The sequence below is a fragment of the Magallana gigas genome, chromosome 8 (genome assembly GCF_963853765.1).
Source record: "Magallana gigas chromosome 8, xbMagGiga1.1, whole genome shotgun sequence".
Lineage (NCBI taxonomy): Eukaryota > Metazoa > Mollusca > Bivalvia > Ostreida > Ostreidae > Magallana > Magallana gigas.
Genome location: NC_088860.1, coordinates 9,534,659 through 9,678,837, shown reverse-complemented (window position 1 = coordinate 9,678,837; position 144,179 = coordinate 9,534,659). Strand labels below are relative to the sequence as shown.

At 33.5% G+C, this 144,179-nt stretch overlaps 8 protein-coding genes and 1 long non-coding RNA gene across 28 annotated transcripts in view; 6 read left to right on the top strand and 3 right to left on the bottom strand.

Moving 5' to 3' along the window:
- The window catches only part of LOC105324513 (uncharacterized), a 20,029-nt gene extending 2,828 nt beyond the window's left edge, over nucleotides 1-17,201 (bottom strand). The window contains exons 1-7 of one of the 3 annotated variants that reach the window (XM_034473339.2): nucleotides 17,071-17,161; nucleotides 16,421-16,487; nucleotides 11,256-11,438; nucleotides 8,399-8,674; nucleotides 7,278-7,446; nucleotides 5,049-5,182; nucleotides 4,329-4,484 (exon numbers count right to left, since the gene is read on the bottom strand). In XM_034473339.2, coding sequence (XP_034329230.2) covers nucleotides 4,329-4,484; nucleotides 5,049-5,182; nucleotides 7,278-7,446; nucleotides 8,399-8,674; nucleotides 11,256-11,316 — 796 coding nt within the window. In that variant the 5' untranslated portion in view covers nucleotides 11,317-11,438; nucleotides 16,421-16,487; nucleotides 17,071-17,161. Of the gene's footprint in view, nucleotides 1-4,328; nucleotides 4,485-5,048; nucleotides 5,183-7,277; nucleotides 7,447-8,398; nucleotides 8,675-11,255; nucleotides 11,439-12,295; nucleotides 12,414-16,420; nucleotides 16,488-17,070 lie in introns of all 3 variants that reach the window. The other 2 variants (XM_034473341.2, XM_034473338.2) reach the window with 2 other exon arrangements.
- Nucleotides 17,173-48,337, top strand: LOC105324514 (meiotic recombination protein REC8 homolog). Of its 2 annotated transcripts, none has more exons than XM_066068134.1 (16): nucleotides 17,173-17,315; nucleotides 18,575-18,649; nucleotides 19,136-19,278; nucleotides 19,588-19,666; nucleotides 20,100-20,193; nucleotides 21,525-21,672; nucleotides 22,569-22,645; nucleotides 23,203-23,351; nucleotides 23,860-24,091; nucleotides 28,490-28,648; nucleotides 31,579-31,750; nucleotides 44,270-44,457; nucleotides 44,905-45,047; nucleotides 45,252-45,449; nucleotides 45,818-45,927; nucleotides 46,934-48,337. In XM_066068134.1, exons 1-16 carry the CDS (start codon nucleotides 17,260-17,262, stop codon nucleotides 47,014-47,016), a joined length of 2,106 nt encoding a protein of 701 aa, XP_065924206.1. In that variant the 5' UTR covers nucleotides 17,173-17,259; the 3' UTR covers nucleotides 47,017-48,337. The 2 variants fall into 2 exon arrangements, with proteins under 2 accessions (XP_065924206.1, XP_034329226.2); XM_034473335.2 differs by having other exon boundaries at nucleotides 44,270-44,463.
- A 1,714-nt stretch (nucleotides 48,338-50,051) lies between these two features.
- LOC136270513 (uncharacterized) lies at nucleotides 50,052-56,106 on the top strand. Its single transcript, XR_010708262.1, has 2 exons — nucleotides 50,052-50,189; nucleotides 54,542-56,106. It is a non-coding gene; the product is annotated as an uncharacterized lncRNA (long non-coding RNA).
- An 11,466-nt stretch (nucleotides 56,107-67,572) lies between these two features.
- LOC105317828 (homeobox protein zampogna) lies at nucleotides 67,573-68,642 on the top strand. Its single transcript, XM_011414579.4, has 2 exons — nucleotides 67,573-67,855; nucleotides 68,230-68,642. Exons 1-2 carry the CDS (start codon nucleotides 67,573-67,575, stop codon nucleotides 68,640-68,642), a joined length of 696 nt encoding a protein of 231 aa, XP_011412881.3.
- Nucleotides 68,643-74,678: 6,036 nt separating this feature from the next.
- On the top strand, nucleotides 74,679-91,818 carry LOC105317829 (uncharacterized). 7 transcript variants are annotated; one of them, XM_011414582.4, is made up of 7 exons: nucleotides 74,679-75,120; nucleotides 81,905-83,084; nucleotides 89,192-89,224; nucleotides 89,618-89,888; nucleotides 90,179-90,389; nucleotides 90,584-90,769; nucleotides 91,090-91,818. In XM_011414582.4, the coding sequence occupies exons 1-7, from the start codon at nucleotides 75,070-75,072 to the stop codon at nucleotides 91,372-91,374; spliced, it is 2,217 nt and encodes a 738-aa protein (XP_011412884.3). In that variant the 5' UTR covers nucleotides 74,679-75,069; the 3' UTR covers nucleotides 91,375-91,818. The 7 variants fall into 7 exon arrangements, with proteins under 7 accessions (XP_011412884.3, XP_034327142.2, XP_034327144.2 ...); XM_034471251.2 differs by lacking the exon at nucleotides 74,679-75,120 and adding an exon at nucleotides 75,542-75,586; XM_034471253.2 differs by lacking the exon at nucleotides 74,679-75,120 and adding an exon at nucleotides 76,101-76,124.
- A 3,343-nt stretch (nucleotides 91,819-95,161) lies between these two features.
- LOC105317839 (serine-rich adhesin for platelets) lies at nucleotides 95,162-102,687 on the top strand. Of its 2 annotated transcripts, XM_066069904.1 has the most exons (10): nucleotides 95,162-97,651; nucleotides 97,932-98,650; nucleotides 98,820-99,041; nucleotides 99,169-99,364; nucleotides 99,549-99,584; nucleotides 100,102-100,224; nucleotides 100,692-100,894; nucleotides 101,154-101,322; nucleotides 101,416-101,544; nucleotides 101,630-102,687. In XM_066069904.1, exons 1-10 carry the CDS (start codon nucleotides 95,404-95,406, stop codon nucleotides 102,103-102,105), a joined length of 4,521 nt encoding a protein of 1,506 aa, XP_065925976.1. In that variant the 5' UTR covers nucleotides 95,162-95,403; the 3' UTR covers nucleotides 102,106-102,687. The 2 variants fall into 2 exon arrangements, with proteins under 2 accessions (XP_065925976.1, XP_011412902.3); XM_011414600.4 differs by lacking the exon at nucleotides 99,549-99,584.
- Nucleotides 102,688-102,822: 135 nt separating this feature from the next.
- LOC105317830 (pleckstrin homology domain-containing family A member 2) lies at nucleotides 102,823-124,249 on the bottom strand. 5 transcript variants are annotated; one of them, XM_011414587.4, is made up of 13 exons: nucleotides 123,981-124,248; nucleotides 120,644-120,793; nucleotides 120,359-120,418; nucleotides 120,201-120,249; nucleotides 119,532-119,629; nucleotides 118,357-118,449; nucleotides 117,794-117,916; nucleotides 117,043-117,111; nucleotides 116,659-116,720; nucleotides 116,004-116,067; nucleotides 114,904-114,969; nucleotides 110,854-110,931; nucleotides 102,823-104,378 (listed from the first exon to the last, which is right to left on the bottom strand). In XM_011414587.4, the coding sequence occupies exons 1-13, from the start codon at nucleotides 124,164-124,166 to the stop codon at nucleotides 104,070-104,072; spliced, it is 1,407 nt and encodes a 468-aa protein (XP_011412889.3). In that variant the 5' UTR covers nucleotides 124,167-124,248; the 3' UTR covers nucleotides 102,823-104,069. The 5 variants fall into 5 exon arrangements, with proteins under 5 accessions (XP_011412889.3, XP_011412891.3, XP_011412892.3 ...); XM_011414589.4 differs by lacking the exon at nucleotides 123,981-124,248 and adding an exon at nucleotides 123,151-123,298; XM_011414590.4 differs by lacking the exon at nucleotides 102,823-104,378 and adding an exon at nucleotides 114,106-114,176 and having other exon boundaries at nucleotides 107,546-110,931; nucleotides 123,981-124,249.
- A 2,138-nt stretch (nucleotides 124,250-126,387) lies between these two features.
- LOC117690387 (uncharacterized) lies at nucleotides 126,388-130,175 on the top strand. Of its 5 annotated transcripts, none has more exons than XM_066069900.1 (7): nucleotides 126,388-126,448; nucleotides 126,588-126,676; nucleotides 126,879-126,962; nucleotides 127,490-127,594; nucleotides 127,993-128,099; nucleotides 128,467-128,551; nucleotides 129,007-130,175. In XM_066069900.1, the coding sequence occupies exons 2-5, from the start codon at nucleotides 126,605-126,607 to the stop codon at nucleotides 128,068-128,070; spliced, it is 339 nt and encodes a 112-aa protein (XP_065925972.1). In that variant the 5' UTR covers nucleotides 126,388-126,448; nucleotides 126,588-126,604; the 3' UTR covers nucleotides 128,071-128,099; nucleotides 128,467-128,551; nucleotides 129,007-130,175. The 5 variants fall into 5 exon arrangements, with proteins under 5 accessions (XP_065925972.1, XP_065925973.1, XP_065925970.1 ...); XM_066069901.1 differs by having other exon boundaries at nucleotides 129,004-130,175; XM_066069898.1 differs by having other exon boundaries at nucleotides 128,467-128,589; nucleotides 129,004-130,175.
- Nucleotides 129,844-143,364, bottom strand: LOC105344600 (uncharacterized). Of its 2 annotated transcripts, XM_034474115.2 has the most exons (6): nucleotides 143,225-143,364; nucleotides 139,352-139,506; nucleotides 136,447-136,628; nucleotides 131,791-131,899; nucleotides 131,265-131,421; nucleotides 129,844-130,175 (listed from the first exon to the last, which is right to left on the bottom strand). In XM_034474115.2, the coding sequence occupies exons 2-5, from the start codon at nucleotides 139,424-139,426 to the stop codon at nucleotides 131,275-131,277; spliced, it is 513 nt and encodes a 170-aa protein (XP_034330006.1). In that variant the 5' UTR covers nucleotides 139,427-139,506; nucleotides 143,225-143,364; the 3' UTR covers nucleotides 129,844-130,175; nucleotides 131,265-131,274. The 2 variants fall into 2 exon arrangements, with proteins under 2 accessions (XP_034330006.1, XP_034330007.1); XM_034474116.2 differs by lacking the exon at nucleotides 143,225-143,364 and having other exon boundaries at nucleotides 139,352-139,564.
- Between the last annotated feature and the right edge of the window lie 815 nt (nucleotides 143,365-144,179).

Genomic DNA, 144,179 nt, shown 5'->3' with positions numbered 1-144,179 from the left:
GTTTTCCGCCAAAATTATAGGCTTCATAGTTCTTTTTGAAAGATTTCAGGCAGGGAGGTGGTCGTCATTACAAATTTATAATTTTTCTACTCCAGAATGAAACCTAATTAATTAAATGCATATATGAGACTCCTCGACAAGTTTGCGTATGGGTTATATGCTACTCAGGTAACCGTTAAGGCCAATTGGCCTCTTGTTTACAAATATATATGGTAGTCGAGAAGATGAATTTCTAAGATTTCATAGATTTTTACTATATGGTTATATTGGCCCCACCCTAGAGCCTGACCCAGGGGCCATGAATTTCAAAATTTTGAAAGAGGGCTTCATGGACATCATAACCATGCAATAAGTTTTTAACAAATATATATGGGAGTAGAGAGGAAGATTTTCTAAGAATTAATACATTTTAACTACATGGCCATATTGGCCTCACCCTAGAGCCTGAACCCCTGACCAAGGGGACATGAATTTCACAATTTTGGTAGAGGGCGTCATGGACATCATTACCATGCAATAAGTTTTTAACAAATATATATGGGAGTAGAGAAGAAGATTTTTGAAGATTTAATATATTTTTACTATATGGCCATATTGGCCCCACCCTAGAGCCAGAACCCCTGACCCAGGGGCCATGAATTTCACAATTCTGAAAGAGGGCTTCATGGACATCATTATCATGCATTTAGTTTTTAACAAATATATATGGGAGTTGAGAGGAAGTTTTTCTGAGAATTAATAAATTTTTACTATATGACCATATTGGCCCCACCCTAGAGCCTGAACCCCTGACCCAGGGGCCATTGCATCATAACCCTGAATCAGTTTTTAACAAATATTATATGCGAGTAGAGAAGAAGATTTTTATAGATTTAATACATTTTTACTATATATCCATATTGGCCCCTACCTAGAGCCAGAACCCCTGACCCAGGGGCCATGAATTTCACAATTTTGGTAGAGGGCTTCATGGACATCATAACCATGCAATCGGTTTTTATCAAATATATTTAGAAGTAGAGAAGAAGATTTTCTAAGATTTAATAGATTTTTACTTTATGGCCATATTGGCCCCACCCTAGAGCCTGAACCCCTGACCCAGGGGCCATTGCATCATAACCATGCAATCAGTTTTTAACAAATATATATGCGAGGAGAGAAGAATATTTTTGAAGATTTAATAGATTTTTACTATAGGGCCATATTGGCCCCTACCTAGAGCCAGAACCCCTGACCAAGGGGCCATGAATTTCACAATTTTGGTAGAGGGCTTCATGGACATCATAACCATTTAATAAGTTTTTAAACAAATATATTTAGATGTAGAGAAGAAAATTTTCTAAGATTTAATAGATATTTACTATATGGCCATATTGGCCCCACCCTAGAGCCTGAACCCCTGACCCAGGGGTCATGAATTTCACTATTTTGGTAGAGGGCTTCATGGACATCATAATCATGCAACCATGGTTCTACAGATCTACACGCCGATAGTCTTAAGTGTAATTGTTTGTGTACATTCAGGGTTCGACACTAAGGCACGTCCGACGGACATTGTCTAGTCAACGATGGGTCCGGTCGGGTTAAATGTCTGTGTACTAGCCCGACTGGTCGTGTGGAAAAAAAAAAGTGAACATACCGTAATGTCGCGTGTATAACACGCACTTTTTTTCAGCCAAAATTTGATCAAAAGTGGGGGGTGCGTGTTATACATAGGACCAAAATTGTACCCCATTTTTTCAAACCGTGATTCTTGATACCACGGGAGTAGTGACTGCCGATTTAGCGTATTATGCAAATTGAATGAGTGTATACTAAATTTACTGCATCAGAAATACCTTATTCTTAATTCCCCCCCCCCCCCCCCAATATATTGAAATATTTATCCTCTTTTAACACTATTTCTTGCATCAAACAAGTTTAAATATCGCCAGTGTATTCGCCATTACGTAAGCAGCCACCTGTTGACTTGGCGCGTGGTCAATGTTTGTTTAACAATTTCCGGTGTCAGAAGCATGCACCTCTCTCGTGTCGGACTTCACAGGGTGTTTTCAAGTGCACGTAGATAAGCAATTATTCTGATTTTATTAAACTTAATTACTTTGTGTCCCGTTATGCAGTTAAACGTTATTGCTTTAAATTACATAGACACTGCTAAAATTACATCGATCATTTGTACGACTTGATAATGACGATATACGACATACGTACGTTTCTTCACAATGTTTATTTAAACAACAATCATAGGGTTTGACTATAATTAATCAATTAAATCATTTCTGGTTTATGTCTGCAAACATTATTACTTTTAAGCACTAAGCTCGGTTGCCGTTCTTCTCTACGTATGATGATCTTCTACTTCTCCGATGTTGTAAGAAACTCTTTACGAAGTGTCAAATGATATTTGATACCGTCCATGTAAATCGTGCCGTCCTTTTTAATTAAAAGTATAAGAACTTTGACTCTAATATCGCTTAGGCCATGTTCCGATCACGAAATTACAGTAATTACGCTTGGGTTAAAAAATCATCATTAAACATCGATAGTTATTTGGGAAAATGGCGGCCGTCGATTTTCATCGTCTGTGCTATGTTCCGATCTCAAAATTAAAGAAATTGCGCATGGATTATAAAATTACTATGAAACATCGATAGTTTGGGGGGAAATGGCGGCCGTTGATTTCGCCATTTTTTTGGGTGCGTGTTATACATAGGACCTGCTGTTTTTTCGCCATTTTTTGGTCAACTTTGGGGGTGCGTATTATACACGAGTGCGTATTATACACGAGACATTACGGTACTTTTTCTGTAATATTAATATCAAAAGAAGTAAAAGCACTTTTTCCTAACAGGCTTAAATTCTTCAAACCGTAATTTAAGTACAACCCAAGGATTAACCTAGAGGATGAAGTGGGGGAAATACTCACTTTTTGATCAGTAACTTCGCCGGAATTTCCTCCGGACAAAAAGTCCAAGTCACATTGTACACGGAGTTCATGTAATCGTGCAAATTAACACCAAGGGCAATAAAATGATAATTATTTAATTCTAAAGACGTCTTCACAAACTCAGTTTATGCCTCTTGTAGTCTGTCTTATCTTTAAGGGTTATAAATATGGGTGATGCAACCACATGCTGTACGTACAAAACGATGTTTATTACTTTAAGGCTAGTGTTGATATATAACACTGAATTTGTATGTAACTTGTAATTAGCTAACAACACTGCCAAATTTATGCTGAAATAATCATAAACCCTTTGTTTACAGTTATAATATCTTTTTAAAAAAATCTAATCCTCAACAAAATGGTTGGGTTGGACTAATGCCACCAAAATACACTAAAAACAGAGACTGATTTTATTTGTCATTTTAGTTAACACAATTACAAAACATTTGATCTATAAAATGTATGAATACATCAAATAATTTAAATTAAATAAACTGATAATTTTTTTTCAATTTTTAGAATTTGTTTTATTTTCTAATCATAATGACTTGTGTCTAATTTATTGTCAAGTAATGAAAGTCTCCCCGATTTCTCAAACTTCTTCATGTTTCTCTGTTAAGGAGAAGTAAGGGAAGTATCCCAAAAGTTTTGTTGGTCCCTGGTCAACCATTACTTGTATCATTATTAGTACAGTTTGAATAAAATTAAATCTTAAATAGTATTTGAATGATTCATTATTGGTAAAGATAAACCAATACAATTAAACAGAAACAGGTATTTAATATTTTATGTTTTTTATTACGTTTAGTTTATTTTTTTGAAAAAATTGGTCAGGGCTAGTAGTTAGTCAGGGCTAGTGAAAAACTTCTGAGGTAGCCCGACTGGTCTAGTAATTCAAAAACTTAATGTCAAACCCTGTACATATTGAAAGACAATGCTGAGTATCTGGTCAGCATCAGTACATGTGTATCGCACGAGTGATATTTCATTCATGTTTAATCACGACGCCATTACCAGCTACAGTAAAACACGCTTATAACTTAGTGCAAGGGACAGGTAATTCTACTTCATTATAAGCAAAAATTTGATAAATCCGTCAAATTTAAAGTATATGATATAGTCATAGGAATGAAAATCATTTCGCTGGTAGCGTCGATTCATTATAAGCGTGTTCGCTATAACTGTGTTACTGTATACGTGAAATAAAGTTGAAAGTTATTTTATTATATGCGGATATATTTTTAGTACATGTACAATGCTTGAATTTAATTTACAAAGAATTTGTACAAATATTTATCTATAATTTATTATATGAGAGTAATTTTTTGTTTACATTGATATCAGTGTGTAATTAAGATTAGGTTATAACTTAATGCATTACCTTTGTGTGAATTAAAGATGGGGTATTTACTCTGCAGTGTGTAATTGCACCTTTTGTGAAATACCACACAAAGTACAATAACTAGTAGAATCAATGGAACAGCTAATACGATGGGCATGATTAAACTGGAACCAGATTCTGTTAGAGTATTGATCTCTGAAAAAAAGAAGAAAAAACAGTGAGCAAGCTTATTACACCATGCTCAAACATTGCTTACCAAGACTACACAGAATAATTGGCCATGTACGCATTAAACAGGCATGTAGAATAAGGGGGGACTCTCACAGCAATAATTTTTAAAAAATTTACATATGAAAAAGTAAATTAACATGGAGTTGGCCCCCTTATGTTTTTAAGGGGGAGCATGTAAAATTTGAAATTTGAATTGAAAAGGAGGAAATTAACAGTGAAAGTAATGCTTTATGAAGTTTTGTTCTCGCCTCCCCCCTCCCTCCAATCGACGGATTAGGAATTTTAATGATTTTGAGAGGTTTTCCATTTTTTTCCCTGTCAAGATTTTTTGCCCCCCTTTCAAAAATGATGCTATTTGCCTATTAAGTATAACAAATAACTAGTGGGTTTTGTTTTTTGTACTGTAAAAAAAAACAAGTTTTCCCTTCAAAGCTGGTTTTTATTAAAAGCACTGTTGTGTGTTGATGTGTCATGTCCCAATAACACATTTGCTAACTGGTGTCTGTTCAGTTAAATACAGTAACTAACCTTTCTTAAAAGGAAATGCCTGAAGAATGGAAACTCGCCCACTGTCATTTACAACACATTTAACAGCTCTCCCAAAATCTTCTTCAATCAAGTTTGAAATCCACAGTTCGCATGTTTGTTTCAATCTGTAGTTACTGTAATAAAAGATTTCTCTCAAATCCTTGTTATCAAGCCAAATAGTAATAATTCATGATTGTAAGCAAAACATGAAATTAGTGTATAATAAGATCTAAATATCTACCTGTATTAACAGTAACTGTGTAATATTAATCTATGTAATGCAACCTTGCAAAAAATAATAAATACAAACCCTGCATGTAAGTTTAAGATCAAGACACAATTTAACAAAACTGATAAATTACAATTTAGTATAGTTCTGATTTAAGAAATAAAGATAATTTTTCTATTGATCTAAGTATCAAAGAAAAAATTGACCGGAAAACTTCATTAATGCGCGTAGCACATCAATAGAAAAATTATTATCTTCATTTCTTATCATTTAATAACAGCTAGTTTTTCAAATAAAAAAATGTGAAGTGTCATTGATAAAAAATGTACCGGTAAATACTGTAAATGAAGCGGCGCATATGAATACAAAACAACAACAACAGCAGCAATATTCAAGATGGATGTGCCTTCAGCTGATGCAGAGCTATTGAGCTGAATTTAATGGATTAAACACAAATAGTGAGTTAAAATCTGAACTGGCTAAATGGAAAACAAAAGGAAAATACATGCAATAGCTTGTGATATATTATTCACTGTGCAGAAAGATTCGTTATAAAACTGGTTTTCATGTGAGATCGCTGGAATATGCAACTGGACATAACCATCTAAGGAGAGGCGAACGTGGACGAAAATAGTTGATATGTCGACAAAGAATAGTATGTATAAGCGACTTTTGTAAATGTTGTGGTAATTAGATAGCCAGTGATGTACTTAAATGGTATATCTGCCACTTGGAATGCGCCAAAGGAGTTGATGCATTACTCATAGCTTTGCTTAACGATGCTTATTCTGATGACCGATCATGTAAGTGTGTAAATTTAAAAATCATCGTTACCAAATTTGAACAACAGTGTTACCGTGAAAGTGTAGAGGCCTATATGTTCGTTATAATTATTCTGGAAAAGGAACAGCGTGCCTCGCGGTAATGTTGATTGATCTCAAGCAGACGAAACCATGAGATGACTCTTAATTTTCTATTTTGTAAATCAAAAAATGTGTTTTGTTTATTTTTGAAGGTTAAACTTTCAAGTTTTTATGTTTATAAAGTTGTATTTTGTTTGATGACAATAAAACACAACTTTACATTTTGTTGACAGTGTTTATTTTGGAAATTCACGTTCTATAAATAGGGTTAGATCAGAACAGTTGAGAAAAGTAGATCCGGCAAAAATTTTATTGATGCAGGTATCAAAGAAATTTTTTGACCAATCAGAAGCGCCAATATCTCATCAAATGAATAAATATTAAATGATAAGGGTATATATCCTGTATACAGGGAAATATTCGCCCTTGTTGCCAGCGAGCGGATATAAAACTGGGCGAATATTATCTTTAAAGACAGGAAGAAACTGTTTGCAAGTTTAGAAGGGCTAAAATTACACGGGGCAAAAATAACCCTGTATACAGTAGATGATGTGAACATCCAGAACATCAGCAATTGATCTTGACTGGGAATCGACAAGGAAAGTGAAATAGTTCTATGGCAATTAATGTACATGTATTTACACTGCTTGATCAATGAAGCCCAATGTGGCATCAGAATGTTAGCCCCTTAGCTGAATTATGGTGTCTGATTACTAACTTTTATAAATGTTAAAGAGACATATTTTTTAAAAATCGTAACACCATTATAAAGATTTTTATTTATTATTTTTGAAAAATCTAAGGGCATGCTTGGTCAGATTTTGAATAGAAAAATTTCAAAATCTATTTTACCATTTCTATTTTTCACGAAGCTAAATTTTAGTGGTATTCTTAACAGGTAACAAGAATTTGAAAACCAGCTGTTAGTCATAATTCAATATGTAATTAAATGGCATAAAAAAGGGAAATGGGCAGCTCTTAAAGATGTTTATCTCTAGAACTACACTGTACAAATCTACATTCAATTTGTAATAATTTTATGTGAGCTTTCTGATGCAGTGTCATTTCAAACTTGTTGAATGAATGTTGATCTTGCATAAGGAAAGAAAAAATATAGAATTTCAAGTTTTACAATACCTGACTGAACATCGCACATTGTGGTTTTTAATTTCAGTTGTCATGGTAACCGAGTGATGATCACTAAAGTTGTCACATGGGAAGTATTTAGTGCAAGTGAACAACGCTGAACCACCCACATCAAGGTTCATCACATTCTCTGGCTCTATTGTTCTCGAATCTTCACAATCTATAATACATTTGGTAAAAGTTGCAAACCAACATACCATAAAAGCAAAACTTTCAGCAGTAATTCAATTACGCCAAAATTTTAGCATGAAAATTTTGATCACAAGATATTGAGTACTGTAGATTCCTTATTTTGAGCAAGTTCTTAATTCCGCGATCCAACAATTTTGCATCAAATTTCATTTTTCCTAATAGTTTACATCTTTCAGAAAAATAAAAGCAAGATTTTAAAATCTGCGAGATGTGCTTCTTGCGATTTTATGTGGATATTAATTCCTCACATTTAATTACAAATTTACAGTATTGCTGTCACGGTGTGTTTTGTATGTCTAACATTATCATCTCATGTCAGACCCGTATTTGTATCATAAATGCTTCCCTGTATGGAGACACATTTTTTCGGACATTAAGTCAAGGTTGTCCAGCTGCTATATTAGGGTACAGTATGCCAGGTTTGTCTAGGTTAGCCCATGTTTTACTTATAACAATGAAGGTGGCCCAGTGAGGTCAATGGAGCAACACATTAGTTTGATTGAATGATTGACTTAAAATCTACATTTAAGTTTCATGCATTGACATTATTTGCATTAAATAAGAAATGATCAGAGGTAAAATCTTATGAAACAACTCATTCATCTACTCTATTTACATACACTAAATAGTATGTTTGAAATGTATACAAAGAATGTACTTTGAGCATGTGCCTTGAGTTTAATGTGAAAGATAATCATGTTGGTTCTGTCATTCACATTTTGTTTATTATGGTCTGGACTTCTCTCAAAAGGGAGTGAACTCTAAATAGGATTACATGGCATTACCGGTACTCAAACTCATATGAACTTAAAGATTTCAAAGTTGTGGAGTTATGAAGCTACCACCGAATCTGATTATTTAACCCACTTCAAAAAGGTAAAATCCATTGAATGAACGAATAGGAAGTCACTTCATCTTACCATACATTTTGACAGCGTAAGATCCACATATGATAGTGGATCCATTAGTATGCTGGGATAGACAAGTGTAACTGGTGCCGTCTTTGGTAACCTTTTGCCAGAGAAGTATTTCATTTCGGTTGATCAGTTTAGGGCCCCATAAATCATTAGCACTCTGGACAATTGTCACATTGTCACTGGTGTGTTTAATCCATACGAGAGTCACATTTTGATTAGAAGAGCAGCCACAGCCAAGCTCTAGTTCTTCATATTTTTTAACAGGCTTCTCTACAACATCTGAAAATGAAGATTTTTATTGTTAAAATTCTAAGTTTTAGATTACAACAACCAAGCCTAATTCATAGAGTTAATTCACCATGCAACACCACTACGCCTAAGAAAATTAATGAACAAAATGTTTTAGTTAATGATCAAATAATCAGCCCACACATCTTTTAAATTCCTCCTTGATTTTAAGCATACACTGTATGCATGTGCTATATTCAATGTATATACTATATATATATTCAGTATATATATAAAGACAAGAGGCCCATGGGCCACATCGCTCACCTGAGGAACAATAGGTATGATAAAATCAGCTTAATGGAGTCATAATACAAACTATCTGGACAATGTACAATAATACATGTAGATCCTATATAAAATAAAATCCATTTCCCCCCCCCCCTGGATATTCTTATGTTTATAATCATTAGTCCCTTTTCTGACATGATGATTTTATAGTCATATCACATGTTGAGTATTGCAGTTCTCAAAAAGATCCTTAACAATTGTTTATATATGGGATACAAAGCTACATCAAACTCTGAACCTTCTTGTGAGGCCGAAGAATTGTCCTGGAGCCAAAGTCTTAACAATTATAAAGAATCATCTGAATGATTAGTTTCTGAGAAGAAGATTTTAAAAGATTTACTCTATATATTCCTATGTAAAACTTTGACCCCCCCCCTTATTGTAGCCCCACCCTACACCCGGGGGTCATAATTTTCACAACTTTGAATCTACACTACCTGAGGATGCTTCCACACAGGTTTCAGCTTTCCTGGCTTTATGGTTTTTGAGAAGAAGATTTTTAAAGATTGACTCTATATATTCATATGTAAAACTTCAACCCCCCAATGTGGCCTCACCCTACCCCGGGGGTCATGATTTTCACAACTTTGAATCTACATTACCTGAGGATGCTTCATCACAAGTTTCAGCTTTATGGTTCTTGAGAAGAAGATTTTAGAAAATTTCTCATTAATTTCTAATTATCTCCCATTGAAAAAGGGCGTAGCCCTTAATTTTCACAATATGAATTCCCTTTGCCTAAGGATGATTTGTGCCAAGTTTGATTGAAATTGGCCCAGTAGTTCTTGAAAAGATGTTGAAAATGTGAAAAGTTTACGGACAGACAGACGGACGACAGACAAAATGTGATCAGAAAAGCTCACTTGAGCTTTCAGCTCAGGTGAGCTAAAAATATGGTTAATGCAAAATCTCCCTCTGTTCAAATTAAGCAGTAAGAGAAAGTTTCTCCAACATAGCAGCTTAACTGCAGGTCTATAGCTCTCAGTCTGAAAAATTCAGATGAAGAACCTAGGAGCTACAGTTTCTCAATTGCTAGAAAGTTGCAATTTACAGTGCAAAAAAACTAGATTTAGACTGATTTATCTGATTTCAGATTACAATTTGTACAAATATTTGATTCCAAAAATTTCCTTAAACATTTTACTACAGATATCATCACTCATCTGCCTCTTCTATTCCCTTAAACATCATCCCCTGAGCCCTGTAAAGTGAAGTATGGTACATACATGTAAAAAAGGCAACTCTCGATCTGCATGTAAATTTAACACATTACTTCATTTTCCTAGGTCATTTAGGGTGTTTAAGAGAAAGTCTAAGCAACGGCATCAGTAGTAAATTGTCTGAAAAATCAAATGGCACTAACTATTCTCACACAATTTGCAAAAAACAAGTTTATCAGTTGAAAACTAGTGTACATTTTTGTGTGCAGTAAAATTCAATTTTTTACATGTAAGGATCAAACTTTAACTCTCAGGTCGTCCATCTAATTTTTTTAAGACTGGGAGCTACAGACTTGCTGCTAATAGCAGCTTTGAAAGGTTAGCAGAGATAAAGCAGGGCATGAACAAAATTTAATGAAGCACAACCAAGAGTTACAAGCAAAATTAATGCATGACCAGTGCACACATGACATCATAGAGAAAGCAAAGTCAACAATAAACAATTGATGAACATTTTGAAGATTTACAGCTATTCAGAGCATATATTGTTTATATATTGTGTTTGACAAATATTTATAATTGAAATGAAAATAACAGTGCACATGGCTGTAATACTGGTAGTAATACATGTATTATAAAAAATTACATTTACTATGCCTGACAAAGGAAAACAAGGCTCTTGAACTAGTTTCCCCAAAAGAGAATATGTTAATGAATTGATCGAGTCACAGGGGGAAATCCCTCATTGAGTAGTAACCGGTACATTCTCAGAATTATACTGGATATGTAAGAAAATACTTAAAATCTACAACACCATTCTTATGTAGTACTTAATTAATACAATGAAAGAGCTGTTCTGTGAGTGTGTACTTCTCAGAAGTTATAACATTGATGCAATTGATGCGTTGATATACTGCAGGGTAACTAAATACGTCCTCTATTCAAAAGTTTGGGACAGCATGTACATAAGTATGGTCATTTATAAGCACAATATACGTGGGATTAATTTTTCTGTACATAATTCACATGATTGTGTTAATCATCGTTTTTCCATCTCAAATACAAGGAAAAAAAGTATTGAAAATTTAAAAAAAAAGGATATAATTTGGACGGTATGTTACTTATTGTTTTAACAGCCACTCCTTGGTAAACAAGCCAGATGAAATACAGCCACTTTCTCATCTGCTTAGTGGTGAATGGAGCCTGTCAATTTAATGTACGAAATCTTCAACTCTGCTCGATTTTTTTTAATCACCATTTCGTTAATTGCTTCTGTTCAAAACTGTTCACTGCCACTTTCTTCACTAAAAAATATAGAAATCAATATATTGTTGTACAGTAGTATTTTGAATTACCAACATTACATATACAGGTATAACAAATGATAGGAGATTACTAAATACCTAGTAACCTTTTGCGTGGAAATTTTGACAGCTTACATTCCAACAATGACTACAATTAAAACAAGTGAAAAGCTGTCAATGTGACAGCAAAACGGGTTTTCTTTTATGTGAACTGTATCCATTATCCATGTCAACCCTAAATTGATAAACGCTACCTACTGTATCCAGTGAAAGGGAGTACCCCATATGCAATATTTTGACAAAAAAATGATTAAGTTCAAAAGCTGGTACTTTTAACATACACGCCTCTGATATACATGTATGTACAATCTGCAAAAGAACAACTTCCTATCTTGAAAACTGTAGGAGGATCTATCCATACAATGAGGGTACCCTTTTGGCAGCCGCCAACCCGCTATTTTCACCATTTTAATAACCAGATTTTTCCGGTTACAAATCATGCTCTTAAAAGACATAATGCAATTACTAAAAATATTATTAATCTAAAAGTATTGATATTTTTTTGTATTGTTTTAGAAATTTAAGCTGCTGATCCACTGCTTTTAATCAGGGTAATTTAAATACACATGTACTATAAACTCATAAATTACACATGATACAGACATTAATGCATTTTACTGTTATTATCTAGGAAAACTTTATAATCATTCATTTTAGAGAAATGAACTTTATTTTTGTTTTAACATTTAAACACATCAAAACATTGACTAACTTCAATCAGAAGCAAAGACCATATATAAAAACATCATTGAAAATGAACATAAGAATTATACTTATATACAAACTGTTTCTCTTGCATTTTTAATGTCTGCTTCTCACAGATACATCGCTAGGTAACACTATTTTTTTTACGACTGTGATGTGAAGAGACTTAAGTTTTTTGGACACATTCAGGCTGGATTCACTGAGAATGACCTAAATCCACACAGGAATAAGAACAAGATATATGTGAGTCAATGCTCACTAGTAATACCCCCACTCTGATGTGAAAAACACGCAAAGTCAACATTTAGCAGAAAGTTGGCATCCAATTGTTACAAAAGTGTATTCCAATGTAAGAATAATGTTATAAAAATAGTGTGCTAAAATATCAATTTCAAGCATCTGCAATTTATAGTTGCTGAGAAATCTTTGACGAAAAATTTAGGCTAAAAATAAACAAAGTCGTCATGTTACAGGAAGTTGATATCCAATTGGTACAAAAATATATGTTACGATATGGCATGCCTAATCAAATAGTGTTTTAAAATTTCAAGCACCTGCAATTTATAGTTGCTGAGAAATATTGGATGAAAATTTGTTTGAAAATTTAGGCTAAAAATAAATAATTGCAATTTGTTGTCATTTAACAGGAAACTGACGTTCGATTACAAAAATATATCCTAGGAAATGGCTTGCCTAATCTAATAGTGTTTTAAAATTTCAAGCATCTGCAGTGAATAGTTGCTGAGAAAAATTTTGTTATATATGGACAACCAGATATACATGTATATATGGTGAAGAATAATACAGTGAAGTCTAAAGTTATACAATGATGAAGGAAGGAAATTTTAAGTACTTTGTTAAACATGATCAAAAATTATATACCATTTTGTTTTGACTGCTGGTAGTGGTAGTAAATAATTTTACCCCTGCTCCAAAGGAGAAGGGGGTATACTGTTTTGCCCTTGTGTGTCTGTTTGTCTGTCCATCCTTCTGTCTGTCTGTCATCTTGAATTCACAAGTTGTAGCCTCCATGTTCCTCAGATGATTGTTTTAAGTTTTTACATTCATTTTTTTAACATCCTATTGAACAAACTTTAATCTACTGTGTTTATAGGAAGGTTTATGTAAAAAGATTGATATCAAAATATTGACCAGTTGTAAATTCAAGATTTAGACCTAGATAGTGTGATTTAACAAATATGCATGTCTTACAAATGACTCAGCACTTCAATTCATATAGTGCACAGTTTGGATAAAAGGAAATTTAAAGTAAATAACAAGCAATAAATGTTTGCATCATATGGTAACTTTAAATTATGACTTTTATTCCCTTGTTAGACAAAAACAAGGAATAAAATTGCTTGAGAAATACAGCAACTTTCTATTCAAAGGTCCCACTTTTATCGTATTATCAGTTGTATGCATGGCTGCCTCATACAGTACCAACCAGGACCCAACTAAACAGAAGCAGACCCAAACCAAAACCTGGATCTGCTTTTTGTGTCCACTCAGAGTCTTCTATGGCAGACCCAGAGCTCACCCCCAGCAGAACCCAGGCTGACCGGGAGCACACCCAAAGTGGACATAGAAAGCAGACCCCGAATTTAGAAGCAAACCCTTAAATTGCTATAAAAAAATTACCAAATATGTTTCTACATCTACATGTGTATTTTAAACATACAAGGGGCTAACAGGCAGATGGGTCTGTTCCACACTTCAGTGCATAAAACAGACCCCAAGAGCTGACCCCCTGTAAACCCAGAGCATTCCCCAAGCGGACGCAAATTTTCAATAACCTTTAAAAAAATTAATAAATTAACTAACTTTATCTAACATGTCTAAAAGAGCTTGTTCTGTAAGCACAATTACAAAAAAAAAATGGAAAAAATCAAACAGAGCTACATTATTACAACTACAATGTACTAAAGAAAAGCAGGTGTGAGATGTGCGGATATTCCAATTTTTTTATAAACAATCAACCAAGATTGCATCATTTTTTCTGAACTTCATCATCAAAAATTTACACTATACTCTGTCCCGAGTTTTTGCTTCCACCACTTTTTGCTTGATATTTCAATAATAGTAAATACCTTTGTGCCTAAACTACGTTCATCCACTAATATGAAAAATGTCCAGATTATCTGTTTTGAAACGCCCCCTCTACCGCTTAAGGTTTCAATACACATCCCAAAATTGAAAGTCTACGGAGATTTTGCATTGCATCAGCCATTATTAAGCCCGGATGATAACGTTAAAAAATTGCGCAATGTATTCTGAGTTTATTCCGAATGGAGAAAAGATGTAAACATTTCCCATTATAAATCTCTGTAAGAAAATTGTTTTCGTTCCTGTGAAATTTTATGAGTGAAAAGGGATAATTGTTCAATGAAGATATCTTGGATATATTCCCTTTCATCGATTTCAATTGTATTTCTTTCACAGGTATGTGTATTTTTATTAAAAATCATCAAAAATTGATGGAAGCAATAACTTGGGACAGACTATAGTTATGCTGTAAACTAAAAATTGCATACAATACCCCCTTATGGGAAACAAGAGATGTTTGTGAAACACTTATGCCCCCCTCCCTTGGAAACATCCACAAAGAAATGAACGAAAACTGAAAATAAATAGAATTTTTCTACATCCAAGGGGAAAAATGCTCTATCACACCCAAGATCAAACATGATCTAGATATTATTTAAATAAACCTATACACCAAATTTCATATCAATATGTGCAATCTCTGCGAAGAAAATGAGCGGAAACTGCAAATCTACGTCCAAGGGCCATAACTCTGTTGAAAATTGCTCAATTCTACCCAATATTGAACTTGACCTAGATATTATCATGATTAACCTGTATATCAAACTTCATTTCAATATGTTTATCCTCTGTAAAGAAAATGAACTGCAACTGTTGGTGGACCGACTGACACACATACTGACAGACAGACAGACAGACCGACAGACCCACCTGTATTGTTTGACTTTACTCTACTTTACTTTACTTGACTTTTGACCTCACTACACCTTAAAATAGTTTCTCAAACTAGCAGGAAATTATTTGATTATGATAGAAAGCATGATGCATTGGATAAGAAGTATATATGTCAAATAGGCGAAAAAATGTGCAATTTTAGATAAACAAGAGGCCAATTGGACTTATTGGTCACCTGAGTAGCATATAACCCATACACAAACTTGTCGAGGAGTCTCATATATGCATAGGCATTAACACATTTACATCCATTTTGGCCCTGCCCTAGAGTCAAAACCCATACTCCAGGGGACATGAAAATTAAATTTTCAGTAGAGGACTTCCTGGTAAACATAATTATAAGTCAGTTTTTTTTTTTTATACAGATGTGTGAGAATAAAGAAGAACATTTTCAAACATTATATGCATTTACACTATATTGCCATATTGTCCCCCACCCCATGTCCTGAGCCCCTGACCCAGGGGCCATAAATTTCACAATTTAGGTAGAGGAGTTAGTTGACATCATAACCATGCATTCAGTTTTTTGCCCACATGCGTGGGAGTAGAGAAGAAGATTTTCTAAGATTTAATACATTTTTACTATTTGGCCACATTGGCCTTACCCTAAAGCCTAAACCCCTGACACAGGGACCATGAATTTCACAATTTTAGTAGAGGAATTCATGGACATCATAATCATGCAATTAGTTTCTAACAAATATATATGGGAGTAGAGAAGAAGATTTTCTAAGATTTAATACATTTTTACTATATGGCCATATTGGCCCCACCCTAGAGCCTGAACCCCTGACCCAGGGGCCATGAATTTCACAGTTATAGTAGAGGGCCTCATGGACATCATAACTATGCAACAAGTTTTTTCTTCACATGTGTTGGAGTAGAGAAAAAGATTTTTGAAAATTTGGCATTTTTGCATATTTGGCCCCACATGTGGTGCCCCGGGGTGGTAGAGCCATGAATTTCACAATTTAGATTCCTCTTACCAAAGTGATGTCTCACACCAAAAATGGTAACAATCAGCCTTGTAGTTTTTAAGAAGAAGTTAAAAATGTAAATTGTTAATGCACGACGCACGTTGCACGACAACGGACGAAAACGGATAGCAATAGGTCACCTGAGTTTACTCAGGTGACCTAAAAAAATGGGGTGATAATAATTAACCCTGTAAACAGTTACATTGGTATTTTAAAGTGAGCTAACTTTAAACTACTTACACTCAAACTTTATGAACATGACAATGATCTATTTGGCAGATTAGAACAGCTGCGTGTTTGTGAAAAGCTGTAACAGGAAGTAAAGAAAACTTTAAGATACTTAAGATTATATGTAATATTCAAACACATGCATACACTAAAATCATGAATTTACTATAATTTAATGTATAAGCATCAATATCTGAGTTTTTTTCAATAAATAAAATGTAATGTGGGATCCCTGCATTGCGTTCCATACATACATGCAGCTATAGGCACAACTAAAATACTCATTTCCTTTCAAAATCCTTCAAGTTCTATATACTTAACTAGACGCACATCATTGTGATGATGACAATGGGTAAAGCTATAGTATCAATAAAGCATGCATGTATACACATGATAGGTGATACTAGCAAAGTTTGACATTTCTATGCGTGGTAAACTATAACAATAATTTCAGTTATCATATTGGCATGATTGATGTGCAGTTCTTGTAAATCAAACATATGTTCGAAACTAGACATATCATTAATTCTGTTTAAACTGTAACAAGTTCCCTACTATATAAAATTGACAAATATTCATAAATTAATTTATTCATAATTAACGCTGTATCGTTAGATGGCATTAAAAAAGATTCAGTTTTATAAAAAAGTTATGACACTTACCAAGATCAAAGCTAGGCCTACTGTAAATTGGTTTCTTTTCCATCCTAGTATATTCAAGTACCGTGTGCATCAGTATTCGTAAGGTCATGTGAGTTCACGCGTTGTTTTATTTTACATCGGGATCGGTGTTTGTAGGTAAAGCAGGAAGAGCGGGAAACTCGAGTTGCAGCTGCTGTCAACTCATGAAAAATGTTTTATCATCAAAGTATTTTGAACAGAAGAGGTGGAGTTTTTGGAACAGTATGGTAAAGTTATACGTTTGAAATTGCATACAGTTTTATGATTTATTTAATTTTAAATCGGGTTTTATGCTTTTAAATATCGCTTGGTCGCCATTATTTAAAAAATAAAAATTTATGCTTTCTTCGGTGATTCATGCGGGATATGAAGATGGCATCAAGAAAAAATATCTAACAAGGGTTAGCCTGTTAGGTAAATTTCTTATGCAATGAATGATGGCCACCTTCATCATGTTCAGAACACGGCATGAATCATTTAACATGTTTAAGAAAGCATTTTATTATTTATGTTTTATAAAGTCACATCTTTCTTAACTAAATAATAAATTGATTGTTATAGTCTATCCCAAGATATTTATGCTGCACATTTGGACGATTTTTGATAAAAAAAAAAAAAAATACACATACCTGTGAAAGAAGTTCAACTTTCTTCAATTAACTTCATTTTCATTATCATTTTTCCCTCATAAAAATTCACAGGAACAAAAACAGATTTCCTACGGTGATTCATAATGGGGAATGTTGACATCTTTTCTCCATTCGGAAGTCTTTCAGAACACCTCGCACAATTTTTCAACGTAATCATCTGGGCTGAATTGTGGCTGATGCAATGCAAAATCCCCATATAATATAGACTTTTTTTTTTAATCTTGGGATTTGTTCTTACTATTGAAGGAACATTGTCTGAATCAAGAGGTATTTATGAATATCAAATAATATAAGAAAATATGCGGCAAAATTATCTTGGGACAGACTATAAAATTAAGTAAAATTACTGTAAATTAGTTATTGTTAATTTACATCAGCTTCAATATCAACATTTCAAGAAACAACCAAATCGTACGTCTTCTATGGGAATTCAAGGTGGTATGGGACATCTGTCGATATTGATGTAGATCAAAGTACATTATAATTCATATTAATTGAAATACTTTCACCGGATTAGAATTTTACGATATTATACAATATTTAACCAAAAAATTGCTCTTAAAAATATTTCGAGAGGTGAAAATTGTAAAACCCTGATGGGGATTCGAACTCATGACTTACAGATTTGTAGTAAACCCTCTAACCAACTGCGCTACGCTGTTAGATGACAATATTGGGAAAGAAACTACTTAATACATAATTACTCTTTATTTTATTGTTTATTTCAATAAACAATATGTCTCAACATGGAAGAGTCTCATACAACCCTAAGTTTGACATCATCATAAATAATTCATTCATTTAAATTGTATATATATATACATAATATATAACAGGTTGGCAGCCACCATAAAAGACGAACATGTATTAAAGAGAAGAGAAGTTTCAAGAGTTGATTTATGTAAAACCTGGTATGTATGAAAGGCCAACTCCATATACATTTAAATTTGTTTGAAATTTCTGGTATTGAAACTTATGATGTGATGCAATAGGGACTGGACTCAATAATTTTGGATGGCCATGTTTCTATTCCAAGTAAATATAGTTTGAATTCATACTGATGGTAGCTTATAGTAAGAGGAGTAATATCTTTAAGTTCTTGTTTATAGGAACAAAAAATGATTGCAATTCACAGAAGGGTCTTACTTCAAGTTATTTGTAGTTAGATACCATCTGTTCTTATTTTTAAAAAAGTACCTGTGAATTTTTTGCTGCTTAAACTGCATGACTGTTCTTGGCAAGAAATATATGATTTTTTCTAAATACACTACTTTAGTAAATCATTGTGCATTATACAAAATTCCATGCACAAGTTTTGTTGTAGCAAGATTTGAGGATACAGAATTGACAATAACATGTACATGATGTATGAATTTGATATTGTTTCCTGCATTCAGTGATGACATTTTGGACTACATCATGGTGAGGAAGCAGCCCTCGGTACCAGGACGGAGTCGCCCCAGGTTCTCCCTCTACCTCTCCGCCAAACTCATGTATGGATGTGTCAAGCTGTATAGAAAACAAACACAGTACTTACTGGGTTAGTAACCATGTTTTGTAGCTTCAACATACATCTATGTGGGTTTTTCTTTAAATGTTTTCAATTTTAATATTTACCATAGTTTTATATATTAATATAATTTTAAACATTTTATCTGTGAGATTTGATAGAGTAATAAATCATTACAAATTATTAGAAAGTTTGATCAAGTACTTCATGATGTTTCTTATATAAATGATTCAAACTTTATCAATCTTTTTAATTTAAATAAAAAATTTGCAGCTAGTATGTGTCATGATTCAAAATTTGTAAATTTAACATAATACGGTACATGTATTGATTTTTCAGAGGATATATCAACGTTTCTGGTGAAAGTAAGACTGGCAGTACACGTTGGTGAAAACATTGATCTGAATGTTGCCTGCAGGTATTTCTGGTAGCTTTGAAAAAGGAAACCTTTATTGTGATCTCTTAAAAAGCTTTAGATTTCAATATGATGAGAATATAATTACAACCAGGTCTTGTAAGGCAAAAATAAAATTATGGTTTGTTTTGAATTGCCTCCTGCCTCATTGAAATACCCCCTTCTGGTAAAAGTTCATTAGCAAAAAACTTTTATTTTTATATGAAGATTTTTTTTTTACCTGTATTTAATGATTTAATCTTCAAGTTAAAAAAAAAAATCCTCCCTCCCTCCTGCAGGTCTAGAAACTCCCAGGCAGCAATTCCAAACAGACATATTTTTAGGATAGCCTAAGCATATGACTATCAGGATGTTTTTGTTTGTATTCACAAATGAGTGGAATGTAACCTGGAAGTCTGAAAGAGTTATACCGCATTTTGAAAAATTTATATTGTAGACCAGAACTTGTGACTATGCCCGACTTTTTGTTGATGTCATTGGAAAAACAACCATTCTATGACCCATACTTTGGCAGAATAGACTATCGAGAGGTTCATTTAAGATGATTCTGATTTGTTTCCGATGTTTTGGAAGATTTTAATTAGAATTTACTAATACATGTACTGTGGTTTCATTAACATCAGGGCATCAGTTTTCATAGATTTAAACAATAATCTTAGATTAATTAGGACAGAAAAATTCTTAGATGTTATCATTACCAATATTTTTGTCACATTTCTTACTTTGATTTCTTGGATAAACTCAACAATTATAAGCTTACAAAAATAAGTGTTTATCAAATATTGATAGATCCACAGTATTGTTTAATGCCTTTTGTTCAAAATTATTTATCATTCTTTAGCCTTTACTTGTTTGCATTTTAATCATCATCATCATCTTCAAAATCTTTTGACCAATTCAACCAAATGGCATGAAGCACTTTGAGATAGGTTTTGCCTCATTTCTAAAGAAGATAATGTAAATCAAGAATTCTTAGAGTATTGCATAAGCAATAACGGCATCTGTCCCCGACATGTACTCAATTTAAAAGGAATGTTGTTTTAAAAGCTAATTTTTTTTCAAGAAATTTCAATGGAAGGTGTTTTTCTTTAAGGATACCCAATCTCAATCAGGAAAAGCAAGTCATTGAAAATTGATATCATTTTCTGTTGATCAACCTTAACAAAACTCATTATAAAGCTACACAGCAAGTTTCAAATCAATCTCCTATATCATAACCAAAAAAGGCTGGAAAATGAATTTGGGACAGAATATGACTGACAGACAAATGTAAAGACAGCGATAAAGACTAGTCCCCTCTGGTTTCACCGATAAGGGACTATCAGTGATCGAAAGTAGAGATAGGTGTATTCAAAATCTTCTCCATTGTCTTGATTATGATCAGTACATGTCTTAAAGTTTTTATTAAAATTATTGCCACTTGCAATTGTCACGTATAGATTATTATAAGTAGCTACAATCATATACATGACATTGTTGATGAGTTGAACAATGTGACTGTATTGTTTTAATCCATGTTTGATTTACATTTCAATTTCATTAAAAAAAATTTTGTTTAAAGACTTAAATTGTTTATTTCAGTTTCTTTAAAAGGCTTTTTAAGTTCCTTTCCATTCAGTTTTGCTTGACACTTGCTATTGGTTCACATAACTTATAGGCAACTATTGCAGCATTGGTACGTATATGTAATATGTCACTATTCTCAATCTGATCTGAAAATCAAGATTACTAGACAGCATCATTAACTCTGTATGGATAGAAAATTTTCTTGCTAATTAAGAACTTTAAAAAAGGTTTAAAAATGAATTGATAATGAATTTATGACCCCCAATTTTTTGTATTTTCTTTGGTATTTGGATAGGAAGGTAAAGATGCAGAAGAAATTTTGGCAGAGTTATCCTCCCCTAGCAGTGATTCCAGTGTAGAGAGAATGAGACATCGTAGAGAGTCGAGTGTATCATCAACAAAACAAATACATGTGGAAACGGAACAGAGTTTCATTAGATCCGGTGAGAACTCAACTAAAACATGTATTGTTAATCAACCAATATTTACATCAACTTTATTTCACTATTTACCACATTACCCATGATACACTAGTCAATTTTTGCAATTATTAAGAGGCATTTAGAATGACAGATTTGTGGAGAGAATTTTATGCCAGACACATAAAAAATGCATTATCTCACCAGGGGCTGTGCTACACAAGCTTTGCCTATACCTCTGTCAACGCCCTATAATGTAAAAACTGAAACAATGGGCAAAATGTATCAAAAATTGATGTATTTAATCTTTAATCTATAAATATGATTATAAGTAATTCAGTTAAAATCTTTAATACTTTTATTTATTAATTTTTACTCCAAAGTATATTGTGGAGGAAAAAAACAAAAAATCGTATCACATGATCTAGTTTGACAGATGTTTAAAAGTTTTGAAAAATCAGTTTCCGCATGCTTATAATTTTTTGGTGAAGTTACACAAATCAGCAGCAAGCAATGTCATACCCTTTGATAATTTTAAACTTATGCACAAGTCAAGTTGGTTGTACAGGAGAAATGAATCAACAATGCCATGAGCTTGCCATGCTTGTTTAATCATGTGACTATTTTTCTTGACATGACAGAAGTGTAAGAGAAACTTGTGTATAGCACAACCTCTGGTGACAGAGTGATAAAAAAAAGTAAACCTCGCAAAGTTTTCATATGCGTAAAAATACTTCACATTACTTCAATTGCATTCAAGTACTGAAACTCAAGAAAGTGGGATTTTTTTAAACAAGAAATTCAATGTATATCTAATTGGGTATGTAGGCATGCAATCTTTAACTTATTACTAAATCAAACTTTTATAAAAATTTACTAATAAGAATTAGCATTATGATGAATTCTACATCTATTCACAGCTTTAGGCTCTCCACACACTGTGTCAAGTTTGGACCAAATTACCCTAAAAGATGTGGATATTCCCAACCTGCCTCAGGTGAGCTCTGTAACCAGTGTGCGGGCCTTTGTTTAACGAAAATTTCTACTATTTAAGTATATGGATTAATTTGCATGATTTATTTAATCATGAAAAACTCCAAGAATAGTACAAGCTCAACACACCAGATTATTTTAAAATAAATTTTATATGAGTAGTTTATATAAGCAAATAAGAATTCCTGCATAAATGTTTACTTGTGAACTGACATTGAACTTGCATGATATATATAGGAAGAAGTATTATCTTTTGATCAAATTTTGGCTGAAAAAAAGTGCGTGTTATACACGCGACATTACGGTAGATACTAGTAGTACCTAGTTCTAATCTATATATTTTTATCAAATTATACCCATGTGTATCATGATCAATCTTAAGTATATTTATGATAAATTTAGGTACAAAATTCATGTATTGTAATTTATTCATATTGCTAATGAAAATTTGAAGTAAACCCAAAATATGAACAAAGAAAAGTTTAATTACATGTATTTACACTATACTTATGGCATTAAAGTTGAAATGATCTTCAAATATTTTCTATCACGTAATTTTAGATTGTTGAACAGACTGAGTTACCTGCACTTGATGAGCATAACATGCAAGCTCTCCTTGATGACTCTGTCAAATTACCAGTAGATGCTGTCCCACCAAATGACAGTACACTCTTCCAACCAGATGTTTCTGTTCCTATAATAGGCGAATAGTAGGAATAAATTTAAAACTAGTTGGATTGCGAATAGATTCAATTCTTCAAGTTGGTTAAAAATTATGTACTACATGTGTAGTAAATCACATTTATTTTTCTGATTTGAAATCAAATTTGACTATATGGTTTTAATTTTGAACTGAAAAAAGACATGAAAATATTTGGTAAAGAGAAAGTAATCTTTATCAAAGCACTAACCCAAATCTAAGGTGTAGTGGTACTTCAAACTTATTTGGCCATCACTTATTTTGAGAACAATTTTCAAAACAATGTCAGCAGTTTTAAGTGGGAGCCTGTGGCATATTTGATTTGAGAATTACATTCTCTTAACTCTACAGTTACCAACAATTTTATAAAAATGATATAAAAACCTTTTTATTTCTTTAATATGAAGGAGGGGTGAGTTATTTTTGCAATGGGAAATTACCTTTAAGAAATCGCTAAATAACTTATTTCATTCCAAAGAAGATGAAACTTATTATTATATCTTATCTCTAATTTGCAGCCCTGTGAAAGGATCAGAAGCCTTCATAAATCTCTCATCCCCTTCAAAAACCTTAGATGGAGGGAAAGAATTGGAGAAAGAAATGTTGTCCCCCAAGGAAAAGACCCCTCGGGGTCAGCTTGATGATGTACTACCCGACGCCCCACCAGCACCCCGTGATCATCGGCCAAGGTCACCAGAGGTCACCATGCTGCCCCCCACAGAAGAGGAACCCCGCAGGTCATCCAGAAAGGTATATAATAATGGTGTCAAGCAGGCTTGGGGTAATGCTAAATGTATTGGTAATGCATTGCAATGCATTACATGTTTTTCAAAGTAATGCTAGTAATGTGTAATGCCTCAAAATTAGCATTACAAATAATGATAATGTAATGCATTACTTTCCAAAATCTAGTGTAATGCTGGCATTACATGGCATTACTTTGCATTACTATGCATATTTATGCATGTTCACTAAAAAAAATGTTATGAATAAATGAATAGTTGAAATTGAATTTGATTATATTTATTTTTAAAGAAGAAAGAAATAATTCTTATTGAGAAAAAAATGTTTTAATTGTACATGTTTTATTAAAAAAGGTTTTTTAAAATTCATTTTTGAATTGTTTATATTACTAAAGATAACAGCACAATTTCATAACATTTTTAAGAGTGTTGTTATTAAGAGTTTTTAATCATTTAAACAATTTACTCCAATTAGTTTGCACTTCAATAAGAAATGTGTCAACAACACACTATGCCCCCATGATAATCTAAGTATCAAAACAATCTATTGTTATAAGAAGTGCTAAACACCCCAATCCCCCTCCCTTCGCTAAGTCACAATAGAATAGGAGACAGACATGCACCTTTAAAAGCAAAATGAATGCACTGTCCATCCATGATGAAAATCAATATCACTTCCAATATTATAACCTATTTGAAAATAATCTTACTTATTTTCTCTCTCTTTCTCTCTGTCTCTCTCTCTTGTAAATTAATTACACTGTACATTAGTTTGGACTGATAGAAAATAGAAAAAAGATTTATGTATTTAATCTATTATTGCACTTAATATATCCTAAGATAAAGATCGTCAAAGAGTATTTTCCAGTCCAAGCTTTGTCTGCTCCTGCAAAACAATTATTTAGTATATAGCCCGGAAGATGGATGCATTTAAAAGATGAACCCTTTGAAACTTCGATCATAAAGTGCAACAGCAATCTTTTGTCTTAAAGTGTCCTCCGTAAAAAGAAATATGAATAAAATATATTAAGATATATAACTGGGAAAAATCATCTGTTTATAAATAAATAAAATTAAGTGTCCAAAATTATAAAGATTTGTGTAATCTGGGGATATATCTATATTTAGCTTTTAAAAACCGCAACATTATTTCATAAATTGTTTTTGTTACGCATGTTATCCTGTGTCTCTATTTCATATCTGATATTGTATTATGCCAAATGTCTATAAATATCATTTTACTTATGTAATATGTTGTTCATATTGCCACAATATGATTATATATTGAGCAAATAAAGAATTACTCTTGTTTATTCATTGAATTTGAACCTGATATTGAGCATGAAGCTGTAGATATGTTAAAGAGTGTTGTATATTTGAAACCATACCTGTTAACCCTCCCGCATTGTGCGGGAGACTCCCGCAAAACGGCCTAAAAATCTAAGATCTCCCGCACCCAACCTATCTCCCGCGGTGTCTCCCGCAATCGTATTTGTCTTCCCCATACCCCCCCCCCCCCCCCAAATTCTGAATCTTTACATGCAAATTTCAACATCCACTACGGGTTTTTCTCTGATTTTGAACTAAAAAAGCTGCTGTGTAGCTTGAATATATCAAAATCCATCCAAGTACTGTCTACCGTGATCATAGCATGACATGTTATAGCCCAGTTTACTTTTTACGATTACTTCCGGTTTTGACTTAAATCATGATCATTTACGTATTTAGTTATGCATAGGCCTTATAAAAAAATAAGTGAAAGCTTAAAACATCTTGATTTTACTCTGTAACACCAAAGAAAACAATAACAGCCAGTGGTGTCACTTAACAGGTGCACAGGTAAAGCACCCGAGCCACGTGCAGTGAGTCGTGACTAATTCTGTCTGGCTAGCACGGTCGGTAAAAATCAAAGTGAGTTTGGAACACTAAGTGTTTATACAAGCTACCAATAAAGTGAAGCTCGAGGAAAAAGTGTAAAAGCATTTCACAAGAGTTTTTAAAGTTTATAGTACCGGTACTATGATTTACAGGGATGCTATAGACATTACAACAGAGATCATTTTAAAATGATACTGGAGAAATACATGTTAAAATTGTTTTGTGAATTAAAACTCTATCCTATATATAAGGCAAAAAATAATTTTAATGAATATTATTTTCTGGTTTTTCTTAACTGGGTTTCACTGCAAATTCAAAATAGGCAAAATAAATTTTCTGTGTTTACCCTATATGTCAGCATGCAGTGATGGTTCAATACTGAACAATAGAAAGACTTAATATAAAAAGTGGCACTATTGACTTCTTGTATTGTACCATGCAAACAAAATAATAGTTTTCTGAACTTGTACAGCAACACAAGTTGTTATACTGGTAGTCATAGAAATAATAAAATCTAAAATAATTGCAAATGCATTAATTACAATGGTAATATAAGGTATCTAACAGTATTTATACCCCCCGCAAACGAAGTTTGGGGGGGTATATAGGAATCACCTTGTCCGTCCGTCCGTCTGTCCGTCCGTCCGTCCGTCTGTCCGTCTGTCTGTTCGATTCGTGTCCGGTCCATATCTTTCTTATGGAGAAACATTAGAAGTTCTTACTTCACACAAAGATTGCTTATGACCTGAGGGTGTGTCATGACCTTGAACCAAGGTCATTCGGGCAAGGTCAAGGTCACTGGCAGAAAAAGTGCAAAATTCGTGTCCGGTCCATATCTTTCTTATGGAGAAACATTAGAAGTTCTTACTTCACACAAAGAATGCTTATGACCTAAGGGTGTGTCATGACCTTGAAGCATGGTCATTCGGGCAAGGTCAAGGTCACCAACAGAAAAAGTGCAAAATTTGTGTCCGGTCCATATCTTTCTTATGGAGAAACATTGGAAGTTTTAACTTCACACAAAGATTATTAATGACCTAAGGGTGTGTCATGACCTTAACCCAAGGTCATTCGGGCAAGGTCAAGGTCACTGACAGAAAAAATTGCAAAATTCGTGTCTGGTCCATATCTTTTTTATGGAGAAACATTGGAAGTTCTTACTTCACACAAAGATTGCTTATGACCTAAGAATGTGTCATGACCTTGACCCAAGGTCATTTGGACAAGGTCAAGGTCAATGGCAGAAAAAAGTGTAAAATTCTTGTCCGGTCCATATCTTTCTTATGGAGAAACATTGGAAGTTCGCAGTTCACACAAAGATTGCTTATAAGCTAAGGGTTTGTCATGACCTTGACCCAAGGTCATTTGAGCAAGGTCAAGGTCACTTGCAGAAAAGTATAAAACTCGTGTCCAGTCCATATCTTTCTAATGGACAAATATTGGAAGTTCTTAATTCACATCTAGAATGCTCATAACCTGAGAGTATGTCATGACCTTGACCAAAGGTCAATTGAGGAAGTTCAAGGTCATTGAAAAAAAAAATCGGGCTCAGTATACCAATAATTCAAAATGTTTATATTAAGTGGCTGCTTGACATGTGGAATTTCGTTTGATTCGAGTCATGTTTGTTAACATAAGGATGCAAATGTCCTCATGCATTAACAGTTAACTTGAACTAAAATGGAATTTAAAGAATAGAAATTGGTTTGTGTACTCATATAAGCATTAACAGTTTTAAAAAATAGAGCAGTTGTTATTTATAGAAAATGGACGATGAAATAGATTCATCCAATATTTTCTATAATAGAAAAAATACATGAGTTTTGATTTTTCTTAGCGGGGGGTATCAATTGTGAGCTTGCTCACAGTACCTCTAGTCTTAATATATATTTGCATTTCACGAGAAAAAACGTCGTTTACGCAAAATCTCCCCTTTAGCCAAGTTGGTAAGGGGGAGATTCTCCCACATAGCAGCTTTGAAAGGTTAACAGGTATGTGAAACATTTGCAAAAACTCTTTATTAGCTTTAATTTTAAAAAAAAGTAATGGTAATGGTAATGCATTACTTTACTCATGTAATGGTAATGTAATGCATTACTTCAAGAAAATCAAGTAATGGAAATGGTAATTTAATGCCCAGATTCATGAAGTAATGGTAATGTAATGCATTACTTTACAATGTAATTCGCCCCAAGCCTGGTGTCAAGGTCATCAGCTTATATTTTGGGGCAAGGATCTTTTTGGTCAGTCATTGTGTATTGGTTGTAAACTTTCTTCTCATAAATATATAGGCAATCATGACTTTCGTATGAAGCTTCTGTAGGAGAAATCCATTTCTATATACATTCATCTAATAAATTTTTGCAAAATATATTTAATTTTTTTGCTTTGATATTACTGTATGCACATGTATGGATTATTAAAATTTAGGCTCATGATTGTCTTCATTATTCGAAGTTTATTTATCAATATTAATTTACTTGTGTATACTGAAATTGTATAGAATTTTTTTTTCTTTAATTGTTAGAGGCGGATTGATTTGTCTCTAGAGTTAGCTCCCTTGCCTCCAAGTCCCAGCGTTAGGAAGCGACGGAGACGTCATTTAATTGTGGATGAAAATATCATGATATCCAAAGCAGAAATGAAAAGAAATCTTCAGACAGGAAGTGACTTATGCAAACCACTTGTAAGTTTAAAGCAGCATGATCACAATTTTTTTTTTTCTGTTTATAATGCTTCAGTACGGCATTTTTGATAGGCAACCAAAAGAACTGTGAATGCTAATGCCCGTTTCTCGCCTACATTTTACATCCAAATATTTCGGAATTTCTGTCAGATATTAAAAAACACATTTATCTACTTAAAAGTATGATCAAATCCTAATTGAATTATATCGAAATAAAATTTGTAGTTGAATTATTAATTTTTAAACAAAAGTTTTGCTTACGGGGGGACTAAAAAAAATTCATTGAATTTGGTCTCTAAGAGTGAGAAAAATATTATTTATATGTTTATAAAACTTCAAAGTAATCACATTTCCGTTTCCCTTTATTTTCTAATATGAAATATGAGCTATTTGAACCCAAAATACAAAGTAATCTCTCTGTTTGACCAAATCATGACCAAATCATTCATATTCAATGATTATATACATAAATGTATACTTTATTATTAAAAAATAACTTTAATTAGACAACTTTCAAAAATTGACTTTTAGTTAGGTAGCTAGACAATGCAATCGTTCGCAGTCCTTTGAGTGGCATTCGTTGAATTATAAGCATATATATATATATATATATATATATATATATATAGAACTTAAAATTCTTTGCTGTGTCAACAAAGATTTTGTTTACATTTTGAATGTTGAAGTGAAAATTCCAGTTTTATACCTAAAATGAATGATTTAAACGTGTAGAAACTGTTTATTTGTGCTTAGAATAAAAAGAAAGCTAGTAGACAATTTAGCTTTGAATGTATTTTTAAGTGGTTAACAAAAACAGGGCACAAGCCTTGTTTACATGACAAAGAAATGCGAGCCCTTTATCTTGCTCATATCTCTATGACTGACTCTCAAATTTCATTTTATCATTAGAACTTTAATAAGGATTGTAAATAATAAAAACCCAAAAATAGAATTTGATCAAAATTGTGACCATGTCCCTTTAAAACCATGTTTGTATTATTAAGATATACATGTATTTAGAAGATAGAAAATTAGTGGACAAGATGTGTAAAATGCCAATAAACGGACGGATAAGATGCTGAAAATTTAGAATGTCAATAAATCTGATATTTTTAAAAAAAAATATTCAAAACAATATATATTTAACAAATCATCGAATTTGTAACACTTAAATGTTTTCAATACTTGAAATATGTTGACTCAAACAGGCATATATGTAGCAAATCCTCCAAATAGTGTTATTTTTTAAAAAGTCAAAAATAGTGTTATTTTTAGGTCACCTGAATAAACTCAGGTGACCTATTGCTATTCGTTTTCGTCCGTCGTCGTGCGTAAACAATTATACATTTTTAACTCCTTCTTAAAAACTACCCGTCCAATTGTTACCATTTTTGATGTGAGGCATTTCTATGGTAAGAGGAATCTAAATTGTGAAATTCATGGCTTTACCAACCCTGGGTCACCACAGGTGGGGCCAAATATGCAAAAAAAAGCCAAATTTTCAAAAATCCTCTTCTTTACTCCCACACATGTGAGGAAAAAACTGGTTGCATGGTTATGATGTCCAGGAAGCCCTCTACCAAAATTGTGAAATTCATGGCCCCTGGGTCAGGGGTTCTGGCTCTGGGTTGGGGCCAATATGGCCATATAATAAAAATGTATTAAATCTTAGAAAATCTTCTCTACTCCCATATATATTTAATAAAAACTAAAAGCATGATTATGATGTCCATGAAGCCCTCCACCAAAATTGTGAAATTCATGACCCCTGTGTCAGGGGTTCAGGCTCTAGGGTGGGGGCAATATACCGGTAGTAAAAATGTATTAAATCTTAGAATCTTCTTCTCTACTCCTATATATATTTGTTAAAAACTAAATGCATAATTATGATGTCCATGAAGCCCTCCACCAAATTGTGAAATTCATGACCCCTGTGTCAGGGGTTCAGGCTCTAGGGTGGGGCCAATATGGCCATATAGTAAAAATGTTTTAAATCTCTAAAAATCTTTTTCTTTACTCCCACAAAAAACTGAATACATGGTTATGATGTCCACTATCTCCTCTACCAAAATTGTGAAATTCATGGTTCCTGGGTCAGGGGTTCTGGACATGGGGGGGGGGGGCAATATAGTGTTAATGCATATAATGTTCAAAATCTTCTCTATTCTCACACATCTATATGAAAAACTGACTTCATAATTATGTTTACCAGGAAGTCCTCTACTAAAAATTTTAATTTCATGTTCCCTGGAGTATGGGTTTTGATTCTAGGGCAGGACCAAAATGGATGTATAGGTCTTAATGCATATAATGTTTAAAAATTATCTTCTGTACTCCCACACACCTGAAAGGAAAACTGAATTCATGATTTTGTAGACCAGATCTTTAAGTTTTTCACCAAAATTATATGTTTCATAGTTCTTTTTGACAGATTTCAGGCAGGGAGGTGGTCGTCATTACAAATTTATAATTTTTCTACTCCAGAATGAAACCTAATTAAATGCATATATGAGACTCCTCAACAAGTTTGTGTATGGATTATATGCTACTCAGGTGACCGTCAAGGCCAACAGGCCTCTTGTTTTTTTTTATCGTTTGTTAGATATATTAAAAACTGAATATAGTTAGAAATTGTGCTTTTGCAGACTTGTAATATATAATATATTTGAATAGATTATTTGGAAAAAAAATAAATTTTAAATTGTATTTTACGACGAAACTGAAAGGGTATTTGGGCTATCTTATTCCCTCATCTTCTTCAAGTTTTTGATTGATAAAAATTCAGGGTATTTACAAGATGAAAAATCTTTCTTTTTAATAAAATTATTGTCTATTGTAATAACTTTAATCACATTAAAAATGTATATGCCATTTTGCCCTAATACATTGTAAGAATGAATTTTTCAAAAATATTCTTTTGATTGAAACAGAGAGTTCCGATAATCAAAAAGTCAGACTGCACCACTCTGTTCAATCAGCCGGGGAGTCGAGGTCTGAGGTGTGGTCCCCTCCTCACTATGTGGCAGCAGAACCTTAATCTAGGACTGTGGGAGACCCAGTCTGATGTAGAGACTCCATTTTGGACCGTTCCTACTATTTCTAGTGAGTGTACTGAATATATGTACAGTATTCAGATGTTATCTTTTTAGCTCACCTGAACCGAAGGTTAAAGTGAGCTTTTCTGATTACATGTTGTCATCTGTTCACCTGTCTGTCCATCCGTCCAACTGTCTGTAAACATTTGACTTTTTTGACTTCTTTTCTAGAACCACTGGTGCAAATTTAACCAAACTTGGTACAAATCATCCTTATGGGAAGGGGATTGTATATTATTTAAATAAAGGGCAAACCGTTTTTTAAAAGGGAGATAATTGTAAAACTGTAGAAATAGGTGATGTGTTTTAAAAAATCATCTTCTCAAGAACCACTGCACCAGAAATGCCAATATTTACAAAAAAGCTTGAATACATAATGAAGATTCTAAATGATTATAACTATAACCCACTAACACTGGGGTCCCACTAGGGCTTCAAAGTTGAACATAAAAAGATACAGAAAATTTGTAAAACTCTCCTCAAGAACAACAATTCTACAATTTTTGAGATTACCATGCAAGCATCCTATTAAGATAGTATTGATTTTAACTTGTTAAAATCATTAGCCCTGTAATAATACTTGGGCCCCAAGAGGGGTTTAAAGTTTTACATAGAAATATTTACTAGTGAAAAAACTGAAAAAGAATGATACAAGGAACTGTTGTTTATGTGAGCAATGTGGCCCATGAGCTTCTTGTTTAAATGATTGTTAACCGGGTTTTCCAACGGAAAAATCCGGTTATTAAAATGGTGAAAATGGCGGGCGGGCGGATGGCGGGCGGGGGGCGGCTGCCAAAAGGGTACCCTCATTGTACGGATAACTCCTCCTACAGTTTTCAAGATAGGAAGTTGTTCTTTTGCAGATCAATTGTACATATATCAGAGGTGTGCATATTGCTAGGATTTTGATTTCCGATAATTTATCGAAACAAGAGGCCCATGGGCCACATCGCTCACCTGAACAGCAGTTCCTTGTAACATTACATTTCGTAGCATATGCTTTTTCTATTTTAAACATTGAACCCCTTTCTGGGGACCCAGTAATGGTCCGAGGTTTATGGTTGGCTTGAACAACATAAATAGTAACATAGGAATGAAAATGTGTAGCACTGCGGTGGGACCGCACGTACACAACCTGAAAAACTGAACGTAGAAGAGTTCCACTTCAAGAGGAATAACTCTCAGACTGTACAGAACATTAAGAAAGATAACTCTTGGTTCCACTACATTAGAGTTTACACAATTTGAGGATCCTTGCATAGTAATCTCACAAACTGTAGCATTATAGTTCTCGAGAAGAACTTTTTAAAAACATTTTCAATATATCTTTCTATGTTAAACTTTGAACCCCTTTTGGGGCCACAGTATTAGTCCAGTGCTAAAGTTTTAATTATTTGGAATCTACATTATTTAAGGATGCTTGCATAGTTATCTCACAAGCTGAAGCATTATAGTTCCCTAGAAAAAGATTTTTCAACATTTTCCCTCTATATTTCTATGCTAAACTTTGAACACCTCTTGGGGCCCCAGTATTAGATTGAGGTCACGGCTTTTATAATTTCGAATCTACACTATTTGAGGGTGCTTACGTAGTTATCTGACAAATTGATGCATTGTAGTTCTCGAAAAGAAGATTTTTAAACATTTTCCATATATACCGGTACTTCTACATTTAACTTTAAACCCATCTTGGGTCCCTAGTATTAGTCTAGGGGTCACTATTTTAAAACTGTCGAACCTTCATTATCCAAGGTTGTATGCATGATAGTAATCTCACAAATTGAAGCATTGTAGTATTCGAGAAGAAGATTTTTTAACCTGTTACCTTTATATTTCTATAATAAACTTTGACCCCATCTTGGGGCCCCATTATTGGTCCGGGGGTCACGATTTTACGAATTAGGAATCTACATAAGCGAAGGATGCATGCATAGATATTCCACTAACTAAAACATTGTAGTTCTTGAGAAGAAAATTTTTAAACTTTTCCTTTGTTTTTTAAAATGTTTAAATTTTGAACCCCTCTTGGTGCCCATCAATTGTCCGGGAGTTACAATTTTTTGAATCTACATTATTTAAGGATGTACATGTATGCATAGTAATATCCCAAACAGTTGCACGATGGTTCTTGAGAAGATTTTAAAACATTTTCCTATATATGTTCAAATCTAAACCCCTCCTGGGGCCCCACTTTTGTTCGGGGGTCACGATTTTTACAATCTTCACGATATATACAACCTTTTGTGTATGTATTGGCATTTTTGGTGAAGTGGTTCTTGAGAAGAAAATTTTTAAACATTTTTCATATGTAGTTCTATGTTAAATTTTGATCCCCGCCTGGGGCCCCAGTTTTGGTCCGAAGGTCACGATTTTTACAATTTAGAATCTTCATTATACATACAAGCTTTTGTGTAAATATTGGCATTTCTGGTGCAGTGGTTCTTGAGAAGAAGATTTTTTAAACATTTTCCTATGTATTTCTATGTTAAACTTTGAACCCCGCCTAAGGCCCCAGTTTTGGTCCGAGGGTCACGATTTTTACAATTTAGAATCTTCACTATATATACAAGCTTTTGTGTAAATATTGGCATTTCTGGTGCAGTGGTTCTTGAGAAGAAGATTTTTTAAACATTTTCCTATGTATTTCTATGTTAAACTTTGAACCCCGCCTGGGGCCCCAGTTTTGGTCCGAGGGTCACGATTTTTACAATTTAGAATCTTCACTATGTATACAAGCTTTTGTGTAAATATTGGCATTTCTGGTGCAGTGGTTCTTGAGAAGAAGATTTTTTAAACATTTTCCTATGTATTTCTATGTATGTTAAACTTTGAACCCCGCCTGGGGCCCCAGTTTTGGTCCGAGGGTCACGATTTTTACAATTTAGAATCTTCACTATATATACAAGCTTTTGTGTAAATATTGGCATTTCTGGTGCAGTGGTTCTTGAGAAGAAGATTTTTTAAACATTTTCCTATGTATTTCTATGTTAAACTTTGAACCCCGCCTGGGGCCCCAGTTTTGGTCCGAGGGTCACGATTTTTACAATTTAGAATCTTCACTATATATACAAGCTTTTGTGTAAATATTGGCATTTCTGGTGCAGTGGTTCTTGAGAAGAAGATTTTTAAAACATTTTCCTATGTATTTCTATGTTAAACTTTGAACCCCGCCTGGGGCCCCAGTTTTGGTCCGAGGGTCACGATTTTTACAATTTAGAATCTTCACTATGTATACAAGCTTTTGTGTAAATATTGGCATTTCTGGTGTAGTGGTTCTTGAGAAGAAGATTTTTAAAACATTTTCCTATGTATTTCTATGTTAAACTTTGAACCCCGCCTGGGGCCCCAGTTTTGGTCCGAGGGTCACGATTTTTACAATTTAGAATCTTCACTATGTATACAAGCTTTTGTGTAAATATTGGCATTTCTGGTGCAGTGGTTCTTGAGAAGAAGATTTTTTAAACATTTTCCTATGTATTTCTATATATGTTAAACTTTGAACCCCGCCTGGGGCCCCAGTTTTGGTCCGAGGGTCACGATTTTTACAATTTAGAATCTTCACTATATATACAAGCTTTTGTGTAAATATTGGCATTTCTGGTGCAGTGGTTCTTGAGAAGAAGATTTTTTAAACATTTTCCTATGTATTTCTATGTTAAACTTTGAACCCCGCCTGGGGCCCCAGTTTTGGTCCGAGGGTCACGATTTTTACAATTTAGAATCTTCACTATATATACAAGCTTTTGTGTAAATATTGGCATTTCTGGTGCAGTGGTTCTTGAGAAGAAGATTTTTAAAGACATGCACCCTATACTCACTGTTTCGCAATTATCTCCCTTTTGAAAAGGGCTGTGCCCTTTATTTTAACAATTTATAATCCCCTTTCCATAAGGATGCTTTGTACCAAATTTGGTTAAATTTGGCCCAGTGGTTTTTGAGAAGAAGTTGAAAATGTGAAAAGTTTACAGACGGACGGATGGACGGACGACGGACAACGGGTGATCAGAAAAGCTCACTTGAACCTTCGGTTCAGGTGAGCTAAAAATACCAGCTTTTGAACTTAGTCATTCTTTGGCAAAATATTGCATATAGGGTACCCTCATTGTACGGATAACTCCTCCTACAGTTCTCAAGATAGGAAGTTGTTCTTTTGCAGATCAATTGTACATATATCAGAGGTGTGCATATTGCTAGGATTTTGATTTCCGATAATTAAACGAAAAAATACCAGCTTTTGAACTTAGTCATTTTTTGGCAAAATATTGCATATAGGGTACCCTCATTGTACGGATAACTCCTCCTACAGTTCTCAAGATAGGAAGTTGTTCTTTTGCAGATCAATTGTACATATATCAGAGGTGTGCATATTGCTAGGATTTTGATTTCCGATAATTAAACGAAAAAATACCAGCTTTTGAACTTAGTCATTTTTTGGCAAAATATTGCATATAGGGTACCCTCATTGTACGGATAACTCCTCCTACAGTTCTCAAGATAGGAAGTTGTTCTTTTGCAGATCAATTGTACATATATCAGAGGTGTGCATATTGCTAGGATTTTGATTTCTGATAATTTATCAAAAAAATACCAGCTTTTGAACTTAGTCATTTTTTGGCAAAATATTGCATATAGGGTACCCTCATTGTACGGATAACTCCTCCAACAGTTCTCAAGATAGGAAGTTGTTCTTTTGCAGATCAATTGTACATATATCAGAGGTGTGCATATTGCTAGGATTTTGATTTCCGATAATTTATCGAAAAAATACCAGCTTTTGAACTTAGTCATTTTTTGGCAAAATGTTGCATATACATGTAGGGTACTCCATTTCACTGGATAAGGGTTGACATGGATTATGGATACAGTTTACATAAAAGAAAACCCGGTTTGCTGTCACATTGACAGCTTTTCACTTGTTGTCTCTGATATAGTAAAGTGCCAGTGGACAAACTTAATGCTCATTTCAATAAATGGTAAAATTTTCTGTATGAAAAGGGGTATACTTTTATGACAGTTATTATACTTTAGATTCTGATGTTCTCTGTCTTATTTGTAAATTAAATCAAAAAAGTTAGTATTTGGTACCTATTTTGCATTATTCATGATTTCAAGAGGGCTTGGTGTTCATGTCCATTTTTTTTAGACTATTTATATTCTCCTTGAGAAAAAAACATTGTGTAGATTAAAAATAGAGAAATATTAAAGTTGTAAATCTTATATAGGTGGATTTTTTCTTTAATTAATAATAGTTTATAGCAAAAAAAACCTCGTATTTGAAAAACTGTAAGTAGATCTGATTGGTTTTTTATTGAAAATCTAGTCTCCATAGCAAAGACATTTTCAGTGACTTGGCACAATGGTCAAACTGGGAATTAATCAATAGGGTCTTTCATATAACTCAGAGTTCCCGAAACCAGTCCAAAACCTGTTGGACAATTGTCCTGTAAATATTCAAAATTTACCGGACATTTGTAAAATTTACCGGACATTAAAACTATTGCAAAAATATGCAAACTAACAAAAAAAGAGTTGTTTAAAAATGTTTCAGACTAATTTATTCAATTTCTTATTCAAATCATTCAAACTCCCTTTCAATTTCAAGAACAGTTTCGTGTATCAAATAGTTATTAATTCTTCTGGCTGCTCAATGTCACTTTCACTCTCTAAAGTTTCCGACTCATAGTCATTGTCATCAGTTTCTTCCTGCACTATGCCTCGCCCTTGTTTCTTCCTGATTTATGACATCTGTTTCTTCCTGAACTATTGTTGCCCCCGGTGTCCATTTTTTCGAGATCATGATCAAATAGGATAATGACTAACGTGTGTAAAAGAAAAAACACGTAAATCCGGATTAACAACAACGCATGTTTTTATATTTTTTATTTCATTTTATTGAAATACTCAACAGATATATTATCTCTGAAATAAAATAAACAACAGTTTTAGACTTTCTGTCTCGTAAATTGTTTTTTATACAGTGCCGGTCCGTAAAATTTATCGGACATTTTGACCGATTAAATTTAGATTTTACCGGACCCATTCAAATTTTACCGGGGATCCCCGGTGGACCGGTGCGTTTCGGGAACTCTGTATAACTGCATGGTTATTATATTAGTTCCGGTTTTTAGCTCACCTGAGCTGAAAGCTCAAGTGAGCTATTCTGATCACATTTTGTCTTTTATTCGTCTGTCTGTGAACTTTTCACATTTTCAACATCTTCTCAAGAACCACTGGGCCAATTTCAATCAAACTTGGCACAAAGCATCCCTAGCATAAGGGGATCCAAAGTTGTGAAAATTAAGGACCACATCCTTTTGCAAAGGGAGATAATTAGGAATTATTGAAATTTTTCAAGATATTTTCAAAAATCTTCTTTTCACGAACTATAAGACCAGGAAAGCTGAAACTTGTGTGGAAGCATCCTCAAGTAGTGTAGATTCAAAGTTGTGAAAAACTGAAAATCATGACCCTTGGGGTAGGGTGGGGCCACATTGGGGGGTTGACTTTTTACATAGGAATATATAGAGTAAATTTTTGAAAATCTCCTCCTCAGAAAGCAATCAGCCAGGAAAGCTGAAACTTGTGTGGAAGCATCCTTGGGTAGTGTAAATTCAAGGTTGTGAAAATCATGACTCCCGAGGGTAGGATGGGGCCAAATTGGGGGGTCGAATTTTTACATATGAATTTATAGAGTAAATCTTTAAAAATCTTCTTCTCAGAAAGCAAGCAGCCAGGAAAGCTGAAACTTCTATGGAAGCATCCTCAGGTAGTGTAGATTCAAGGTTTTGAAAACCATGATTCCCAGGGGAAGGGAGGGGCCACAACAGGGGGTCAATTTTTTACAGAAGAATATATAGAGTAAATCTTTAAAAAATCTTCTCAAGAACCATTTGACCAGAAAAGCTGAAACTTGTGTGGAAGCATCCTCAGGTAGTGTAGATTCAATGTTGTGAAAATCATGAACCCTGGGGGTAGGCTGGGGCCACCATGGGGGGGGGGGGGTGTTGAATTTTCACATTTGAATATATATAGAGAGAAAATCTTTAAAAATCTTCTCAAAAACATTTGGCCAGGAAAGCTGAAACTTATATGGAAGCATCCTCAGGTAGTGTAGATTCAAAGTTGTAAAAATCATGACCCTTGGGGTAGGATGGGGCCACAATGGGGGGAAGAATTTTTACAGAGGAATATATAGAGTAAATCTTTAAAAATTTTCTTCCCAGAAACCATTTTGCCAGGAAAGCTGAAACTTGTATGGAAGCATTCTCAGGTAGTGAAAATTCAAGGTTGTGAAAATCATGACCCTTGGGGGTTCAGTGGGGCCACAGTGGGGGTAGACTTTTTACATATGAATATATAGAGTTAATCTTAAAAACTCTTCTTCTCAAGAACCATTTGTCATGGAAAGTTGAAACTTGTGTGGAAGCAACCCTAGTTGGCATTAATTTAAGGTTGTGAAAATCATTACCATTGGGGGTAGGGTGGGGCCACAATGGGGGGGGGGGAGAGTGTCAAATGTTTACATAAGAATATACAGGTGAATCTTTAAAAATCTTCTTCTCAGAAACCATTATGCCAGGAAAGCTGAAACTTATATGGAAGCATCCCCAGGTAGTGTAAATTCCAGGTTGTGAAAGTCATGACTCCTGAGGGTAGTGTGGAGCCACAATGGGGGGTTGAATTTTTACATACAAATATATATAGAGTAAATCTTTAAAAATCTTCTTCTCAGAACCATTTGGCCAGGAAAGCTGGAACTTGTGTGGAAGCATCTTCAGGTTGTGAAAATCATGACCCTTGGGGGTTCAGTGGGGCCACGATGGGGGTTAGACTTTTTACATATGAATATATAAAGTAAATCTTAAAAAATATTCTTGTCAAGAGCCATTTGGCAAGGAAAGTTGAAACTTATATGGAAGCATTCTCAGGAAGTGTAGAATCAAAGTTGTAGAAATCATGACCCTTGGTGGTAGGACTGGGCCACAAGGGGGGGGGGGGCAAATTTTTACATAGGAATATATAGATTAAATCTTTAAAAATCTTCTTCTCAGAAACCATTATGCCAGGAAAGCTGAAACTTGTATGGAAGCATTCTCAGGTAGTGAAAATCATGACCCTTGGGGGTTCAGTGGGGCCACAATGGGGGTAGACTTTTTAAATATGAATATATAGAGTTAATCTTAAAAACTCTTCTTCTCAAAACCATTAGGGCAGGAAAGATGAAACTTGATTAGAAGCATCGTTATGTAGTGAGATTTCAATTTTATTCAAATCATGATTCTGGGGGTGGAGACAAATTTTTACATAGGAATATTTAGAAAAATATGCTTTAACTTTTTTTTCTAAAAAAAACATTTGCCTAGAAAAGCTGTAACTTTAGTGAAAGCAACTTCAGATAGTGTAAATTCAAATTTGTTCAAATCGAAATCTTTAAGAGTAGTGTGGGGCCATGTTGGGGATTCAATTGTACAAAGCAAAACATTTTAATTATTCACAAAAACTGAAATGTTATTATGTATGCTTTTATTTATATGCAAGCATTTTTATATAGTTCTGATTCTTTAAAATTGTTTAAACTTTGGCCCCTGGAAAATTATTGGGCCTCACAAGAGGTTCCGAGTTTGATGTAAGTTTATACCCTGTATACAAACAATTGTTAATGGTCTTTTTGAGAACTGCGATGCTGAATGTGACATGACTATAAAATCATCCTGTTAGAAAAGGGACTTGATTATAAATATATGAATATCCAGGGGGAAACAGATTTTTCGTATAGGATCTACATGTATTATACCACATTGTCCAGATATTTTGTATTATGACTCCAGGAAGCTGATTTTATCATGCCTATTGTTGCTCAGGTGAGCGATGTGGCCCATGGGCCTCTTGTTTTTTTTAATCATATAGAGTGACATTACCCATCCATTTTCAAAACTATGCAGTGCCAGATAACTATCAGGCTGGGAAGCTTGCTGTCCCTCATTCTGTTTTGGAGCTAGCATCAAAAGAGTTGAATTTGTTTGAAGAAAATGCATTTGTTGTTTAGATATGCGCTTGTTTTTTCCTTGTTCATCATGTTCATATTTCCTCTTCCAAAATTGCCTTTTGAGATTAGCAAATTTTATCTTTTTCTAATTTTTTTTAAAAGATGGGAAAGCAAATTAATGTAATTTTCATTATTCATAATATTAATATATATAATTTTTATACCAAAATCATGATTATTTTGTAATAGAAAATCAATTCTACATGATGTTAAGGCCAATATAAATAGGTATCAACCAGGCTTGGGGTAATGCTAAATGTAATGGTAATGCATTGCAATGCATTACATGTTTTCAAAGTAATGCTAGTAATGTGTAATGCCTCAAAATTAGCATTACAAGTAATGCTAATGTAATGCATTACTTTCCAAAATCTAGTGTAATGCTGGCATTACATGGCATAACTTTGCATTACAATGCATATTTATGCATGTTCATTTTAAAAAATGTGATGAATAAATAAATTGTTGAAATAGAATTTGATTAAATTTATTTTTAAAGAAGAAAGAAATAATTCTAATTGAGAAAAAAATGTTTTAATCGTACATGTTTTATTAAAAAAAGGTTTTTAAAATTCATTTTTGAATTGTTTATATTACCGGTACTAAAGATAACAGCACAATTTCATAACATTTTTAAGAGTGTTGTTATTAAGGTGTGTTCCCGTTTTGCACACATTTGATAATTGGGTATATAACAATAGGTGTGATTTATGTTGTGATAGCAATTATAGTCTGCTTTCGGTCAAAGATTTTACCTGGGTGTTTACCTGTGTTTTATCAGCACCTTAACGATAAAAAAAGAAGTAATAGATATTTTGTTGTGTTTTAGGTCTAATAACTATCACCATTTTTTTCGTTTGATAAAATAAAGATAATGATATATTTAAAAAGTCTTCAATTTCCGCACACTGATAAAAAAAATAATGATTAGATGATTTGACTTTCAAATTTTTGTCCATTTACCTTAAATATAAAACAAAATGAATCAGGAAAAATTGCTGATCCAAAGCCAATTGGAAGCTGATTCAATGGATAATTATATGATAATGGGGAAAACTACATGGACAGTCTTATGGGTACTCGTGTCTCTTTTTACAATCGATTTGCAAATTATGTAAAACGCATGTTTATAATTGATTGTTTGGTATCAACAGAAAGAATATTTATGAAAGAAAACAGGTCTTTATCACAAAATATTTCAATCTTTGAAGTAGCGACCTTGACAGTAGTTCTTATGACATCACCGCTTTAGTATATGACGGGTCACTTTCTAGTTTTTCAAATTAGAGGTTAAATACATAAAAAATCTGACAAAAATAATATTTTAATATTGATGCGATATAACTCAAACTGAAAAAGGTTGAAAATGCATGAATTAGGTCGATATGTTTTGTGAAATAATCTTTACAGTTTTGAAGCATATAAGGTTGCCGATTTATCATCATACAGTTTGTCTATTTCTCCGATTATTCAAGCCACAACATAAATGAAAAATATTAAACAGCGTTTTCACTAGACACATCTCCTCCATTTTTGTCAGCAAAAGCAATAATTAAATATTAACGTATGATATTTTCTAATCAAACTTTTAGCGTGTACATGTACCTCCTATAGGCAGTCAGTTAAACAAAGGTGCTACATATTCAACATGTTTGCAATAATCTTTCTTATTTAAAAAAAATAATGAAATTGTTCATGACCAAATTGATGTTTGAAATCAAATTCATGAATATGGATGGTAATGATTATGTAAATGTGCTTTTATGCAAGTTATATTGTAACATAAAATAAATGTAAATATAAATTGCGAGTAGATATGTTTTATTTATTTTATTGTCAATTGCCCTAAGGCTTGCAGGTATTGGGATATAGACTATAGCAATTAAGCAATTATCTCACCTGGTCAAATTCCCGTTTCGCACACGTTTTTTCAATACCTAATTTTGAAATGTGTGCAAAACGGGAACAAACCGTTATTAAGAGTTTTTAATCATTTAAACAATTTACTCCAATTAGTTTGCACTTCAATAAGAAATGTGTCAACAACACACTATGCCCCCCGGATAATCTAAGTATCAAAACAATCTATTGTTATATGAAGTGCTAAACACCCCAATCCCCTTCCCTTCGCTATGTCACAATAGAATTGGAGACAGACATGCACCTTTAAAAGCAAAATGAATGCACTGTCCATCCATTATGAAAATCAATATCACTTAATTCCAATATTATAACCTATTTGAAAATAATCTTACTTATTTTCTCTCTCTTTCTCCCTGTCTCTGTGTGTGTGTCTCTCTCTCTCTCTCTTTCTCTCTCTCTCTTGTATATTAATTACACTGTACATTAGTTTGGACTGATAGAAAATACAAGATTTATGTATTTAATTTATTATTGCACTTAATATATCCTAAGATAAAGATCGTCAAACAGTATTTTCCAGTCCAAGCATTGACTGCTCCTGCAAAACATTTAATTAACTTCGATCATTAAGTGCAACAGCAATCTTTTGTCTTAAAGTGTCCTCCGTAAAAAGAAATACGATTAAAATATATTAAGAAATTAGCTGGGAAAAATCATCTGTTTATAAATTAATAAAATTAAGTGTCCAAAATTATAAAGATTTGTGTAATCTGGGAATATATCTATATTTAGCTTTTAAAAACCGCAACATTATTTCATAAATTGTTTTTGTTACGTATGTTATCCTGTGTCTCTATTTCATATCTGATATTGTATCATGCTAAATGTCTATAAATACCATTTTACTTATGTAATATGTTGTTCATATTGCCACAGTATGATTATATATTGAGCAAATAAAGAATGACTCTTGTTTATTCATTGAATTTGAACCTGACACTGAGCATGAAGCTGTAGATATGTTAGAGTATATTTATAACATTTGCAAAAACTCTTTATTAGCTTTACTTAAAAAAAAAAGTAGTGGTAATGGTAATGCATTACTTTACTCATGTAAAGGTAATGTAATGCATTACTTCAAGAAAATCAAGTAATGGTAATGGTAATTTAATGCCCAAATTCATGAAGTAATGATAATGTAATGCATTACTTTACAATGTAATTTGCCCCAAGCCTGGTATCAACACAGCAAATCATGAAATTTAATGGCAATTGAATTATAGTAAAATTAAGTTGCTTTAGTTATAACAAAGTGCCACAGATAGGCAATGGTGCTTTGTTACAAGCATAGTTTGTTATATCAGCCAAGTTTCAATTTGATTAAAATCAGATCCTCGATGCTCCCATATATATGATTTAGCGACATAAGATATGTTGCTACATAGCAACATGTCATATAAACGGGAGCATTGAGCATCTGATTTAAATCAGATTGAGCCAAGTTTACAACATATAATATAGTCATGGAGAATGAAAACAACTTTGATGTAAGTGTCAATTCATCATAAGTGTGTTTTACTGTATACACATTTACAGTATTATGGTATTTTTTTGAAGGAGATGAAACAGCTAGTCAAAGTAAGCGCTCCAGACGAGCTCTTTTGCCTGAGCCAGAAGAACCGAGACAGGACACACACCTGGAAATTCCAGCTGTTCCCGAGATGATGGACCTATTGCCCCCACAAGCTGATGTCTCCACCCGTGAAGATAGGATGTCCCCTGAAAAACCAAGGGCAGATATTAGTGTAGGAGTGAGTGATATATTCAATGCAGGATTTTCTAATGGTTGCTTGTATTATAGTACATTTTTAATTCTTTTTTTAAATTTAGGCTGTTATTGGCAGGATTAATACAGATGTAACTTTCTTAAATCTCTACAAATGACAATGAATGAATGAAATTTGAAGTGGATTGATATTTGCTTTTTGATCAAAGTTCATTGTAACTTTATATGCAGTAAATGAAATTTTCCATTCATTGACAATTAATATTTAGCACTCGTCAAAAATTGAATTACACATTTATTGATTTTTATACTTTGTGTTATAATTTTAAAAACCCACATATAATGCCCTATAATTTGAAATACATCCCATATGTGTCATTAAATTTCAAAAATAAGGTTGCTGTATTATGACTTGTGAAGAAATTTACTGTCTGTTTACATTGTAAGCAAATTAATCTTTCTGTAGCATGAGCTCTCTTCTATGGAAATCCCAAGAGATGCCTCAGTGTCAATGGAGCGAAGTCTCCTTCAAGAAGACATAACTCCTGTCCAGCTCCAATTGTCAGCCAGAAGCAAAGATGATTCTTTCTCTGACAGATCATCTTCTAGGTATAATATTTCTAACAAAAATCTGACATAAAAAAAAAGTAACATTACCTGTTCTTCTACCATAATTTCAAGAGTTTGGTAAAGCACATATTAAATGGGTTTTTTTGCCATATCGTGAAAAAGTTGTGTGTTAAGATTGCTATATTCAGAGCAGCTACTGCTTTTTCATTGTTTGTAGCCTCATGTGGATTTATTTATTTTCAGTCGAAGGAAGAGAAGCAGGTCGCGGGGATCTATTGAGGAGGAGGTGCTGGCCCCGCCCTCGGAGCCCTCTGTATCGGACACTCTCTCCCGGATAAACCTGAATCTGTCGGTGGTCCCTGAGGAGCCGGAAATTCCTATGATGGAGACACCTGTGCCAGTTTTCTCCAAGGTCTCACATGCAGAGAGTAGATTGATCAGGTAGTTTGACTGACACATAGCCATTTCATTACAGAGAATTTTATAGCTTATTATTCATGCATTTTTATTTAATGAAAATTTGTTTGCATACAATGTTTTATTTTAGATAAAATACACATATGTAGAGTAGACTCCCACAGAAATTTCCTCTGAAGTTCTGTGCATAGATTGTCATAACATGGCAGAGTACTTGATAAATGCTTCTTGTTATGCAAGTATGTTTTTGAAAATCTCAGGATATACTTTTTACTGCCTTATCAACCCGTACACAAGTAAAGGGGAATGTCACAGAATTGAATTCTTTTCAAAGCTTTTTAAATGCATGCATGTATTGTATTATTAATATATCAATTTGGATGTTTTTACAGGCTTATCAACTCTTACACAAGTGAAGTAGACTACACTACATTTGAGGAGATCTGTCCTCCACATTTATATGACAGGAAACAAGCAGCCTCCTTGTTCAACGCCTTGTTACGTAAGTATCCTAGAGAGTTACATAAGTATCCTAGAGAGTTACATAAGTATCCTAGAGAGTTACATGAGTATCCTAGAGAGTTACACGAGTATCCTAGAGTTACGTGGGTATCCTAAAAGTTATGCAAGTACCCTAGAGAGAGTTACATAAGTATCCTAGAGAGTTATCCAAGTATCCTAGAGAGTTAAGTTGGTATCCTAGAGAGTTATGCAAGTACCCTAGAGAGAGTTACATAAGTATCCTAGAGAGTTGCGTAGGTATCCTCGAGAGTTACGCAAGTTCCCTAGAGAGAGTTACATATGTATCCTAGAGCTATGTGAGGATCCTAGAGAGTTACATAGAACCATTTTAACAAGGCTTTGGAGTTTCAGTAGGATGTCATATCTATTTCTTGCATAAAAACAAGTTAAAAAATATACTGGTTTCAAGCAAAATGTACACTGACTGCGTAGTTTCCACTCATAAGTCAGACAAATCCTGTTAATTTCAAAGAGCCATGGCTGAATCCCAGCGATGAAATAGACATACCTACATCATATTGCCGATTGACACAACTACCCAAAGTCCAAGCTCTTGTTAAAATGGTTCTAAGTACCCTAGAGAGTTACATGGGTATCTTTGAGAGTTACATGACCTAGAGATAAGTTTCATAGATGTAACAACTTCGTGTCTGCAAATCTAATCTTCTTGATTAAAAAATGTCATACTTATCCACTGTTTTTTGGGTTTTTTTATATATATAAATGGAAATAGCCAGGTGTATCATGCATAGCAAAATCCTATAATTATGAAAAGCAATAATCTGATATCTGACATTCAAGGAAGTTTTATTTGTTATGCATTCAAAATCACCAAAGGGCATTTACCCTATTTGTTTTTATGTAAACATGTTTTTATCATTTTTTTTAATTGTGTCAAAACATTTGATACTTGCATGAAATTTAGATTCAATTGTAACGGATTTACCAGATACTTTCTTTACTTTTGATTTAATACTCTTATTCAGATTCATGTGCCAAAGGATGTGTATATGTTGAACAACGGAATCCCTATAAAGAAATCCTCATACAAAGAGGGCATGCATTCTGAAACAGAGACTTTTTTCAAATGACTGAGAGAGCATGAAGTGGCAGTTTATTTTGAACATGGTAGTTTATTCACATGTATTTAACAGAGAGGACATGTGACTTATAAAAGTCAATGCTTTAATGTACAACAAGAAGATGAGTGCATGAGTTCTAGACCCAGACATTCTTTAATCTAGTTGTGTTTCGGTTTGAGCAGCTAGTATAATATGATATCATGTGCAGGTTAATTAATTTTTTCCCCAATGTTAGATTTCCAAAGAGTTGTTATGTTGTATTAATGTTATTCCCAGTTGGATATTGCTATCTGATATTGTTGTTCATTGTTAGTAATAATTAAGGATGAGGATTCTGGTTAATAGTTTTAATGGTGTTACATATGGAATAGTGTACTGATTTGTTGTTATAACTTGTTATTATGGTTGATTCCAAAATTGTTTTAAATTATGATGTACATGTATCTTCTTTTTTTTTTGTTGCTTTTATTTATTTATTTATTATTTTATTGAATTCTTGATCATCTTTAACCCATAAATCTGATTGATACCAATTTGTATGTTACTGTGGTTTCATTAATATTCAGTGGTATCAATTTTTGTGGATAAAGTGGACCCTATAAATACAAGATGTGAATTAAAGTTTCTAAGTTTTAAGACAGTTGATCATGTTTACATTTATATATTAGACATTGATAGTTCATAGATTTTGATGCATTGTAATCTGACTATATTCATAATTCAGATCATTTGATCTGCTTACATGGATCATATTTCAGGGATTTGAAGAAACCTGATACTACGAAAGTCAAGTCTGAATGTTCACCCATGTACTGGCAATTTCAAAATATTTATCTACTATGCCTTGGGTTACAAATGGCCAATGCTAAGTAAAATTATGAAATCAATCCAGTGTTTTCATTAAAGAAATCGCAATAAGGTCAATCTGGATTTGGAGAGAGTTTCCATAGACTGTCAGTGCACGAAGGTCTCTTTATTTCACAACCTCTTTGTTGGAGAGAAATCAACCTGTCATTGTACCTAAACCATAATCAATATTTGTTTACTTTTGTTTAATTTTCTCTCATTGCATAGCAAAATAAGTACTTTTGTAGAATTTTACTGCACATGAAAAAGCTGTCAGATCATGATCTTCTATTGGCTTACTTTAGATTCTTGTTAATCTAAGATAGCAGATAAATGGACCTTTTATTATAGTTTAATTAAGTGTGATGTGATTAACTTATTACATTTACCACACATGTTCTTCTTGTTCAAATTTGTTGATATAATTCCTTTGTTGAAAAAATAAAGTTGATTGTTGATTTTCCTAAATATTTTTTCATTGAAAACTCTGTGACTCACCTGGAATCACCTGACTAAAGGTATAAGGTATATTTTATGATTACCTGCTGGTTGTAAGTGATATTTTTGGCCATAAATTAATATTTGGTGAAGAACAAATTCAAATAGTTTAGCTGTAAAATTATAAAAAAAATTCCCTACATCTACAGAGGTCTTCTTCGTAAGGAGGTAAATATAGCCTAAAAATGGCCAGACCACCAGTCCTCTTAACGGCTGAGGAGAGAAGAAATATTTTCCCTGTGTATGTTCCCTCATCGTTCTGATGCTACACACTTACCTGGCCGAGTAGTTAAAGAGAAGTTGCTAATGCCTTGCGGATAAAAACCTTGAAAAAATATCTAATGATGAACATAAAGGTAGCGTCTGAAATCAATATACAGAAACAAACAGGTTTGATAGTACATAGTCAATCCTCAGTATGAGCTTGCGATTTTCTCGAACTTACCTTGAGGCTTTGAAATTAACAACGACCACGCCTGTTTTATGCATCTCTAGAGGAATAATTTCTACCTTAAATGAAATAATATTTATGAAATTGCTTTTGTTGACAAAAAACAATGTTTAAGGCTCTGAAATACGCAGGGATCGCTATACCCTCTATCACTTCGATTTCACCGATAATTTCCCGATTTTATACTTCAGCTATACTCATGCCCCAAAAAACGGGGCCAACTTGATGATAATTCAATTTTTTTATATGTAAATTTGAGCTAAGAGTAAACAAGGGGAAGGGGGCTCATAATGTTACGTGCTCTTATTATTTCAAACACGGACTATAGAATATACAATGTGTGACGCTGCTAGACGTATTTTATCTATGTTGAGGTAATGTACAATTCTTTGATTGATTCTTCGTTCAATCATTGACACTGCGTTCCAACAGTGAGACCCCATGGTGGGTGCAAAGTTCTAGGGTGGACCTTTCACAAATCTTTTTACGAAGAACTTTAGTACTACAATTTGTAATTTTACAATGCATGCATTTTTATAAACTGTTTATCTTTAAATTTTTTAAATCCATGCCCCTATTCCACCCTCAGTTCATAATTTCAGGTGAGCTATATAGACCATAGGCTTGATATTTTTACTAGCATTAAATTGTATAAGTTCTCGTCATCCAAGACAGAGGAGCGTGGTAAAATACAGCCGTCCTATTCCATTCTGATATGCCTTTACAAATTACACACACCTTCACCAAAACGATTTTACGGCTTATTATGAAAATAATTTTGTGATACTAGTACACGGTTTGGATGGCATCCGATGTCGCTTGCTGTGAGTATTTACAGTACAAACCCTACCTCCTCATCCCAACCAACCCGTAAAAACACGTCTTTTGATTATACAAACTGACATTTCTGGTTTACATGGAATTTCATTTTCTTTCACTTACAGTTGAAAACGATGCATTTTTGGGGGGTCGTTTAGAACCACAAGATTGGGTAAAATCTGGTTGAATATCCTATGTATACAGACACATGATCACTACTACACGTTACAGACTTAATGAGTAACGTAGCTTCATAAAACCCATTAGAAAACGAAATTATTCATTTTCGATCTTGCGTTGTCTCATTTTTCGCACATCTTTCAAATTATCAGTTTCCGTCAAAGGAATTAAATTTTAATGTTTCATAGTAGGTTTTAACATAGCCATCTAACGAACACGAAATTGAATGTTAATGGGAATAATAGAGACATTCAAATCCGTTTTAGTAACAGGGTTTGATATTTATCTTCAATTGTATTGACGAAAGCCTAACCCTTTAAAAAAAACGCATTGGAGCTTTTTCTGTACGACAATGAAATGCAAAAGGTTGGTAATATGTTTCCTCTGATTCTGTAACCTAATTGATGAAATTTAATAGAAATTGCAATACCGATGATAATATAAACATTATATTATGCACTAAATTACACAGTTAATTGATTTTTCTCGTAATAAAAATGGCAATCACCCTTTCTTTTAATACATAAGACGGGTTTTATTATGTAGTTAGTATATTTTTTTCCATTACGATAACGGATTAAATATATTGTCATGTACTTGTGGCACGATGTAACGTGTTAACTAATGCCTTTTTATAGTAGAGTATCAATATTGATCCAATTACACGTGCATCATTTGTCACGTGTATTGTACCGGGATAATGGATACTTAGTAAGTCTGGTGACTATTATAAACGTTCTTATTAAGCACAAGAGCTTTAATCATTATTAATTGTGTAATTGATTTTAGATTTTAGACCATGATACTGTTAAACGATGACATTACTGTCTTGTAGTTGAAATACGGTTAAATAAAACAGAATTGTTATTTCTTACGACGCAGTTCTGTACAACAATCCATTAGATTTGCAATTACAAAATGGTGTACTTTGAATGCACCAAATCAATGCAGAAATCATGCAGAGCTTCACAAATATAAAAAATAGAAGTCCATTCTGTTGACGCGGTTTGCGTTTGCTTTTTTACTGATTTGAGTATAATTTAATGCAATATGAGCTGTGCTATTTAGAACTTTATTTTGCTGCAAAAACCTGCTGGTATGATAAGTCTGCATATAGCTTAAACTTTTATGATAAATAAGACTTGAAAAAAACATTATTTTTGTCAGAAGAAAGATTTCTCTTCAAAGGAATATATAGCAGATCAATTTTTGTACAGGACGACAATAATTCAATTTTGCTCCATTTAAGGCTTCTCAACGGCTTTTCCCAAAAATATATGGCAAACAGAAATTTAATATATATTTTTGTCATTTTAGTAGAAAATAACATTTTCGTAAAAAAAAAAATTCAACATGAAAATTGCAGCTCATATTGCTTTAAACGCTATTGCTATCGATCATTGGAGATACAAACAGTTTATTACTGACAATCACAGCATAAGGCAACTCCCTTTTTGTTGTTTTGAATGGAGCCCCAATGGAGATCAAATTTTACGTAAAAGTATTTATCTTTAAAAATCTTTAGCATTTTTCAAAATTTTCTTCTCAAAAACTTCAGGTATAGTGTAGATTCAAGTTTGTTCAAATTATAATCCCCGAAGGTAAGGTAGGCACTTAATTGGGGTCAAATTTTTACCAAGGAATGTATAGTAAAAATTGCAAAAAATCTTCTTCTCAAATACCAATAGGCCAGACAAGCTGTAACTTGTGCGGAGGCATCCTCAGATTGTACAGTTTTAAGTTTATTCATATTATGATCCCAGGGGTAAGGGTTTAAGAATAAAAAAGAAAATTCCTCGAAAATCTTTTTGAAAATCAAATTGCCAGAAATCTGTAACTTGTGTAGAGGCATCCTTAGGTAGCGCTAATACTAGTTGGTTAAAATCATTCTCCCCGAGGGTAGAATGGGGGTGTAATGGACAATGGGCAGGGATGGTGTTAGTGAATTTTAACATAAATTTGATTTATCTCAAAAACTCAAATGTTATAATAAATGTATAATTATATTGTATTATATGCAAGCATCTTTGTTGATTCTCAATTGTTAGACTGTAGCTTCTGGACAATTTTGGGGCCACACAAGGGGTTCAAAGTTTGATGTAGGTTTATATTTATATGAATAGTTGATCTTTTTTTATCTACTACATCTTGATCTTCTTTCAGAACTGCAATACTCAATATGTAATATAAGTATGAAATCATTCAGTTACGAAAGAGGCTAAGTGTTAAGCATGAGATTCTTGAATAATCTGTTCATGCAGAATCTGTTTTACTACAGTGTTCAGATATTTTGTATATGACTCCATTAAATCGATTTTATCACGGCTGTCGTTACTCAGGTAAGCGATGTGGCTCATGGGCCTCTTGTTTATTTTTATCTTTGTTATTTTAATTATCAGTCAAACACCAAAAGTACGAGTTCTCAATTGATTCTGAGACTCCAGCCCCTTCGTTATGATAAAAATCTCAACTATTACCTTACTCAATTTGAAAAAAAAAAAAAAAAAAAAAAAAAAAAAAAAATATATATATATATATATATATATATATATATATATAGATATATATATATATATATATAGATATATATATATATATATATATATAGATATATATATATATATATATATATATATATATATATATATATATATATATATATATATATATATATATATATATATATTGTCATAGAATTTGATAAATTATTTGATATACATGTATTTACTAACACATATGATACATGTAAATATTTTCTTTGAATTTGTTTTCCGGGTTTTTTTTCATGGAATATTTTTTCTTTTTTACTTCCAAACGCCAGCTGTGAATCGTGATTTTTAGTTTGTAAGTCACTACCGGTACACGGATTTGTCGACATCCTTAACCTTTCTCAGAACACTCGAAGTTCAATGGCCGGTTGGAGGAAGTAGAGGATTGAAAATAATTTTACCGATGAGTTTCAAGCAGAACTTACAGCTGATGTATGTGACAGTTTTAGATAATCAAAGATGGCGGCGATGGGAACCTTGTGTATTATATGTTCGAAAGTATAATGCATATATACCGATATATTTTTAATATGAGAAAAAAAACCATAACGTCAGGTGCCTATAAGAAATCGTTATAAATTACATTAACATCACATGATCAAAAAATCTTTTGCGCCGCGTCTTAATACACAGTCTGCACTACATAAATAAAAAAAAAAAACGTGTCAAACGGCGTTAAATAGTTCAACTGTTGCGACGGTGAGGCACACCCGGGATTTGAATTATTATACCAACTGAAGAAAATAAGAGGAAAAACGTCAACATTTTTATTCGTATCAATGTAAAAAAAAAAGAAAGAAAAGGATCATTCTTTGAATTTCATTGGGACATAAATACAGGTAGGTTCGTGACCAACCTGTCAAGTTGTAAACTTTTAATTTTGCAGTTGGGTGGTGGTAAATATAAAATTTACGATGATATTACTGTAGCAGTATATACAAAATTTGCAACAAGACAACTGTGGCAGTAAATACAAAGTTTACTTTACAACAAGACAACTGTGGCAGTAAAAACAAAATTTACAACAAGACAACTGTGGCATTGTAAATACAAAATTTACTTTACAACAAAACAACTGTGGCAGTAAATACAAAATTTACAACAAGACAACTGTGGCAGTAAATACAAAATTTACTTTACAACAAGACAACTGTGGCAGTAAATACAAAATTTACAACAAGACAACTGTGGCAGTAAATACAAAATTTCTTTACAAAAATGCAACTGTGATTTACAACATGACACTTTTTGAGGCGTTACGTGTTTTTATTACTGGACCAATCCGTATTCGTATCTACATGATAATGATGGCATAGCTACCGTGATTTTATAATTATTCGTGGGTATCAATTTTGGTGGATTCAATGACAATCACAGTTTCAAGGATACATAAACTGTGGCCAATAATCCTATCAATACAAAATGTTACTAGAAACTGCACTTCAATGATTGAATATATATTTCTGTGGATCAAAGTAACAACGAAATCCACAAAAATTGGTATTAGTTAAACGAATATTGATGAAAAAATAGTATCACAAAACACACATAATTAGCGCTGCCTATATCGTCCATCCTCTTAATTTTCCTTCCAGTTGCCTTTGGATTTGCTGAGATGGACAGGAGATTTCTTTCATATGAAGTTTTCTTTCTCAATTAGATACTTTGATGAAGCATATACGGCTTTTCACAGGATGAAGCTCTGCCAATGTGAACTGAAAGGTCTGTAAAGGTGACGAATGGGATACATTTTGTAGCTATGCCATTCAGTCACTTTTCAGTTTCCTTTCATTCAGATTGGCAGAGATTCATCCTTTGTATTAGATATATAATAAAAACAATTTTCTAATTCATGTTGAGAAAGAGATCGAGACATGTAATTGTATAATAAGAAATAAAACTTCATGCAATGTTAAGTGAAACACGATAGTAACTATCGTACAATGTTCATTTTGAGGACATATTTATACGCACCCTTTCACATCCATCAATTGACAAGATATCTTGATAATTATAACCCTTTGTGTTGCTTGCATGCCTAACGGTTTACAAAGTGTGACTAATATAAACAAACCGTTGTACATGCTTTGTCAGTCTCCTTGTCGATCACACTCACCGTCAACTAAGCACTGATGTTTTTAACATAGGTGTATTGATTTTATCTTGCAGCATCATTTAAAAGGGCGATGTCGCACGTTTCTACCCGTCTTCTTCAGATCAGGCTTTGAGAATAACATGTACAGAACGTCTTCAATGAATTTATCGGGACCCAGCCTCGCCAATGCCTCGAGCACGCTGTCTTGGTATTTCTATGCAGAGACGGGCATTCTCGGGCTCGGAAGCTTGGTAGGAATCATCGGTAACGCACTGGTCATCAAAACGGCCTGCAGAGTAGAAACCAAATTCGCCCGCCAAATCATGACCTTGTTTTTCACCCTCGCCATAAGTGACGGTATTATCTCCGGGGTTAAGATACCTCTGCTCATCTCGCTCAAATTCAAGACTCCGAGAGACGTCCTTTTGACTCTGCGATACATATTTTTTGGATTAAACGCCATTTCTCAAATAACCCTTTGGAAACACTTTTTTGTTGGGTTTCAACGGTTTATGATTATGTATAGTTTTCCGTATTATCGAAAATACTTCACGTTTTCGACTACGGTTGCCATTGTTGTGTCTTTATGGTTAGTTCTGTGGATGTTGAATATTGTCCTACCAGTTTTGGCAGGTTTGAATGTAACCTTTACTAATATTTACTTTCGGCATTATTTTGACCGTTCTACACTTGAGATTGCATTATATGAAATTATTACTCTCGGGATTATAAGTATACTTCCGGTATGTTGTACAGTATTTTGTCATATTTGGATTGTTTTCAAAATTGTGAAATCTGGTCTCACTCATTTAGAAAACATCGAAGATAGTGCTACTTTTATTAGAATCAATATAACGTCTGTATTACGAACTATGTTGCTGCTTGTTTGCGTTTCGCCATTTTTGATCACTAAAATAATTGATCCAATTCACAAATCCGTCTCGATAACTGGTTTTCTTTGGACGGAGTACTTTTTCTGCGCTCATTCAGTTCTTAGTCCATTTCTAACACTTTGTGACTCAGATTTTAAAGATTCGTCCTCTTTCAAGAAGTCCACACAAAATCGATTAAGATCCGCCGGAAGTCTGCGAAGGAGTCGGAAGTTTGCTGCCAGTATTATCACGTCCGGGGATATGAAGACGGTCAAACATACGGAATGACCGAGACTGCGGACAAAGTCCCGGGAGGGCGCTGAATGCACTGAGTTGGGCTTTGAGTCTTTGAAAAAATATTCCTATCCGAGTTCACGTTCATGTAAAATGCATGAATACGGTCGGCATGGAAAGCTTGGCATGTGTATGTTCCTTAAATCAAAGATAAAATCAAAACTCCATGGTGGACTCTTCTTAAATATATCTTATTATGTATCGTCAATATACTATTGTGCCGTGTTTTTATACTTATGTACGTATGTATTTTGATCGGCGCCTTCATGAAGCAGCCACCCTGTTTACCGACCAGATTGTCATGATGAAACATTCATCATTTATTCATGTAAACGTTGGCATTAGGACCGTTCATCTGTTTATGGGGTTTTTTTGTGAATATCTCATATCTTTGATATCATAACAGTTTTTGGAACATGTAAAATTGGTTTATGTCGTTAAATGAATATGTGAAAATAAATTATGAGGCTTGATTTACTTTTTGTTCTCTTTCTCTAGCATTACAGATACAAAGGATAGAGATAACTACATGTATCAATTAAGTTTAAGTTTGATAGTTTAAATCCACTATATGGATAGTTTACACATGGGGGATATAAGGTTCACTTGAAAAACTAATTTGATTTTTAATGCCAGCAGTAAAAATGTAAAACTAAATTCTAGTCTGGTGCCTTTCTATCTAACTTGACCGATGCTTACTTTATTGTTCTAAGGTGGCAGGGGACAGTTTTTTTGATACAATTCATTGTAGCCAAGGGATGCATGTCTTCGGAACTCTGTAACTAGAATTTCCTCGGTTCCCATTCAACACAAATACCTTTAATTCACTCTTTATAAGGCCAATCACCAATTTCTGAAGAAAATTACTAATCAAAACCTATAAAATCCTCTACATACTGGTTTTTATGAGATTTTGACCCTTTCATATTTTGCTAATTTTTCATGATTTTTCAGCTTTTTAGACCACCCCAGCTAATTCCCTGCAGAGGGTTGACCTTCCGTACCGCGTGCATGTTGCACTATCACATGTCAGAAACTTACCGGTGTATAGTTTACAATGTCCCATCCACCTACTTTTCGTGTTATTTTACCTCCCGTCTGTAGCTTGCAATTTCACTGTGTAAAGTCAGCACAACAGTCATAGCCGCAGGTTTCGCATTTTACTTCTGATTCTCATGTACCTAACATAAGGGGCCTACATATTGCATATCAATTTCAACAAGAGACACCCCTCTAACTAATGATAATCATTTAAAATCATTTCATGAATTTTAGCAACACTCATAAGCCTTCAAGTACAGCAACTCCACTTGCGTCGGAAGCAAATATTGAAAGTGGGGGGGCTAGACTAATCCTTAGTAATATTGAGAAAAAAGTAATTCCCAAAATCATGGAAATCCTAATCCGTGGGGGGGGGGGGGGGGGGGGGGGGGGGGAGTATACCTATACTTCCAATTGAAAAAAAAACTTACTTATCCTAATTTTTTTTCTCCAAAATCAGGAAATTCCTACTGAATCCAACTTCTCAATCTTTCAAGGTAAATTTAGGAACAATAATCTTTCCTGCGAGAAACAGTGGGGGGGGGGGGGGGGCTGAACCCTCTATCGTGCTTTGTTTCTAATGGTTAGGTATAACTTTGCAAAAAAAGTGGGGGGGGGGGCTAAGCCCCCCCTAGCCCCCCCCGGTTCCGACGCCTATGAACTCTCAATCAAGTTTACAAAAATATTGACCGGGTACTTTATTCGAAACTGTCCCTTGCTACCTAAGGACTTTTTGCAGCAAACTTCTTTTCTAATATAATAATTAAACACAGGGGCTTGGTTGTTGGATAGTGAATTTCCTAATTATTTGTTCCTGAAGAAAACATTGATTAAAATTGGTAATCTTATGCGTATTACTGTGTATTGCAATAAATAAATTCACTGAACCCCCCCCCCTTTCAGTCATGTTAAAAAAGTGTATTCAATGTACATTAAAAAAAAAGTAAAGGGACGACACTCGCCATCTTGGATTTATAGGGGGTCCTCGTTTCAAGCTATGTTTTAAACAAGTTCTTCCGTTTCTCCAACGATTTCTGATGAGATCTAGGTTGGAAAATGTTTAAATGACTTATTCCTATCGTCTGACTACATCTGCATGCTGCATAATAAACACATCGTTCCGAAATGTACTAGATACTTGCCAAACTTATCGAAAGCTTTTGAGTGACGTAAATTCATTATATAATCACTGAGATGTTCCGAAAATGTAAGATAAATCTAGAGAGAGCAAAAATTCCGCGAAAAGATATTCCTCTTGGTTTATCCAATGCTTTCGGATCTCCTCAGTGATTACATGGAGAGTTTGCATCAACTTCCGTTGCTTTCGATAAGTTTGGCAAGTATCTAGTACATTTCGGAACGATGTGTTTATTATGCAGCGTACAGATGTAGTCAGACGATAGGAATAAGTCATTTGAATATTTTCCAACCTAGATCTCGTCAGAAATCGTTGGAGAAATGGAAGAACTTGTTTAAAACATAGCTTGAAACCACAGGGGCTCGTCACGAATTTTTTTTTCTCAACCTTTTATATCTACCACCTCTATACAATAAAATGTATTTTATTGTATAGAGGTGGAAGATATAAAAGGTTGGAAAAACTTCGTGACGAGCCCCTGTGTTGAAACGAGGACCCCCTATAAATCCAAGATGGCGAGTGTCGTCCCCTTACTTTTTTTTAATGTACATTGAATACACTTTTTTAACATGACTGAAACGGGGGGTTTCAGTGAATTTATTTATTGCAATACACAGAAATACGCATAAGATTACCAATTTTAATCAATTTTTTCTTCGGAAACAAATAATTAGGAAATTCACTATCCAACAACCAAGCCCCTGTGTAATTAAAGACAGGAATCGGGATCACTCCTCGCTGTTGAATCTTTGTAAGATTTAGATTATCACTCGGATAACTTATACTAATCTATTCTTATATTTTTATAAATTAACATGAATTTTAAAAGAATTGATATAAAACACATAACACAACGATAGAATAAACTCTAACAAAAGTGCCCACTTAAAAAAAAAAGCCTGCAGTTTTGTAAAAATTCATATACAAGCATGATACACCATTGCCTTTAGTCTGTCTCAAGTTATTGCTTCCGTCACTTTTCATACCTGTCCACGAAGTTAAATTCATATCCATAAATAGGAAGAAATCCAAGAATTTTAATGGAAAAACCATACGTTTATAACCGGAGAAATTTAAATAAATAAAAAAAACCCATCTTACGAAGACTCAAAATGGGAAATGTTTATCTTTTTTTTCCAGTCGCAAGTATTCGGGACAACTTGAATATTTTTTTTAACGTTATCGCCCAGAGTACTAAATGCTGTTTGCAATGCAAAATCCCCGTATACTAGTATACTTTCTATTTTTAGTAGTGTATTGAAAGCAGTATAAGGGGGTTTCAGAACAGATAGTCTGGAGATTTTTCATTCTAGTAAATGAATGTACATATGGGTTGGGCACAAAGATTTTGGACAGTTTTATTGGGATTTATATTTTACATTTTCTAAACTAAAAGTTTCTGAATGCTCTTTTTTTATTCTTAAAAAGCATTTTTTTCCCGAAGTGAAATATGCTAAAAAAACTTGTCATTAATTTATATTCAACATATTGCCATTTGAAGGACTTTTTAAACTTGCGAATAAAGTAAAATAAATCATGAATATCATACGATTTTGTGATCCGTATTTGAATACCTTGAGATGTATTATTCATTAACAAAATTCAGAGTCTTCACTAGTTAATTTGTTTTTTGTGACGTGGGCTATCCCATTTTCCCAATATGTCCAACCATGTTTGATTTTGCATGCAGATACAGCTTTTCATTTCGTGTAAATGTTGACAAGGTATGTTTAATTTCAATATCATAACTGAAAATCAGTATTTTGTGACAAGACATTCTGTGGATTGGTTGACTGATTAGTACAATCATGTAAATCTAGTTGCAGATCTGTAGCTCCAGGTCTAAAAAAAATGGATGGAAGACCTGGGAGCTACTGTTCAATACGTGTTAATAAGTTACAATTTAAGCCATGATGATAAAATTTCAAAATTTGTGTATGAGGAAATTCGAGGAAACTCGGTATTTTGGGTAATTTTCATTTCATATCTGTCTTTTACTAAAATACACATTACACATTATACATTTCTTTACAGTCATTGTGTGATTTTAGAGAGATTATTGTTTTGGAGTATCTTAACTTGAAGTCCTTATTATAAACTTATCATAAACTCTGCCATCATTCATTGTTGAAATAAGTCCTGAATATTAAAGGCAATTTGATTTGCTTTGAAAAAAGTGTGAAAATCATGAAAAGAAAGGTAAGTAGCACCTGTATTACATACTCTCTAATGTATCTTATCCCATTATCAACATATTTTTTTTCTATAATATAAAAAGTGTTTCCTTGTTAATTGTAATGTTTGGATTTTACTATAAGTGGACATTTTATGTTTTTACATTGTATTGTCCTTACAAACCTGTGTCCAATTTTGAAGGATATCCTTCCAAAATTCTTTTCTTCTTTTATCTTTTAGAATTTTGACAATTTTGTTTGGTTTGAAATTTCTTAATTCTTGCGATTTTTTATTAGACCATTTTCAATTTCTAGCTTGGATAATTGTTTATTGACAAAATTGCGTAATTCTAGATTACAAAAATCTCTTGTTGGTTTTTCTTCAATTCATTGCGCCCTTGATCTTATATATATAGTTTCCCTTGAGTTTATGTGCTCTTAAGATTTCAAATTCTACGTGCTGATCAGCCAGCATGCATTTGTTTGCTCGACTCGACTAAATTTGGTTCTAAGTTTTTTCATCATATCATCAAGTTTTTTTCTTCTTCATTTAATTTTGTTTTTATGTGCTAAAAGAGATAGATTTCCCCCTTATTTCCATTCATAGTGTATCAAAAAATAGGCTCTCATATAATGTTCGGGGTCTTTAATATTTTGGATTGTATCAATGTTACAAACAAGAACAGAATATTGGGGTTTTTTTGTATCAATAATCTGTGTCTGCATTGTTTGTATATACATGTACATGTATTCTTTATCAGATGGAAGAGAATTGTTAACCTTCCAACATCCTCTGCCCTGTACAAAGTCTGTAGATTTTATATGTAATACTACCGGGAAGATAGCCGTTTTTATATTCAATAGTTTGTATGAAGGGAGATAATTCACTTTGATACATGTGAAAAAAATCTAGTCTTGCTTATTTGATTGGATTTTCCCCTCCAAGTAAATCTTTTTAATTGTGGTTTTGTACATCTACATATATCACTCGAATTTAGGGATTTCATTTGATGAATTAATGTAGACCAAGCTTTTGGATTATTTTAAAAGTTTTTATAATTCATAGAATCGAAGTTTTTATCCATAGCAATATTGAAGTCACCATCCATAATAATATAGTGGTTATTTGAAGCTGTTTCAATTTTTTCCTTATATCTTTATAAAATTGTGGATTTCCTTCATTTGGTCGATATACATTTACTTGGAAGTAATATTTTCATTGTCTATAGTTACATCTAACATAACACTGTCACAATTAGTGTCTGAAAATGCGTCATTAACTTTAAATTCAAAGTTGGTTTTAACAAATGGCCACTCCACGGGTATTTGATCTATATGAACTAAAGTAAGCTTCAAAACCCCATGGTGTTTGTATCATTTTCTCATCCTCTTGTACAAAATGTGTATCTTGCAGGGAAAAATGTTATAGTTTTTGTTATGAAGGTAGCTAAACACATCTTTCTTTTTACTGCAGGCAGTTAATACATGTCATTAGAATTTTTAGATAATTCATACTTTTATTATCCATTGTCAAACTTCTGACTTGTGTTGTTTTCTCAGCAATCATCATAAACAGAAAAAAGAGTCTTGGATATTAATGGGGGATTTTGGTATTAATTCTAATGTTAGGATATCCTAGGTGTTAGGTTATATACTCATTACACTATAGCTTAGACATTTTTTTAAAAATTAAATGGATATAGTAAGACTTGATTTCTGAAGTCAGTATTTCTTAGTTTTCAAGCAACTATTCTCAATTATCATATAAATTTACACATACAATAATTTACCAACAATGGTAGAAAACAAAGTTTCCCAATGAATATCAGTTAAATTTTGTTTCGAAAGTGTTGGATATTTATTTCGATAAAAAAAACCATATGAAATTGAAAGGTTTAACAGATTTTGTGTTATTCTGTCTAACTGACTATTTATTGGTCAGTTCTGGGTGCCATGGCAACGGCCTTCCAAAAATATTCCTTTTTTTAAAGTATTCTTAAGGACATTTGTTACAGCAATGGGCAAGGAAATAATTTATGCATTCATGATATCGAAGAAATTAAAATCTCTATCTTCACAAGATGATTGCCAGTTTATATATGCTTATGCTATTCCGATTGCATGGATTAAACTGTGAACAATTTATATAACTTAAAAACATACAAATAATCTAATCACTTCAGACAGCTACACCTTGATTAAACTTATCCTTTTGTCTATGTTTGAAAATAATAATAAATTGAGACGCCACTGCCATCAAATTAAAAAAAAACCCAACAAAAACAAACAGATAACCAAAATTAAATAAATAATCATTAAGCACAAAGATCATATTAAGAAAATCTTTTTAAGTAATAGCTGCTCCTTTTCTAGTTTGTAGTTCTATTCGATTCTATACAAGTTGTCCCTTTAATAAGCATCTTTCATGAATTCATAATAATAATTTTTATGAGGTATCTTATTATATTAAATATTGCCATGTACCGATATTTGAAAAGGAAAGAAGAGAGCTGTTGTCCTCTTTGACTGTACCTGTTAATATTTTCAAAGGCCTGTCAACAGAGTAAAAAATCGTATTTTTCTGTAGAATTTCCATTACCGTAATCCGGAGTTCTTATTTTACAAATACATTCCGCGAAAATAAATGATGATGGGGTATTCCTATTGACCCTATATAATACCGGGTAGTTTAACGCTCTGCCACCTAGGGTATACGGTTTCGTGGGATTGTTTTAGGATGATGGCCTCCACATTACCACCCCACGACTCGAGGACATGAATCACCGTGTGTTTGCGTACAGAGGATCAAATAATCTCAAAGTAAACGCCTTACCTCAATAGTCATACTCAGAAAATGCACAAATCAAAGCATTTAGCTACAAAATGGGCAAATTCCATCGCTTATACATATCAGCGATATAAATGATAACGGACAATTGTTTAAGTTATGCATTTCATCCGCTATATTCAATATCAATTTTTTAGGAGATGTATGAAACAAAATTTCATGACCCCAATTAAATGGGAAAAAATGCAGATAAGTGAATTAAGTCTTTCTGTTGGTCCGTCTGCATGTCCGTCTGTCTGCATGTCTGTCTGTCTGTCTCTCTCTCTCTCTCTCTCTCTCTCTCTCTCTCTCTCTCTCTCTCTCTCTCTCTCTCTCTCTCTCTCTCTCTCTCTCTCAACAGGATGAAGGCCTAGACGTACTTGAACACATTTATGAATTCCAAACCGATGCTTTAAATTAAAATAATAATCAAAACGACAGCGTCATTTCTAAATGAAAACTCATATAAAACAAAAGAGTGTTGATCTCTGAAGCGGGCGATATCGGTATGTTCCCATATCTAGCTCGAACATCTGCAAAATGCAAAAGTGAAAAACGATTGATTTTACTTAACCTTTCATAAAAATAAGTTTTTTAATAGAAAACAGAAAACATCATAATTAATACCTTTCCTTTTTTCTGATCTCAGAGTAACGGCCGAGTGTTGACAGAGGGATTTTTATAAATATTTACAGGTGCTTTTAGGCAATTCAGTCCTCAGAAGAATCCCATATAATCCCAAATGATGACAAAATATTGGCCATTATAATTCCACTAATATTAAATCTCTACGTCTAGGGTTTCTGATAGACCTCCTAGACGCTTGTTCTGCAAAGCGATTCTAAGTGGGGATCATCTACCGTCTTATTCGACGGATGTGTAAGTTTTTCGGGCTATTTCTCGTCTTTTTCTTTAAATATTTATAATTTTGTGCAGAATATTAATAATGATTGAACCATAACGATGAAACAGCGAAAGGAGACCGGAGGGTCAACAAATTATTTATCAGATCTGCCTTAAACTATTAAAAATAATATTTTTGGCCATAATAAGTAAAGAAAAATCCATTAATTTGGATTGAAAGTTTCCTATTCATTTTCCTAGCATATCTTCATTGAGAGCTCTTCATTTAAAGGAGATAAATATGGCTTTAAAATGGCCACGACCATTCAGTCCTCTTAAAATGTAGGAAATAATCTTTCCATCTATTTATTTGATTAAGTCTATTTAAAATATATTAATCTACACTTGGATAATAACCGGCTGAATTTTTTTTGTTCGATTCCTTTGGTTATTCCATGCTTCATCAACACCATAACTGTACAAATAAAAACAATTAAATGCAGAAGTGGTCATCCATATCGCACATTGCTCCACGCCTATTTTGTGTTCTGTATAAATCAGATCTCGCATTTATCTGGAGTTTGTTGAGCTTCCATTAGTCCCGTCACAATTAACAGCTTCACAACTCTAATTGACGCTTCCGCGATTATTTGCCTACTCAATGTAATTAGAGTTGTTGATTAACAAAATAAAAATCAACGAATAGTTCATGTAATCTGCATCTGGTTAAAGTAAGATGAAAGCCACAGCCTTCTAAATGTCGTAATCATGTGATAACAGGCCCGGGGTGAATGGAAGTTCCGCACAAATACTCGTAAAAAAACATGGAATATCTGTTGGGAAGCTTCGCTTCTGTTAAAGTGACAAAGGTCAGAAAACGACATCATTAAAACTAATTTATGAACCTTTTAATGATAAATTATGAAGAGGTTTTGTTTTAAACGAAAGAAAAGTTAAGTTGTTACAGGTCACTTCGCACTGCTTTATCCTACTCACAGATAATTCATATCTTAATTTGAAGAAAAAACTATCGGAATTTTGAAGGTATTACACGGGCAAATTCGGATAATTTTGAAGTATAAGTATGAATATAAAGGATATTTTCGATGTGGGTTTTAACATATTTTATTGTATATCACAATCCTAATTAATTATGTAAACTGAATTGAATGGCAAAGGACACAAATATATGATATTGCATGTATTTAATCTAGTTAGGAGCTAATGAAATCAAAGTACAGAATGTACTCATGGTAGATGAAATTTTATATCAATCAAATAAAAAAACAACACATTAACTATCGAAATATTTTACTTCTTTTTATTTTGTAATTATCATATGTGCATTTGAAATTTGTAACAAATATTGAATTTATGCGGTAGCCCCTCGAATCATGAAAATGTACTCCTTCAACCAGTCCCCAGCGTGATATTTTAAGGTTAAAAATACGCTTTACGTTAATTTTAACTTTAATACATTTGACGCAAAATACATAATAAAATACATGTACGTCAGTATTTTCATATATGTTCAACATATTTTCTACACACTCTAAATTCATGAACAGAAAATTCTAAAGTGTTAATTTTATCGGCGGATAAAGATGGAAAAGGATTACTCGAATGTGTATATCAACGCACACAAAACTCTATTGGTACAATTCAGCAAGATCACTGCGCTCGGATTGTGTGACGAGCATCAGCATTGAACATCAGCAGTCCGATTTTTCCATAGACCTGGAATTTTTTTTTAGACTTGATTCATCCTGATATGCCAAAATTAGAGTATTATTATTTTGTGCACTCTTGAAATGAAAGAATACTAAGGAGTCTACTTGTTGACCAAAATTCATAGATGGATTACAGACAGCAGGTTTGATAGACACCATAAGGGTTGGGTAATTCTACAGCCACAGTTCCAAAAGCTCAATATAACTTTCACTCAAAATTACGCTTTGAACTGTAATAATGCACAACCTTCGGATTTGCGAAGGTGGGGTTACTTTTTTTTATGGGGAAACTACCAAATTACGACAAAACTTTACAGATATTATCAATTTCTGTACCCTAATGTACAGTCCTTTTATAGATAACATACATGCAATGCTATATATATAAATCAATCGTCCCTTTGTTTTACGTCGAGAGCTCTAACTATATTTATTTTACTTTTATTTTTTTTAAAATTATTTTTATTCATGCTCTATAGATAAAATTTGTATTGTAAACAAAGGTCAATGAATTTCTGATTTTCTTTCGTTTATATGTATGACTGTGTTTTAACAAAAACAAAGCATTGTCGTTGGTAGTGTTATATAATCTCAACCATATATTGGATTTTATTATCCTGCTTCTACCATATGAACAAAACATTAAGCTTGATTTACAAATTTTCTAAAAATAATTAATATCCTACTTGGATGCCACATGTTTATTAATTAATGATTATTACAAATCTCAAACCAGGATTGGTCCTGATTGAAATCACAATGTATTAATATTGTAAATAATCATATTTTGTAATTGATGAATAAATCAAAGCAATGTACGTTTATGTATTATTATTATTATATAAAATTGTGTGCATTGTTCTTAATATTGTGTGTACTATACTTACAAATGTGTGTATTATACTTGATATTGTATGTCTTATACTTAATATTGTATATATTTTATCAAACATTGTGTGTATTACATGTATACTTAATATTTTGGCGTTCACCATTTTTACTTAATATTGCGTGTATTTTACTTTAAAAATGTTTGCCTTACATTTGATATTGCATGTTATGTATAATACTTAATGTTGTGTGAATATGAATGCTGTCAATCGTGATACAGAAATAGACTCCAAGATCGTCCAGGTCTCGACACAACTGTAATGGTCGCATTTAGAGTGTCATTGATAAAAATGAATTCTGAAAATAAAATCGACAAAGTGCCTATTACACAAGCAGTAGGGCCCGTTATCTGATCCCAGATACTCCTCTCTGATCCTTCGTGCCGTAGAGTTCGGGATTCGTCGCTAAAAGGTTGGCACCGCCGATTGACCCCCCACTTCAGGAGATGATAATCTTTTGACATTGAGACACGGCACTCGCCATTTGGAATTGACTCGTTTAGACTTTTATCAAAGTGACACATGTACATACAACAAACCCTTAGTATCTTCACCCCTCCGATATTTGATAACCATCAAGAGTTTACTTCGAGTCTTGCTTTTTTAAAACCGGAAAACGGACGGCTGTGCTAATTTGCAAACAACACTTAGACGAGAGGGATTGACTGTTTGTCGAGATCCATTCATTATTGCAAGTTAGAAATATATACAAGGAAATTCTGTAAATTGTTTCCAAGATAAACTGTTTATATCACACGCTGTGTCTGTTGTGGTACAAACTCTTTACACTGTAAACAAATTAACCCCGAAAGGATTAGGACTTTAATCAACACTTACTAATCCATTACCGTTTCTACTTGTAAATTATACGCTCACTTTATTAAATACCAGCCTGTCTGCAGATTAACTTTCATCCCGCGGTCTTCAAATGGTTTATATTTATTTGAGTTTTTGACCAGAAGGGAAATGCAGAGCAGTTTCGATCCCGCTAAGTCTGGAAAGAGAAAAAAAAATGTTCCGTATCATGACGTTTTTGAAACTTTTTCACTCTTCTGGATTTTTGATTATTTTCCATCTTATCTCTCACATTGTATAAAAGCCTTTTAGTGAAGCATGGAACCAATCCGGTCCGAGATAAACTAGAGGGGGCGTGGTGAATGTCACATGCAGAAAATAAATATCCAATACACAATGTGCTCTTAAAATATTGTGGGACATTATGTTATGATTTCAGCAGACTTTTGTGAAACTAACACCAAGGTCAGACAATTTTCGGGAAAATATAAAATTCCAAAGATGCAAGGACACCATAATACACCTTTTACGATTGAGAATATTCTAAACGGACGAGTATTTAAAAAGAGCGAAAACGGGAAAATTAAAAGTGAGGAAACTTATCCGGGTGACGAGGTGAGACCAGGGACTGGACCGGGGTGTCCTGAGACTGATGACGTGGACGTGGAGGGGTCAGACTCTGAATCGGAAGTGTTCTGTACCCCGGGGTCACTCACATTGTCAGACACAGATACTGACCGGGTACCCAGAGAAACAGAATCTGGTCATAATGAACAACTGATGAGTAAGTGTAAAAAATTAATGGGATTAAAAACAGTTGTATTGTAATTTAATTATATAAAAAAATTTAAAAATCCAAATGTATGTTTATTTTGTTGACCTTTTAACTAGGCTAATTAGCTAACAGATCTACATAAAAATTTTAGAGCTTATTTTTATAAAGCCATAACTATGATTTAGTAAAGAAAACTCAAAACATTTTAGCTTTACAATTTGATATTTTTCTATATTCTTATGCACCCAGCCCTCTTAATTCCAACATATTTTATATTTAAATGAAATAAGGAACTTTATTATGTTTCCTATTGCTATCTAAATGATCAAATCAAATTAACCTTAATACTATTTTGAGAAAGTTATCTAATTTTTTTTCATCAGATTGTGATGAAAAAGAACAAGACAGTTCACTCGTGAAACAAGTTATACCATGCAAGCCCCGGAAGAAACGGTCAAGAGCTGCTTTCTCACATGCGCAAGTTTTCGAGTTGGAGCGCCGCTTCCGGCACCAGCGCTATTTGTCCGGACCAGAAAGGGCCGATCTGGCCAACGCCCTGAAACTGACAGAAACACAGATAAAAATCTGGTTCCAAAACAGACGTTACAAAACAAAGCGGAGACAAATTCAAGAACAGTCGTGTTTAAACGCTGCCAAAAAGGCGGATGTGACTTTACTAATAAAGGACGGAAAACGGGTCCATGCTTCTCCGGATGCTCAGCAGAGATCTTTGATGTTTCCGTCACTTCCGCTAGGAGGTCCGCTAGATTATCGTTATTTTTACTTTGTGCAATAATTTTACTCAAGTTAACTTTTTGTTGGATGCTTATTCTGTGAATGTAGACTATATTCACGTACGGATGTCCGAACTGTGAGAAGTGACATTTGCATTCTTGGCAATTAGCTTTCAAAAAAATTCAATGTGTATTGGAATTTTTGTTCAACGTTGGTAGCTTCTCATTTCTCACAATAAAGTACTGTCTGGGTCTTTGAATGCGGTTCCGGAAATGAAACACGTATTTCATTGAGGCTCAGAAAAGACTTCTTAATTCCGTAATAAGTTAAGTGAAGTCTCGGAAATTAAATTAGAGCCACACGAAATGTCCGTACATTGTTATACTTTGTTACCTTTATGATTCTCGATAAAAATTAAGACCCTGAATTAATTTACGAGAACATTTGGAGAATGCATAAGAAAAAATTACACAGGATTTGCAAACCTGTTAAGAAATCAGAAGAAATCAGAAGAAAAAAAAAGCCGATATGGATTTAATCAAGAGTCCATGGCGATTTTATTCATTCAATACTTGCCATGCCTATATATCCATCTCGGGGACACGTGATATGTGCCTGTTAAGGTGTGTTCCTATCAATAAATATAATTATAAATGAGAAAGACAAATAGTATTTCTTTTTTATTGCGTTATTTTATTCATTCATTAAGCCTTTAGTTTGCAGAAAATGCGTATGGTATGAAAAATTACGTATACAGATTGCAAATTATGAGAATTGATAGATTTATGTCCTTGTCTGTAATAAAGAAAATCGAAAACCTGCAAGATGCATACTTATGTTTTCCTCACCTTGTCTTTATAATAGCAATATTTCATTTCCTCGCCAGATGTTTTTAAGCTTGTCTGGGGTCTTTTTTTTTCTCTTTTCCTATGAAGAATCAAATGTAGGGTTTTTTTGATGAACAAGGGATGTATAGCAAACCAAATTTAACTACACATGTAGTTACAGATTTTTTTTGAAATAATACTATTCATTTTTTAAGCCATAGATTAAAATAACAAACGGTACAAAACCGTAATGAAATAAATATTTTTGTTATGGAAATGAATAATATATGTGTTGTAATTTTTGGAAATTCAAAATTATTATAACTTTAAAAAAGAGAATAATCAACTCATCAACCATGCATATTTATTAAATAGAAAAAATGTATTAAAGCCCTAGTATATGGTAAATAAGTCTGTGTTGATTTCAACCCACGGTCCTTTTATTGCGAAGATGAAAAAGGAATTTATTATAATTAATCCCTTACAACAGAGAAAAAAACTGCTTTGTACAGAATCGGGTTTTGCTAAAAAAAAATATTTGATTGTCTGTCTCGTGGAGTACCAAATCTTTTTCTTAAAAATGTGGTCAACTCATTTTCATTTTGTTAAATTCTAAAATTTTGGATTTTTTAAATCTTAATTTTCTACTATCAAATCTTGTACATTATCAGTTGAGAATATGTTTGTGCTGTTTTCTTTTTAGTCTGAAATCTAATATTTAAAAAAAAATGTTTTAGAACCACTCTTTTGTTTATTCAACTTAATTTAATTTTACAAATTAAAATAAAATCACCGATTTAATTTTTTAATAGAAATACAATACACGTATGGATTATTGTTATACCATACAAGATGTTGAATAATACAAGCGATATATACTAAAATTCAGTCTATCTATTCCCCTTACCAGTTGAACAAGTAGAAACCAAAAAATGAGCGAGTAGTACTTTTATCTTGAAGGTACCCAGCCATGAAAGAATCATGAGAATGCTGCAACATGCTAACATATTTGCTTATCTCAATGAAGTTTGTTAAACAAAGAGCAATATGAAGTCTGATATAAAACTCCTTCAGATAAGGGTATCCAAAGTCATTTTGTCAGCGACAACAAGAGCTCTATTTTCTCCGTAACGTCACAGTCATGCCTTCCAGTTCCCAGCAGTTATCACCTATTAATTATTGATGTTAAACATATTGGCCACAAAGTGGCTCTTCGAAAAGGCACAGCTTGATTGATGGCATGTCGTAAAAATACTTGCATCCGTAAAGGAGGGTCATTATTGTAAAGTATGATGAAACAGGTTCGAGCTCGCATGAATATTTCTAAAATTTTCGTTTCCTAGAAACTTCCCTTGTCGCTAATATCCTTTTACCAGCATGAGTCTCTTGCCAAATGCATCATTTGAGCAGGAGGGTAAACAAAGTTTGGTTTGGTCACAGAGATAAAATTACAGGTGATATTAGAAACACATACTTTTAGGTGTCATTCAGTACTTAAACAGTAAAGTGCATATTTTTTCTAGCCATATTATTACTCAGAATCAGTTTCGACTTTTGATGCCAACATGTACCTAATTATTTGTGTCTTCCCGTCTGCTTTTCTTACCATCTACAACTGTGTATTTAGAACAGCATTTGATCACTTTAGATGTGTAGTTCCAAGCGTTTCAGGTGGCCCAAAACACCCAACTCGTATTTGGAAAATATCTCTTATGAAACATGATGTCGCAATACCTACAGTGTATTGTTTATAATTAATTATCTTGACTGCTATAGATAAGTTTAACTTGATAAAGTCTAAACTTTTAATGTAACAATATTATATGATATTTTTTTCAGATAGACCGAAAAAAGGTGTTTTCGTTGCAAGCATTCTAATTTTTTATTAACAGAAATCTTCCTAGATCTGAGTGTTATCATTATTTGTTAATATTTTTCAATAAAAGATGCGACAAAAATTAAAACATGATACTTATATAAGAAAAATGTCAAACTTTTTTAAAAATAAAATTTCATTTCGTTTTTGGTGTAGCATCGACTTCGGACAGTGGTTTCTTATTCATGCTAGTTACTAAGTTGCACAGGAGTGTATTTTAAAAGCCCTCAATTAAGTTCTGATATCACTGTCTGTATGATACTGTAGGCCGAAAATCTAACAGTACATGTAAGTATTTATAGATAAAATTAGGTCTCGATCCTTAAGTCTGACCCCTCTATGACCCACATGTGATATGATACTAAAAATATTAAAGCATTAGTCGAAGAATCCCTCTGTTTATATGAATTTATACATTTATCAAAGTTTTTTAAAAATTGTGATATCTGGGGAAAAACCCCATTTAGCTTTAATAACCGTAATATTTTTCTTTCACATTTTTCTGTAATTTCTCTGTTAAAGCCCACCTAAGCTGAAAGTTCAAGTGATCTTTTCTGATCACTTTTTGTCCGGCGTCCGTCTTTCTGTCTGTCCGTCTGTAAACTTTTAACATTTTTGACTTCTTCTCTAGAACCACTGGGCCAATTTCAACCAAACTTGGCTCATAGCACTATCAAATAAAGGGAATTCACGTGTGCTAAAACTTAAAACGAGGACAATGTCTTTTTTTAAAGGGAGATAATTAAGAATTATTCAAAATTCGTTGGTATTATTTCAAAAATCTTCTTCTTAAAAACCAATTGACCAGAAAAGCTGTTACTTGTGTGGAAGCATTCTCAGGTAGTGTAGATTCAAATTTGTTCAATACATGATCCCCGGGAGTAGGGTGGGTCTACAATGGGGTCGATTTTTTTTTTTACATAGGAATACATAGAGATAATAATTTTTAAATCTTCCTCTCAAAAACCACATAAAAACAGATACATGTAATGTTACTTGTGTGGAAGCATCCTCAGATATGTAAATTCAGTTTTGATCAAATCATGACCCCTAGGGTAGGGTGGGGCCACAATAGAGGGGGTCTTATTTTTACAGAGGAATTTATAGGAAAAAAACATTTAAAATCTTCCTCCCAAAAACCATGCCATCCGGTCATAAAAGCTGTACCTTGTGTGGAAACACCCTCAGATAGGATTCAATTTTGTTCAAATCATGATCAACAGGGGTAAAGTGGGGACACAATGAGAGGGTCAATTTTGTTATGACTTATGTGATTATGTGTCATTACTTACGTAATGTATAGAGCAGGTCGTTCTATGGGCTTTAATAACAATAAAATAATAGAAAATGAGTATCGAAATATCTCTCAAATATATTACATGTATGTGATATCTAAAAAATATATACACAATTTCTTAAATATTTTTCCACTACAAATTCAATTCAGCAGAGAAAATTATAGTTTTGGTAGGCTGGTACATCAATAACCTTTTGCATTTATGACTTGGATATTCATCAAAATACATTGTCGGTTTTGCAAAACGTATGTACATATATAGCCCCTCTTAGTAATGTTGGACCCCTTAAAATACCTCGTATAATAAAACTATACTTTTCCCCATACCTTATGATCAATTTTACAAATTATGAATTCCATTTTTCGCTCAAGATTTTTATAGTGTTCTATTTAAAATCAAACCCCCATTCTCTTGTGACCCATATCTGACTGATGGGGTTGGAATACATATGCATAAGCAATTTTTTTATATTATTCTTCCTGAGAAGTTACAAAATGCTAACTTGACAAAAATACATTATAAAGGATCAAACAAATAACTTTTGATCAGTTCGCTCCAGCTCTGGATCAGATGAAAAAAATATCAATGTTCTCTTAATTTGATAGAGCCTTCATTAAAAGTTGGACTGATATTAATAGCTATTTTGTTTAAGAAGATTATTTGATATATTTCAGTGCAGGGAGCAAAGTTTGTGGTGAGCCGTGAAGAAAACTGGAAGAGTTATCGATCCTGACACGTGCTTTGTCAGAAGTCTTCGACAGGCGCGGATCCAATTTTTTTCCCCTCAAGATCAGGGTCTACACCCCCCCCCCCCCCCTTCCCCCCTCAAACCGGAAAAATTATCTTTCCCTAGATTTACAAATGAGAGAGAGAGAGAGAGAGAAAGAGAGAGAGAGAGAGAGAGAGAGAGAGAGAGAGAGAGAGCTTTTTTTTAATTGTAATTAAATTTATTTAGAGACCTAAATGAATCAACTAACTAAATGGGCCCACGTTTCTAAAGTGGTCTATTCGGTCTAATAGATGTATAGGGCAGAAAAGGGTGACCACAATCCTCATAGAGAATAAGGCATGTAGTTAATCCACAACGAATCGATCATGAATAGGATGTTTTAGTTTTCATGGTTTACATTATATTTCATGTGCATCGTTAGACCTCTTACCTCCCTTTGGACACAAACACTTTCAATGAAGAATTATATGTAGTTTGTATACTTACGTGCTTTAAATCACATACAATCAAGCCACTGGGTTCTGGTGAATAAGAATTCAAATTTTAGATAAATATATCAGAGATGAATACTTTAAAAAGATAGGATGCTCATAAATTTCATAAAGATTATGTCACCTATTCCAAATTCTCAACCAAGAAGGAATTTTCCTTTTGACTTATTGATAAGTATAACACAATGAATAACATTATCTAAAATATCATTACTGTATATCATTAAAAAAAATATCCGATCCTTTTTAAAAATAGTGTTTTATACACTTTATCACAAAAAGATGGGGGAAAACAAGTTCAGTTACATGAAGTACCTAATAAATATTTTGCTTTAAAATAACAACTTCTTGTTGATATTTTAAACATAGCCATCATCAGCCCAGTGACAAATAAACTCTTCCCGGCATCAAAAGAATTTCGGACATGTTCGGATTGTAAAAGGTTTTTACAATAGCAGGCTATGTTAGGGTTTGCAAAAGGAAAAACTTGTTAACGACAGCGAAAAACTGTTTGATGTTTTATTCCTTAACAACAAAATCTGATGTTAAATTAAAACCTTTTACACCTGGTTAAAACTCATAAATAAAGCAATGTGCTAAAGGTAAAAAAAAAAAAGTGAAAAAAAACCCCAAAACAATTTGGTCTTAAAAATGTTTAATTAGTGTCGGTCGCATTCGTCCGTTAGCACTCGTCTAAGTGAAGATTGAAATCTTAGCTGTGCATTGTTTTCGATTGTTAGGATATGAGGCGCCCTGTTCTTCTTTAAATATGCACTAAGTTTTAACAACTTTAAGGGATCGCGGTTTGCCTTTTAGAAAGAAGACCCTGACTGTGGTTTCAATGCCTAATTCTGCCTTAGCTTCTATATTACATGCACTCGATTTTCCTTTACCGTTGATTCTTACATTTGTGCGTGAAATTGACTGTTTTAATAAGATATTGGCAGAAAAAGAGTTTTAAGTGTTTTCACACATTCAAATGGGTAATTTGTTTACACTGAGTTTAATACGTTTTATGAATTTGTATTTCTACTTGGAGTTGAATTTAAAGGCTGATACGGTTGATTGTTGAACGTAGACATTTAATAGCAGCTGAAATGACGTTGATGACAAAGGAATTATAAGTCTGTTCAGACTACCCAAACCTTGGTCATGTAAGCTATCGACACAATCGAATCATCGGCATCGCTTGACACTCGCTCAATGAGAGTCCCCCACAAAATCTGCTCCCTTTGTTCTTGTTCAAAACTGGCGCGTTTCCGGTGAATGTCCGGTGCACCGGCGGGATTTAGGATGCCCAGCTATAACTCCTCAGAGGTTAGTATTTTTCAAGTATTCTTATTATATATAACCTCCTTCAATGGTCATGGGTTATCTCATCCATTTTTATGTCCTGCAAATAGCAAAGATATCCATTCCCCTCTCTGATAGAAGAAAATCGAGAAAGAATTAAAAGTGTGTCCAACCTTTTTGGAATGTTGGGGGTCCGTGTTAATTTGCAGAAGACGGAATGTGGTACTTTACTCAATTCTCAGTTTTCTTTCTTCTCTGATTTTAAATAATCCCAATTCAAAAAACCATTCCTTTTCTTATCGTAGAAAGCTTTCATGTTACCATACTGTTTAGGATTCCAATCACTCTGTAGACTATTTAAAGTCAACTTGGTCAAGGAGATCTAACAAAAGAGCACTCTAACATTCTTTGGAACTCTTTTCTTCCTGGGAATTAACAGAATTCCAAACAGAATTCCAAAATGAAGGAAAACGGCTTGGAAGATAGCATGGTAGGAACTGTATAGTTTTCTTTTAATCAGGAAAGATTTCTATTTTGGTAATTTTGGGGGTTAGAAATCCTTCGAATAGCATATATCAATTGGAAGGAATATTATTTGCCTGTTGTTGATTTGACCATTTGTGCCTCATGTTTTAAAAACTTTTGTATCTAAAGGATGTAGTTAGAAAATGATTGCTAATAGTTTGAGGTATAATATTGTTAGCGATACGTTATTATAGTATGCAATGCTGTGACGTAAACTTTGCCGTTCCGTTGAATTTTGTTTTAAGCATGCATTTACAAAATTTTCAAGAGGTATAAGTTTTGAAATCCTTGAATTTCGAAACAAGTTTTACTAAGAAAACACGTGTTTGTCTAGATAAGGTAAACACTGCATCAGTTTAAAGCATGTTGTGTATCTCTATAAGCAGTAAACAGGCATGCATATTTCTTTAAACACATTCGTTGAATATGAAACCAACAGTAGCTTATTTAGACCAAGACTCGTTGAGCAGACCTGGCATTGAATCAAACAGGGGATGAATTTAGTAAGTAGTAAGCAAAACATATCTTTTAATCCTTTGTGTTATAGACAAAAGTCATTTCTGCTATTGGCCAGTATATTGGATTTAAACTGTTCATTAATGCGATATAAGTAGGTGTTAAGTGGCTTATCCGAATAGCATTATAGGTCTACCATTCACTTACCTAGCATCGAGTTTTTAATGAACTCTCTTACAGTGAATGACATACACAGTGACATATACAGTGACCCAGCACCGTGTCTCGTTTGACAGAAATCAGCTGTTTCTCGTCCCACCCTTTTCATCTTTCATACCCCCATTCTGATTTTTGTTGTGTCTGTTCACGTCATATTTATGAAATCGGTAAACAGTAAAGATCAATGGTTTAAAAGGGAAAGGTCAAGCTTTGTTGACCCGTTCGCCCCCCCCCCCCTTACTTATTTTCGATAGAAAATTTTGAAAGCAGCATTTATAAATCTGAAGGCATCGTTGTTCTGTTGAAATTTGATTTGGTATTTGTTTTATTTCTTCGTGTACTCTTGGTCAAATTTTCTTGACATGAGTTTGCAGCTCGATATATGTTTCATCTAACTATTGAGACTGTGCCCCCTATCAGAATGATCAGTATGATTTTTTCTCGCCCCCGCCCCTTATGTTGGAACTGTGGTTACAAATTCACCTCTATCTGAATAAACAGATATAAAATACAATGTAGATTACGCACCCCTATCCAGCTAAATGATGATCAGGGAAGTCCATTGTTTCTTTATGAATTAATATTTGATGATTTTTGGTGCCGTTTTTATCAATATGTACATGTATCTATAACTTGTATCGTTTGACAGTTCCTATTCAAGTCTTCAAACTCAGAGAACATGTGTCTTAATGCAATATCTGTAAAATTGATAAAATGCCGAGATTATGAAAGAAAAATTAAGATGGTCATTCAAATGTTCTTCAATTAAGTTGAAAGTCGATCACTCTTATCAATCATTCATCTGATCAGTGTTATTGCTGGTCGCCATGTGCAGTATACTGAAAAAAAGATAAGAATCGATACTTGTGCTTGCAATAGTAAAAGTAATTGCATTTTACGGAGCAAATCCAGCAAGCGTGTGCATTGCATAATGGCTGTCTGTATTAACATATGATACATAGATATTAAACGATGTCTAGGAAGAAATGAACTGCCAAACTTTTATTAAACAGTGACATAATAGTATGAGACAGGACTTTTATTCTTGTATAATTCCAATCATTGAAAGACATAAACAGAGCATACCCCCAGTATTCTCTCGTTTATATATAATCTTCTTATTAAACTGTTTTATCGAATTTGAGGACAAGGTCTTCGATTTGAAAAACACGTCAACGCATTACAATTTTTCGTTGCATATCCGATGGAATTTAAAGACTTCCTGCATGTCAAAACTGATATCACCCCCTGCAATTTTAATTTGTTCACTTGATTTTTGCATCAGTTGGTACGACATGGAAATCTGAATGCTACTTATTAAGTAATTGTATCACGAAACGATTTGCGAAAGAAGGTGTTGCAAAACAGTGGAACTATTCCCTAACGTGGTAAGGGCCTTTAATTATCCGTATCGCTTGAGAGCCACATCTAAATATAGACACATTACGTAGACGACTATATTTGCATAGCGGGTATGTTCCCTACGGAGGCAAAATAAACAAACATTTTACGCGCATTTCTATCGAACACGGCAGCCAACAAATACAGTTAGAAAGATAACCATATACATGTTTTCTGTATTAGAATGTTAACATATCTCAATTTGATATCTACTGTCCAGCGTGTTTAAAATATCATTCTTGAGATACATAAATAAATCTTATTCTGGCTCTTCAAAACCGTCAGAGTTGTAATTATAATCATCCTATGTTTCTATAGTATCTAAATAAATGCTAAGTCTAGTAAAAAAGTACAATTTTCCGTCCATATTTTCAGTAACCTATTGCTTCATCACCGATTCAAACTTTCTAAAATGATTTTGTTTGCTTTTAACAACCTGTGCATGTATAACTTTGAAATCTGCATATCCGTTTATTTCATAAAAAGGGTGAAAAATCAACTTTCTACATTGATGCATACTAAGTACATTGTTTTAAAATCTTTTGTTCAGAAGAAAATGATTTTCAAGTTTATGACGGGGACTTCACACAGTAATGTTGAAAATAAGCTGACATGCACATTATTACATTGACACGCGTTTAAATAACTTTATTCTGACATTCTTAAATTATCTTTACACATTGCCTTTCCATGCGATTAAGAGAAATAAAATCTTTAAAAAATTCCAACTTTTTCGGGATTCGAACCCAGTCAAAAATATAAGACACGGTTAAAGTCTATTCTAACTGCGTTACCACTCGACTATCCTAGACATGAATTAAGAAGGGAAAATTTAATAATCGTTTTTAGATTTCAAAGATATTAATGATTTTTTTTTCCAAAAGTCAGATTTATTAAAGATATGCCTCTTTGAAACAAAAATCGGAAATGGCAGTTTTCAAGAAAATGTCTTACTCCAAACGTTAAGATTAAATTAATTTTGTTTCAAGGAGGCATTTTTTCACAATAATGAGGATTCCCCTTTTATATAGCGTGAATTCTGCCACATTTGTCTGTGTAACCATTTTCAAATTTATTTCATGGTCTTAAAATAAGTTGGTACAAACTTTCCAAATAAAATTCTACGCTGCTTTGTGTACACCGTTGCATGAAAAAAAGATTTACATCGAATTCTGTAACTTTGATTTCTCTATTTTATCTGCAACTCCTTTAGGGAAAATTAGCATAGGGATTGCAACACCTTCTTTTCAAAAAATACACTTTAGAGTTTTGGATGATCACAAATTTCTTTAATCGGCTATTTTGTTTGATGACAATAAAATACCGCTTAAATAGTCCCAAAGCTGAAAAAAGTAAATCTCTATAAATGAATCATCCATTGTCGTTTTGAGCAATTTTTTAAAATTGGGACATTTCAAACATCATTAATCATGTTCTACAAAAGATAAAAATCAGAATTACTCATAAGATATAAAAGTTTATTTTTCAAATAATTTTTTATGAGCTCGACGTCTCGCTCTTTAAAGAATTGACGGACCCACAAAAGGCATCGAATACTCACAATACACGTCTAAACTTTCACACGGAGTCCTTGTCTAAATCTACAATAAAATTTGGCAAAGATCGATACCTGAATAGTGAGACATTGAACGGAGCAACAAGATTTTTTGTTTATTATTATTCTGCATACAGGTGCATGCAAACACGTATAAAGTGAAAATTAAAGAACAGCGCGCTTTCACCAATTTCCATTGAGTTTTATTTATATAAATTAGCAAGCTATACGGCGTGCGTGCGATGTATTTGAAGTTAGGACCACACACTGTATGTAAAAGAAACCAAAATATTAGCAACATAACGTGAACATTGGTTAGGAATTTTAAAATGTTTGTTAAAAGTTGAATAGCATTTCAATCAGCTGCATTGAAGTGAGTGTCCTAGACTATACATGTACAGATCATATCGTAACGGTTATAGGAAAAGGACCTTGGCTAGCTTTCTGTTATAGAAAGACAAACTCTTTATTTACATGAAATCTACATAGCTTACGTCCTAATTGAAGTCCGTATTCTTGAGTGTAGTCAGGGAGAAAATCGGTTTCAATAAAAACCCGCTGCCGACCAAGATATGTAGATTTAATTGTTCTTTTCGACTCCCAGTACCCGACAAAAGAAGTGAATCACTCAGCTCCGAATATCTGTCTTATCTCTAATTTGTTTTATTCGGTTTTGATCCATTATCGGTCCGAGTTTTGAAATAATACTTAATCGTTAGTTACGTTGCTTTGACCCTTGGTCACTTGGACAACCCGTTATATAGATACAAAGGACGGCAGCTTAGCCCGATTTCTCACCAAACTTCTAAGATCCCTTGGATGTACACAGTGACTCTATTATTATTTCCATATCTAATCCATTTAAACATCCAAATACATTAATCGGAGAGACCGTTTTAAATACACAGACAATAATACCGCTCAGAGGGTTACATATGCTAATCGCTGGCTCATGCAAGCTTACACAGAATCTTCTAATTCAGAAGTCAGTCTTTGGTCACTTGTGTTTGGGTATTAAGGGAGAGAGGCAGTGGTGTTTAACTCTTAGGATTGCGGATACATGCATCTATATTTGTAAACAATGGGTCGAAGCAGCAAAGAATCGCGATCGGGAAGTCTAAGTTCCGATAAAACTGAGGTATGTTCAGCGTAAAAACACAAGCTTCTTGTTTTTAGAATCGTGTTGTGGTACCTTTGCAGACCTTGACTTGATGTTAACGTCATAGTTACTGAAATATTTGTATCATTCCTCTTACATGATAAAATATCTAATATAAAAGTGATCCCTAAGTGTTCGCTTTGTTTTACGAGAATCAATTAATGACAAACAAAAAGGTCATAAATTCTGCTAGAAATATTTATACATCAAAGAGATTGATTTTTCCGATTCTACGAAAATTACTTTCTATATATTCCCACCTTTTTTGATCTGTAAACCTTTATACATATGTTTGTTGAATTAAAAGCAATATTCTGTCTGATACGTTTGATTAGAAAAGTTTTAGTTTAAGATTGTTTGATACAAATAAACTAAAATTGAATAAACATGTAAACTTAAGTCAGCTTGTGAGCTCTAATTTTTCGACGAATTAAATACATAGGAATACAAAAATAAAAGGAGTACAGGAGCGCTGCAGAGACATGTCGTAGTTAGGGCTAAGTTGGTATCAGTTCTCTTCATTCTATTGTCTTTTGATGTTTTAGAATCCTGCTAGATTTACCATTTACCGAGCTTAGTGTTTGGTCTAGGTCAATTACAAATGGATTAGTGGACAATAGATAATGAATTGACTTACTCTTTAAATATTAAAGTCCCAAACATTGTTCCGTGAATCAAACAAAGGAATATTTTAATGAAAGAGCAACTTTTGAAATTGAAGAAATTTATACCAACCCGTGATCCATTTGGGAAAGAAAACACAATTAAAGTCATTTAATTTGAAAGATCAAATAGTCAAATTTTTCTGAGCGTTAGATATTGAGCCGAGTCACCGTATGCGGTGAATTTTGATTATATCAAACCACCAAAATTAAAACACCGATAGAGGGGAGCATAGGTAGATATTCCAAGGGACCTCGAATTTTGACGTAATATCAGTTGCGGATATTTAAACGACGAAGCAGTAGCAGTTTGTCCACACATTAACAGACCCTCCGATCTTTTTGTGGGATGCATTCCTTTAAATACAAGTTTGTACCGGTAAGAAAAGACAGTCTTGGAGAAAGAAAAAGATCAGGGATTGATTTTTTCCTTCACCAGAAACTGAACGTGATGATTATATAATCATTGGCCGGGTAGCTCTTTCGTGACTGGTACCGCGCAAAAGCCCCGACACATTTCTGATCAATTTGGTGGAATAGGGAATGCAGCTACCCGAAGGAAACCGCTCTGGATGTGGTTTTACAGACCATGTATTCTAAAGCATCTATTGATTTTTTCATTGTGTATTTAATTTTTGAGATACACATCAGTTTTAGCGTGTAAATGCAATATAGTTCCCCAAATATTGACATTTCATGGGTCTTGAAATGGAGACTAAATCTGTTTGTATATAAATAATAGATTTTTTCATTGAAGTTAATCAAAGTTTTATTTGGAGCTTTAAGCATGCTTTCATGTACATAGAATATATATTTTTCTTCCTTCAACAGACGGAGAGCTCAAGTTCCGGTTCCGGGAGGATGGAGCGGATACGACCGGAGAGGACGCCGAGACAAAAAGTGCAGTCTGTGTGGCGCAACGTCCGCTGGGCCGAAACCTTCCCCGATGAATCTCTATCCATGGAATCTGCAGAACTGACACCAAACTTCGCCCTCCGGAGAATAGTGTTGCTTTTCGAGACCAAAAAATACGATGAATGCGCAACCCTCATCAGGCGATTAAATTGTGTTACTTTTGGAAATATTCTTCAAGAAGTTCCCATGGAAGTGTTATTAGACTCTATGCCGTTTAGTCTTTCTATTTTAGAGGCGCTATATGTGAAACTTTCAGAAACAACATTGGAAACATTTCCAAAGGATCAGTTGCATATGGACCTCTTGGTTAAAAGGATGGTTGCTTGTTTCGCTAGGATGTCCCAGTCTGGCAATAGAGCAGAGAAAAATTGCAACAGTTACTACCCGTCCTGTAGAAACATTTTACGTGTCGTTTCATTTGTAGATCCAAATATAAAGCAACAGTTAAAGCAGAAAAAGAAAGCGTTGGACAGGTGTTTAAAACATATGGGTCAGCACGGCCTCGTCGAATCATCTTGCGGAAGTCTTATGAATCTACACGATTCGTTGAAACAGGAACTCGATAAAATTGTTTTTCAGTACAGGAATGCTTTACAAAAACTGGATGAGATGAGTTTATCGGCAAAGCACCCGACAAGTAGTTCCGTCACTTCCGGTAAGGCTCCTACCGAGGTCAGCCACCAGCGGCTGATGCAAATGACGCGATCGGACGTGCAAGTCAGGATTATCAAGAACAGGACCTTGTTCAACATTGTAGAGCCCGCGGTCACCAATCAGTGCTTGAAAAAACTGTTCCATATATTGGAAAAACGGATAGAATACGACAAATTGGCATTGTTTCACGATACCGAACTCCGCAAGTACTGTGATAATATTTCTGACGACGCTTACATGTCGGTGGTGATGAAGCAGTTTTCACAAGGATATAGCATCGTTCTACAGCTGCTGAGGGAAGTGTCTGAACTCGATGAGGCGACCTCAGAGGACGATGGGGGCATGGTCTCCAGTGACGACGACATCATGACCCCCATAACCCGTATGGATAGGTCAAGGACGTTCAATGGGTTCACGCACGTCCTTCCACACAAAGCAAACGGTGGGTACAATTTGGTATTGATTATTAGTAGCACCATTTGGCAAATTACATATCTCTCTCTCTCTCTCTCTCTCTCTCTCTCTCTCTCTCTCTCTCTCTCTGCAATAAAATAACCACTTAAATACATTTTGCACTAGGCAATAGTGTTTGAAACATATGTCATCTATCGATTCATATAGAGATTGGACTTACCAAAAAATACATCATTGCGTTTTCATTTTTTCACATAGAAATTAAATTCAAAAGTGTCACTGAATAAAATTAAATAATCTTGTAGTGAATCATTCCTTGAGAGTAAGCACAGACAAATATATCGTAGAGACAAAATGCTTAAGTAAGAAACTTTATGGATAAAAACGAATTAAAATGCCCTCTTTCTTTGATAAGTATAACGAATTTTTTTACAAGAGTGAACATTTTAGTGCATAAATTGAATCAAGTGCATAATACGTAGAGTATATCTGAAAACATTGTGAAAGCCAATATCCCATTGATGACATTCCGTAATTGTCAATTAGAATAAAAATGGAAACTGTTAAAATCTTTGGAAGTTCATGAAAACTTGTATGGTAATTAATTCAGAAGTGTCTCAACAAGAGATGAGATCCTACAAGTATCGCCTATTTTCTCCTCAAAGAGAAAGCAAAGGGTTTGTGTCCACCGTACTGGAACTATGTTTCATTTGTGTATTTAGTTGAGATTGTGCAAAGGTGTACTGATTTTTTGTTTGATTTTAGGGCTGGGTGGATATAATTTAAAAAAATTAAAAATCTTTGATGTCTAAAATCGGAATAATCCTGAGATTAATTCAACCAATTATCAATGGTTTGTTTTGTTTATGGTAGCATTTGTAGCTGGAAACTGTCTCACTAGAGGTAATAAATGAAACGTTATGCTATTCGTTCTGTAACATCTTTACTAAGAAAGATGATTTGAAATTTAGATACATAACAACATCGTTTCCAGATTAAATAAAAAAAGAGCTTATTTTATTCTATGCTAGAATGCATACCAAGGACGAAGAAATCCCAAACATATCCTTTGTTGTGTTCAATAACTCGATATAACTTGGATAAATGCTTACAGAGCCTGGTGCATAATGATGTATTTAAATTTATTTAAAGGTTCGTTAATCAGTAGGTGTCGTTTTACCATCCATAAATGTGTCTCAACTTATTCCGAATCTGTTAGCATGTTTACTAAATTTGATAGAATTGCTTTATGCAAGTCATGCAAACATGCATTGTCTTTAAAGAAAGGATCCTCAGACAAAGCAATCATCGGGCACCCTGTTAAAAATGTTTTTTAGACGGTTGATGGTTTTCAAAATTGCAAATACAGGTAGCCAGTTTAATTAGTGGTATGATTTCTATTATTAAAATTCAAGCATTGCTGCCCCGAGCACTTAATTTAAAATAAAACGAAAACCGAGACCTACAATAAATTTTAATAGTGAGATGTGATGGTTGCTTGAAAACAAACAAACACCAAAACCACCCCCCCCCCTCCAAAAAACAAACAAACAATAAACAAACAGACAGACCCTGCCCCAAATAAGACCAGAAAAAACAACCACGCTAGACCTTGGACCTTAAAGTTTGTGTGTGTTTGTAAAGTAACATGTAACCATCTTGAATAAAACGATATGAACTAAAATGCAATTGAAAAATAGTTATACATGTATATAGAGTGAATGGGGAGTTTGTTCCCAAACTCTTTAAAACTAAATTGAAATGCTACAGTTACATGTATTTGTTACCTAAAAAACGCAAATAAGATTCTGTACGTTACGTAAAGATTTTTTTAGACAAGACTAGTTATTTATGCAACGCATAACCAATTCTTTTTTTTTTGCTGTATGCTTCTCAAGACAGTTTCCTTAGGGGTAGAATTTTTTTTCCTTCGTCAATGTTGAATTTTCTAGAGAAAACTTACTATAGAGAGTTATAAACGTTAGACATTGTTATCCCGAAGCCAAATATTAACTTACAAATTGCGATTACTTGAATATATATGATTCATTTTCTCATATTTTTTTAAATACATATAATTACGGCCATAAGAAGAACAAATAGTAGAAAATGAGAAATAAAATGCATATACCTCGGCCCGTTATATTTTATGATGTTAATAGTAAACATATAAGTTCCACGGGGTTCTAAGATTGACGATGTAATGGCAGTTTATCGAGGCAAAGCTTGAGTGTCCCTTCTTGGTAACCGTTGGCCTTCTCCGCGCTCCTAGATTATCGACCACTTCAATTGAGATGTTGCCTTTTTGTGTCTCCCCCAGGTGGTGAAAGGAAAGCTCATTACAGTGCGAATGAAAAGTGATATTACATAATCACGGAGAAGAGCGTTTTAACTCACGTCAAACGCCTTGATTTAGATACCCGTTGTATTTGCATATTTGTAAATAAAGCGTGTTTTATATGCAGAGATTAGATTCTGAAGTGTCTTCATAAGTATTCATAAGTAAAATGAAGGATTTGTGTATACGTATAAACGAAATAGAGTTTCTTTGCATATGCTATTCTTGAGGTGCTCGGGGGTATAAGTCGTTTAAGAAGAAGAATGATCCAATCTTTGAGTTTGTATAAATTTGACGTAATATTGGCAGATATATAATAAATTAAAGTCGTTTATTGGGGACAATGACTTTGACATATTGCCTGTACCTTGTCCGCACTTGGCGATACTCTGCTCTATATTTGATGAATTTGTCAAAACCTTCCGTCTGGCTCATTGCGCAGGAACAAAACACGACCGGAAGCCAATGTCTTCTGCTGCATGTAATTGAATAAATCGTCTGAGATAGCCATCAAGGTCGTTAGACCCATGGGAGCTTATCTCTTTCACACTTTGGCGACTTTATAAAGAAAAGCGGTTTAATGCCCCATTTGGTGTTTTAGCACGCTTGTAACTATATATCTATTAAGCATGTTTGAACTCGAGTGCACATAAAATGCGCACACTGTATATATATACGACAATTTAAAAGTACGATGTTATTTTAAATAGCAGTCTTTAAATGTACATCATTTTATTATCAGGGAACATTTATATCTGTATTGTTACAAAGCAACAACACATCCGATATAAACATATGGGACATGGATATTCTGATACCTCCCCCCTCCTTAAAAATCTCACTAAACCATTAAAAATGTAAATGTTTTAGCATTCGATAATGAATAAGTGAGTGAGTAAGTAAGAAATAGTTTATTTTAGTGACATTGTGCATATAAGACATTTGTAATTATACAAAATATGTGTCGAAAATGAATAATTAAATTGGCATACAGTTCTAGGTATATGAAAGTGATTGACCGGTTAACATTTCGTGCCGTATTGTCTTTTTATGTATATTGTAGATTACTTAATTGTTTTCTTACAGCTGGTTGTTACCATACATTTAAAGCAATACACATAAAAACGGAAACTGAGACTAATCCGTTTCAAATGACTAAATCTAATAAAACAGGTGAACCGTAAACTGATAAACGGTATAAACTGGAAAACTCCGAAATACGAAGAAATTATCGGACGGAGAATCTTTCCACTTCACGCGGGAAATACCTTTTGTTGTATCTATGTACATCTGTATATTTCATATGCAAATCTGTTTTTGTGTTTCTACAATATGATATGGGATATCATATTCAGGACGACTTTCAAAGTCATCTGGTACAGAGCATGATCAAACCGGGCCCGCACACACTATATATGAATCGATTGTTGGTATTTGGCTCGCGTGCTCTGGGACCCTGGGACCCTATATTCGGCTCGTACAACAATACAAGGTGTTGATTGATGCAGCGCTTGCTCTGTTCCGACATTGGTCACTACACGCGTGAGGACACGAATCCAGTTTTCCCTGTCGTGCAAGAATTGCAATTCTCCTCAGCGATCGGTGAATCAAACAAACTTGTCCTGAACATTATTTTGGGTATTTTCACTTCTGTGATGGTGTGTAGAAACACTTTTTTGGACGATTAGAACCGCGACTTTGTCTTGTTAATAGGAAGATACCGGGCTCAAACATGTTTCATATGAAAAAGCGGGATTATCAGACTTTGCCGTCAGGGTGTGCGGAAAAATTGTCGATGAGCTTGTGTTCAAAGCTTTGTTCTAACCCTAAACATGGACACAAAAAATCCCGTGAGTATTCGTATCTACTTCTGTTTCGTACCCTTAAAAATTTACGAATAATGATAATTACATAAAATTGTCGTTTAAAGTTTTTTTTTTTAAATAGATGACAGTCTTTATTTAAAAAAACCGCTTAATGACAAAAGAATAGAAAAGAAATGTTTTGTAATAAAGCTTGTCTCTGCATTCCTTGTTAGGAGTAGGATAGGGGAAAATCGCGCTGATTTAAAGCTGAAATGATTAAATATACTACATTGTCACAAAGAATGTTAAAGTGGAGTCTTTAACAAAGACAGCCCGAAGTAGTGAAGGTTAGTCCGTCCTTGAAAAGGGAAAATTGGAAATAGTATACCTAGACTGTGGAAGATTTTAGATAAGTTGGGTAGAAATACATGTAGATTTCAAATTGTGATTGTTAATGTTAAAGTTTACCAAATTACGGCATCAGATGCACTCTCTATATTGGACGTTGAAATGATCATGGAAAAACACGTGATTCAGCTATAAGAAATAAATCGCCCTTAAAATGTAAAGTCATCTCTAGCTGTCCGGTAATAAATTTCGAAAACGATGAACTCATATTGATCCACCAAACAAACAAACAAACGAAAAAAGCATCGCTATTTCCAATATAAAATTAACTCTGTTGCAAAAAAACAAAACAAAAATCCCCCCCCCCCCCAAAAAAAACCCCAACCAAAACGGTAGGGGTGACTCGTTCATGTACGTGCCTAAAAATGAATTGTCAACAGACAAACAATGAAAATATAATACAAATGTTTTAATCTTCAAATACCCAAGACTAAGCAAACACTGGACTATAGTTATTATGAATATCGAAAACATTTACCGATTCAAGAAAGAAATGAGAAGGACATGTATCTAAATGGTCGATTTGAATTACCGTAATCCTATTAATTTATCATTATCAAAGCCGATGTAAAGTTCCTCGAGTAGTTTATATATTTACCATTGATCAGGATACACAATAAATTTCATAAACACTAAAGCATTTTACAATGTTGAACATTTGTGATTAATACCTCTTGTAAAAGTGTACATATAGAAAGCTTTATTGCATATAATTTTTCTACAAATTCCGCCTTTCAATTTGATGCAGATGCATATGATTTATTATTATTATCAAAACTTTAAAATATGTTACACCGGTTGTTTTTTAATTACATCTAATTTTTTTTTTTACAATTTACATATAATTACTACACCGTATTTAGTTCACAAAATCGAACAGTGTATTAGAGAAATGTATCAAAAATGAATTATAATAGCACATTTTACATTTGGAAAGAAAAACATCGTGAATTCCAGGTTAAGAGTCCTCTCAAGGACAAATCATGTAGGCCCTTCCTTGTACAGCGTGTATGCAATGAAGCACAATGGCTTTAGAATTCATGTTTTCTCTGTTTTATTGTTGAATACAAGAATTAGTGTGGGCATGGTGTTGATAAGTGGATTTTGACGACACAAAGTACAAGTTATTCAAACAAATTAATTGAACAGGACCATGGAATTATTCCTGTTTATTGTTTATATTGTGATTTAGGCGAACAGGTGTATTCAGGTACAATATTGTACGTTAAAGAGCGATAACTGGGGAATGTTACTTGACTGAGTGTATTTTCAGAGTTACGTTTTTTTTTCATGTTAATGAATTAGTAATAACATTTTTCAGACGCACATATACATGTATTTAAATAGCAAGATATATATACACTGTACATCAAGTTAAACACAAACAGTCTTACTATGTTTTTTTCTTTTACGTAAAGGTTTGCAATTTTCTTGGATGACTTGCATCTCAATTCAAATGATACTAACTTTAATACATGTTTTACGCTAATTTCACTTTTATTCATATCTTTAAAAAAGTAATTCAAGATATAGACGTTATTCACATTTTATTGATTTTTTGTTTGTAAATTTTAATCTATTTAGGAGGCAGTACAGGTTATAAGCGCATGCGTGGACGTAAGTTTATGTATTTGTATTTGGGGGAGCGTGTCTGGAATAATTTGTTGGTGCAGATGTGTGACAATGATTACTAATTAGTTTTATTAATTAGATATTTCGGGAAGACTCTGATTTACTACATTCTTGTAATAATGTTTAATCAGGCATGGGTATCTTTCACAAAATATTATTACCAACTTCAACCAACTAATGAAAAAATGTTTAAAAAGAATCCAATAACTTGCTGACTTGCATGACATATTGAACAGGTATAAAAGTTTTCTATAATTTTAAAGCTTTAACACATTTATTATTAATTTTCCTGTTCTAACCTATATGCACTGAGAGTATCTAAGAAATATTTCATGTTTTTATATCTTTAATTGTTATCGATTTCTGTAAATTTTTCAGGACTTCGTCCCTCCATCATTTCCGGTCCCTTTCCATGCAAACCGGAAACAGTGCCATCTAATGGACTCGTCAATGGACACGCTACAGTGGTTCCGTCCTCTCTGTCTTCCCTGACGTCAGTGTTTCTGACCAATGGCAGTCGACACAGCAATGGTTACTCGGACACAGTGGAAAAGTTAGAGCAGGAGGTCAACAATTTAAAAGCGGAGCTACAGAAAAGTCAAGAGGCAGTCCAAAAGCTCCAGGACAGAGAAAAACAGCTCCAAGAACGGTAAACATTTAAAAAGTACTGTAGCCATGGAAACGCTTACATCAAAATACTGACAGTAAAGATGTACATGTATATGCAAGGCATGTTTGTAATTATTCTTATAAAAGAACAAATGCACATAAATGCTTTGCTAAGATATTTTGAGACTACACAGATTTTAACATGTTTTTGATGAGTTATACACCCGTGTCGCTTCTTTCAAATTATGACATCAAATGACACGAATTTGCGGATGCATACATTTGAAAGTATCCTGTGTTGAGTCTATAAAATTTGAATGCTAATTTCAGGCTGTCCACAGAGGCACACAGTCTTTTTAATGGAGGTTTGAATGGTTACTTTGAGGATCTCTCACTGGCCAGTCGACCGTCGGAACTCGTCCGTCAATATGGCGACTTGTACAGCAGGATCCGAGTTGACGCGTTAGATGCCCTGGATAGAATTGGGCAACTTGATGATCTCTCGGTTCTCAAAGAAAAGATACTATTCTCTGTGGTAGTGGTACGTGGGTCTTACGAAATTCCAATTGCAACTTCTCGGACCTTACCGGCGGATCTCCAAAAAAATGTTTCGCTTGTCGGAAAGACCTGCCGAGAAGTTGCGATTGTGATGTTTCCTTTTGAGTTGAATGATCGTAGATCTTTAAAACTTAATGTAAACGTAATATCAGTAATCGTATTCAATATATTCAACAGCTATCCTTTCGGGGAGCCCAACAAGCGGTTCATGAACTCAGGGGCAAGGTGCGACATTTGCTCAACCTTCCGCATCCCGACGCCCATAGAAACCAGTTTGATCCGCTCTGCAATCACATGGAGATCCAAGTTGCGCAATACCTATGCAAGACAGCAGGAAACTTTGACGTTTCGCTGACAATTGAGGTAATACACGTGACTGTTTCAGGATTATTTCTTTCAATGAGAAACATATCAGTTACTCTGTTATGACACATGCATAGCAATTCTTTTAAGAGTAAAGCATAAATTTAACAAAATATATATAATACATTGTATTGCAGTGCATTATACTTTTTTGCAATCATCACTGCATGCACAAAAAATTGTTGGACTTTGTATTTGTATCGTTTTGGGAAATGCAAGCCAAAAGACAAAAGAATCAAGGTTTGCTCAATGCACGTCCTTCATCTGTCTGTATTATACATGTCCACATATGGAGTATTTAATTATGTATTGTTTTACAGGAAGTTTGTTCACAAATCTACGCAACCTTGTACGACTACCCAGTGCTGAAGGATTGCCAGGGACTGAGGTCGTACGTCGCAGCATGTGTTCAGGTCGCCTGGGGTCTGTCGGTCCAGAATCCACCGTTCCTCATCATGTACGATGCACGGCAGTTTCATCCTGATTTGCACGTCCGGTTTCACACGTCCGACCCAGAGTCGGTTGCTATTAAAAACTTTTTGTGGCCTGCTCTTACGGAAGGATACAACGGACCTTGCGTCTACAAAGGCGTTGTAATCACGTGACACCGTTCGTTCTTCTCACAACTTCCGATTCACCGATTCTTCCGACAACAACGATAGTGCAACAATGATCAAAGTGCAAATGTGGACACGGTGACACATTCATTCGTGATTCTGTTTTACATGTACGGTATGGCCTTGCCGTGTTTGAACTGCTCTCATGTACTGAATAGAAATCATTGAGGGAGTATTGCAATATACAATCGGCTCAAGATGGAAAAAGAAATGTAACATTTATATTTTTTTCCATATTTCATGATGAATGCATTTCTTTTATATATTCCCATGGCAACAGTGCGCAGGAAAGCAATGGTTTTCATATAAAGTCATCTGCTTGTCATGTACAATATACCATGCATTTAGTAAATATGTGCTTCAGAAAATGTCCCAGTATTATAAAAAAAAATGTATTTTTTGAATAAAAAAAACATTTGTTTTTGTCATTGTTACGAACTGTTATATTAATTACTATCGACAGACGGTGAATGAAAAAAAGTAATAAACTTGCATCAGTTGTAAGAATATCAACTCTTCTACGCAGTCCCGTCACTTACATGTATATGTGTTCATATTTTACTTAACCTCCACGCTCTCAACTCAATGCTTAAAGAGCAAATCCGTTCAAAAATATTTCTCTATTAGAATAATAAGGATACATTCATTTTTAATGAGTTCATAGGTTGTATCGTACTCTTTAATTGCGTTTGCAGATTTTTGTTGTTGTTGAAATATCAGATACATGAGTTTTTCATATCATTATTGAACAAGAAATAACCTATATATATCAACGGCCATATTGATACAATAAGGCGGTGTATTGCTTGTTGAAATCAGCTATACAATCAGCTATACATATACAATGTACATGAAGATTACAACAGTAACTTTTCTCTCCAAGACACAAATTATTTATTTAAAGTAATAAATAAAAATAAATAAATAAAAAGGAATTATTTAAATGCATCGAATTATTAATTATAGGCAAATATAAAAATACACATCTATATACAGGAATCAATGGTGTTGGGATTTCTCACCTTGTGAGCATGCTGTGAGGGGATTTCTGTTTTATTTCATATTCGGAATAATTCTCACATTAAGCATACCACCAATCCATTAATTTATCAGGCTTGCACTCGTCTTCTGGTATGCGATCCTCGTTTTAAAACATTTTGTTTAAAAGAGTTTGGAAATAAAGTTGAAGTGTGTCCCGAATTTTTGAATGACAAATTATGATATTATTCTATACAAGTACTTAAAAGGGTGTCACTTGTATAAACAATTTATCTTTTTAAAAAAGTCAGATTTTCGGTGAATAAACTTTATTATGTTATAAATGCACATTAAATGCTCCTTTTACGTGTCATGAAACATATGATTCTAAAATCAAAAAGCTACAATGTATCATTAAGAAGATACATAAAATATTCGTTTATGTTCCTTGATTCGTTATTTCTTCTTTTTCTTTTTTTACACAATCCCCCCCCCCCCACCCAAAGGTTTTAAAAGCAAATGTTTCATATGATCTATTTTGGAATGGGTGGACAGTAGTGCATCTCCTCTTTTAATTTTTTTTTTGACTAATTATGATTTTAAGTTACAGAGTCATAAAACTAAAATTTTATTTCATATTATAAAGAGATGTTAATGTATCATCTGGAAATTATTTCATAACTATGTTTATATCTCTAATTCAATATTGATATCGATACCTTGATCTTTTACTTTTTAGTTTGAAAAAAGAGTATTTTTTGAATTTCTGAGCGTCATCTTATTAGATTTTATAGCTAAAAAAGTTGAAGATGTTATCTGGAAATCTTTTCATACGTATATGACTTGAACTTGCATAAAACCTTAAACTTTGACCCTTTGACTTCAAACCATAGAGACATTTAACTCATGTATGAAGTCGTCAAAAGCTCAAGCATTTTTTAGGAAAAATATCGGGAACGTATGGAACGCCAAATTAACATATATTCAAATATTTGTACCTATCTTCAAATAATTGTACCTATCTTCAATTAATTGTACCTATCTTCAAATCATTTGAAGATAGGTACAATTGAATTAAAGATAGGTACAATTGAATTGAAGATAGGTGTAAATAATTATACCTATCTCTAAATAATTATACCTAGGTACAAATGAATTATACCTAGGTACAAATGAATTATACCTAGGTACAAATGAATTATACCTATCTTCAATTCAATTAAAGATAGGTTCAATTGAATTATACCTATCTCTAATTCATTTGAAGATAGGTAAAATTCATTTAAAGATAGGTACAAATGATTTGAAGATAGGTTCAATTCAGACATATCTGCAAAGGATTTGAAGATAGGTACAATTCAATTATACCTAGGTTCAATTCGTTTTGTGTATTGTTGAAAATAATGAACGCTCCCTTGAAGACATTTCAACATGGAGGGAAACGAGTGTGTGTGCAATATATTTGCAAAAGGCATCATTTACTTATTAAAATATACATGTATATCAATAAGTAAGCCAAAAACATGTATACCCGAATACCCCAAAAGTGACGGAGTTAAGGTAGTGACGTAGTTAGGGTCACTAACGTTATATACCTAAATAAAAAAACTGGCTTTATTTTTTTCCATAATTTTATCAAAGAATGTATAATTCAGTTGATAATCACTCTATTTATTAACGCAGTAACAATAACTATGAGTTTTTGTTTGTTTTAAGGCTCAATCTTTCGAAAAGTTGACAAAATCATATTGTCTATTTTATTATCCCGATCCCGATTTTATTGTGACGTAACGAAAATGACGTACTATACAGGGAGTATTCATTATTGCCAATATTTTAGTAATTGAAGATAGGTTCAATTCAATTGTACCTATCTTTAATTCAATTGTACCTATCTTCAATTCATTGCATTTGTACCTATCTTCAAATCAATTGTACCTATCTTCAAATGAATTAAAGATAGGTATAATTGAATTGTACCTATCTCTAATTCAATTTGAAGATAGGTACAATTGAATTGAAGATAGGTACAATTGAATTGAAGATAGGTACAATTATTTGAAGATAGGTACAAATATTTGAATATATGTTAATTTGGCGTTCCATAGGAACGAAATGCAATAGAGCAGACAGACACACAGACAGATTTCAATCAATATTCATAGCTTTTAGTCAGGGTGTATCAGTGTTTTTGTGAGAAAGTTATAATACAGGTATCAATATTTCTATACCTAACTAAACATCTACAAAGAGGAGATTCACCTGTTAGTTTACAATTTCTTACATAAAGGTGAAGAGTTGTAGTAAAATTTTAAATATGTGCATGTGTTTATATGTACATTATGTTCTCTGTCTCGCTTTATAGCGTGGGTGTTTATGAAAAAAATACATGACGTTAATAAATGAATTTTTAACCTTAAGTTGATTCATTCTCCTTTCAATTGTTCTAACAGTAAACTTACATCTGTTCATGATTTCGGGATTAAACGGTCAAGGGAGTCAGTGGGTCGTATAAACTGGACCTGGCCGCCGTATATACTTACAAGGTAATTAGAATCTGGTGCAGACCTGTTGTTTTATAGCCGACCTGTGGCTCTCAAGGGGGTGAATTATAACCATCAAGAGGTTTATTAAGTGAAAGAAAAACAGCATCATAAACTTAATCTAATCATTGACTTCTCCAGAATTCCTTTCCTGGGATAGTAGTAGAAAGTTTCTTAACCAATCATATTTCATAAGTAGTTTTCTGACCGCCTCCTCCCCTGTAAAAATTCTCATTTCTCCAAATTTATTTAAATTGTTTTTAAAGCGTGCGCTGCAAGGAGTGGAGGTTTTTGTTTCAGGTTAATGGAATGTTTATCAGTGTCATTTTACTAGAGTTCAGATTTCTGTACAATGCTACTACAAATGGGTGGGTGCTCATTGTTTCATGAGGGTGAATTTATTTCAGCAAGATGAAACGTTAGAAGTTCGATTAACTCAGAATTATACCAGTTTAAGTGACATAAGGAGACGTGAGGAGAATTGGATCTCGAAACAATGACAACTCAACGGAAATTGAAATACAGCGTGTCCGATGCTAGTCGTCGTATGTACAAAATTGAAACAAACGGCATCTACCGAAAACTGGAGAATCCCTTGCCATCGGAGAGCCAGTTAAGACAACAAAGATTTGAGGAGAGACAACGGCCACTTAGTCAGATATTGGCCTCCAGTTCCTTCAGAGAAACTTTGGACAGGAACGCTTTTTCTAGAGGACAAAGTTTGAGCAATTTAAAAAAATCGCGACAGAGAAATTCTTTGAACTTGCCTAATAGTTTTTCCTTGGATTTAGAATACGACGTGAATGCAAATGCAAAGACTGATCGCGGGGAATTTTCAAGTTCCGGAAATCTAAGTAAAGCATCCAGTTCCGGTAATTCCGCATTTGCGTTTGTTCCGGAAAAAGATATTATTTCTTTGTCCACTCGTTCAGAATTAAGCAGGAATTCCAATCCTGTGTTACCCTCTACAAGTACTTCCGGTCTCGCTTTTCCATCTGCAAAACGTGAGGAGTTTCACAAGTCCCGAAAGTCTTCATCATCGTCCTCTTCCTCGTCTTCTTCTTCCACATCGAAGGCTTATTCGTTAAGATCACAATCAAGTGTTAAGGGAGAGGATCATTGGGACTCAAAGAATGCTAGGCATGAACATTCTGAGTCCAGTGAATCTGAAAACGAAGAGAGCAAATCAATCAAATCTCGTAAACTCTTGGAGAAGCGTCCTTCGTTTAAAGAAGTTTTTCCTGAAAAAGTGAATGAGGAATTTCTAAATAAAAACAAAGCTGACCCATCTAAAAGACAATCTTCTTTCTCTCGTTTGTGTTCTGCAGAGCAAGATACTAATCGTATTTTTGATTCTGATGTCAATATTCAAGGTACGGTCAAGAATGTTCCGTACAAAACTAAACCTCTGTTAAATACTAGTAAATCTTCGTCTACAGATTCAGAAGACTTGGAAGATTCAGACTATCTAAAACCCACGACTCAGGTATTCGATTCAAATGAATTCTTCCGACCTTCGAGTGACTTTCCATTTTCTGGGAATATAAAAAGACCAGAAACCCCGTCGTCGGGTTCTGAATTTTCCACCAAGGAAGGCGTTCATCATATTTTTGATTCTTCGGTTTTATGCAAGGTTCCTGCAGTGCAGTTACGTCACATGTGTGAACCAGCCAAAGTAGCAGACGTACCACCAAAGAAATCCAAATTATCTTCATCTCCAGATAGTATTTCACAGAGTTCTCGAAGTGGCTCCGACCAGCAGTTGTACAGTGACAGTGATATAGAAAGAGAAATCACACTGGATAGGACTGTGTCTATAGAATCCGTACCCCCTCCATTACCCCTCAGTGAACCTCCTGAACTTTCCGGAAGCGGAAGCAGCGAGCACAGTTCCACAGATTCCGATCATGACAGCCTTCTGGAACTTATAGTTAACTCGTCAAAATCCGAAGATTTGGATGAAAATAAGGATTTTCACATTCCCGAATCTACAGAAAAATTTGATGACCTTGTTCTGAATTCACCTAAATTACAAAATGTTGATGTGAATGGTGTGGTTGAGGTTCCTCTGAGCACAGAAACAGTCGGTGATCTTGATGCGAGTTTGCCTAAGTTTGAAGAAGTTGACGATAACGTGACCGCTGAAATTGATAGATTTGATTACCTTTTTTCAAACTCCCCTAAATCTAAAGACATCAAAGTAGATTTCTCCTCTGAGATAGTGCCATCTAAAGGTATTATTGAGCCAAAGCCGAATGAGACTGATGTGACTTTGACATCTAGTTTTCCTCTAGATATTGACATCTGTGATGATTTCGGTGTTCAACCGCCAGAGAATTGCGATATTCATGCAAATGTGACTTCTAAGATTTCTTTTATTCCTGACAAGGTTTATGATTTAAAAGCAAGTTTGCCGAACAAAAAGGATTTTGAAGCAAATGTAGATGATGAAACTCCTGATTCTCACATATTTGATGATACTGATACGGATTCGTCACACTCTGAGGATAACGATTCTCAGTCCCCACTGAGTTCAGAAGACGTCGAAGGTGCTAGTGTGAGCACACCAAAAGCGGGAGAGTTAACTTTAATAATGGCGACTGGAATTTCTCCGAATGTAGAAGATACGATAGACTGGCCTGGTACGACGGTAACATATTACGGTCCAATCTACGCCAGCAATAACACACTCATTCTTCCAAACCAATCCGACCAAACCAACGTTGACCTAGTGAAATTGAAAGGTACCGCTTCAAATCGTACCAGTGAATACACTCACATGTGACTATTAATATAATCTGATTCTAGCTAAACATGTTTACCACATTCTGCTAGTAAAGCAATTCCTTTTTCTTTTGAAATACAATATTTATACCTGTAACAGACGTCTTATTCTTGTATTCGTTAGCAACATAATTTATTAAACATGTGTAATATAACCACATAAATTGTAAAATACGCTTATTAAAAGAAGTTATCACTTGATGAGAACATACACAAGTAAGCCTTTCAATACATTTCTAGACAATCACTCCGACGAGGATTCTTCTAGCTCATCGAGTTCTTCTTCCTCGGACAAAAGTACATGTCGATCAGAGGATCATTCAAAATCTGAAATAGATGTAGAAAATCTCGATGAATCGGAAGACACCGTGAAGACAACGAAAGATCAGTCTTGTGGGAAGAAACAAAATGAGAAAGCAGAAGTTATTGAAGTCCTGGAATCGTCTTTCCAAAGTTGTTCAGAGACAACTCCACGGTCATTAGAGACAGATTCACACTCCTTAGAGACAGCTTCACAACCTTTAGACATAGCCAATCCTCTTCCAGACGTCATAGACTTGGACCAATCGCCAAGCACCAACGCTGATGTAAACGAGGCTCTTGAAACTTTAGACAACATCATACTGGAAGTGTCTGCAGACACCTCTACAATGGAGTCCGAGACCAAGCAACATCAGGGCCACCTGGTGGTAGTTGCAATTGACTTTGGAACTACATACAGCGGCTACGCGTTCAGTTTTACCCGTGAACCATCTCACGTGTATATGATGAGGAAATGGGAGGGAGGGGATCCAGGGGTTGTCAATGAAAAGACTCCAACCAGCATTCTCCTGACACCTGATGGCCAGTTCCACTCATTTGGTTACAGTGCAAGGGATAACTACCACGACCTTGATCCTGAACAGGCGAGGTCATGGATGTACTTTGATAAATTCAAAATGATTCTTCACACCACTCCTGTAAGTATTTGCGGAATCCTTCATATCTTTAAAAAAAAATCCCTAAAAATCTAGCATATTTTTAACACATTAGAATTAGAGGCGTAGTATTCTTTTAACAAAAGCCCTCCACCCCCACCGACCCCCCCCCTCCTTAAAAATAAACTAAAGTGTTTGAAAATTTTTCCAGGAATTAACCAAGGATACATTGATCAAGGCCACTAATGGTAAACTCTATCCAGCCCTGACTGTGTTTGGCCTGGCTCTGAAGTACTTCAAGGACCACGCCCTCCAAGAACTCAGCGACCAGTCAGGGATGAAGATACTGAACGAAGACGTCCGCTGGGTCATCAGTGTCCCCGCTATATGGAGGGCCTCAGCTAAACAGTTCATGAGACAAGCGGCCTATGAGGTAAAGCGCTGACAGCTTTGTCAGCCATATTAAGAATCGCATTATTTGTTCCAGTTGAAAATACATAAATCTGCAAAAGACAGTATTTTTGAACATGGTAGACACATTGTCAACTTTATCGTTCTAGGCTGGACTAATTTCTCACGAAAGTCCAGATCAACTTCTCATATCACTAGAACCCGAGGCAGCGTCCATTTTCTGCCGGAAGTTAAAAATGTACCAGCTTGTTCCGGAACTTAACGAAGAAAAGCCTATTCGGTCGCCTAACTTTGCTTCAGAAGAGGCAATGGATATGAATCCTGCTTGTGAGACATTAAAGGAAGGTAAGATTTTACTTTTTATTTTTAGGTTATTTCTTTTGATATTGAAACATGTTATTTGTTTATTTTATATGTTGCATTGTATCTTATTTGAGCTCAACATGTCAACAAAAAGTACAATCTTCTCATGGTTAGCGAAGAAAAGTGTTTTTGAAAGCGCTGTAATATTTCTTGTTTTTTCATATAGAATCACATGCCTCAGAAATAAACAAACTTGTCAAAGGTAAAGATGCCTGACTAAATGTTTTTATAACATCCCATAATTTGATAATCCCTTGCAATTGACAACTGTAGTAAAGTAAAGGTGTAGAATACTAACTCACTGTCTTGCCTATGAACGAGACCACAAATACCAAATCGAACACACGCGAATGTTACGGACCACGTGATTTGTTTCCTGACTTATTTAAACAGATCTAGTTGCTTATATTTTTAGGTTCTATCCTAAATAATAGAGAATGACAGTCACCTGCATGAGCTATGTAACATCATTCACTAGATTCCCCGTAGTGTTTACGTATGAATCAGATCAGCTGTATCAGGTCGTCATGCGTTAATTTATAATTCCATGTATTCCTTAAGACATCTAGTTACATGTATATGTTGAATAATAAATAAACCTCTGTGTATTTGAAAAACAACACAAATTTAAGTCAGTATGTCACAAAATCATAAATTGAAATGCCTGGACACAATGTGTACGGTACAATCTGTGTTGCACGGTATATTCTGTGTTGCAGGAAGCCGGTACATGGTGGTAGACTGCGGGGGAGGCACGGTAGACATCACGGTACATCAGGTGGACAAAGGCGAGAAGTTGATAGAGCTGTACCGGGCCTCGGGGGGACCCTATGGATCTGTGGGTAAGGTTTAAGACGGACATGTTTTATCAATACGTCTATTAGTACTGCTTTGGGCTGTTTTATGTCAAATGTGTATCTTGAACATTCCACGACTTTCCATTCAAACATACAGTTGAGCCCTAGTCACCCAAACGCCAATAATGCAAATGCTCTCATACAGAGTTTTCATGAGCAATTTTTTGACATACCTCATCAATCCGGACAATTTGTATAACGGTATCAGAAAAAAGTTCCGCTGAATTACATATAAGTAATAACAGAACTGATTTAAACCAAAAGTTTCTGGTATGGAATTTTTACGTCAGAATGGCTAAGTTGTCAAATGAACAAAACTAATAATGATGCAACTGATGAAGTTTTTGAAACTGCTGCTGACAGAAACAATAAACGCTGACCGATTTATCAGTTGTTGCTAAGACATTTATAAAAAAATTAATTATTTCTGGATGTATGACGTTCTTTTGTAGGCATTGATATAGAGTTCGAACACGTCCTGGACAAGATATTTGGTAAGGAACTGATGGAGCACTATCGACAGAAGTGTCCTATGGGCTGGGTGGACTTAATGGTGGCGTTTGAATCCAAGAAACGCTCCGCGAACCCGGACAAGTCCTCTCCACTCAATGTGTCGCTTCCTTTCTCCTTTATTGATTATTACAAAAGGCACAAGGTAAGTCTAATAAACCAGGGATAAAAATTATACTATAATTAGTCAGATTCAGCATGATTTTTAAGTATCATTGGAAAATAAAACAGTTTAAAACGGACTGTTGGTTTGTGGTTTTGTTCTTACATTTTTTGTATGTATATTTTTTTCAAAGAAAATGTTAAATGAGTATATGGCTAATCGAAATATTATGTATAATTTCAGTGGTTATCACTAGAATAATAAATCTCAAAATTATATACGACTTTTAATTCTGAAACAGTTTGGAAGTTTAGAGCACGCCATCAAGAAATTTGGGGACAAAGAGATCCAATGGTCACGTTTGGGCATGCTCCGACTTTCACCGGAAGCAATGCGGCGATTGTTCATTCCTACGATGGAGAAAATTAAACAGGCCATAGGAGATGTCTTAAATAATAGAGGAACGAGAGGTGGGATTTCTCCTTAGATTTTATTGTCAGACACGCCTTTAAGTACTCAAATAGTCTCCTTTGATGAAAACTGATCTTTGTCTTTTCCTTCAGATCTACAGTACTTGTTCTTGGTCGGAGGTTTCTCTGAATCGCCGATTTTGCAACAAGAAATCAGGAGGGAATTTGGATCACTTTTAAAAATTATTATTCCACAAGGAGTGGGACTCTCCATATTAAAAGGTATGTATGACTTTTGCATATCAAAAATTAAATTTTAGAAATAAAAACTCTTACAGTTTAAATATACTTACTTACTATTCTGTAGGTTCTGTGCAGTTTGGATTAGATCCGACAATTGTTCACGTACGAAAGTCTCGAATGACTTATGGCGTAGGTGTATTAAACAAATTCAAAGAAGATCAACATCCAGCAGAAAAGAGAATGGTTGCTGGCGACACAGAGTGGTGCATGGATGTTTTTGATAAATACGTTTTGACCAATCAGCCCGTAGCACTTGGTGACGTAATTCTACGAAGTTATAAACCGGCCAATCAAAATCAAAAGAAAATTCAACTCAGTATATATTTCACAGAAAATCCAAACACAAACTTTGTGACTGACGCGGGCGTCCGAAAGTGCGGCGTCCTTACTCTAGATCTAGAGGAGTCCTCTCAGACAAAGTTATCACGGCGGGAAATTCAAACTAGAATGATATTTGGTCAAACTGAGATTCGACTTAGTGCCCTTGATGTGTGCACTGGTCATCGTGTTCATGCCACTATTGACTTTCTGAGTAACTAGTTTATTTATTATCTATAAGTTATTTTAGTGAGTTTTGCTATTATATGAAATAAGATAAAGACATTATACAAATGTATTTAGGTATATGAGCATGGAGAGAATTTTTTAACACTACCATTGCCTATAAACAGTTTGTATGACACAGCAATTTGATGCAGGTCTTTTTCTTATTTTCGACGGATAACGTTTTGATCATGCTCTGATAATAAGTGCATATTTCACTTGATGCATGTGTCTTTTGTAACTTATTTTGATGTGTAAACTAGAAAGTTTAGTCATATCACGATATCTCAGTCTTGTTAGATCCACTAAGACACTATTAAGAGTTCTCTTAAGGAATTTTCAAAATAATCATATCCATAACCCACATATATCCACACCCTGCCTTTGACTTTATTGTTAAAAGCAAACTATATGTAGCATAGTTAATATTAATGGACAAAATTTAATGTTATTTAGTGCAGGAACAAACATTTTTAAATATTAAATGTTTTTAAACAGGCAATTTTTTTTTATAACAGTTGGGATTTTTTGTTTAAAAAATTGGAAAATGTGAAAACTATGGAGATAGACAGCCCCCTCCCCCTCTCTCTCTCTTTCTCCAATTAGTGTGTGGGTTGTAAAATTTTCTTGTCAAGGTGTTGCAGACTAAATCTCATAGTTATGTAGAAAGAAACCCCTTATTATTCATGATATGCAAACAGGATGTCACATTGCTCAGGTTTTTCAATTTATTTTGTTAATCCATAAAATAAACATGTAAAATAAACCAGAAGCAACAAGAAAACAAGGAGACAGAAATAATTCATAACACAAAGATCTATGGAAAGCTGATCCACAATAGAGCACTCAGATACATATTGATCACAAGTATACAATATAAGGACATAATTATGTTTAACATGGCACGTACAATTTTCATTGTATTTATCTCATCTGTAACATTATATATTTTATTTTTATATATGTACATGTACACATTATAAAGAGAATAAATCACTGCATAACAATGTAGCTGACAATCTTATAATTGTTTTAGTGGAAATTTGAAAAAGTTTATCAATATTTTGACCCGGAATATGTGGAAATGTAGGTCAGTGTCCTCTATGAGGGTGCGGCCAGTCAGTGGCCTTAATAGAACTCTTATTTCACGTTTAATAGCTAAAAACAAGGCAAGGATGGTGTGGCCTCCCATGTTTTACAACTAAACCTTTATTAGAGTGCTGACACATTCAATTGCTTACACACAAAGTAACATGAATGCACGGAATTGTAAACAGGAATATTTCTTGTTAAACCTTTTCAAGGATGAGTTTTAAAACAAACTTGCGATTGTAAACAACCATTTGTTTTATTTTAAAAGTGTTTCTATAGCAATTAAAGGGACGATAGAATCGACTTAAAAATTTTGTTGCATTGACCAGCTAAACAGAAATAGACAAAATGTAAACAATATAAATGTACATGTAGGTATTGAGTAGGTCAAAGCAACAACATCAATACCAAACATATATCAAACGGTATAGGAAATGAGAGTAACTAAAGGGCCGACAACAGAGCAAAACTAAACAAATAAAGACATTTAATTCACGAAAATATCACCCTGTGTTACGAAAATGTAGTACTGAATGTACTATGTAAATAATGCACTCTTATTCGACTCAATGCGTTGCGGTAAAATTAAGTGTGTTTGAACTGTGCTAGAAAAAAGAGTGAAGCATCTAAAAATTAAACAATTATACTCTTACAACTGTAAATAGGAAAAGAGTATTTTAAGGCTCTACAGTAACCCTTTTGGTAAATGTGCGTTTGTACCATACAAAAAAAATAGAAATCGCCATACATTTTTTATAAATAAATTGATAACTGAACCATTCCTCGGAAAAACAGTGAAAACTTCCAAGATGTTTAAAATGGACCCTTTGAAGGATACCGCAACATGAAAATTAAAAGGGGTGTGGGGTCTACCACAGGAACCAACTTCGTTGTTTTTTGAGCGGCGCTTTTCCTTTTGGTTCGGGTTTCTCTGCCCTTCGCTGTGCGTCAACATCCTCTTGGACCAGACCACGTGGTAGCGCATGCTCAGACGAACCAACAGCAGGATGAGGATCCGGTTGCTTCTGGTTAATGATGCTCTGTTTGGATGGATAATAAACCCCCATCCGTGGCCCCCTCTGACCGGATGTGACGTGGGGCAGAGTTGTGTCTTTCCGTGGTTCTGTGCTGAGCGGGCTTGGTTTCTTAACAAACATGGACTTGCTAAACCGGTCATCCTTTAAAGAAAAAAAGAGTATAAAACCAATATATAGCCCAGTAACCCTCGGCCGGTCTTGTCTACACTAACCGTTCACATTGTCAGTCAGTATACGCGGGGCTAGCGGCGGTTTTCAGACGATGTTTATTCATGTTCTAGCGTTTACAATTGTTTAATTAATTAAGAGCAATGATCACGAAATTTTTAAGAAATGGTAAACTATCATAAATCACGTTGGCGTCAGAATATAAAATGCGATCTGATGTTTCCAAATTCTCTTTCTCAGCATAAAAAGTACGATCCGATATAACATTATATATATCAAAGGGCAAAAGTAATTTGTGGTTTCAATAACATCTTTGGAAATCCATGACCAGTCTCGCATACGCTTATGACCGTGGGCCAACTCTCATCTTTTCTCGTTTTTCATGAATATTCATTATTCTCAATCGATCACCAATAAAAAACGAAACCCTTTGCACTTGGGGAATAAATATGATGATTATGTTATTTAAACATGTCGTTGTTGATATATATTACAGCATAATGAGCAATAACAGGACTGGCGAGATTTCCTTTACGTGCTTGAATAAGACAATCAAAATAAAGCATGAATTATTCATGATAGCGAGAAAGTTGAATTAATTGGCCCGCGGTCCGTAAGCATATTCGAGACTGAACCTAGGTTAGGGGTTTCATGTCGAACGTTCCTTTGTGACAGACAAAATCGTTAATTTTGCCAAGTCGTTGCAGATATGAAGTACATACATGTATTACCTGTCCATTTAGAATACAGTAGTATGTAGTATATTATGCAACTTTTGAAAAATCTGATTTTGAATGCACCGTGCGAAATAAAAACGATTTCCTAATAGTTTTACGCCTAATATCATATATCCCGTTGCTCTACTTTTGCAGCTTTAAGCAAGTAGTGTGGCTGAAAAGTTGTTTTGCAGGATGTACAGAATGCATACGAAAAAGTCGGTAATCTTTAATGGTTTATGTCGCATTGCTGACTTATAAAAGTCTTACATACTGTAACCAATGCACATTCTCCACAAGGGCATGACAAGAATATGCGTATAGAATAGGCTAATACAATGTACAAGTATGTGTACGATGTTTGTACTAGGGACGGGTATACTATGTCTAGGCTTTCTTAAATTTATAGGATGATTAATACTATTAATGATTTTCGTAATAATGTCTTGTTGAACATTACTCATTATGTTCATTATTATCTAGGGAACTTTGTAGGTCCATAAAGGTCATAATCAGACCAAAAATCTTGTATATAACGAATCATGTTCGGGGTATAAAGTATTAGCGGCAATCACGTGATGCATTTTATCCAATGACAGAGTGACATTCTAGTCCGATGCAAAGCATCTTCTTACCAGGGGACTGGGTTTGATTAACAAATACAGTGATGTTTTTTAAGCTATAAGCTATTATATTTTTTTTTAAATCCAAATATATTATCTTAAAAATTTGAATATTTTTTTCTTTCTTTATTTCACGATAAAAAAAAACTCGTCACCCCCAAAAAGTTCAAGTCTAAAATTGGTCACGAGTCGACCATCCACGCAGCCTTCTTTTCGGGCCCTCGAGATCAATTCGATGTCCGAGATGTATTCGAATAATAAATTGCTTCATAAACGTTATTGTAAAGTGTCTTTCTTTATGATGCCTTTCATTTGTACGCTTGTCTGTTTTATTGTTCGGCGATTGTGGCGCACCATTCAATGTTTACATTTTCCAGTATTATAACATTTAATCTTATTATGGATGAAAATTATGAAAAATAAGTAATAAGGAATCATTATTTTGAATATTATGAGGTGGTCAAATACGGTCGTGGTGATTAAATCTATCATAAAACCCGTCGGACTTTATCGGATTTGATCACTCCCACCCGTATTTGATCACCTCATAATACTCAAATAATGATTACTTATTCCAGAGACATTTATGTCTCTGCTTATTCCTTAAATAATAAAGCAACAAGCGGCTATGTAGCATTGGAAACAAAGATCGTTTACCGTTGACTTAAGCATTTATTGGCGTCGTGTTATCAGCAGTTGTTGCCGAGTCATGAAATGCTCCTCAGAAACAAATCCAAGTGTTTTTATGATGCTTTTTAATTTGCCATCACTCATTTAATTAAGGAGGTATATTAATAATTAACTCAATAGGTCAATGAGGCGTATAAAAACCAAACCCTGTTGTTTTGTGCGGAATGGTTCTAGAAGAGTATACATGTATCAACCATTCGTCTTTGCGACAAGTTTTCACTGAATTTATTGAATTTCATTTGTTTTCTTAATGCTCGTGCCTTTATGTAATATCTGATTTAAAGTCATTTCCAAGACAATCAAAAAAGTAAAGCAAAGACAAATCAATAACTCTTGCATCATTATTTAACATAGTTTAATAATTGGAACATCATTTATAAAATCATTCATGTGTTTCGTTTTTATGATTCAAAAATTGTAACAATAGCTCTTAAAAACAGGGCATGGGCATCAAAGAAGATTGTAAATGCATGTACTAGTAAATACTAATGATAATGATTTAAGTTTATATTTGTAGTTTCGAAAACATATACAAATACAGTAAAATTGAAATACATGTACTTTAAACAGTTTCATATGATTAAAAATTTGTAGAATTTGCCAAATTAAAATCTTGAAAGGACTTACATGTGAATACTAATAATCAATAAATACTTGCATCAAATAGGAATTCAAAATAAAATTGATACTATTTTGCATCTTTGTTTTGCTGGTTTACTAAACTTGCTCTAATAACATAGATTTATCTGAAAGCTTTCAATATAAGGCCTGAACAAGTCACTCATTTAGAGAAACAAACCATGCCTAAATTATACACTTACTGACAAGTCAAACATACCAATACCTTGTTAACACAACACCAAGTAGTTGGAGTTTATGAATGTACTTGTAAATACAACTATAAAATTTAACTCCTAAAACAAGCAGTCACCATCTAACACTGCATATCTGTACAGTTACAATAACCAATCGCCTCATGCCATATCCCCCCCCCCCCCCCCCCACCCACCCACCTGCATCCAAATATTTTTGGCACTGAAAAATTTCATGTATATCCCACTAGGGACATTTCATTCCAAACTTCATTATAACAATTTCACTTTCACTTACATTTTTGGATAAATATAACAGTATACAGAGTCAAAGTTACAAGACATTTACATCATCAATGTTTTGAAATAAATATATTTAATTACAAGTTTAAAAGTTCAATTGTTTTAGAATTTTTTGAAATTCAATGACTACAGACCCTTTTATTAATTTAGAAACATACTGTGGGGTTCCAGGGAGAATATGGCACTTGTGTATATATCACAGCTCTTATACTGTGCAATAATAGCACTCGTACTGTGCTATAATAGCACTCCAAATGTGATATAATAGCACATATACTGTGCTACAACAGCACTGAAAACATGCTATGATAGCACTTAGCACACACACGTAAGAGCACACAGTGACATCACTTCTCAAATGGTAATACTCAATTTCCTTTTTTCCTTTCTTATTTGTTCAATCTAGCCTGAACTAGCAAAACAACATCAACAAAATTAACCTACATATATATATATATATATATATATAATTCAATCTTTTAGGATAAAGAACAGAAAAGAAAATATTTGATATATATGTGTCTATACATACTAGTGCTAAATATATATACATATAGATGTGTATGCAATTCACAGTGCTATGTAACAAACAAATACATATTAAATTCATAAATTAAACCAAGAAAAGTTCATGCATATTCAAAAAAGCCACAAATGTGAAAAAACAATTCATAAATGTGTGTGTATACTATAATAAAAAAAAATCATACATCAACATTGTTGCAGCAAGCACTTTGTTAAAAACTCATGTAAATAAACTGCAAACAAACATTCATATAAATATACACATAAAAACCATTCCATGTTGTTACTACAAATAATTTCAGTCGTCTTTTGATACACCAGTAACATTGTAGATATACTTGACAGTGTTAGGACTGAGCTATCATTGGGACCCCCAACAAAACAATACCATATCCCTTTTAACTGTATATCAGCTAACTTTTTAACCTCGTTTTAATTTTAACCAGATCACATCCATTGTCAGTGGGTAGATCTACCGGTACATGTAAAATGGGACTCATTTGAATCTACATGCCCAACTTTTTTTGCTGTTTTGGAAAACATAGCAAAAAAAAAAATCATTCAATATACAGCAATACTCTTTGTTCAATACCTTATACCTCTTAATCTTAAATGTAAGCCCCTCAGCCTTAGTCCAAACTTAGTTCAATATCATTAAATGATTCGAAAACGCAACCTCACATTATTACATCTGTAAGTTAATATGAAGTAGAACATGATTTCTAAAGAAAATATTTTTGGACATATAGGAAAAATTAATTGTGCTTTCTAAATAAGATATAAATAAAAACTTTAAAAAAAAAAACTACTGAATTGAAAAAGGAAATGTTTCTATATCTACATTTTTGACTGCAGACAATGTCAATAATCTCTTTTATAGGTAAAGGTGAAGTTAAAATGTACATCTTCTATCAAACTTTTATTCTTTTTCTGTCACAAGCATGTATGAAGAACAACTACAGGTAACTAGAGAAAGCTCACAATACTAAAGGAACAGACCACTACAAGTTTAAGAAAATTTCAGGATTTCTATTTTATATTTTGTAGTATGAGGGATATTTATTACATGTAATTTGTACCCATAAAATTTTTTAAAATATGTGAAATTCACGCTGAGGAATGAACCAGGCATATTCTTACTGGGTTATAAATAACAGGGGTGGGGGTGTGAGGTGGGTGGGGATAAATGCCCTGATTGACAGTTGAGGTGTTTAATTAGAGTGGAGGATCTAATTAGGAGATCTACGTACAGTAAATGTACAAGTTCTAACTAGTGTATACAGTATAAAGGATTAAAGCTAAAGACAGAAAAATATCTAAAATATGTTTCTACATATTTAAAAACCTATGTGTACCTTTTTTACTTATTCATTATGTTACTGGTTTTAGAGTGAATGATTTTTGTTGAGTTTCAGGAAATAATTTTTTTTTTTAAAAAGCTTCTAATGATTTAAGCACAAAGTTTACTTCCTCTTTTTCCATCCTATTTATATTCCCCCAATGGTGTGAATCAGACTCAAACTTTATTTCCATACAACTACGTACATGAACCTATTCTTTGATTTAAAAAAGAAATATTTAAAAATGTAATACATGATTAGTGGAGACCTTTGTTTTTTAGATGTAAAATACTAGGCACCTCAAGTCAACTGTCACAAACTTTTTCCACATGTTACACAATAAAAGTTCACTTGCTGCGGACTCGTTGAAAAGTCCTTCTTAATCTACTGCCCTGTCGTTTGAGCACTGATTCAGCTGATTCTGGGGGTGGGGATACTATGGCCACTTCTTGGCTGTTCACAACATATGATACTGATGTTCCTTTCTAAGAAAAATATTTGCATATTTCAGAAGAAAAAAAATCTAGACCTTTCTAGTGCAAGGTCTCGGAGGTTGAATGCATAGACTTATAATTGCTTCATGTTGACAATCATTAATGTTTTTTTCATGTTTGCATGTCATTTTTTAAAAAGGCACATTAATCTGCTAATAATGTTCATACCCGTGCAAAAATGAAATTGATTAATTAAAATCTATTTTGGACTTTTTGACATTAAAAAAAGGTCAATATCAACCTAATCCTTTTTAAGTGAGGAACATTTCAATTATTAAATATGTGGTTAATATTAGTAGAATGATACAAAAAAAAAAGAAATTGTTTAAAGCTTTGGGAACATTAAAGAACAAATTTGAGGGATGATTTGGCAAATTGGCAGCATATGCGAGTTAGAATTATAATTTGGTTAATACATGTAATTATAATGTAATGAAAATCTGAAATATTGCATTACATGAGGAGATGTAGGTCAATGTGGGGTATGGTGGGATATCAGGAAATGAAAGGTGCGATGAAATCCAAATATCCGTGAGTATTTGGCAAGACAAAAATCATTAAATCTTATGAGTGTAAAAGCATTTCAATCACAAAAGTGAGCATAATTCTCTGGGGTCTTATACAAATTATTTTCATTAAAAAAATTGTTCTTTGTGTCTTTTTTTTTTTCAAAAGGATTTTTTTGTTTTGTGTACAATTAAAAATCATAAAAACAAAATAATTGTATATTCATTCCATGCATAAAAATCAGTGTAAATTCATACATATCTATAAAACAACCATTTCAAAATTTCACACACTATTAAATCTGGATTGAACAGAAACTGCTAAATTTCTAATAATTATATAATTTCCAATGTGATTGCGCTACAGATCAGTCATGCTAAACAGACAGTAGATTTTTCATGCTGAGGAGACATTGGTCCATGCTGTAATTAGTCATACCCATTTGTTCTGAGGGAAGACTTTGGTCACAGTGAGATCAACTTCGCTGGAATCTACAGTGTCACTTTTCCTGTGCGACTGAAAAACAATGAAAAAATAACATAATTGTAATTACGAAATGTTGAGAGAAATTGTATCTTCAAAACGAACATTTCATTCTGTATAAAATTTCACAAACAATGCTCTCACAAGTCTAAAACACTGAGTTTATTGGAAATTTAATAATGCAATCAATGGGACTGTGTGAAATATAAGGTATATTATAGAAGTTTTATGAAACTGAACATTTATCTAAATACACCAATGGATATAAATTGTTTACATGTTTATGCATGCTTATACATGTACTACAAATGTATACATCCATATATATACATGTAAGTTTCATATACAGTATTTGTTTGAATTTTAATAGAAACAATAAAAAGACAACAATTTACATTCTGATTGAAATGGGTGCCCCTTGAATTTCATTCAACACGGAGTTGAGGAGAATTTAAATGTCTTGATAGTAAACATGTTGATGGATGTTTATACTCATAAACTTTTCCTGATTAGAGAGGGTCAAGAGCAATATAGTCATAAACATTTATGACAACCCACAAACAATATGTCTCATCACTCCAGATCAGCCCCATCAAGTTTTGTGTTTCCTTTCACGCAGATAAAAAATCTAACTATTCAAATTTGAACTGAGTTCAGAACTTCTGTGTTATGTGGGTTATAAATCAGTTAACTGTAGAAGTGACCAGATTTTATGCGGGGTAGGAATGCGGTGAAAGCAGCCCTGGCATCATAAAAGTCATCTATCCAAACATACATTGGGGGCAATAAATTTTTTGCTATCTTTCCAGGGTACTAGTAAAAATTATAAAATACTTGTCAGGTTTAATCATTATTGATAAACTTCTTCATAAATGGTTACAAACTTGATTTTGTAAAGGGTGGGGTAGAAATTACACAAAAAAGCACTGTTTGAATGAAACAAGCCTAGTAAATGCAGTTTCATAAAGACCACTGCACACAAATATGACAATCTATTTAAGAAAGCTTTTTAAATAGATTAATTATTCTTTATACATGTAAATACTGGTATTGATCTGTACACTTTCACACAGAGCAATAAGCTTGTGTACTAGGAAATTAGTATACAGTTTATATGACTCACATTCCTTATCCACTAATTCAAATCCACAACTATGTTGCACAATCTTTATCCATTCAAAATGGATTTAAAGTTCAACCCTCAAAAACCAGCAATCTACCAAAAGTGGCCATCAAAAAAAATTAATTGACTTAATAGTACATGTACCTGGTATATGAATTATGTGTTCAGTTCAAGTCCTATCAATTATATTGCAACATGCAAAACTATTGGTATAAGACAAGTACTTAATAAACACATAGGAAACGATGCAGCATCACTTCTCTACTTATCTATTTATCACTCCTCGGTCAGGAATTAAAATACCTGGTATATTCCTGGTTTTACATATTAAAGATACATGTACCCTAGCTGGAGTTATATGGTAATACATGTGTCAAAGAATAAAATGGCATACATGTATGTACTAGCTTAATGTATTCTATTTTCACTGAGTTCTACTAGCTTGACATCTTGCATCCATTATTAGTCTGAAGTCTGAAATTTGTCTACCCATCATTAGTTAATATTACCGATGAATAAGCTTTAGGGATGATATAAGTGAAAGTGATATTACAAATAGTACTCTGTACAAAGCGCATGTACAGACTAATATTGCTGGTGTCATGTCAAATTATATAATATCTAAACAACCAGTAGAAGATACTGTTATGTGCCCTATATTTTCTGAAAATGACAAATGAATGTGTTTGTTTAAAATTATTTTTTTATATTATTTTCGTAATTTTCGACTCCTTGTTGAATTTGTATTACATATAGTCAGCAAGATAAGTGTCTTGTCATACACTGCTAGCATTACACATGTTTACGCAAATCTCTGATTACATGATGTACATAATAAACAAAGCAAGATCTCTGTACAATATCAAAGTAAGTTGAAAGGCAAGAACAAAGCTGCAGAGATTATTATACAATTATGTAGAGTGACGCAAGTGTATGTGTTTATACATCCAGCAATGCTTTGATAAGTAGCAAGGATTTTCATGTTCAAAATATTCCACACAACACCTATAAACAATTTCACAACACTTTAACACAGCACAAAATGTCAATCATCTGACATGATGAACAAAACTTCTAGAATTTAACACCAACTCACTACGTTTAATCACTACATAAAATTTGAGGGTTCAAAAGGTCAAGGTTAAAGTTAAATCAAGGTCATGCAATCTACAACACAGCATATAATGTGTAATACAAACTGTCTTTTAATAAATGCTTCCCTTTTTGGATTTATACCATTAAAAGATACACGAAATAATTTCATGGATTTTCAGTTTAATTTATCACTGAAGTGTTAGGTTAGTTATTAGATGTATGAAAGTTAAATTTACAAAGAATGTTATTAACTTTACCATGATGGATTCCATCCCCTAACTCTGTGTAGATCACTATGTGTCACTATCCTTACACTTGTGCATTATCATAATGGTTACATCCTACATATGGTATGTACATGTACTAGCTTCTGCAGAAATCAATATCTCATTCATCTTTATACAGGACTTCATATCAATTAAAAAGTTAATTGCTATAATTTGAAATCAGCTTTTGAGATTGAAAAGCAGGAATTCGTTGAAATAAAATTTTCATTTCCTTCAAATCCTTCAAATGTTGTACATCTGTTCACATAATTAATGAAGAGACACTAATGAAAGAATGTTAAACTCCTAGCTAGGACATATTGCAGAGTTTAAGATGATGAAGTGTTGTTTGACTGAAGTTTTTCCTTAGCTGTTTTAAAGTGGTATAGTAAAACCACTTCAGTCAGGACAAACACAGTAGCAGAAGTTGAAATCCCCAAAATAGTTCATTTGATTATTCTGAATTTTAGAAATAATTTTTTTACTCCATTCCTCGTCATTCCATTAAAATAGTCTTGGATATCTAGATTACTCTGAATATGAGAATTAATCTGTTTAAATTTTTTTTTTTTTTTATAAAATACTGCACCCCTAGCCTGCCACCCTCCCCCTCTTCCCATCACTACAGATAGAATGAGGGTATACACAATAATGGGATAAATGTGATGAAGGATTACACAACTGCAGTAACTAAGGTGATGAGTGCCGAAAAAATTCACACACCATGAAACAACCTTGTTTTGTGATCATATCATTGTCTCATACATGTATAACCGAATTGTTGTCGCCGGATCCTGAAAAAACATGCAAGTGTATCTCAAAATCAAGCATGCAAAGAGAGAAATCTTTGTAGCATAGATATGTAATCATCATTCAAATGCAACACATCAAAATGCAATCCCATTACAAAATACATGTACATGTACCATATTTCAGGTATCTCTATGCATAATGATATTATTTTGATTTGATATTTCAAAACTGATGATATGACATTTCTCAAAATGCATTTCAATATTCAGTCCTTGCACTCAATACATGGTATTTGAAAATACTTGAAAATCATAAAATCAGGGTGTGTAAGGGGAGAGAGAGGGCATAAGAACCATCAGTGTCCCTGTAAAAATCCATCAATAAGTATGTACACTGTACTAGGAATATCAGAGGGAGCAACCCTATGTTAAACTATTCAGTTCATGTATGTAAATGCAAATAATATTTTTAAAAATGCCTAACTGACCCCAAAATAGTCACTATAATTTATTGTGCAATTCAACATTATATCCACAATCCATAAAATGGAAATTGATTTTATTTTAATACCTATGCAAGACTTTTTCACACAGAGTTAAAACTACATGTATCTTACATTTAACAAGTTACAAATTTTTAAAGATGATGTCCAGATATTTTTTTCCTGTTATATACATTAATAAGGATGTAGAAGTTGGATACATGAAGCATAAACTTCATTATAAAGTTTTGCCATTGTTTATTATTGAATTCTCATAAATATCTTACTGTTTGGTTGGTGACCAGAGTCTCTATAGCTGCTATCCACTCTTGTACATCTTCTGGGGTGTCACACTGAAAGTTAAAATAGACGCATGGACACACTGTACTAAGCTAACTTCTAGAAAGCAAAATCATATATCTTAAAGATACATGAACCAACAATTTTTGAGAGCTGATTACTATAAAGGTTAATCAACTAAAATGTACCAACATTAAAGTTTGTTGATATTTTTACTGATGGATTGAATAGTGATAAAATATCTCTGTACTTGTGCATAATATACTGACAATTTGTTCTAGATACATAAACATATTTTAACCCATCAACAATTTTCCTAATTATAAGGTACAATTTGTATTAATTATGACAGAAATAGTTTTATATTACCATATATATTTTTAGAATTCATAATGTATTTGTGGTATAATTAGGGGTTTATAGTTTATTATTTTTATGAAGAAAGTAAATATACCGATACAATCTATACAAGCTCCTTATATTAAAGGGGCATGGTCACGATTTTGGTCAAATTTTATTTTTATGTTTTTATTATTTACAATGCTTTAGAAATGCATTTCTAATGATCAAATTAAATTTGAGAGTCATTCGTAGAGTTATAAGCAAGATACAGGGGCTCATAATTCTTTGTCATGTTTACAAGGCTTGTGCCAAAGGTCAAATATACCAGTAAAAAATCTTTTTCCTGCTTTTTTGTCTATCTTTTTATTCATTTTAAGCATAGATAAACAGTTCCTAACATTTAACACATTCGTTTTAGGTTTAAAACTGAAATTTTTCCTTCAACGTTCAAAATGTAAACAAATGCTTTTTTACATAGCAAAGAATTTCAAGCTCTGTAACTCGCTTATAACTCAACAAATGACACTCAAATTTCGGTTGCCTATTAAAAATGCCTTTCTGAAGCATTGTAAATATAAATCGGAAAAATAATTTTTGATCAAAATCGTGACCATGCCCCTTTAAAACCTCAACACATTGGTTCCCCTTTTAATTAGATCTTTCTATACCTTTAAGTTGAAATTTACATATGGACAAATAAAGACTAAAAAGTTGGCGCAATTGCTTTAAACTTGTTCTTACTTACCTGTATATAAAAAGTTCTTTTAGTTGTAACAACTTCAAATAGATTGTCCCTCATGCCAGGTGATCTGAAAAAGCAGCAATAGATGTGTTAATCAGAGGCTCTCAGTTCATTGTGATACTGATGACATCATAAGAAGCAGGGATGAAAGCTACATGTATCATACAAGTATAATCTTTCTTTGGCAGGCAATATGAGTACACTCATATATATGTATGAGTGTATCAAAGAGGAAACTTATTACAATTGTGCACCATATTGTTTATCAAAAGTACTATTATGTGTGACATTATATTTTAGATGTAGTTATAAGTGTACAGTCAATCTTCGTTACTTCAAACTAGATGGGACAGTTTAAAAACTTCGAGATATTCGAGTATTCAAGATATCAAGGGTAATATGATTAAAAAATAAGTCTTCGAGACTTAAAAATCAAAAAATCATCTCGACATATCCATTGTTTTGGAGATATCAGTGTTGAGATATTGAAGTTCAACTGTATATAGCTGCACAAAAATATGCACAGCTTTTTATTAAATTGTATCTGCAGTATCCATCAAATAACTTTGATTATCACAGCTACAGTTTCTTTAGAAGATGGGAATTTTAAATTGGACTCTTTCTTTTTCATGCTTCTTAAATCTTTTCTCAAACTTACGTATTTGCTTTCCGTACATCTACGATGTCATTTTTTGAAATTAATCTTAAAGGTTCTTCTGACTGAAAGAGAAAGAAAGACTAATCAAAGGTACACTGCTTATTTATTAAAATATATTGTGTTTTCAATATGCAGCAGCTATCATTAAGCTACCTGTTTGATTTCATAATTCTATATAGCCAGCTCACACATAGTGTATGACAACAGTTTGCTCCTTTCACAGAAAGGCATAAAAATAGCCTTGAAGGCAAAGTTTAACAATTGTGTAATTTGAAACAAAGGACCACCATTCTTTTACTGAAACTACCTTCTTAAATAGTAAGTTCAAATTTTTAAACATTGAATATCTGTAATTGATACAAGTTCAAAAAGTTTAATATTTACCTGGTCATTACTGTAATATGCTAAGCTTTTGTCATTCACAACAAAATACCTCCTCTTCCAGTTTTTCCTCTAAATAAATAATTTGTAAAATGTCAATTTTATCAAACACTCACTATTTGTTATTATAGAAATTCATTTTTAATTGCTTAAAGTCAAGACCTAGTAAATGATTTCATAGTGTTTTTATTTGCTAGATCAATAATGACGTCATAATTGATTTCACATACGGGTATCTTTTTCTTGCCCGTACTTTAGGGAATAGGGTAGAAAATAAAACATTTCTTCACATTCCATTTGAAATCCTATTCTAAGTAATCTAGATGACTAGACTGTAAAAGTGGTTATTGTGCTGGTGGTTACTTACACATTTCCTATGGTCAAACAATAATCTTGGGTATTAAATATGCCGAAACTTGATTTACCACTCTAAAGTTTAAATTTTTTTTTACAATATGTGCAGAGGTATTTCAAACGATTTTAGGCTTACAGCATAACTATAGTGTAAATTTACCCCATGTGTAAATACAGTATTTAGTTTAATATTTCTTTAAGGAAGAGTTCAAAAACATATCTGGCTTATACCTTATTCAGAGAGACTACCAAAAAAACTTTCATTTACTAGATCTTGGCCATAAGATATTGATAAAAAAAATATCAATTTTTCTCAACTTTAATTTTTGTCAAAATATTTCAGTCCCAGTGAAATCGGAAGTGTACAAATAAATCTGAATAATGATTGGTAGATACTGACCACGCCTCCCTGTTTGACACAGTATCCTTTCTTGACTGCGTTCTGTGAACCCGCCACAATCCTGGTATTGTCATTGCTCTCCTCGCTCTCACTGGAGGGATTCGAGTCATTAGAGTTCTCATTCTGATTGGTTAAAAGAGAAAAAATAAAAAATTCAAAACCTTTTTTTTTTTTTAGTAAAGCCAGGCTACCTCTTACATCGAGAATCTCTTTTTTTTTCTTGGAACCAGAAATAAATACTTTAATTACAGGTTACTTCAGCTTTTAATTTTTTTTTTTCAAATTTCCTATCCTACTGGACCAACACTTGTGTTGATCACAGTGCATTAGTCCAAATCTAAAATATATCAATCTCTTACTACTGAGCCAGTGTTTGTTTTGAGAAAATTGTCTTTTATTGTAATTGTAAAACCAAATATCTATAGGCTTTACCGACGGTATCATTCTTACCAACTAATATGACCAAAGTACTCGTATTATCAAGAATTACAGAATAAAACCCTTCTTTTTTTTTTTTTGTTATCCTGACCACTGCACCAAACATGGTGACAAAAATTGAATACCCTAATTGGAATTTTGATGGGGACTCCTCCAGCAATCTCTGTCTTGTAGCCTGCTTCAGGGTCATTTAGATGCTTGGATTCCTCTACAGGAACCTGAAACAAAAATTGTGAAATTTAAACATAATTGTAGATCCCTTTTTTATTAATGTACAGGTGACTCTCGATGATTCCAAGTACATTAGATCAAGGTTAAACTTTGAGGGATCAAAAGTTTGAGTTTTTAAGAGTTTGGAATTTTCCGGGTTGACAGACAGGTTTTAAAGTTAGTTTTTATACAAAATGTGATGATTAAGCCATTTATTTTAGTGCATATGCTTATGCATGTGCTTTAACAATGTTGTTGTCAGTTATATATACAGATCTGGGTGTTTTAAAAACTTAATAGAAACAAATATTGAATAAAATCATGATATTTATTATTTTATGCATCATATTATGACCAGATTGCTCAAAACTACTGCACTGCGAGGCAACTTGTCGTAAAACAGATAACTGAGTCCATGTATTACCCACTGTACAGATTCTTCTCCAGATTGCTCAGTGGTACTGCTCAGTTCTGTAAGAACTGTTCTATTCTGTAGTGTTCAGCAATAATCTTCATAATGACAATGATGCTAATAAGCATAATTTCTACACTTTTGTAATTCATTTAACCTTGACTATGGCTCAAAATTATCCTCTCGTCTCATAATTAATTTCTCATTTTCACTGAGTCTCCAGAATATCATAAGACCGCAGGTATTAATTATAGATTAGAGAACGGTATGTCCTATAATCAATCATTTATCAACTTGCAGGACAAGTGTCACCTGAATAAACATCCCGTTACATGGGTCAGGCATCTAACGCCTGGAGCCATTTAAATGACCAAGTCAAGATGTCAACTAGGTAATTCTTGCTTATACATGGCCACTTTGAGGTATCGAGAGTAAAAAACAATAGATTATGAATAACGGGACTGCAGTTTGAGTTCAAGAAATCAAGAGTAAATATGCTTAGTTATACTGGGAAAAATATTAGGACTGGACACTCACTTCCAGCGAACAAGAACTTTGAGCGAACGAATTTTGAGCCATTAAGAGTTACCTGTAATTACCAACACATACTATCATTGTTGAAACAGAATTTTCCATTTAAACATTGAACGTTGATGCCTACTGTTGTCGGACACTTACTGTTATTTTACTGACGTTATTCAAGGCATACACCCATCCATGCATATCTTCAGCAGACTCTGCTTGTAGATATAACGCTTTGCCTGCATGATTAATCACTGAAAAATACCATTTCAAAACACTGGTCAAACATGGCTAGGTTTTAAACAAAATGTTAAATGAATTGAAATTCAAATGATTTAAGGCAATTCAGTAATTCAGGTAGCTCTTTCATTTACAGTGTATCATATATCATTATATATCTTTGTATTGCTATGTCATCTGGTAGACAGCATTTACTCTGAAATAGTCTTCATGCTTTTTGCTTATGGTTAATAAGTCATGGAAACTATAAATGCACAGCATTCAATTTCCCTAGTTTTTAATCACAGAACTTCTCTGGTTTTATTGGAGTTGCTTTGCTAAATTCAAAGTTTGTTCACTTGGACCTATTTACCATCTACTGACTCTGCATTGTTGACTAATAAAGTTATGTATGGTATAATAATGTACCAATTTAATTACTGACTATTAGGACAATAGCAATTTAATGCCCCTCCCCCCCCCCAAAAAAAAAATATTATTTCCCTCTACTTTGCCTTGGGAAATAGTTCAACTTGGTGTCTCAGGGGACAATTTACTTGCTATTGTCCTCTAAAGCCAGAAATACATTGCGTGCATTCGACTTACCAAAGCAGGAATTCAGTTTGGGTTTCTGTTTCTTGGAAACTTCACTAACCTGAAATAAAGATTGTTTTAATGTTTCAAAATTCTTGCAGTTTGCACCATGGGCACCTAAAAAAAATTCAATGACTACCTGTACCTTGAGTTGTGGAATATTATCTTACCTTTGATATAACAGTAGTACTGATTTCCCCACATGGGTATTGCTGATCTGAAGCCAAATTCTGTAAATGCAAAACAATCTCATTTCATTTTTTTTTTATACAACAAACCAGCCTTTTAATGTAAATATAGTAATTTACGGTAGATACAAAAGACATTATTCTTTTGGACAAAAAGAATGTTTTGCAAAATAATATAGATGTGCAAATCACATGTATTTTTTTAAATTTATAGTGAACAAATAGTGAAAAAAAGAAAGGCATTTTGTGTTATATAGCAGTACATACATTAGGGTTATCAAGATAGTATTTCAACAACTCATCACGAGGTTCAAGAACAAAGTATCTCCTCTTCGAGTTGGTAGAGGACTCTTTTTCAAGGATGTTTAGAAATCCACAAGTCCTTCCTTGTTTGTCTTGGTATGGCATGGTATTATCCTGTCAAAAGAGGATGGGAAAATTATTTCCTAAGAATACAGTATACTAGTATACCTATCTTTCAAAGAGAAGCAAATCAATTATGTCAAGATTTAAACCCCCAGGTGACACTCTTTTTACAAACAGTCTGTTGATTTACATCTATACATTATAATAAAGAAAATTTGAGTCCTGCAAGTCAATTTTAAATCTGTCAGGACAAATACTGGCAATTATGTACCAACCAGACCTAACCCAAGAGAGTGAACCCTAGCCAAATTTAGGATTTATTTTCTGTGGCAGTTACTAATACTTTTCGACAATAAAATTGAGTGCAAGTCAGCAAGTATGAACATAACTTTTCTGTTAAAAAGAGCAGTAAAGCCTATATGTGCCCATAGAATGTGTCTGTTTGAATTGTTTATAATGGAATTATAAGTAATCAAATAACTTGTTCCTAAAAACCAGTCTCCCATAATAAAATCTATTCAGATTGAATTCCTACCATAAGCAATAAGCCTACTACTTGTACAAAACAGGCTTAAAAACACACAAGAATTTATGGAAAATTTGAACAACTTCTACAAATTCCTGTCAGTTGCCAGTTCTAGCCATTACAATGAATGTTACAATTAATCACGCAAAATAAGGTGATGGTGAGAATAGAATCAGTATTCTGCCATTACAAAAATATAGAAAATTTTATGTTTGTGAGCAAATAGGAAATTAAATATAATATATTATATACACATTCATCTTCCTTCTGTCCTAAGGTATTCATTTAAAATTGTGAATGCCAATGACTGCACTATTTCAGCCAAGTTTACAGGTGGATGTATATTGTCATAATTTATAACGTGCGAGTACCCATTACTGCCGAACAATACACAAGTTTCCTCTATTACTCTCTTCATGTAAGCTGTCATGTTAAAATTTCTAGGCAAATCTCTGCACTGTTCATGTAATTAATTTGAGGAATAATTTTTATTTTATTCTCATCAATATCTACTTACTTCTTACTAAAAATAAAAACCCTGTCCATGACCTTCGATTTAAAAGAAGTTCGAGTACCTATTATTGCCGCTCATATCTTTTCGCTATTTTCCAGTAATTAATCAGTAAAAATGTCAAAATTTTAAAAGAATCTAACAACATAAGATACAATGTAAGAACATAACAAAAAAAATTCTATCATAAACGCAACTCAATCATATTATAAGCAATATTTTTTTTTCGATGTCCTTGCGGCCACCTGCAAAAAAACGGAGGAACATGTACTTCACATGTCTCGGGACAAATGATTAAAAATTATAGAAATGCATTCTTTATTTATTAATTTTTTAAAAAAATAAGTCTTAGTGTGACCACTAAAAGAAATAACGTGTGTGAAAGTTAACAGCAGCGCCTCTGATTTACACCGCAGGTGCATATGGATAAATCTTTGATCCGCCTCAGGTTGCAAACAAAATGGCGTCTTACAAGCAAGCAGACGCTCAGATTTCTTTCTTAAATATTCTGTAGTAGAATTGGTATCTTGCTTATTTTTGTCAAATATCATAACACGGAGAGAAATATTCCTCGAATTTGGACCTAAACAAAAAAATGCCCTGTCATCAAAGTGGATTACAAGTCAAACATTCAGTGGCATGTGTCATTGCACGAATACAATTTAGATACATTTTTATAGGGGCAACTTTGTTAAGGTGAGTCCTGAGATGTTTGAAGTAAATTTTCTTCATTCCCAACTCTTATAGTGTCTTAAACATTCTATTTTTTATTTATTTTTGTTTGTAGCAAAAAACGACAAATAGATAGCGGAAATTTTGCTGTTTTTATAACAATCGGCAATAATGGGTACTCGGCAATAATGGGTACTTGCACTTTACCACTTTTAAAGTTTTGTAAAATGAAATGTGTAAACAGAAATTTTGAGTATTTGTACATTTACAAATAAAGTTATAAAATGTGGATTTCTTTGACAATAGGTTTTTCTGTATTTGAATTATATAGGAATATACCCCAAGTCAATTTCATTGCTTGATGTAGATAAAAATTTTAAGAGGAAACAGTTTTACTGAACAGTGTGGTAATAAACAAGTACTTCCTCGAATTGGCTGTAAAAGCTCAACTCAATATATTACTCAACCATTTCCCAAAAGATTAGACAACCTTCTTTTGCCTTTACAGAATCCTATGCTTATCAATTCCAGTAATCAATATGGAATTTTACTTTATTAAGTCTGTAAGGTAACGAAGAAAACGTAAGAGAACAACGAAAATGTAAACAATCAACATTGGGGAAAATGTCCAAATGCTCTCACTAAGTGCCTTGAAGTATAAGCCACACTAAAATAAACAGAACACAACTAAATAGCAACCTTAAAACATATGCTTCAACCACACGCCATCCTAATTATTTGGTTGGTGAAGTTTCTCTGAAGCGTGAAACGAGGAAGTCAAACTGCTTCGCCATTTTATTGGAAACCGGAAGTGTGTGATAATGTAAGAAACCACAAACGATCGCTACCCGAGCTGACATGTTTAACGCCGCCTTCAAAATATCAAACCTAAGAGGAAGGGCGATAAAATCAAAACAAAAAATTTAAACAAGTGATTTTTATTTATTTACAGTTATTACAAATACTGCGAGTTTTCAAGCTACATGTAGACTGGGTATAGCTGTCACCTGCCAATACTGAAGACAATTCCATTGAGTATTCGATATATAATCCATTATACAGTTATATGTGCCATGAACACTTCGTATTTCTTCAGATTGCATGATTCCTAATTGCAAACAATTAATGAAAAATAACATTTAAACTAGGGGTTTGTTTGGTTTTAGAAAACCCAACAATTTCTATTAAACCCGCTGGTGACGTTAAATTTAAAATTTGGGCAGCCTCTTGAATAAATAGCCTTAAAATACAGGAATATGTTTATGTCACATGAATGTGATATTTTATATTTTTTCTTCATTAAATCATACACCTATACCTAATACCACACATTGTGAAGTATTAAATAGACCTTCAGTTTGTTAGTAGACATTTACGCGAAAAATAACGTCAGATGCCTTTTGTTAATTTCACTGAATAATTGATTAAGAAACGCATCTGCAATTTTTTTCTTATCCTTTGAGAATTTAAAATTCTTGATTTCAGTTTTCAAAAAGACTTTCATTCAATAGGAAATGTACATCATTTACCATCTTGCTTTTATCATAATGTCGTCTAACCACGGCTTCCTGATTGTCCCGATCCGCTGTGCAATGATGGAAAGTCTTCTTTATAATCTTAAAACATTCACATTTCTTGTCACAACAAGTTTTATGTACATGTATATAAAGGTTCACAATATATTCGATATGACACACGACCGATGAATATATCATTTAGTTTATAACATTTTCCCTTGCAGTTCTAACGTAAACACGTACTGCACTCTTGTTATAGTATTTCCTTGTTCTTGGGCTGAACTGATTTATGTTTTTCAAACAACACACGGAATGACAGACTGTGCACTAATTTCCTACTTCCTTGTTGTAACGTATAGTACCTTACATCAAAAACTCTACGCAGCAGAGAGAGAGAGAGAGAGAGAGAGAGAGAGAGAGATTTATGCTACACGTAGCATCGTTTTTTACAAGGAGGGGGGGGGGGGCAAACTTATCCGAAATATTGAAAAAAAAAATAATGAATAAAAATAAACTCTCTTCCCCAAAGTCTGCAAAAATTCTATTTAAAATTGTACCCGTCGGGGGTAGCGAAGAGTGATATTAAATTCAATATGTTTTAAAATTTGTTTGTTGCGAAACAAAGTGGTGCCCCCCCCCCCCAATTACTTACTGCCTGTATGATATATAAGAACATTTCTAAAGTTATTTCCTATGTTATACGTATTGGACTTTATTTTAAAATGAATACGCAAAGGTTAATTACATGGTTAATGCGATAATTTAGTAAATTTTATTTTTTAACTCTGTAACACATATATTGTATTATTGGAAGCATTGGAAAATACGAACAGCGTTTTAACGTTAGTTTTCTCTCTCTTGAAATAGAGGGTTACATGTAAAATACATGTATGTGTCTGTTTCATTTGTTTTGAAAATTTTCTCCAAAAAATGTCTCACGTTTGAAATCAGGAATTATAGTGCAATTTAGGATATAGAAAAAGGAGTTCCGTGTGCTTTTAAATGTTCCGCGTGACCTACCAGGGTATTTATTTTTTTTTTGGTTTTCCTGTTTTAATATTAAAAAAACAAAATTGTAAAAATGGTAGAAATAAACAGAATATAAGAATAAATAAGAAAAACAATAATGTACTTTCCAACACATTAACCCTTCCTTTAAAAATGCGTTTGACTTTAGTTCTTGAGATCTTCATCAGTTACATTGTAGTTTTGCACGCGTGCTGAAATCCTTCACACATACAGACGACATGTACAGTAGGCAGCTGACAGTTGGCTGTCAGCAATTACAGTAAGAGGTTTGCATCGACAGTTAGCTGCATATCGTTTATATATGGAATTCCCAAAAGAAGTGATTTAAGTAAATTATGCAGTTTATTGTTTATTTCATTTATGGGTACATATAGAATGGTTATACATCTACATTGTTTATGCATGCACATGTATATTTAATATTATATTTATGTATATTTTCCGACGTGCGTAAAATGTTTGATTTAAATAAAATTGAACCATTATATATAAATATATGTCAACTTTTATTATTTTTTTAATTGATAATTTTTTCATTACAATTAAACATTATGATAAAAGATAGATAACTCGTTTTCAGTAAAAAAAAAAAAAATAAAACCCAGAAAGTTTGAAAGTTTTTATCGTAAAATTAAAGCTGCTTGGTCCGATTTTTTGTTATTACAGTATCAAATATTTTTTTCATACAAGCCGTTTGTCTTATAAAGTTATGGACTTTCTCCTATTTACACCAGCAGGATAGGTCTCCTTTCAAAGTTACAAATATTCAAAGTAAATAAAAATAATTTCTCTTTGGGCAAACGAAAAAACAAACCAAAATGCATCATGGGATGTTTAGAAAAGGGAACCGCTTGGTTTCGTCCCCCAAATGATTGGAGTTATACAACCCACATGCTATGCATCGATTGTAAACGAATTATTAGCAAACAAAACGTACACAGGTTTATTTGTAATTTCCCTGAACATTATCATGACCTTTATTTACAGCGATGTCAAAGCCGGAATACAACCATACCCGTCTTGACGTCAGGGGTGAATTTTAGCATGAGGCAAAATAACCCGATACCCTTTTATGTCGTTTGTTTTGTTAACAAATTTTGTACAATTTTTTTTTTCCTTGAAATTTGGCTTAATTGACTTGGAAAACTACTGCAATGTATATTATTATACATATACTTAGCATAATTATCGTTTAAAAACGTGCACAAAATTTGATATAAAATCGGACCAAGCAGCTTTAACAAACTATTAAAGTACATTGGAAAAATAGGATTGTTCGAAAACAAAAAAAACGAAATTGCTTTAGACATTGATAAATTTTTATCATAAAATAAAAAATTGAAAAAACCCGATATTATGAGATTGTTACGTCACCTTTTATGAGGTTGCAATTACAACGTCATAGTTTGTCTACCCTTACAACCGAACAACATAAAAAGTGAAAAGTCGAGGTAAGTTGTGTTGGTTATCATCTGTTTTTACATTATAAATTTCACGTTTAAAATAAGAAGATGACACTTTTCTTTCTGTAGCATATTAGACACCAAGTTCGACCAAACTTGACCCAATAATTTTCGTTTTTTTCTCAAGCGACGTTTGCGATAGTTATGGATAGTTTTGACAAAGTTAACGATGGAGTGAACTCCAACAAGTGTGCAACTGATGACAATGTCAGAATGGTAAGGACATTATTCATTGATTTATCGAAACATGCTTTCATTTTTGTATAAATCGCCAGTTTTCCTTTATTTGCTGATAAAATAAATCCTTTTTCTCATTTTGATCAAATCTGATGTAATTGTATATATTTATTGTAAATAATAGATTATTATATTTTTGAAGTTAAATACTCTATAATATTAGTTGTTCATTGCTTTACAGAATCTGATGAATCAAAGGAGTAAAACAATTGACGAGTGGATTCTCAAACGAAAGGAGGCGTGGAAGTTCCAGGAAGAGCTTCTTGTAAGTAACTATATATATATATATATATATACAATCAGTCTGGCCGTCACATCGAACAAAACCTTCAATATCATACTATAAATAAAATATTGCACTTCTTAAATAGAAGAAAAAGTGTGAAAATTAGCGACATCAATCAACCAGACTTGTAAGCAGTTAGTTATCTTTATGGAAAGAAGACATGTATAATCATGTAAAAACTATATGCATTGTATTTTAAAATTGCTATTCAAGAAAAAAAAATAACCAATGACAAATAAAATCTGAGAAGATCGGGAACAGAATTTAAAAATAAAATCCTGCAAAGTAACGAATGTATGATACCGTGGGTATTTGTTTTGTGGCGAGCAGGGAGGTTAGGCTAATTAAAACAACAATGTGTGTGTTTTTTGTTCCTTTTTTTAATTAAAAGGGGGAAGGGATTATTATAAAAGTCATTACTTGTCTTTTTTTTCTCCAATCAACCTCATTATTATAATATCTAAATGAATTGTTATGTAATACAATTTTTTCCTTCATTGTGGTAGAGGTCCCTGACAAACAAACCTACAAAGGACAGCCATGTATTTGATGATTTATTTATTTTATCAAAGAAGGCGAGAAAAATGAAAGAACTACACCAGGAATTGCTGGTATACATATGCATTGCAGGAACATTCAATTCATAAAAATATGTTTGCATCCTATCTACCGACTTCGTATGTACACAAAAAGCTTGGGTTTTTTTTAATTCTGAAAAACAAAATGTCTGTGCCAATTGCTCAAACTAACAATCATAAGAGATATTAAATATTGAAATCAACTATATATTTGACTATTCGTGTATATGATGTTTAGTGCTACGTGTATTCCTAGTATTCCTTCTAATCTAAATACACGTGCTCATTGCTACGATGTTAACGTACTAAACGAATCGACACGTGTTATGATGGCTTGAGTATACATGATCGAAAATTACACCGGTAAGTCTTAAAATCTTTCATTTTTACTTTCTATTGACAAATCCCACTGTATATTTTCACTCATGCAGGGAATGGTGGGCCGGAAGCAAGAGAAAGAAGAGAGGAAGACAGTCGGATGTTTGTCCCCCGGAGAGTTCTTCTGTTAAACGTAGACATATTTAAAGACACCCAACAGGTAGATAGGGACCATTCCAATCGCAACTTCTCGGGCCTTTCCGGCAAGCTCGGAAAAACGTGTTTTTTCCGAGCTTGCCGGAAAGGCCCGAGAAGTTGCGATTGGGACCATTCATTAGAAGTTACGCCCCTTTATTCCAACATTTAGAAATATTTTAGTTGGAAAGGTTAACATGCAAAAACATCTTAATTCGTTCAGAATATTATGATCAAATTTCATTAACTAAAACAATTAATATCGGTATTTTATGTTCTGAACAAATGTTACTTGTGCACCTACCAGCTGCCTACAGGAACACGCATGCGCGCGATCGCACAAACACACTGACGCTTCAAAAATAAAATAAGTGTAATATTTGTATTCACAGGTTGAGGATTTTGAGAATACTGATGCAGCTCCTCCAGACCCTGGTAATAGATTCTCTACTCTGGAAACTGATGGCTCCCAACAAGGTCCTGTAAAAGAAACTGACGCCAAATATTCTTGTGGGGTATTTGTATTCTAATGTATAACATTTTTTTGGGGTCAAGTCATTAGATCAACATGTCTCTTATTTTAATGTCATACGAGTATTTACATGCGCAGGCCCAGAATTATTTTCATGAGGGTGTGTGTGTGTGTGGGGGGGGGGGTCTCTGAGATAATTTTGATTTGATTTACTAAGTGATACAATCGAGTTTTCGGGGGTGGGGGGGGGGGCACCCTGACCCCCATCTAGATCCGCGCATGCATTAAACTACATGTAGTAGTATAGAGGAACTGGCATTACTTCTGTCTGACTAGACCATCAAAAGGCGGGCTAAATTTTATCCATACCATATCACGGATTATTTTTTTTCCATTTGAAAAAAGAGTTCATTTTGAAATACATGTATAATGTCTCAATATTTGTTGTCTTTTGTAGTAGGTCCAACCCTCGAAACGCCAAGATGCTTGAAGAAATATTTTGGATTCTGATAAACAAAATTACATTGTAAAACGAAGACCATAAACTGGATGTCCTTTGCCATCATATGATTATGATAATCATCAGATCAAAGGAGAATTAAATTTAAATCCTTTATGAAGCTGTTTTACTGTTTTATTGTTTCTTAAGTTACTATATCGTATGATTGTTTTCGTTACTAAATGAAGTTGAATGTCAATACAAGTAACGTGTTCCGTTTTGCATTACTGGTATTTAAAATATGCAGTACGAAAGAATTATTAAATCCTGATTAATATTGAGGACAATGTTTAACATAAAAATATATGTAAAGAAAAATTTAAAAATAGTATTGATATTTTGTTTTCAATAAAGTAAAGATCATTCATCATGTCTACGGGTATTGTCGCCAGAAAAAGTATTGTGGCCTTTGGACCTCTTGTATTTTTAGTCCAATCATTTAATGTATGCTTTACAGTTTGAGTTTTTACTATTATTGACTGTTTTTAAATTATATTTAATATCTTCTTGTCCTGCAGTGTTAACAATTGGAAAGATGTGATGACATAATTTTTGTCTTTTGCATCTGTGTGTAACTCTCATGATCGTTATAGTAATACTTTAATTAGTTTTACATGAATGCTTTCAAAGATTTAATGCCCACACGGGCTCTGATTTTCAATACCCGCTACATCAATTAATGTCCTGTTTGAGCCACAAAGGACAGCATTTTCTTGTTTAAATTAGATCAACCTCAGACAAAACTCAAGAAAGTAACATTATGTGTCTCGTTTTGTAACAAATGGAAAAAAAACACAATGCCAGAAAGAACGACTTTTATTGATGATTGCCATTTTATTTCACAAAAAGATAAAAATGCATAACAGATTTAATATCATTGTCTTCGTAAGCTGTAGGTTCTTAAAAAGATGCATTGCCTCAAAAGATAATAAGGCATCACAAAAATAGATGTTCCTATAACAACCACATTTTACTACGCGATGAAGTAAAGCAAATTCTTAAGCTATGTATGGTGATAAATGAAAGTCTGTGGCTAACAAAGTTTTGAATGACACAATATTAGAAGAATGATCACACTCTTTTCGCCTCCTACTCCTAAAGATCACGTCCAAGCCATCTTTCTTCGCATTCTATTGAAAATTGAGAAAAAAAAGATGGATACATGTGATAACCGTTCCTAGAAAATTATTCATTAAAATCAGTTTAATTTGGTATTCTATTGTTATTTTTATACATGTAATGTAGTTATTTTCCAATATGGATTGTTCGTGTCGCACAGTATTAAGTTACGCGTAGCGCTGTGTATGGTTCCACTCAATGTAATGTTTTAGTCGGGGAGAAAAGTACTCCCCCAAAAACCCTCATTATTTCAAATAAAGGATGTAATTAAAACAAATAGCATTCTAATACCAAGTAAAAGCCACGAGTCGCATTAGAGTGCTTGATTGGTTTTCTTAATGATCAGTTGAACCGCTCTTGAGAAAGTTTTGATTATACAGCGCTGGTGATAAATGAAGACAGCGGACACAAATCAGAACTAAACACAACGTGTTACCCCAACGAAGGGCCAGATAAACAGTCGTTAGAAACGTGCAACTCATGCTTATTACCGTCTTTAGCGGTAATACCGGCCCCCAAACGCAACATGAAATATTACCCTTTCAAATCTACCCTTATTCTTCGTATGCACGAGGGGAAAATATCAAACATAGCAGTTATTTGACTCTATATCAAAGATTTATTACCCATTCTTTTTAGGAGTGAACGAATAAAAAGGAATTTTTATACGCAGTTTTCCTGTGAAGTTTTCCTCATTTCTTTTTGTATAATACGCACTTCTACTCTCAAATTCCACTGTCTTAGAATAAATCGACGCACTGAAAATATTGACACTGATCGCGCACTAACGACGTGCGGTAAGGGGATACTGGCTAATCAATTTCAATTATGTAATATATAGAACTTAGATCCCCCCTCTTTTTTTTTTTATCAAATTAAACTTCTCGATCGAGTCTCTTTTAGCTGGCTAAGAAAATCCGTGCGTATCGTAATCTTGATATTCGGAGCAATATCAGTTTTCTTTCAATAAACTTTTCGCAATTAGCTAAAAAAAATCCAATTATTATCTTAAATAAGGAGACAGAATGACATAATCGCGGTTTTCCGATCACAGAATCGTATTTCCCGTGTTGTCATTACTCGTGATAAGAACACATTACCGTCCACTCCTCATTTCTTGTATTCCTCTACATCCTCTTCGTTACATTTGTAATTATGGATCCTGTCAAAGCCCTCAAACTGGAGGTTACGGTACACCGTGGCCTTGACCCGGGGTCGTGAACTCGGAACCAAGTTCAAAGGGCAAATACATCTAATCTAAAATGAAAGTTGATTCATCTAATGATGGAACGTTGATCGTCGAAAAATATTCAATATGACAATATATTAAAAATAACTCGAGTTGATTTGATAGTCAATGCTTACTATCTCATCTTCAAAAAGTCTTATGATATCTTTTATTTTTTTGTCAATCGTATAGCAATCTGATAAGCCAAGAATGCCACACCCCCCCCCCCCCCCAAATAAAAATAAAAACAAAAAAACCCAAAAAAAACAAACAAACAAACAAACAAACGAACAAACGCAATGACCGTGTTGGTACATTTTGCATCTTTAATCTTTAAGATCATCTTTCAGCCTCACCGGTACTTTATTTTGGTTGACAATTACATAGTACATACTTACGGCGTAGTAGGACTTGTCGTTGAAGTCCATGGAGTCCACATACATACGTCTGGCCACCATGCCAGGTCTACAGCGGGGTAAGTCACGGACTGGCTCACAGAGGACCTCCCTGACAAACAACCAAAGCAAAGATAAATACTTACGTATTGTAAACATATTGAAACGTAGTGGCTCACATACGCTAATCATATGTAAACACATAAGTATTGTAAATATATTGTAACGTACTGGTTCACACAACCAAATCATAGATAAACACATACATGTACATATTGTAATCATATTGTAACGTACTGGCTCACACAACCATATCATAGATAAACACATACATATTGTAAACATATTGTAACATACTGGCTCACACGTATTGTAAACATATATATTGTAACGTACTGGCTCACACAACCAAATTGTAGATATATACACATACGTATTGTAAACATGTTGTAAAGTACTACTATATAAATAGTGCCTGTTTGGGAGGGTAACAGTTGAAATTGACACCCCTCGAAAACCATTGTCAACCGACGCGAAGCGGAGGTTGACAATGGTTTTCGAGGGGTGTCAATTTCAACTGTTATCCTCCCAAACAGGCACTATTTATTTTGTTATACTGAATGTCTTTTTTAAAATTTTTAAGAAAATTTTACTGTTTTTATATAGGAATAACGTGAATTCTACAGCGAACCGTACGCGCATAATTTTCGCGCATGTAACATTTTTTAATGTTACCCGTTGCCAAGTGCGTTGCTAACGCTGAGGGTAATAGTAAATATTATTAACTGCGTCTTAACCAATCAGATTTCAGTATTTAACATGAAAGTATAACAAATCACAAGATCTCCCTGACAACCAACCAGAGCATGGCTTCAGTAACTCACATAAACAAAACCTTAAACATAACCTTTGTTGAAAAAGAAAATTGTTTGTTAGCAAATATGTGAGTGAAGAGTGAAAATACATCATGGCATGTGTAGTTCTATGGTGCATTGTACACGTACCTGGAGCAACCTTAATTTAACAGTAATGTGAAATCAAAGAACGTTTGAGACGTTTCTGTATACATGGCTGCATAGACTTAGATTACAACTAGTGGGAAAAATACGATGTAGAAATTGTGCACTGAATATATGATAATCTTTGTTGAATAATACATATATTGAAGTTGTTGAATTAGATTTCTTTAAAATGGTTGCTTAATATATATAGATAAATTGATGTATTGGGGTTTTACAGAGCAATGTTTAATGAAAGAACTCTGGAGACATTCCTTTGCCTTGCTGCATAGAATTTGATAGCGTACATTTAGTACATGTACGTTTGTTCAATAACTTAACTATTTTAGTAATATCCATTTCTATGTACTTTCCATTCTAAACTACTATACAGTTGTAAATTGTTATACTTGGTAAGAACCTCGTATATTGTAAGAACTTGTGTTTGAACCATTTGTATGTTATAATATGTTCAAACCAGTGAGTGAAATACTAATGATGTAGTAATTGCATTCTCACTGAATTTTTATATTTCTCTTCGGAATGATTTTGAAATTGTTTGTGTTTCATTTCTTTTTAGAAACGATTGCTACATATACACCATGCTATTCAAATAATGTAAACCACTCTAAGAAATGCTACAAGTACGTGTAATGAAATATATTTTGGGTGGTCCGAACCATCACTGGCAGCCAGCACGTTTTGTGTTGGACTATAAGAGGGGATTGTGAGAATTACAAACACATCATTAAGTTGAGGAGAATGCTGTTCCTCCCTCAGTGAATACGTCGCTCTCTGTGGTTTTTGGTGTGTTTTGTTGATTCAACATGAATGGAAAGTAATCCCGTAATACTCGGAATGGAATTCCATTATGCATGGTCCAGAGTTCGCTCAATTAATGGAAGGTTCGGGAAGATGATGATATTTTTGGCATTGTTATCTGTGAGGTTTCAGCGTAAAGGTTTGTTGGATCCATTATGACAGAGACGAATCGTATATGAATATCAAACATGCCAGGACCCAATTACAGGGGGCTTACTCTTGGTCACAGTGACTATACGAGGGAAACCTTTACAAACAGGGCAATAGCCCATACGGGAATAGATCACGTCTAAATCCATTAGACCGCCATGAGATCATTTGAAAGGAGACCCCCGGATTCCTCTCTTCATGGATAAATTGCATTGTATCTGTAGTCAGCCTCTATTTATCAGATCTGGTTGGAAGAATGACCAGAGCCGCTGTTTACAATCTCTCCAATATTTTCTTATGATCTCAAGCTTCCCCGTTTCAATGGTTGTACTAATTTACCGATCGTTCGTACCAAATAAAGTTATATATACTTCATAAAAATGAGGAAAAAAACCTCATACACAAAGTATAGATATTTTGAATAAACTCATGCACTCTCCAGTATAGTAAGAGATATACTATTTCAAGAAATATCATAAGCTTTCTTGATCAAAACGCATAGGCATCGATCGGAACCGGGGGGGGGGGGGTCAAGGGGTGAGCTTAGCCCCTCCCCCACTTTTTTAATACTTTTTTATGACCACACCCATAATCCTTTTTTTTTCTTGTCAAGATTTCTGATAGGATCTACCCCCCCCCCCCCCCACTTTCAATTTGCTTCCGACGCCACTGTAACCTTTTAAGAATTCAAAATGATGAATCACAGAGCATGTGTTTTTGTCGCTCTTTTTATGTGATGAAGGAGTGATTGGTCCTCACGTGCTTTCGTAGGACAGGAACCAGGCTACATCGGGATGGTTCTCATTGATTGCTGGTTTTTATACTTTTTTCTCAATTTCGTCTGCTTATTCGAATGTCTTCAATTACAAATATTTCAGAGGCGCGATTACTATCTTACTTTATAAGTGTCTTCGACCACACTGTGACTTTTACTTTTTATAATTGTACGATTTCAACCCATTGTGAGGCTGTTTAGATCGACAGTTTTTGGTGGCTACCTCTATCATAAATAGCACATGTACAATAGTAATATATCATCGTCTACTGACTCTCAGGTCTACAGTTTGAATGCAGCAGGCGCTTTTGTTTTGATGAATAAAGATGAATTTTTAAACGCTAATTTTCTCCAAATTTGAATTTTTTTTCCTATCATTTTCAAGTGATTCTAGAATTACATAACACTAAGAAATGAAAAGGTTTGGCTTGCGTGCGACATTTTTCCCATTGGTGTGGAGAACCCTTAAACTGAAGGTTCGCGTCGGGTGTAAATTACCAGATGCTAACAAGGCCTGGTGATGGATAAGTATGTTTCCTATCATTCTCATGCAAGTATTGTTCTTGTTAATTGTTTATATTCTAAAATATTCATTTCAATTAAACAATCTTTGGTCAATAACGGCTAGCGTTTGTTGTCCTTTGATGTTATGTACTGTAATAGCTTTCCAACACAGTGATAAAGTTTGAAGCCATTGTACCAAAAGACTCAACTAATGGATAAAAATTGTTTCTGAGAAATTATTTTTATTATCTCTCCATCTTTTTTTCTGTTTGCACTAAGTGTATAGATAAAACAGAGGCTCAGTCTGCAAGTAAATACAATGCAAAGAAATCAGAAGTCATCTAAAGAACACAGCATCCATAGAAGGCCACTTCCGCATAGAGGGGATCAGGAAGCAACCAGGCGGATAATCTTATAGATAGCACTTTGATTGTTTGATTGAAAATAAATGGGAAAAATTATTATTTTCTTTGCACCAATGAGTCCGGTTTCGTACATAATGTCTGTCGTATGGCGAAACAACGTAATGGTCTGATCGATTCTAACCCCTCCCCCTCTTGTTTTTGTCATCAAGACTGTTCTCTTTGAAGCTTATAATCTCGGCTCTCTAGAGTACTCCAGCACTGTGCATTAAAAGAATGTCTTTTATTTCAAAGAGGATGCTTCAAAATAAACTGCTACTTGAAAGCAGTTCATCTCCACCGTTTTGTCATTTATAAAGATAAATGCAATCTGATGTGTTGAACAACGGAGTCGTATTAGTTTTCTTTTGATAAGAAGCACAAGTGATTTTGTAATGCAGCAGAATATGCTTTTTTATTGACAATTCTCAAGATGGCTTTATACACCTATTATAGTAAACAGGATTGGCCAAAACTGGAGTATTATTGAACGGTGGAGGATTGCGTACAATAGCTCATGTTCTCATTGAATCAATCATTAGAGGAGTCGTTAGGCGAGTCCGTTCTACAGTGTAGACAGTGTTTGCATAATACATTAGTTGGAACTCATTTTTAATGAAGAGAAAATCAGCTTTTTAAAGCAAATTATGTAAATAGCACATACGTTTTCTTCTGATGTTAACCATGCATGCCACTTATATTAGACCCACAGTAAATCCCGGGGGGTTCAAATTGTTAAGTGTATAACAATAAAAAAGATATAAAACGGTGAATCAAGCGTCGGTTCTGATGAAGAAATACACCATTAAAGCTCCTATTCATGTCACACGAACAATGCCAAATACATTATACATGCATATAAATTCATAACACTCGTCAATGTTTTATCATTAATGAAGAAAAATGTTCACCGATTGTTTTTCATAAATTGAGATAAGTGCAATTTCTGATACAATATGTAGATATCAAATAAAGCCATCAATTAAACGATGCCATTAAATATACTGACTGTTGGGTTCGGCTCTGGTAGATCATATTCTCTCTGTTAAAAGGGCAAACCCGAGAGTTGTTGCAGAAACAATTGGTGATGTGTCGCCTCTCTGGTTCAACGCTCCCATCATCCATCATTCGGTCAAATTCGAACACGTTCCCGCACACTGCTAGCGGGGGGCATATCGGCGAGTTGGACCTCTGGAATAGACATGTATGTTTATAGTAAAGGTACCGGTCAACAGAATGCAAAAGTGAAATTTTATTTAAAAAATTATTGCCATTAAAATTGCATAAGTTTTTACTTTTAATATCACAATTTGTTAAAAGTTATAATAATATTGATTCCAGAACAAAACTTAATAATTAACAACGAAAACAAGGTTAGTGTCTGCAATATTCAATTTTCAAAACACAAGTGCTGGATATCATTTTCACAAATCAAGATATTTGAAGTAAAAACAATACGCTTCTCAAATTAGTTTGTTTAAATTAAAAACAATACAGTTGTAATCTTTCTATTTTTTGTTGTACGTTGAAACCTGAAGGGGTGGAGTGGGCGTTTCAAAACAGTTAATACGGACTTTTTTTCACTCTAGTGAATGGATGTAGTTTGGGCGCATAGGTATTTATGATTGTCGAGATATTGAGCAGAAGGTGGTGGAAGCAGAAACTTCGGACAGAGATGTATTCAACGACCAAGAAGAATAATAAATATTCCCCAGCTTAATCTTCGTCTCAATTTCTTAAAAACAATTAGCTCCAGTCGTCTTACATCTATCATCTACAACCGCGTACACAATATCAATTGGCTAGAATGAGGAGTATATTTTTTTTATTCAATTTAAAAAAGTTATGAGAAATACATTCATAATCATGATATCATTTTGATGGTGTTGTCAAATAAATACTCCACCAAATTTTCAAAATATTAATTATGGTCCAACTAATTAAACCTTGAATTTTGTATTGAAGCCTATGGGCAACGTATGTTTTAATAAGATATTGTAAAAAGTAACTTAAAATTTGTAAAACTCTCTTGGTTAATACATGCATAAACTTTCTCTTGATTAAAATATGAATTAAAATGAATCATTTACCGCAGATATTTTGACGAAATTAAAATTTTCTTTTTTCAACAAGGGGAAATAATTCTTTTAAAAATTTTAAGGTGCAAAATGACCGGCTTCTCATAGGTTGTCAGTCATGTGAATTTGGTTCATTTCACTTTCATTGTTTTCTAGTAATACATATTTAACTGGTTTAAAACGATTCAAAATTGTTCAATATCCCTTCATTATACATTGAAAATCTTAAAATATTCTGTCTAAAATACAGAACACGTTTCTGGTTGTTTCCACATATTAATTCACCTCATATTAATCTGATGTATAAAGACATTAAGTTTATTTATATAAACCGCTATTTTTTTCCTGCAACATGTTACACAGGCTGCTATCTCTGCTACTATCTGCACTTTCATTCCTTCAATGTATTTTGTTCTTACCTATCACAAAGAATCGGATCAAGAATATTTTTTTTACGAAATGATTACAAAATGACAATTATTTTATCACAATATCAAAAGATGTCAGACCATGAAAGAAAATGTTGAATTTTTAAGGAGCTGTGTGTTCAACACATTACCTATCAGGTTTATCTTAAAGTGTCAGATAATTATGGATTATAGGCTATAAAATATAGTTTGGTAAAGAAAAAAGTCCATCATTTTAGCTTTGTTTGAATTTTGTCCTTTATCTTTATACAGGGCTTTTCTTCTTAAGGAAATAAATTATTATGTCTCAAAATGGATACAATTACCCCGCCCTCTTGAAATATGAACCTTGAACTGGAAAATTATTTCAGATGTACATCTATTTACAGTGTGAAGATAGGAGACAAGTAATATAATACAACCCGAAATAAACCGTACATGTATATCACTTATAGTTTAGAGAGTCTGCAGAGACTCTGAAGCCTACTGGCTTCGCATTTTGCGTGCCTCGCATATGTTTATAAATGTTATTATGTTTAATGCTGATGAGCTTATTGCTCAAAGTTGAAATAAATAATAATAATAATAAGATACCAGGAAATAAAAATAGCGTCTGGATATTCCCTTTTGAAGAGAGGGCATACAATAATTAATAAATGCTTTTTCACAACATGAAAGAGCAATCGTATCTTTCAAATCATTTTACGTTTTACAAGTTCGATGCTTTTTGATTAAAACTATTGGAAAAATTCACGACAGCCTTTTTTAAATATTTTTTGTTGTTGTCAAAATTAACACGTGGCGTCAGTAACGATGGGACGTGAATTGAACACCATTGTTTGTTAATCTACTTTACGATAAACATCGCTGTAGGTGGTCGTTTCATGAGTTTCAGATGAAAACATTATTAAAAAGAAACCCCCACTAATAAAGCTATTTAGCCTTTGGCGGACGCTTTCTGATGAGAGGTTTTAAGAATAATGAAAACAATTGCTAGTGAAATGAAACCTTATAGGAACATTAACAGAAGCGGTCATTAGTAGTTTCGTGATGCTGCATGTGGTTTTTTTTTATAAGATCTGTAATATTGTAAAAATTTACATGCCAGATCGGATGAAACGAGACAAGTAAAAAATACATGTACAACACTACAAACAATGGACTACTGGATGTAACATTAGAGCTCAATTACACTCAATTCTAAAATAAAATATTTGTGTTATACATGTACTATTACACATGCCAGATACATTATTACACTGATTTGTGAAGTTTAATTTTCGATAGAGAGATATTTTTTGATTTTTTAAATTTCAAAATGCCAATTTCATATATGTTAAAAAAGTAATCAGTTTAAAAATGTTGTATGATAACCGACTGACAGTGATAAAATTTCACGTTCATTAACTTTTTTATAGAAACTTCTTACCGTTATAAACACGTCTTTGCCGTCAGCAATGGTCAGAACCATAATCAAAGTTGTTGTCAAAACCAGAGAATACATCCTTAAGACGTTGTGGATGGAGATGACAGGTCAAATAGAAAAGCAGAGCACACACCGAGATATATACGTCACTGAAATGACTGAAATGACAGATAGCACGTGATTTCTATTACCAATACCACCACCCTACCGGCGTCGCTGCTGAGAATAGCTACATATGTATTGCTTGACTTTTACAGATCGATGACTAGAATGCCAAACTCTCAGAGAGCTGCTTGAGAGGGAGGAGGCACGGGGCATCCAGTTTGGTCCCTATAATGATGAAGCCTTATAATCATTAACGCCTCACGGCTTTTATGGTCCGTCAATTTTAGGAAACTCGAGATCGCCAAGTAATGGACATCTGACATTAAGCGTGTTTATTATTATTTTTTTTTAGATTTTAGTTAACGAACTTTAGTTCATTTAGTTGTAAGATACAGTACGCTATAAATATCACAGTAAATTATTCAATGAAAGTTCAATTAAATATATTTAGAACACATCTCTCTTTGTATTGATGAATAGCCAGCTCCGAAACAATGATCAAAGAATGGTATAAAAGTTTTAAATCTGTAATCAGCAATATTGTATTATAAAGCAATGAAAATTTTAAAAAATACTAATAAACAAATATAATATCATAAAACTTTTCATAGTCGTATTCGTTAGAATATCGGTAACAGAACAGGAGTTCATATAATGTTAATTGATTTTACCCAACTCCAAACATCCTAAAGATGCACAAACCCGTAACGCGTATTCTTTACATGTATTGTACATGTCCAGTACTGGTATATGATACATCAAACAAAGACTTTTACAAAGTGATCAAACAGAGCCTTGCTTCTTGTACAAAACATTTTCGTAAAATTATTTTAATATAGTTAGCGCTGAACACCTTTTAAAATGATCAAATACCAAATGTATCAATCCCAATGGAAATAGGCCTGTTATAAATCTCACTTTTTAAAAATATTATAGAAGTTGATCGACAGGTGTCGCCTCACTAGATACATTCATTTGATCATTAATTACGTAATGTAATGTACCGAGATTTTAATGCATGTCTAAATCGAAACTATCCCCACAGAAGTATATGATTAAACGATCATAAGTCGTTAAAATGTCGTTATATTCTCATTGACATTAATGTAATGGTCGGGGCCTTTGATAATCCATGTGGCCAAGTTTGTCTTTAACTCGGGGATCTTTGGAGATTTTGTTTTCAGTCTATCATACTTTGGAATATAAAGAACTAGTCGGCAGTATAGATGTATCAATAGATAATTTCCCATCTAACTATTTACAAATAATTAAAAACTGGAGTAATTTTATTTAGTAAGAAGTTTTTCTTTAAATTGATTCATGTAAAATATCTACTGTACTTAAATCAAAATTGACTAATATTAAATAAAATGAAACATTTGGCACAATGAAAACCACATGCATTTTGTTTGGTTATGAATGTTATTTCAAATCACAAGTTTCTACAGAATCATCAAACTCTTTGATGTCGTGAGGTAGAATAAAGCTATAAAATGGTATTTGATCATGATTTTATAATCTAACCACCCCCCCCCCCCCCACCCACATATAAATCTAAGTTTAGAGTTCAACGAGAAATCGAGTAGATAACTAATAATATTTTTTAATATTTTAATTTTACATTCTAGATAAAATTAAAGTCAAAAATGGCATACAAACTTAAGGTTAAATCGTTGCTAACACCAGATACATAATAAAAATTGCTTATAATTATGTGGTTCTAGGCTTTTCTCCGGTTGCCAAACTATAAATCTATTACCTTATTATACTCCGATGATGACTTCACCAGCACTGATTATGTATAGCTAGTTATATCAAATGTAATTTTGTTCATTAAAGGAACAACTGTGTTCGTGTAAGATAACACCAGATACGGATAATTGAAAGAAAATGATTCCGGATAGGTCCTTCGTTTAATAAAGCACACTGTTATTCTATTATTAAAAATCTGTAATTAGATATCAAAACTACGAGATTTCTCATAGGACAAACAACATGGCCATAAACCAGTGAAATTAAAAGCCAAATGATCCAATAACATGAACTCCCGACGTTTTGGGTTCTTCTGATTTAATAGAGTGAAATGTAATTTTACAGAAAGAACACCACTGCCAGATAAAACATTGCTAACCGCCGTTAATTTTTATCGACAAGGGGCGTTCGAATGGATTTCCAGCCGAACAATTTCTCAACCCCAGCGTTGCTCTAAAGTTACCTAGATGGCGCCCACGATAGCAAAATGAAACTTTCTGCATTGTATTTGATGCCTACTCTAAATTTCATTAACATACGTATAAACCTTTTCTCGAGAACCAATTCGATAATTAGAAATGAACGAATGCAATCAGTATCCCCTTAGCGTTAATTGACAATTTGCATATAGACAGATGTGGTCGTTTGGTCCGCTGGTGTTACGACCACATAGGTCATAAATTGGTCATCATTTGTTGATGGAATGGAAGTATTTAATGTTGGGTTCTTAAACTGTGTTTGGTCAATTATGATTACTCTAACAAAGTATTTTTTAATTAAGATAATGCTAAACAATTTATTCCAAATGTGAACAATAATAATTCATGCCCCCCCCCCCCCCCCAAAAAAAAATCAAATCATATCTAGATTCAAAATTTAATCAGATCTTAATAGATCTGATTTAACTAATGTTTAGAACAAATTTTAAATAATTTTGTTGCTGATTAAACAGAGAAAAATATTTAACATGTTGCGTAGAAGTAAAAAATAATCGAAGCCGTGAAAGTTGAAACCACGCGGAAGGCTGATACGCGAATAATGTGATCAGAAAGGGAACATCTTACAAATGCAATAGGACTTCGACCGATAAACAATAACGTATAATGCTTATCATCATCAACCTGTATGTAATCTTATAGGGGCATAGTACATATTACATACATTGTAGGTATATAATTGTTACGGATTCTATTCGAAAAAAAGAAACATGTCTTAGAAATAAGCTCTTAACGCCTATCAAAACCTCGCAGATATATTTACCCTCACCAATCAATTCAGTGTGAAGTGTTACAATGTATATGCAGCAAGGTGCATGTAAGAAGCATGTTCAAAGTACAAGAACTCAAGTGCATGTTTTAAGAACCATGAGTAGATGAATCAACATCTGTATTATTTTTTAAGCTACTAAGGAGTCATATATTAATAGTGCTGTCAGTGGTACGTAGGTAGTGCAAGGATTTCATCGATTTGTGTTTTCTACTCATGGTTTGAGAATGAAACTGAATGACAATTCACTCTGCAAGTGTGAAAAACTCGAACGCACCTCTCTTCTTCCATAGTGGTATAGCATGCAGTGTGGTCAACATTAGAATTACTAAATTATTTAGAGCCATAAATTAGTAATTTTTAACTATGTATTTCATTTAAAAATCCCATGTAAAATAAATGAAAATTCCTTTTTCCAAATGTTTGGATAATTATATCAACCATGCGGATGGACGTATTAGTATCAGATACACAGTGTTAATGTTTGTTCATTATTACAGAAACGTAATCGAACTTAGTCATTAAATGTCAAATCTGACACGCTGCCAATAATAACACGTATCCTATTTAAATATCAACCATTGCATATTCTGTCAGCTGTTTATGACGGTCAAGCTTAACATTCAAATAAAATTTTGCATTTGTTGAGTGTTTATTCCTTCCTTCTTCTTTTTTTTTAAAGAATCGTGAACCTTACATACTACGATATATAATAAAAATGCAATATTGCATAACTGTTACAAGATTACGTACCGTTTATAGTAGCAGCAATTTCTGTCGTGTAGCGCTTAGAGTCGCCAAATCTCTTGAATGAACGCCTGTGGATGTCGTGTGTCGTGGGAGCGGAAATTGAGAAGAGTTTCAGGCCGCGCTACATCAAGTCCTTCCGCCGCACTACTTTGATTGTTTTCGGAGACGTTTAGCAATAGCTGGTCATTTTACGGAATGAAGGAAATGAGTCGGCGGGAGAGGTTTGCATTAATGTAAACGGGTCGTAAAAAGGAACATTTGGGTCGAAATCAATGCTTTCTATTTCATTCCTTGGCTTTTAATTTTTTGTATCTCTGATGAACATTTTACGTAACTCGTTAAAATATCTAAAAGATAATATTAAAAAAGATATGGTTTTCCAATTTTGATAAAATGCATTAAATTTATATTTTAAAAATATGTGATTATTTTTCCAGTTCAGAAGTACATCATATTTTTTTAAAAGACTTAATTTTTATTAAAAAGAGCAAACTTTTACGTGCTTGCATCTGTATTCGCGTAGCTATTGTAACAGTATATAAATAGTGCCTGTTTGGGAGGGTAACAGTTGAAATTGACACCCCGAGAAAACCATTGTCAACCGACGCGAAGCGGAGGTTAACAATGGTTTTCGAGGGGTGTCAATTTCAACTGTTATCCTACCTAACAGGCACTATGTATTTTGTTATACTGAATGTCATAATTTTAAAGAAAACTTAACTGCTTGTACATAGTAATAACGTGAATTCTACGGCGAACCGTACGCGCATAATTTTCGCGCATGTAACAATTTTTAATGTTACCCGTTGCTAAGTGCGTTGCTAACGCTTAGGGTATTAGAACGAATTATGAACTGCGTTTAAACCAATCAGATTTCAGTAATTAACATGAAAGTATAACAATATAAAATATATCAGTCTGATCCTTCTAAAAAATTTTTATAGTGATTTTATTTATA

Bases quoted from the DNA above. Each gene is read 5' to 3' on its own strand.
- LOC105324514 (XM_034473335.2), top strand. From the start codon at position 17,260: ATGTTTTATCATCAAAGTATTTTGAACAGAAGAGGTGGAGTTTTTGGA. The intron at 17,316-18,574 runs GTAAAGTTATAC...AATATATAACAG, and splicing joins GGAGTTTTTGGAACAGTATG to GTTGGCAGCCACCATAAAAG. The intron at 28,649-31,578 runs GTAAGTTTAAAG...TGATTGAAACAG, and splicing joins GTGACTTATGCAAACCACTT to AGAGTTCCGATAATCAAAAA.
- LOC105317828 (XM_011414579.4), top strand. From the start codon at position 67,573: ATGCAAGGACACCATAATACACCTTTTACGATTGAGAATATTCTAAAC. The intron at 67,856-68,229 runs GTAAGTGTAAAA...TTTTTTCATCAG, and splicing joins TCATAATGAACAACTGATGA to ATTGTGATGAAAAAGAACAA.
- LOC105317829 (XM_066068610.1), top strand. From the start codon at position 80,334: ATGGGTCGAAGCAGCAAAGAATCGCGATCGGGAAGTCTAAGTTCCGAT. The intron at 80,391-81,904 runs GTATGTTCAGCG...TTCCTTCAACAG, and splicing joins TAAGTTCCGATAAAACTGAG to ACGGAGAGCTCAAGTTCCGG. The intron at 90,770-91,089 runs GTAATACACGTG...ATTGTTTTACAG, and splicing joins ACGTTTCGCTGACAATTGAG to GAAGTTTGTTCACAAATCTA.
- LOC105317839 (XM_066069904.1), top strand. From the start codon at position 95,404: ATGACAACTCAACGGAAATTGAAATACAGCGTGTCCGATGCTAGTCGT. The intron at 97,652-97,931 runs GTACCGCTTCAA...ATACATTTCTAG, and splicing joins TGACCTAGTGAAATTGAAAG to ACAATCACTCCGACGAGGAT. The intron at 99,042-99,168 runs GTAAAGCGCTGA...TTATCGTTCTAG, and splicing joins TGAGACAAGCGGCCTATGAG to GCTGGACTAATTTCTCACGA.
- LOC105317830 (XM_011414587.4), bottom strand. From the start codon at position 124,166: ATGATATATTCATCGGTCGTGTGTCATATCGAATATATTGTGAACCTT. The intron at 120,250-120,358 runs GTAAGATAATAT...TCTTTATTTCAG, and splicing joins GTACTACTGTTATATCAAAG to GTTAGTGAAGTTTCCAAGAA. The intron at 118,450-119,531 runs GTAAGTGTCCGA...TTTTTGTTTCAG, and splicing joins ATAACGTCAGTAAAATAACA to GTTCCTGTAGAGGAATCCAA.
- LOC117690387 (XM_066069900.1), top strand. From the start codon at position 126,605: ATGGATAGTTTTGACAAAGTTAACGATGGAGTGAACTCCAACAAGTGT. The intron at 126,677-126,878 runs GTAAGGACATTA...ATTGCTTTACAG, and splicing joins CTGATGACAATGTCAGAATG to AATCTGATGAATCAAAGGAG. The intron at 127,595-127,992 runs GTATACATATGC...TCACTCATGCAG, and splicing joins AACTACACCAGGAATTGCTG to GGAATGGTGGGCCGGAAGCA.
- LOC105344600 (XM_034474115.2), bottom strand. From the start codon at position 139,426: ATGTATTCTCTGGTTTTGACAACAACTTTGATTATGGTTCTGACCATT. The intron at 136,629-139,351 runs GTAAGAAGTTTC...TGTCTATTCCAG, and splicing joins GCAAAGACGTGTTTATAACG to AGGTCCAACTCGCCGATATG. The intron at 131,422-131,790 runs GTAAGTATGTAC...CTTTCATTTTAG, and splicing joins ACGACAAGTCCTACTACGCC to ATTAGATGTATTTGCCCTTT.